The 144,179-nt window shown below is 39.3% G+C and overlaps 1 protein-coding gene across 1 annotated transcript; it reads left to right on the forward strand.

The window, feature by feature from the left end:
* The first annotated feature begins 26,348 nt into the window (after positions 1 to 26,348).
* On the forward strand, positions 26,349 to 118,915 carry LOC124275224 (QRFP-like peptide receptor). Its single transcript, XM_046710708.1, has 6 exons — positions 26,349 to 26,996; positions 86,706 to 86,829; positions 98,707 to 98,933; positions 104,974 to 105,127; positions 105,259 to 105,384; positions 117,710 to 118,915. The coding sequence occupies exons 1-6, from the start codon at positions 26,494 to 26,496 to the stop codon at positions 117,962 to 117,964; spliced, it is 1,389 nt and encodes a 462-aa protein (XP_046566664.1). The 5' UTR covers positions 26,349 to 26,493; the 3' UTR covers positions 117,965 to 118,915.
* Positions 118,916 to 144,179: the final 25,264 nt, after the last annotated feature.

Raw genomic sequence — 144,179 nt, forward strand, 5'->3', positions numbered from 1 at the left:
GTAGTTGCATAAGCACATTAGCATAAAATCGGCAATTCATGGTTTGACTTTTCGGGATGTAATCCGCGAGGAGGATGTCTTTGGAATATCAGACACCGAAGACATCACCTTCCCAGCTGATGGCCTAAACAGACTTAGATTTCTTAGCAGGAAGCAGTTTGAAGTTTTCTGCTGTTGTTTTGTCTCTGGCTGATAGTGGCAAACGCATGCCTCATCGACAGGTACAGATCACTAACAAAATATATGTCTCCATCAAAACTACTTTAAATCACATGGATGAACGAACGATTTCCCTTCAGGGTCTGAGAACCCTTCGTGCTGAAACCTTTCACATGCACAATTCATTCCTCAGCATGTTCCCAGCTCTTTTATGAAAGTGACATTAGATATTTTACATCATCATAATAACATCATGCAATCAGTCAATATTTGTCTCAGCGGAGGCAGTTGAAGATCCTCTTGATTCTGGAACATCTTCAAGTCCCTCTCTTCCTCTCTTGAACTGCGCTCCGCATGTCTGAACAGTGGCAACTGAAGGACACAATCTCCACATGGATGGTTGTTGAAGTTCAACACGGTCGTAGCTTATTGTGTCCACATTTATTAGCAGAACATTCCCAGTCACTTTAAATTGTGCAGGTATCCTGCTAATTTGCGTTCAAATGCAACATTGAGGCAGCATGCACTTTACTTATAAGTTAATGACCATATTCTTCAAAAAAACGAGATGGGTCTTTGTTCATAATACATGTGCGTGTCAACTGTAGCTTAAGATGCCAGGTTATTGACAGACATTCTAGAATACACTTATATTACTCACAATATGACTATGAATTAACATGCTTTAACCGAGAGCCGCACTTCGTTGGTTTTGTCGAATATCAGGCTGTCAATAGGCTGATGCTATGCATAAGATATGAGTACACAGACAGTTGGTATTTATCAGTGCCGGCTAAATACGATTCTGTGTGTCCTGACGTACACTTTGTATTCTTAATCTCTTGCATATGTAATTGTAATACTGTGACAGTCACATGACGCGGTTGAATGTTCATGTTTTTGCATCTCGAATGTCCAGATATCCAAAGGTTCAATACGGTCCTGATACGTTCGGGACAAAGGGGTTCGACTGTATATCTAAATGCTCTTTGGAGGCTGTGTAACGTACATCTTCCCATCCATTAAATGCCACTTGTTTGTTTGTGCCTTCTGTGTACTGTAAAATGTACCTTCACCAGCTTACGTTCCTTTGGAATAAATGTCTGTTAACAACCCCCAAAGGACACATACATCTTCAAACTTACCCTCATACCTTACCACATTTTCAACACGTCATCAGTATCACGTTCGCTTTACCGTGGTCCCGTGGGGACTTCCGTTGGAGATGTCCCAAGTACCTCATGCTTACTGAAAGGCCAAACACTGATTACCAATGAGATGTATCATCATTCAGAAAAAAGGAGTAGATCGTTGGTCATGCGGTTTTGAAACGCTGGATTCCACGCCGCCGTGATATATGTTGGATATGGCTAGTGTATCGTCAGGCAACATTCATCCAACCGCCAACTCACGGTCGGATTTTCGTAATCATTTTTTGATTAACATCGTAATGGTAATGGAATGAAGTTCTGTTTTGTTTTTCCCCGAGATCTGAATGCCCATGAGTGGTCCCATCACTCAGTTGCGTGTCGCAATTCTCAGTTGACTACAATTGGTGTGATTGAATAAGTGTATAGGTCTATGTTCGACACATGAAAATAATCACGTGTGCCATTGAAATCTTTTCTTTGCAAAGCTACATCGTTCGAAATTGCATGATGAACCTCCATATTTTATATGTCATATTAGCTTCCAGAACTTTTAAAGCAAATATCCATAACACGAGCGATTTGCGAGTGACCATTACGAGATACTGAAATGTGAAAGTGTTTAGGGAAATATAATATTTTTACCATTTGAATTGACAATCTAGAATCTTTAGATGATTTGTCACTGGAAATGATGGCATTCGGTGGTTTTGTGGACAACAACTCTGTCCTCAGAATAATGATGTTACATTAAATTCGAGAAAAAGGTGTATTATGACTGATATTGCATTTTTTCTCGGTATGGTTGCCCACCTTGTGAATCCGACAGGAATTGATTCGATTCTTTTGCAATGTATTCAGGTCAACCTTTTCATCCGATGCATGATATTTTATGCGGTTGCATTACGTTTTCCTTACATAGAGACAAAGTCAGATACTGGTATATATTTGGCGGCATTTAACTGGGTCAATTAACCACGTGATACATACACTGATGTGTCGCAGTAGAGTGAGTGAGTATGGTTTTACGCCGCTTTTAGCAATATTTCACGGCGGTGGACACAGAAATGGGCTTCACATATTGCACCCATGTGGGGAATCGAAGCCGGGTCTCGTGACGAGCCAACGCTTTGACCACTAGGCTACCCCACCGTACCGTGTCGCAGTAAAAAGGACCTACGTTCATACTTTGCGTAATCGGGGGTTCTGCACAGCCGTACAATAGTGACTAAATAAGGAAGCTTTTGCTTCGAGACAACGGTAAGGTCGACTTATCAAAGTTTGTGTGTTACACCGTCAGTGGCCGTTTTACAATGTTATGTTTTAATTACTTAAGAGGAAATCATTTCATTTTACATGAAATCTTACTTTCTATAGCTACGCTACTGGAGGCTCAACCTGGGAGTAAGAATAATTTGGTGAGATTGTTATCTCTGTGCAGCGTATGCAATGCAATGCATCATGTACTCTTATACACACGTGACAGCAGCCCAGAATAGTAGATACTTTGGGGACGTTCTTTATAATAATATGCATTACATTACTAACCTGTTATGGGTTGAGCAGGCAAGTTTGATCACTATACGAAGCAGTCCCACAGAACCTTTAAACAGTTTTGTTCTTTTCCTTTAAAAGTCCACTCATTCACATCTGAAGTCAAGACTCAAGAGATGATTTTCACCCTACCCAAGTCGCCAGACTGTAATTCTCGAAAGGGCCGCTACATATTGATTGGATATATTTAATTCATGAGAATGGAATATTAGTAAATGTCATGAGTATTAATACATTTGAGGAGACTCTAGTTTCATTTTCAAATGGTAAAAAACTTAACCGTTTGGTATTTCGAAAGCAGAGAAAATCCAGACGACACGGATTTGTAAGTATGTTGCTCTTACGTCGTCACTTAAACTGAACACGATCTAGGTGATCTATTAACTGTATCCACATATTAGGAGGACATTTGTGTCTGCTGTCCTCTTCTTAAGAATATATGTGTCGTAACAATGGTGTCAGATGGATTGTTATAGATACACTGTGTACCCGTGCGAGTAAATAGTATGCTAATTAATGCTCGATGTTCGGTGTTCGGTGACAGTTAGTGTTTTATCCACGAAACAGTAGCCATGAATCCTTTTGACAATGTGATGATGTGATCACAGGATTGTATACATCATTAGCTTCGATCTACGTAATGGATACAATGACATGTGTCAACCAAGTCAGCGAGCCTGACCACCCGATCCCCTTAGTCGCCTCTTACGACAAGCATGGGTTGCTGAAGACAAAGACGAGCACACGGTTTTCTTGACACTTGTTGAAAACTAATAAGATATCGTTTTTTGTGTAATGTGTTAGCTACAAACTTGTTTGGGTTTGCAACAACCTTTTTAATAGTCATTTGGTTTCAACTTCATGGTTTATATGATTATAAATATTTTCGACAAATTAATGTAAACTCTCAAGATGATAGGGTCCGGATATGTGGTCTTGTGCGTTCGTCAGTAACGCCGAATACCTGGCTTCGATTTCAACATGTTATAATGTGTGAAGCCCATTCTGGCGTCCCAATACTGGAATATCGCTATCAGCGGTGTAAAACCATACTCTATCACTCATTTTCCCAACATCATGAACAAACTGATCCAGAAGTAATCAACAAGGCTATGTTAAACTACTTTAACCAAATGATCAAAATCTGTATATTAATAATCACAAGAAAGAAGAAACTACAATGACAACCATCGGCAAGTTAGTTCATGACTACACTGTATACTGCAAGGGCAATGCCACAGCGAGGTTGACAAGATGATGTATGCTGGATCTGCTCTCGCTGGTAATCGATTTGTGGTCGCATTGTTTTTATGAAAGTAATTGTACAACAGGTAACAGGAAAGGAACCAGATATATATAGAAGGGATATAAAGGATCACCGAACTTCATGGTCCAGTACATGGGAAATGCATATCTTTATCTCAGGATGGTGCAATATGTAGTCATTAAATAACACTGATGTTTTACAGCCTTAAAGTCTTTATATATGATCTATTCTCCTCACCCATCCACCCATTCTTTATCTCTCTTCCTCTCTCGGTGACATTGTTAAGCTAAATGATTTGATGAAGTTCGTGGTCATTCGAACAAATTCACATATATTTATAACACATATGTGGAAAGAAATATCTACAAATATTAAATCACCTTCTAGATATCCACTCCGGAAATTACATAATAAGACGTGATTTCGAGGAAGAAACATCAATATCACTCCATGAGTACATTGATGTGCAATGACATGTTTAGCATGGTGCCATTATATGTCTACAAGATGCCTTCGGACATGATTTAACGTGATCTTAAGTTGATGCCTAGCAGAAGAATGCCTACTTAAAAACCTTTCTACTTTGATGTGATTTTAATTACACCAAAAAAATCCTGCTTTGGTCTGAAGGCATCTGGTAGTTTGGAAATTTAATATGATCTGATTTATCGATGTCTAAAAGTCCTGTTTGTGAAAGGACTAAGACCCAGCGGCATTAATACATCTTAACGAAGATTTAGTGAACAATACGTAACTTGTATTACCCTCGTGGTGAACGAGCAGATGTGGGATACAGAACTTGCTGGACGCATGTGTGGTGTACCACGCTGACCTGTGTCGTACAGGGTTGACCCCGGGCGGTTTGATTGGATAATCATTGTCACGCCACTAGGTCACGCTAACCCGAAGCTACTTATTTATTGATTCATAACAATCACGGGAGTTCATTCACTTTTCTCGAGAGAGGCGACTAACGGGGTCCGGAGGTCGGATCCACTGACTTGGCTGACACATGTCATCGTATCCTAGATCGATGCTCATGCTGTTGATCACTGGATTGTCTTGTCCAGACTCGATTTTTTTACAGACTGCCGCTATATAGCTGGAATATTGTTGAGAGCTAAGCTAAACTCACTCACTCACACGCGTTTTACAATCACAGCTTGACGTCATGCCTGACGTTGATGACATCAAAGCCACTGTAACTGAACTTAACCTCTGCTCCTGCACCCAGTTTGTGTCGTGGCCATACAGCGACATCCCGAGTCGACAGAACATCTGCTCAGGATGTTGTACTGAAAAGGACATTTCAGTCATATATGGCGGAACTATTGACATTAACTTCTACAACAATCACAGCATCTCTGTGGCCAAATATGAAGTGTCGGCAATAGCAGTTATCCACGCCGAATGACGGTTGCACACTATGTCGAGGTGGCATATTTGACAATCCGTGCAACGTGATAGCTAATATTTCATGCTATTTCTCATAGCTATATAACTTATTTATCCTCCAATATAATATATACAGTATATATGTTTTCTCGGCAAATTTAAGAATTTCATACTTGTGCGCATACATTTTAATGCGTAAAGTAGTTAACAGGTATTTTAAGTTGGTTACTCCGCAACCTTTTTCATAAACCGGTTTCGGCTTATGAATACAAAAGGTAAAACATTCCACAAAAGTCAGCTTTAATATATTTACATCACATTCGTTCTTGTTGGATACCTATTTTGCGAAACTCGCGTTTGATCGAAACTAGCAATCGGCATGGAGGTATTCGCTTTATATGAAGACGTCACTTCACTAACGCTGAAATATAAATGCCTGCACTGCGAAACAGACTGTTAAATGTTGCATTGAAAACATTTGTTAACATTGATACCAACTCTGCCTCTGCAGTGTTGTACATACTTTACTGCCTGTATCATGATTTGCTGTTTGGATCACTAATTACTACCTATTGCACCATATGTATAATGTATATGTATAACTCCAATGTATATGGGCCGGAGGCCTTTTTTTCAATAAACATCTTTGACTTTGACTCTGCAGTCAGTATCTGGAGCGTCCACCCATCTCGTGGATGACGTTCGCGGGACGTTTCCTGATGATGCTCCTGATGACATCTGATTTTCAGCACTGCGATTCTCTGTCATTCTTGGTACAGCGCCCGGGACTTTTCATTCCGGTTTCGAACTGGAGTGTCTCTTGCTCTCACTTGGGGCCAAGGTAATCCTAAAAGTGTTCTACTAGGTTCAGGTCGGGCTCTGTCAGTATGTTTTTGATGGGATTTTGAATCTGGTAGTTTCATTGTTAATGCTTATGTGTATGACAACAGTGGAAGGATATCTCACCTAGAAGTAAAAACACTTTACACTATGCATGTGTGTATAAAAATGTACTTCGTCACATTGCATGTATGCATAAACATTGGATGTTGGCTGTATGAAGGTGTAAAGGCATGGAGTTCTTTCATTTTTGAGAGAAAATGGGAAACTCTTCTCTTTGTAAGAAACAGCACTATTTGAAAAACTAAATTGTCACATGACCCTTTTTTCGTAATGCAGTATTGGCATTACATCGGTTCGACCATGGGATATACGTAAGGAAGGATAGAAAAAAGGATGTGCGGGTATTTATTATCAGTAGATGTGATTTAAAGGGGTGGTCGTAATGGAAAGAGAAGGGAAGAAAGTAGATGTGGGTGAGAGGGTGTGTTGGCGGTCACAGGAGGGGGTTAGGAGGGTGTGTGAAGAAGTGAGGGTTTGTATTAGTATGGAAGAGGAGGAAGGTTAAAGGAATTATTACATGTGTAGAAGGGACAGGAGAGAAAGAAAATGGGGGTCGAAAGTGGGGAAAGGTGTTGTGGGATTAAAGAGAAAATTGGACGAGACAAGAGACAAAGACACACTTATTTGTTCAACAATTTTGTAATAAGACCATGTACCAAATTTACATGCAAACGTAGTGTGAGACGTTTCCTGTGCACAATACAGACAGACAATGACATTGGGACTCAAACATGCATGCCATAGCAAACACGAGGGAATCTGGTTTGTGTTTTTGGGTCGTATATTTATTGTCCATCAACATAAAAAGATAGTTAGAAGTCATGTTGTTAAAGCAGAAAGTGAGAAGTAATACCATATATTCCCCACCGGAGACACGGCCAATGGAAGTCATGAGTGTTATCTTTATAACGATAGAATTGTACAACATACTGAAGGTCGATTCCACAATATGTTTCCGGTGAAGGGGCGGTTGGGTAGCCTAGTGGTTCAAGCCTTCGATTCCGGATCCCCACATGAGTACAACGTGTAAAGCCCATTTCTGATGTCATCCGTTGTGATATTGCTAAGAATATTGCTTAAAGCGGGGTATAACCTCACCCACCCAGCCATTCGTCAGGGTCAACGAATCAGTGTATTTTCATACAAATATGTTCATAAGCTAGACATTTAAACAGAATCGTCACTGATAGATGAATCGTTTCTTGCGATGTATACGTATTAACCTATTCGGGGACATCAACGTCATTATTATAACCTCAACACGTAATACATTCTAAATGGAGTATTTCTGGAGTTTTATATGTCATGAAGGACATGCAAGTCTACAAAAGAAGTTTTAAGCAACATAAATACCAGTCGTTACACAACAGACATGCTTATCAAATTACACATTTATAACTGGATATGTTACATGTCATCGCGATTGTCATTGCACTGTATGCTGTCACAGTTTTAAAGGAAGGTTGAAGATGTGTCGATTATCACAACACACTGCAAAATATAACATATGATATGAGGCAAAACGCCTATCTATTGCAATCTAATGTAAAGATGGTACATCGGATATTCACGAGAAATGGGGAATGGTAGAGGCAACAATGAAATCATGACTGCCGTGATAGGTGTGTTAAATTTCATTGGCTTCGGTGAGTGTGAGTGAGTTGGATTTTACGCTGCTTTTAGCAATATTCCAGCAAAATCACGTCTGGGGACACGAGCGAACGCTTTAACCACTATTCTACTCCATCGCCCCATTGGTTTAAGAGGAAATGCTAGACATGTTGAAAGGTTAACGATGGACGGAAGGGCAGACTTCGGACTAAACGCCATGACGTAAGGTCAGTTGACAGTTGAGCTACAGGCATGAAATATGCATATCAGATGTAGATATTTACAAAACACAAACCCCAAAAAGCATTACACGACTATTTTCCTAATATGTAAGTATGTCATCCCATTATTGCCAAAAAGAAGGCAAGTCAACAACGCATAATTTACATTTACATCTGAAATGATAAACCACATATATACGAGAAAACCTTTTTCCTAAACATAGGATCTATCCAACCTCAACTATCTCTTATAAACAGAATACTGACGCCAGTTTACGATTCCGACCATATCAAAAGCAGGTTTACACGAATTACTATGAAATGGTGACTGTAACTGATGTTTGTAAAAAGGTGGCATTGGTCATAAACACACTAAGGCAAGTCAATCAATCACACAGGTCGGCAATGATACTTTAGGAAAGTTCCACAGAGGCCTTGCAATTGAATGTTGTAATTGTATGTCATGTGACCATCATGGAAAGGGCATAGTAGGTTGTACCTCAAAAGCTGTGAAATTAATTCAAGACATATAATCAAATAAAATTAATTAATCATCATCATGTGTCCATAATCCGGTTGATAATTTTGTGGATGAGCTTTTGAAAAATACTGATTCTTATGTACCTCTCGTTGCCATTGTGCAACTGAATAACTGTCTCTCAGGGTTTCATATGAGACATTGCAACCAAACGGACGTGTGAACAACATGAAAAATAGATGTTATTTGTTTCCGAATGCGGATAATTACGTATTTTAATTGAAATCCACTGATAGTACTGGTCAGATCAAATTGCCATAAATATTTTCTTGTAAATGCTTTTTATTTCGAGAAATAGTAAAAGAAGAAGCTGAAAAAGTCTTTAAGATAATGAAACTCCACTGCATGTCTTTCAAGTGGCGTCGATGTAAAAGAATTGTCTTTATAAGATATGGAATTTATATCTGTTGGGTTGTATAGCATTACCTGTTTGTGCATGGGCGTCAGCGCCTATAAGTCGTAAGATTATATTGTTGCTTGAGGACAAGAGAAGCCGATATTATGTGAACAAATGATGCTTACAGTCAACGCAATTTTCGTTGGCCATATTATTTTATTCGCATCAAACATGTACAACTTGTAGTTACGCCTGTTGGACATAACTGTAGTGAAATGTTTGGATTGTATGTAGCCATCTTCATGTGTTAAGCTCATTGTCATTGAAGTATGCTTTACATACATATTGATCTTGGCTAATTCTTCTTAATTTGAAAATATACTCATGCCAATAATGGTTGTCACCCCCCTCCCAAAACCCCAACCCCACACCTACACCCCACAGCCCCTCTCCAATAAAAAAAATTGAAGGGGGTGACAACCATTATTGGCATGGGTATACATGTTCAAATAAGCATAATGTCTGCATAATTTCTGAATACACAATTGTGTTTTACAACAGACTAAGAGTTAATGGATGAACTATGCTTAAAGCCATATATAGACCAGTCTACAATCGAGCCTGGTTCAGGCAACCCAGTAATCCAGAAAAAAACCCCGACTAGCTCGCGACTAACATGAGGCTCAGAGACAAATGCGTTATTACATAACTAAATTGCTATGTGTTTTCCTGGGCATGGTTTAACACCCTTACTAATGAAATAACACTTTACAAAATGATATCTTGCAAGTTTAATCGGATATTATGGTTTTAAAGGTATTATGATAAAGATAATGTGTTAATTATCCCGTTCATCTATACTAGCTGGAGATAATAATGGCAAAGATAATCAAAATCAAAATCTCATGACTGAATATTTGCTTCCATAACTAATTCTTTTCATTACATGCTTTCTACCTATAATGTTTGTCTAGAACACTGCAAGGTTCGTCACATGAATGAAGTAACTCCCAATCAATGAGCTGTGTCCAAACCGAGGTTCCCTTTTCACTGCATGTGGTCCTACTTAGGCAAGGGCAAAGTGTTTGAATGGTCATCATGGGCCTCGATGAGTCACTTATAACCCATCCAAGAAGCATTGGTGGATCTGGCACTTCTTTGTTTCCACTTCTCTTATCTAGTGAAAGCGAGTGAAAAGGTCACGATATCACGTTTTCTTCCTGTGTTGAGGGTTGGTTACCACAAACACCGGTAGACAAGTTGGATAGGTGAAACACGTTTGGCTAAAGCATATCTGGCTAAAGCACGTGGTGAGGTAACGGCCGTCCTTGGCCAACTAATGATGCTTTTGGAATTGTTTATAGTTGTTTTTGTTTAGTTTGTTAGCTAGAAAAGCGAACCGCCCCACGTCGGGACATTAAGTACTGCCTCATGGCTTCAAGTTACTTTCATCGTACAATTTGAAATAGAGTGCTGGGGTATATTCTAACATGGATTGCAAAGGAACATTAGTTGTTCGCGTTGTAAAATGTATAAGTGACAATGTTTATATGACCGAGCACTACCATTTACCTTGCAACAGAAGTCAAAGTTTTGAAAATTGATTATGAAGACAAGCAGATGATGGAAACATGTTTTGTGAGGTGATGGTATCAGGTTATGTTGGCAAAAATGTTAACACATTTGTTAACACCATAGTCACACTGCAGAAATATACGAACATTTGTAGACCCGAGGCGTCGAACCAGGATCATCTCCATGGCATTTGGAGGGTTATGAGTAAACAGACAGAAACAAGAATAATCAGAAATATATCCAGCTTTATCAACCAACATTTACTCCATCCTTTTACATGAACATATTAAAGAGACAAATACCATCCATCTAATGATACCACTGATTTGGATGACTAGTGTGCCCTCCTGCAGAAACACCTGGAACTGCTTGGAGTGGGAACATGGTCCTGTTTTACAAAGCAATCGTAGTTCAGCTATGGTTGTAAGCCTATAATAATAGGAGTTACGATAATTATAACGCTACGATCGCTGTGTGGGACGATGCCATGGACTCTACGTTTGAAAAAGTCAGCTGAAGGTGACGGCAATATGTTTTATGGATGGCGACTTCATTACACGTTTCTTTATAGATCCGTACACTACTTTCAAGCAAGAGCCGAGGATGACAGCACAGAATTGTACAAATCTCAAAAGGATTAACATCAGCAACATAAGGGCAAGAACGACAGTGATTAACAAGACCAAAGGCTACCGGTTGATTGAATATAGTGACAAGACAAAGAACCAAAATGACAGGGTACAAATAAACAATGCCGACAGGATCAATTATGGATGATGTCCGGAGAGTTGCAATCTGGATGAGACATCCTTGATCCCTGTTGATCGATGTTGTTTGTCAGCGTAACTGAATTACCAGTCTGATTTAGTGATATATGTCTTATGTTTTTTTTACACTGCCGCTGTCGCAAGTTGTTTTGTAGACAACGTCTTTAGGCTATTGTTGTTATTAATTGTCATTGGGTTTAAGTAAGGTTTTAAGATGTCAAGAGCTGGTGAATGGTATCTCAATGCCGGCTTCCTGCTTCAGGAGGCGGTTTATGTGGCGGGAAGTCTTACCTGTGTACCGGTGGCAGATTCGGATTAGTGCTGGTTTAGATTGGTTGATCGCAGCTACAGATGTTGGATGGGGATGGTTGTGGGGATAGGGGAGGAGATGCTTTGTTGATGATTTTATTGACTGGATGTGGTGGATAACTGTGCAATGACATAACGGAGGTGGTGAATTGCTCCTACAGGGCTGGTGGAGGAGATGTTGATAACTGGTCTGGTAATAGTGTTTGTGGTTTTCATGTTTTTTTGTTGGTTAGAGTGTAATTGAATGTATTGGTCAGAGTAAGTTTGCTTTCTGTAGTCAGGAGTTTGGACGTCTAGGAAGGGATGATGACCATTTCCTGTAAGGTACAATGCTGGACACGAGGGTGCGGAAGGTTGAGGCTTTCCTGTACAAGCGGATGTGTGAGATAGGCGAGGTACTGTGGACTTGCTGTTCAAAGGATGTCATGTAGCCAGAGGACGTCGCTTGAGCAGGCAATTGATTTGCGCATAGTTGTCAGTTCGACCCTATAGATGGCAATAAGAGACAGACAGACAGACATACATACATCCTTTATTAGACAAAGCCATAATTGGCATCTGGTCATAGCACAGAGTCGTTGGTTATATTATTAGTGATTTGTGATGGACAGTCAAGATAAGCGTTAGAGACGACTACTTGCCGAGGATTTAAATTACCCATTATTATGACCGTTGTCCTTCCTTCCTCGGTTACTCTAATAATCAATTGGGATTGCAATGTTTAAAAATCAATATGGATGATGGCGAATCGTATACCATTAAAATATTCTATAGAGGACATAAACGTGTCGGATTTCTTTCAACTTTGCCTTTTTACGACCAGTGGAATCTGTTTGGGCATTTATCTATGGCTTAGGCCATCTACACTGAACCATAAAAGAAATGTCACACCGATAGCGGTTTCTTAAAGCACACACTTTAATTCACTCTAATTAACAATCAAAACGGAGGATTGAGTTCAAACTTGACAATTAGGGTTAACACAATTTTGGGAATCACATGTAGAGTTAACACAAACAAAATCACCAAAAATGATACCATTATGATACCCGAAAGTCAGTATCGCGTGTGGCCTCCATGGGCATCGATGAAAGCGTTGCATCGTCTGTACATGGAATGAATTAGCCGGTTGATGAAGGCCATAAGCACTTGGGTCCATACTCTGTGAAATGCCTGATCGAGTCCGGCCGCAGTTGTCGGCCTTGGTTTGAGGTCATTCAGTCATCTTTGAATCTCTCGTTCCAAAGGTGTTCTATTGGACTCAAATCCGGAGTGCAGGCTATGCTAGGGTTTGGATGCCGCATTGTCTTAGGAAGTCTAATGTTGCTCTGGCAGTGTGGGCACGAGCGTTGTCTTGCTGGAAGATGTGATTTCTGTAGCGTCCAAAATGTGGTACAACGTGGGGTCGTATGATTTGGTCAATATAGCGAGCATCTGTCACGTCATTTCCTCATCCTAGACCGAGATTCTGGAACACCACGGTGACAGCTATCTGGTTCAGATTGCACCCCACACCATGATGCTTGGACCACCCCAGCAGTCTCTTTCAACAATACACTCAATGGAAAACAGTTCCCCGCGCCTTCACCATACTCTCACTCTGCCATCGACTGTCGAAACACAATATCGGCTTTCATGAGAAAAAAGCACAGTTCTCAATTGTCGATAACGCCAATTTCGGTGCTGAGTTGCCCATTGCAGTCGGTTTTAGAGGTGATGAGCGGTGAGGACAGGACTACGATATGGTCTGTGACAGCAGAGGTTTCTTCCGCGCAAACGTCGACGCACTGTATCGGCACTGATGGGTCTGTTGTGAGTCCCAATGGTCTGGCGTGCTGTTTCCGTCGCTCTGGGGAAGCGAGCCTGCAGATGTTTGCGCACAATCTGTCGGTCTTGACGTTGTGATGTTACTGAAAGTCGCCCACTGCGGGGACGGTCTTGTCTGCTGTTAGTGACCTGATGCCACTCCTGCAGTCGGTAGATTTTCCTATCATAAACATTATAATGATTGGCTACCCTCCTTGCAGTCTGGCCAACTTGCAATCGTCCTCTGACTTGGTTCTTCTGATCTCTTGTAAGTCGTGCCATCGCGATTGTATCAAAACAAAAATGATTTCAGGCGAGTTTGGGACTCGCTTTCACTGGTACGGTTGTCACGGTATGCACGTGCATTTTCATTTTCACGAATGTCATACGGAACCTTTTACCACGTCTGCCTTTTTAGGTCCGTTTGGTCGATATGCTCTTTCATCAGAAAACACACTGATGTTAGTAATAACTGTCAATTTGGATTGAAAAACATGTTAACAAAAGGATATAATCATTATAAAAAACACCACTTTGTAAGAATAAAATGGTGTGTTGCATTGGTTTTGAAAGGCGACGTTTCTTTTGTTGTTCAGTATATATTTCAAAGTGGGTAAAGTCAGTACCCAATGTTAATCTTAAGAATTCACAAACTGAAAAAAGAGGCAGAATTGTATGGTGTACGGTGAATGTGGCAGTTATCCCCTGTATATAAATGCTCATATTCCATGTATAAAATTCTGGTTTAAGATATTGTGTATGCAAGAACATAGATTACCCAAACAGGCTTATAACGTGCTTGTTCATTTGGACAACATTGGTTAAGAGACGTGGGCATCTTATGTAAGAAATCTTCTGTTTGCACATGGTTAAGGTTTTGTATGGGTAAGTCAGTCAGTTGGTGATGCAAGTTTGTTATTAATTCAGTTTCGAGAAAGAAGTCTTAATATGTTTAATCGAGAATGGCATTCAGTAATAGATAATAGTTCACTGTATGACTGTTATAGAATATGCAAATCGCTACTCCAGCCGGAGAAATATCTGTCGTTTTTAACATCAAAGAAATTAAGATATCCATTTATACGTGTTAGGTTAGGTTTGATCAACACAATGGTAAACGAAGGAAGAATGATGCAAGAGTGCCCTCTGTGTAATATAGATGTGGAAAATGAAATCCATTGTTTACTTGTATGTCCTTTTCATAAAGATTTGCGTACGACATATATAGCTGAATATTATTATCGATGTAAGCCACCTACATTAGCTTTTAAAGTACTTCTGTCATCAACTGACAAGCATGTAATAATAAAGCTGTCGTACTATATCAATTATGCTCTTATTAAACGTAACAACCTGATAAACGGTTTTGTAGACCCATCGTATTTCACTACTTGTACATACTTTACTGCCTGTATCATGATTTGCTGTTTAGATCACTAATTACTACTTATTGCACCATATGTATAATATATATGTATAACTCCAGTGTATATGGGCCGGAGGCCTTTTGTACAATAAACACCTTTTGACTTTGATTTTGACAGAATTGGAATTCTGTCGTGTCCTCCATAGTTTGGCTGTACTGCATGATAATTTGGATGTCGTTTCCCCTGACAAGGTATCACGTAACATATCCGCTATATGTAAGCACTACTTCACTAACTATGTGTTCAAAGATCAGTTGGTTTGTTGTTTAACGCCGCACTCGGCAATAATCCAGCTGTATGGCTTCGGTCTGTAAATAATCGAGTCTAGACCAGACAATCCAGTAACCAACACCATGAGCATCGTTCTACTCAGTTGGTATACGATGACATGTGCCACCCTAGTCAGCGAGCCTGACCACCCAATACCGTTAGTCGCCTGTTACGACAAGCATTGGTTACTGAAGACCAATTCTCACCCGGATCTTCACGGGTCTGTGATTAAGGAACAAAGGTTACATCAATATAATGCTGCATTTAAGGCCAATATATTAACTGGGTAAAAACTCTCCCAAACCATTCATCATAGCAATCAACTTTTGGTTTGACTTTAGAACTGACGCAGTACTGGATTTCAGTGCTCCATACACATTTATAGAAAGAAAAACATAAATAGGACGGGATCCAGCAAATGTACCATCAAATCCAATGAAGACCTTTATATCGGTACAGAAAGTGGAATTAGTACAATGTGGAATCTCAAAATTTCAGACTCGAAATGTGTTCTGTTCCTAAAAGTTCAGTTCTGACAAACGATTTGATTTACATATTAAGTATTCCCAACTGAAACAAACTTCATCACATGAGGATTTGTCACTGGACATGGTAACCGCAGCTGCAGTTGGGGGCGACTAAAGGGATCCCGTGGTCAGTCTCGGTGATCTAGGTGATGCATATTATCGCATTTTACTTGAGTCTTATCGCACTTTAACTGACACGTTACAGGGGAAAACTACGTTCTAGTTGCTTGACGTTCAGAAACCGTTATAGACTCATGTTACTCGACGGAAAAGGTATTGGTGTTGAAATGGGAAAGAACGTGATCATGGCGTTCATCTGAGAATTTAACCAGATATTCCCCCTAGTCATTAATAGAGCGACTGCCATCGCCTATGAATTCAAATTGAAACGATCTTATAACACTGGAAGATCGATTACACTTACATTTGCACACTGGGACTGATCTGTTATTTACGGTTTTACTTTGGACTGAAGTTTGAAGTTTCAGGTCCACAAACCGTGGCACTCAGTACCGGGTAACTCAGGGGATCATAGGTGTGCACATCCCTGAGCTTACCAAAGCTTATAGAATATCAGTTTACTTTAAACATCAATGACGTGTGGTCCTACTGGATGTTTTTAGCGTCTACAACGTCCACACATACCTTAGAATCCCAGAGTTAGGTTTAAGCATGTTTATTTGAAGTTCTGTCTGTGCTGCAGGTGTCTCTGACTTCTTATATTTATAAATTAGATAATATTTCACGGCTATCTTTGAGCAATCAAATATCTTGACAAGCCGCTGTGATTAGGTTTCAATACTGCTGACTGTATCAAACAAAGAAACATTTAATCGAACATGTTCTCATTCTCTGTCACCATAACAGAGCTCAATGCACCAAGATACTGATGTTGCTAGATGTTTGCGATAGGGTTTTTATATATGCTACATTATCGGTGGCATGTGGTTGTCATGCTGGCAAAGATCACTTCATCTGAAACGAAAACACTAGCAGGCTACTCGTACTTTTAAACGTCAGTCCTGAAGTTCTTTACCATTTACACGAAGCACAGATTTGCCCGAGTTAACCAATCGTTGTCCACGATCGTTTCCTCAGGGTGGCTAGTGAAGCTTAACCTTTGGGCAATGGGTTTCACAGGGATATTAACATTACTTTAAACTAGTTTGATTACCATTACTTTGAGATCTAAATAGGCCCTACGCATGGTTTGCAAATGTTTTGGCCAAACTCATTTGCACACAATATTTCTTCAGACAGGTCAGGTAGTAAAAGATCTCCGTACAGAGACAGAACGTTTTGAAATATATCTAAAGGGGTGATTGTTGAACCCGTTGAACCAATCCCAGCGCCAGTTAATATTAGTTTATGTACAGCGACAAGAAATCCTGATGTGCGTTTTTCATATCAACGCTTTTATCGAAATTGCAATGGTGACTGTGTCAAAGGCTGAAGAACCATATTCCAAAAATGTCAACTTTTCATTACCAAGGAGACTTACGAAAAAAGTAATGATGGTTACATTGATTTTATACAATGATTTAGGTCAGAAACTTTTGTGAGAACTTCATTGACTAATAAAATCCATCCGTCTTTGAAGTGACGGGAAGCCGGGGTGTTCATGGTATGTAACTGTCCCTGAGCATGGAAAATTGAATCTGCAAATTTAACTTCTTTGAGAGGCATTTTAGAAGTTGTATAGATGAAGGAAAACCAAGTTCTATGGATAGTCAAATTTGTTTATTGCAATGAGTGCGACGTTCCGGTGTAGGTACTAACACCGTTATCAAGCAAGTGATACAAAGAGATGTAACATGGAGAATATATACATAGCTGCATAGTGTGTATATACAATTGACTATCCATAGAACTTGGTTTTCCTTCTGCAAATTTAAGTTCATAAAGAGAACAAAATGATTAAATTTAAAAGGCGACTTTTCTGATTTGGTGTAAAATGATGTTACATTTTACGTCGTGAAAAAACGACGGGCTTTGTCAGTATATGTTCATTGATTGAATTCGTTGGTAAAATAACAGAATACCATGGGCATAGAAACAACGATGCAAGAACTAACAATACACTTGCAAACAGGAAGCAAATCAATAATTGGGTGAACCACAAAATCCCTTCACTGAAACAGAAAAAGACAAATGCTTTATTTGTATGACGTTTGATTGATAATGTTATCACTATTTTTGTTCTGTAGCTTGTGAAACTCTCACGAATGCTTCTTATCTAATGCCAATCGTCCATGGTGATCCCCCAACCTTCACACGATTCACATATTGTTCTATTTAATGTTTAATGTCCGTGTATATCAAAATGAGTGAGTGAGTGAGTTAATATTTATCGTCACATCGGCAATATTTCAGCATATCGTGACGAGAATAATTAATAATTATATTATAGATCAATAAAATTAGAAAACAAAAGCCTGTTGACGAAAAACAGTAAAACTACTAGTGTATCACATGTATCAATTTAAAACTAGTAATTAAATCTAAAACATTTTAACTAGAAATGACAAGAAAATGTAAAAATCTAAAAACAGGCTATATAGATTGCCAACAACTGAAGGTAGATCACCATACTTGGGACCATGGGGACTTACAGTACATTTGCTTCACTGCATGGACCCTAGCTGGATTTGCCAGCCTTATGGTCCCAGCCGTTAGCAACTTAGACAAATCTAGCGATACATTTAAAAAGACTCATATTCTACGATTAAAAATAGTGGAGAGTTTTAATTTACTTTGAATGTTTGTGGATTTACGTACCCTCTCAGAAGGATCAAAATTTTACAGTACTTTAACCCCCCTTGAGGATTCAGCCACCAACAACCTGAGTTACTAATTTAAACTTACAATCATAAAATATTTATCTATTTACAAATATATAATTCTATTCTACTCGCTGTGTTTATATAACGGTTTTATTTAGTGATTGTATTGTTGTGAAGGAGACGATAATATTAATATATTGTCTCGAACACATGACATTAAACTATTCGCTGGAAATTGATAAACACGTCATTATGACAAAGTCAGAATCGCAGAGTAGGCTCTGCTTTTAGCATATATTTCTTATGTGGCAACATGTCGCTTCCATCTAAAATACATTTACCTTTTTCATTTATTCCTACTGAGAAAGGAACTGAATGACCAGACGGACGTACGTACAGACAAGCTATTCTTGTAGCGAATCGGTGTTACAGCATTTAATTCTGTTTTACGTCTGCGTAGAGCTTACCCTAGCTTACTGCGGCTTATCCAGACTTATCGTTGTCGTCTCTCGGTGGTTGGTGATTACTCATCTTCATTTTAAGTAACATGGTTTTGAAAGTGCATATAGCGTCTGTTCATTACGTAAGTTCAACGGATTGCTTCTGGGCTTTATTATGAAGCTTGTTCTCTCCGTGTCATCCGGTAATAACAGTCCTTGGTAACTGTTGAATATTCTTCTTTGAGTGGCATGTAGAAGCTGGTATGATGAACAGGAACGATTTTTTATGGATAGACAACTTCTTTACTTTACTTTCATTGAATAATCACAGTTTAAAACTGCATGATCAATTTCGGAAGTCATTTTTTCTTGTATTTGCCGCAAATCATGATTGTTGTATTGACCTTGAAGTATCATGTACGGGAATGTGGGGATTACCTCAAGAGTTCAGATGTGACCATGTCGTAACACGTTAAGTAGTGAGCATGTTGTTACACGTTCAGATGCGACAATATCGTCATATGTTAGGAAGCTGAAGTGAGGACGTAGTTACACGTTAAGTAGTGAGCATATAGTTACACATTTAGGAGTGAACATATCTTTACATATTAAGAAGATTACATGTCACAATCGAGACTGATTTTCTGAACACACAATGCTTTTAAGAAAGTGGTAAAATGTAACCAATCTATTTGAGATTAAACATTCTGGTACTTTTATGGTTGAGTCCCAACCGGATAGATCAAACCGCCAGGAATGGGGCACACAAAGTTATAAAATTTGTACTTTACAGAGAAAGTTGTTATTCTCTTGCTTTTGCGGTTTATATCTATGAGGGTGTCTGACGACGTGGATAGTGACAAGCAGTTAATCTCAGGATCGGCTGTACACAATGGATGATCGTACTCAGTAATATATATATACGACAGACTCCGTCTTATTAAGATCGCAACCCGGCGGCGGGCTGAAATCAGTAGCACATGTTTCATCTAACCTCGAAGCGACGATTGTTCTGCACACGTTAACCGGCTGATGCTCAGTGTTGTACTGACCCGATTTCACCAGTGCCTTCAGAACGACGTGAAGATTATTGACTGTGCCATTAAACCCCATTCGCTAGTCAAACAATTCTATTATTTTAAAGGTCGCATTGCTTCTTTGAATTTATGCCTGTTATTACCCCTTTAGTTATTAATTATTGATTTCTATTTTATTTTTATTTTTTTGCGATGGTCTTATCTGACAAATAAGAATCGCAATTTAAGTATTTCATACTTAATAAGAAGTGCGACAGATAATTTCTGAATTATAAATGAGTCAAAAATGCCCGTTTGTTCTGTCCCAGTTTGCAAAACGCTTCAAAATGTCATTGAAGAAGAATTACGAAAAGAGGTTTTGTTCTGTTTCCATTTATCAACATTCTATCAGAAATTTTAAACTATATTTTTATTTCAGGAACGTCTCGTCCATCTGCCCATTAAAGAACAACCTTGAACGAGTACCCTGTGTGGCATTGGGCAAATGTCAAATACGACACATCCTGACCTACCATGACACAGCGCGCCGAGAGCCTCCTTTGCTATTTGTACATTACTTAACGTGAATCCTTTGGTGACATTCACTCTCAATAGACAAGGGGAAAGCCAGTGTAAGTATTGTGATGTCCCGTGAACGAAATGACCAGTGCTATTTCAGCGTAAGTTTAACAAGTGCAGTGATGTTGGAGTGAGTGACATTTACACGTGAACGCTATTACGTTCAGTCCCACTGACACAGTTCAATTAAAGGAGAAGAAGGGTATATTATCAGCTGCCGACCTCTGCAGAATGTGTAACGTCAAATTGACAAATACCTAAATATTTGTATTAATCACATCATTTACATATGGATGCACAATCACATCAATGCTCTCCGAATAAAGGTGAATTTGTTATAACTCACAGATACTCTTGGCTGCCGTATGTATTAGCAAAATACGAATTCAATGACCACGAAATTCTGGAAAAGTATGCGGGTCTGAATTAATCTAGATGTAGCTATTGTGTTATTACTAGGGAGAGAGAGAGAGAGAGAGAGAGAGAGAGAGAGAGAGAGAGAGAGAGAGAGAGAGAGAGAGAGAGAGAGAGAGAGAGAGAGAGAGAGAGAGAGAGAGAGAGAGAGAGAGAGAGAGAGAGAGGGAGGACGGGAGTATGTGTCGGTATTCGTATTCGTCTCTATGTGTGTATCTGTGCGAGAGACAATAAGTGTTAAAGCGTGTGTGTGTGCACGTGTGTATGCGCGAATCATTATGTGTATGTATTCCTTCTTAGGAGATAAAGTTAGACAGAGAGAAAAACAAATTACAGCACAGCATTACTCTCTGAGAGAGAGAGTGAGTAGAGAGTGTAGAGAGAGAGAGAGAGAAGAGAGAGAGAGAGAGAGAGATGTGAGTGTATGAGAATAAAAGGGACGGAGGGATCATGTGTCTGTGTGCGTATTCCTCTCTATGTGTGTATGTGTTTGACAGAGAATACGTGTTAGTGTGTATCTATGTGCGCGTGTACGTGTACGAATTGGTATGTGCGTTCCTTATTTAGAAGACAGAGATGGAATGAGAGAAAAACAGTGCGTGAGAGAAAGATTAATAACAGTCAGTGTCGCTTTGCGTGAGAGAAAATAAGTGTCAATGCATGCGTGATTGCGCGTGTGTGTACACGTGTGTAAAAATTAATTTATGAGTTCCTTACTCAAGGTTTCAATTGTTGACCCCTCACATGTAACCATTATATGCTACAGCTGATGAGATCATGTATAACCTTTCCTCCATTGCCCAGCGTGATATAACTGATGAATATCTCCAGCGAAAATATGCCCCATGCCCCAATAAAGTCAACCCGAAACGTTTGTCATTTAAGGATTGAATTTCTATTTTTCTGAAAAGTGCAATTCGGCCAGTCGATTATCGTCTCTACACAATAATGATTGCCTCACTAAATAGAGTTGTCGTTGTATGGAGAAAAGAACACAAAGCATGCAACTTGTTATGAATTTTTGCATCCGTCATCCTTAACAGCATCAACAGCATGTCAACCTCTAGACTTTAATAACCAACATAATTGATATTAGGGACACGTCTAACGATGTTTAAATTGGTAATAGTCTCACTGCAGTGTCGTAATTGTCATGTGAAAACTGTGCCTCAGTTTCATTATTTTCTCATCCACATTGGTTTAGTACTTCGTACGTCAGGCTGGATTGCTTCTGTGTCTTACCTCAAAAAGCCTAAATTAGTGTCCGCCAGTCGTAATTATGTACACACCTGATTAATTACTCTACTTCAACTCACCACAGACACCTAAAGGGTCATGTAACGTTGCTACATTCAAAGTTTCTCTGATCAATATAAATGAGTTTGTTTTATATCGCGAACTTCACTGAATTTCTAAAACGCCAATTTCTCCCCAATTAGGCCCCAGGGAACGTCTTTAGAGACGTCCGTACGGCTTATTTGTTTTAGAAAGTCTTAGCTCTTTTGATCACCTTCAGTTGAGATATGTAAGCAACACTGAGATGTACGAAACGGTTAATGAGTACATTTTTCATGAAATTGAAACCTTTACGGTGATTGCAGCATGTATCGGGATATAGTTATCACAGATGTACGTATTTAATGTTTTTATGTTCACTGTTTTAGTAAAAGTCCTTGTGTTTGTTAAAATAGCAGTCCGATATATTTCTGTGGTAATATGTATTGAAGAAGATGTACTAAATACCAGCTCACCTACAGGTTCAGCCTCATATCATCTATATGTCCAACTCCCTAATTACCATAATTATCAATATTACGTTCAACGGCCTACAAACCAGTACACATGTATGCCCAACAACCCTATATGTCACCTCCACTACCTATATATAACCTCAATGATGTATGTACAAACCAATGTGTTCACCCCACAGATGCCTGCTCACCTATATGTCCAACTCCCTATATGCCACCTCATCTGTATATGCCACCTCACCTGTATTTTCAACTCCCTATATGCCACCTCACCTGTATTTTCAACGTCCTATATGCCACCTTACCTGTATTTTCAACTCCCTATATGCCACCTCCCCTGTATTTTCAACGTCCTATATGCCACCTCACCTGTATTTTCAACTCCCTATATGCCACCTCATCTGTATATGCCACCTCACCTGTATTTTCCACTCCCTGTATGCCACCTCACCTGTATTTTCAACTCCCTATATGCCACCTCACCTGTATTTCCACTCCCTATATGCCACCTCACCTGTATTTTCAACGTCCTATATGCCACCTCACCTGTATTTTCAACTTACTATATGCCACCTCACCTGTATTTTCAACTCCCTATATGCCACCTTACCTGTATTTTCAACTCCCTATATGCCACCTCACCTGTATTTTCAACGTCCTATATGCCACCTTACCAGTATTTTCAACTCCCTATATGCCACCTCACCTGTATTTTCAACTCCCTATATGCCACCTTACCTGTATTTTCAACTCCCTATATGCCACCTCACCTGTATTTTCAACGTCCTATATGCCACCTTACCAGTATTTTCAACTCCCTATATGCCACCTTGCCTGTATTTTCAACTTACTATATGCCACCTCAGCTATTTGATTTAAACATAAATGTTATTCAATTAATGAATAGGGATTGGTGAAAAATCTAATAGCATATATCAGCACCGCTCCCGTACAACATATGAAACACACTTCAAGTCAGTAGTGAAACATTCATAATGATATCAGATTACAGCCATGGGAATAGCAATACATCTTACTTCTTATCTGTGTACACGTTACACATGTGAAGAAATAGTGTAAAGCGTTTTCTGTGTGATATTCACAGGAACAGTCTGGCCGTTCCGATATATGTCTATTGTACATATCTATAATACATGTCAGCTATTTTTTAAACTCCCTACATACCCTTACCCTTAGCACAAGCCCACAAGACCTGCAAGTACTCCCTACATAGTTGCTGTATTGATTGAGCTATTTGACCAACTCAGTATATTCCATTTCACGTAAGTGTCCAAGATCCAGCACACGATCTTATCTATATATGTCTAACTTCATGTATACCAACTCAGTTATATAACTTAAGCGTACCATGCACCGACTCACCTCATTATCTACCTTCTGTAATATACTTCACTTGTCCATCTAAGTTCAAATATACCAGCTTACCTTTATGTCCAGCTTCCTACGTGACACCTTAAGTACATATACAACTATGTTTACAACATTTAAGCTCACCTGCACAAACTATATCATTTATAGGTCCTTTTTCTACGTATAAGATCTTAAAGTATTGTTTAACATTTTATATACAAGCTTCCTATTTACAAATTCAACTGTTTTTGCAACTAGCATGTGTTACATACCCGCCCAAATGTATACCCAACTTGCTACATGCAGACCCGTGAAGATCCGGGTTCGAATTGGTCTTCAGCAACCCATACTTGTCGTAAGATGCGAGTAACGGGATCGGGTGGTCACGCTTGGTTGGCACATGTCATCGTCTCCCTTTTGCGTAGATCGATGTACATGCTATTGATCACTGGATTGTCTGGTCCATACTCGAATATTTAAGGACCGACGCCATATGGCTGGAATATTGCTGAGTGCCGCGTTAAACAACAAACCAATCAACCAATGCGTATCTAAAAAACAATAACCAGGTTACATATACTGCCAAATAGCACAATTCTCGGTACAGGTACGAGAACACCACGAGCTTATAATCCAGACCCCAAAGAATAGATACTGACAGTTCCCAAACAAGTGGATGTGTCCATGCATTGGTACCTTATGTACCGAAGTTTTTGCAAAGAACCCGTTTGCACACACGGATCGTCATATGCCAGCATATGTCTTCAGCGATATATTTTTCTGGAACATTATTTCTATCCATGCATCGATCGTTCCATCAATCCATCAACTCGCCACTCTTCTACCAACTAGAGCACACGCATACACCTTTCACTATGGCCACACGCCTACACAGATACACTTACACATCTACTTGTTCAAACACGTTGATGGCATATATCAACACTAGAACAGTAACATATTCCCCGCACCGACGTGTGACGAAGTGTTGTACATGTTAAAGACTGAACAAGCCGTTTGGTACGATCTTAGCTTATGCTTGAAATTGTCTTAACACGTGTGGCCTCCCATTGTGCTTGTGCCGTTATTTGTGGGCACGGAAACACACAACATTGCCGCACATAAGTAGCCCATTTGACATAAAGCTTTACGGTAGAAGTCTTATCTTTGTTTAAGGATGGAGTCAAATAACATCTAGCGCGTGTCTCAGGGATAGGAAGCAAGCAGAAAATTCGTATTATTTCACCAGTGAGGGTTTACGACAAGACTGGTCTCACATATGTGCATTGTGCTGTTACATATTACTCGTGTTAAGGTTAACTAGTGTAAGTGGAAAGATGTCACCTTGTAAACTGTTTTACCCTGCTGTTACACGTCTATATTCATGTTAAGGATTATCTATGAATATATTATATATACAATGCTAAACATTATCAGTCAAGACCTCAGGCATGTTTCAGTATACAGCCAAACATCGTTGTGTCGAAGTTGGAGGGATCTAAATACTTCGAATTATCCAAGGCTCGTCATAATAGCAAAATGGTGACTTCAAAAAGAATATGCAGGGCACATCAAAGTTCGGCATTGTGGTGTTTGACTGTAATTGTTTAACTGTAATGACGGGCACTTGAATTATTCGAAGCTTAATTAACGAAACTATTCTTTATTGTTTATTAACAGAAACATATTTATGTCCAGTCATATACGCATAGGAGCAAATACAATTTCTAAACATGTCAGCGTTCCCTTCCACAATATAGACATGGCTTAAAATATTTATATATTTGTATGACACTATGTAAATACCCAACCATATTTCCACCCAGTTTGCCTGTGGGTGTATTCCGCATTTGAACCCAACCCTAACATAGGAAATGATTGTGAATCAGCCTCTGGCACTGCAATCTCTCGCAGCTATCAAAAACTCATATTATCTCTTACAGATTGTGACTGGTTCGCGCATCGGACATGGTATTTGCCCCTTTTCTACTGCGAGAGAACCTCAGCTCGAGCCACATGTGATTCCCGAATCCACGGGCTAATATTTAGCAGGTGTCGGCGAGAGGCAACCAACCACTCGATAAATAGTTCGCTCGAAACCAGCCATCTCCACCGCAGTGATTTTCGATCAGCTCTGTGGCACGTCCCATTCTTTGAAGGGATTCCTATTGTAAGGCGGAGTCTTTATCTCCACGGAAGCAGTACGGGAATATGCTCAGTACTCTGATATAAGGGCTTGCTTTCTCCAGCAATTGGAAACTTTTGTAATAGTGATCAACTTGTGAAATGTCACGTACTCCCTTGGTTATACGCAGTTAAAGAAAAATGTTTAATATGAGTGGGAATTCTTTTATTGACATAATGAACGGAACTGATTTGGACACTCCAGGAACTAATTCAACTTTAGCCAACTTGAGTTCTGTGTTTGTTGAGGATCCTGATATTCCCGAGTTCGACCCTGCAGGTGACTACTCTCTGTTCTATGAAGGGGATATAGAGAATTTGAAGAAGCCATGGCTGCAAGAACCTCACTTTATTCCAACGGTATCTGTCTATGGCGCAGCTTTTTTAATAGGATTAATTGGTAATTCGTTGGTCATTTTTGCCATGGTGGGTGACCGCAAATCTCGGAGTGTTACAGCATCTTTCATGGTGAGTTTGGCTGTGGCGGATCTTCTATTTCTCTTAGTCTGTGTTCCATTTGAAACATCCAGATACTTTATAGGACACTGGGAGATTGGACCAATATTGTGCAAACTTTCTGGTACAGTGGAGATGATATCAGCCCTAGCATCTATACTTAATCTGACAGCTGTCAGCATTGAAAGGTAAGCAAGTTTATTATTTATCAGTATGCATGTACATGAGTGTTTACTATTATGCATAAAAAAACTTCAATGTTTCAGAAAGGTCAATGCCAATAACTGTAATCAGTAATCATATGTTTATGACGATGACGATGACGACGATGACGATGATAACGTCGATGACGATGACAACGACGACGGCGATGACGTTGACGATGGTGATGATGGTGATGATGATGATGATGATGATATTACAAGTCTGTTTTTTTTTGGTCAAATGTTAATGTTTTCGAAAGGATTATGGGGGGGTGGAACATATCCCCAGCAAGATCTATGCATGTCTTACGAGGCGACTTAATTGGATGGAGGGATTTGCGACTTAACTGATTTCGAGTCATTATACTCCAACGACATAGGTTGGTGTCTCTAATATCAATCACTGGTTTCTCTGTTCCAGATTCAAATATATATATACAGGCAATATCATGGGTATTATTGATGAGTTGAATGACACCAAAGATAATACATTTTATAGGTTGTGTAGAATATATGTTAATAATACGTTATAATATATATCATATTATACGTTATTTCTGAATTTTTAGAAAACGTTTTAAATTAGTCCAGTAGTTAGCAATGCACTTGTGTTACCGGTTTATTCAACATAAGTGTCGTATCTAATGATCCTTATAACCTTTACGTAGCTATGTTTTTCATGTAGGAACATGTTTTATCTTGTCGTCAGCTGCTGTTTGTGTAACGCAAGAAGTAGTGTCTGCCTACTTCACTATACAACGTGAAAACATAACCTTTCTACCTGGCAGTGAGTGAGTCAACATGATTGTTCAAACACTGCACTGTTTCAGTTCCACAGTGAATGAACCACACTGTTCTGCCGCTTTATGTATTATTATCGTGACGTAAAACATCACAAACCAAGGATCATACTCGGAACGACACATGGATTCAACAGCAGGATTGATCATTCACTACCCGAGAACTGGATACATAGCTCAGTTGCGAATGCGTTAGAATGAGATTTTTTTTTTTATTGTTTAGACGCAGTTATTGACCGGAGAACGCTAACGCTTAGCCTGGTCAACAGATGTGGGTGGCGTGGGGGTTTCAGTGTGACGTGACGCCTCTATTTGCAGAAGAATGTCGATGAAAGATAAGATGTGAAAAAAAAGAGAATTTAATAAAGGAGATTGGGCTGAAAAAAATAATGGCATGGTTTGGAAAAAAGTAACCTTCCCCAACAACCGCCCTCCCCATAAAAAAACAACAACCCCCAAAAAACAAAACAAAAACCAACAACAAGAAACCAAACCAAACAAATCCCCGCCCCCAAAGTAAATAATATAAATAGATAAATAACTAAATTGATAAATAAAATAAAATATACACAACTAAACAAAATAGCAGCATCGATTGTAAGTCCTTCTAAATGTAGACTGAAGTCATTAGTTATGGTGTGACTGTCCCAACATGGTACAATGTGTGAAGCCCATTTCTAGTGTCCCCTGCCGTGATACTGCTCCCGCTATTGCTTAAACTGCAACGAAAAACTAAACTCACTCAGTCAAAGGCACTATGTCCCTTATAGCTCGGGTCGAATGTAGTAATATTTCAGAAGAGAAACAATGCCTACCCATAGTTTTATGTTTTGGTGTACGTCTGTTTATATGTCCAGATTGCAGCACAGATGTTTGGGGGCTTCAGCGCATTAGAAACATCATCGTAGGCCAAAAACAGACATAGATAGAATTGAGTTGATATATGTTGGCATTATTCTTGTACCTGTGCCGACCTGGCAACGTCTGGTAGAGTGTACATAGGCATCACGCCAGCCAGTGTCATTACGCGAAGGGATTCTTTCATTTCACTGTTGTAGATACTGTAATTGATTGCGATTGAAGCGTGTGATTGCCAATATTGCATATGCTGAATGGGAACTCCTGTACCTAAATGATAAGAAAGCATCATTCAACCCAAAAAAGCTTTCACCCGGGTTAGAATTGGTTTCCATTAATCCATGCTTGTGAAATGGGGGTGGGCGGTGGGGTAGCCTAGTGGTTAAGGCGTTCGCTCGTCACGCCGAAGACCCGGGTTCGATTCCTCTCCTGGCTACAATGTGTGAAACCCATTTCTGGTGTCCCGCGCCGTGATATTGCTGGAAAGTTGCTAAAACAAAACTCGATTGTCTGGTACGGAGCTGGGAGATTACTGCGTGTGGCGTTACACAACAAACAAACAAACAAACAAACAAACCGAAACCTGTGGAATAGCCATACAGATAAATAACGTTATATGTCTCTTTTTGTTTGTTGTTTATCGACGCAGTCACCAACATACCAGCTATATCACGACGGCCTGTAAATAATACCAGGCAATCCAGTGATTGATATCATGAGCATCGATCTACGCGGTGAATGATCATAGAAAGAATAGTAAGACCGTGAACTCACTGATAATTGTGAAAACAATATATATTAAGGGGGTGCATTGGCTTTGTAAACACCTTTTATTAGAGTTCGGTGTCCATATATATAATGTCATACCTGAGCGTATTTATGCAATATATACGAAGGCATAGGGTATATCAATAAACTGTAATCATCTAATAGCTTTAAGCTTTAAGCTGCAACATCAATATAACGTCGGCATAGACAAACCAAGGAACAAATCTAGGATTCAAACCTACGTATGCTTTAACATCCGTGCTAAAGGAACAAGATTCACACACCGAGTTGAGATGTCTCGTATCTGTGAAAGGTTTCAACCAACCAGTCAGAAAGTAATGACAGTAACTACCGGCGACTACTTTGTGTTCTTTTCACAACCTTCCATGAATACGTTCCGTTTTCCAGTTGATGGTATCCCACTTCGAGATAACCGGTGGTTAGAAATTTCTTTCAAATTTAAAAAGTTTCCGAAAAAGGAACGTTCAATGTTTTAATCTCACATTTGTCAGCTAAGTCACTGCTTCTGTTAGCAAATATGGAGCGTGAATGTAAAGAATACCCAACAATACGGACGGAGTCAGCTGTATTTAATGCATGTAATCAATGTAATCATTGGCCTTGCATTTTGTAATTAACAATTTGCATTAATATAAAACCATTATCTGTTGTATTGTGGTGGTTATATTCGTCGAAGCAGTGTTTATTTAAGGTTATTAATTGCAGAATCTTGTGGAAGATACCATAAAGCCTTACAATGACGAACAACTCCCACGTCGACTTTAAACTTATCAGTCAACATGACATTTCGACTTCAATGATCTTGATATTTGCTTTATTCAATTGTAACACATTTATGTGAAAAATGACTCATGGTTGTTACTGGATAGAAACCGTGTTCTTGTGTAATTACATTACTAGATAATGCAAGTAAAACAATGATGTCTCACGGGGTTTGTATCACGCTTTAATCATATAGATCTCGACATGTAGATTGACAATGATGTTAACTCACGCAGTTGGGAATCACGTGATTCTGTGAATTCTGCAACTTTTCCTGAAGTTATATAGCTGTAGCCGTATGGTGATTGGCCATGTACAAAATATGAAAAAGTGAGTGAGTATGGTTTTGACAGCTTTTAGCAATATTCCAGCAATATCACTGCAGGGGACATACATTAATTGACCTTTCACACATTGAACGCAGTAATGCACACATTATAGAGGAGTGAGTGAGTATGGTTTTATGCCGCTTTTAGCAATAATCCAACAATATCATGGCGGGGGACACCAGAAATGGGCTTTACTCATTTGGGGAATCGAACCCGGATCTTCGGCGCGACGAGCGATCGCTTTAACCACTAGATAGAACATATTTAGTGATAACTTATAGATATTAAACTTACTTTGAAAATATATAAATAACAGGGCATTGCCTAAGTTTGTCTTTTTATTGCACACTATTATTTTGTTTAATTAAACACTTAATAAAATTAGATTACATTTAATAAACATGAAGCGTTATTCTAAGGCAACAACTTATTTGACATTGCAACTTTACTCTTCTGTAATCTGAGCAGTTCTGTCAGTTCTGGTGCAGGGTGATCAAAGGATGCAGGTTAACAACGGGCAAACCTTGGCATCTTCAGCATGGACGCTGGGGGCACTGGTCATCAGTTCGTTGTGAGTTCTGTTTGGGATCGTGGGTTCAGGGACCAGATTTGTTTGCGTCTAAATCTGTCATCACGTCCGATAGCTGCATCACTTCGGAGCAAATCAAGCTGACACGCAGTAATATACGAGGGGCGATCAGAAAGTATGTAGAATCACCAAGAAAACGATACAAATGCAGTTATTTTTATGTTTTATTTTTCTACATATTATCTATCAAGCTCAAGCCATTTGGTTTTGCTATGTTCCCGTCTCACGATCCCCATTTTTTTTTTAACCTTTTATCTTGGTACCCTCAAAAAAAGCAAAATCTACAATAAATGCATAAACAGTTTTTATTTTATAAAGAAACATTATTGCAAGTAAAGTATAAATTACATCCGTGATGTGGTGTCACGTGAATGCCAAACTGAAACATAATTTGTTCAAAATTCATTTCTTTGTGTCTGTTACGAATAATGTGAAATTATTCTTGTCTCCATGTGTTCTTTTGTGGCCGACAGCTTTGAGCCAGCGTGAATCGATTTTATTAATGCTACACATCGCGATGTAAAATGAAGACTTCTTCGACCAGCGCAACGCAATTTGCCATCATCACGTGGTCCCATTCATTCATGAATCTTTAATTGTTATGAATACAAACACTAGTTTCTTCTTCTGATCTGTTTAGGTAATGGAGTCAGGGTCAACGGAAATGAATCTCACTATTTCCCTGGTCGCCTGTGATACGTTTAAGACAGAATGTAACAGACAGATATAGACCCAGCACCTTTGTCCGATCCCTACATCACGTGTTACCGATGCATCATTGATGAAAACCTATACCTTCATCACGTACAAATATAATTGTTACGGTCTGTTGATAACCTATGTATTTGAGGTACTATTTGAGTATGCGATAATGTTACAATATAACACCATGGCCGACTACGAACTGTTGAAATAACACATCACGGAAAAACTGGTTCGTGGGTACATGGACCCGGTATATGTTTTGTTTTGCTGTTTTCTTCCTAATTATATTTATTGGTGTTTTGGTGTTTTATGCATTTATATAAACGTGTCCGTGATGTAGTCGGGTGGATAGTGCTGCCGGGAGAACAGTAAGGTTCGAGCCCCTAGTGTTATTAGCCTGTCTGGCGTTCAAGTTTAGGGATAAACAAATGCTGAGATGTGGCACACACCCACTCTCCCTCGCACACATGCACTCGCACGCGCGCACACACACGAATCCACCAACATGTACGTCACTTTCTAACCGCAGTAACCTTGAATTCGGTACGCTGGTGTGTTATATATATAATGCTAACCCCATTTGTGGAAGTTTATGGTGACATTTGATCACACTTCGTTCGCCACATTTTTCAAGCATGGTAAGATTAATAGGTTAATTAATATTGTTAATAGGTACACTTATTTAAACAACATGAGCGACGGGCGTTGAATAGAGCATTCTACGGAGAACGGTGTGGTGGTGGTTCAATTCAGGTTCGCGTCATACCAATGTTAAAACATGGTAGTTATTGTTGCCATGCCTGGCGCTTGACATTACAGGAATAAAGTCAGGCGCCGAGTTATGTTACACCATGACATGTTATCTGAGTAGACTAGCACTATAAAACCAGTCATAGTCCGGACTTGTACTAGAGAATGAGTGAGTTTAGTTTTACGCCGCAATAAAAACTATAAAAACAATATTCCAACCATATGGCGGCGGTCTGTAAATATTCAAGTCTGGACCAGACAATCCAGTGATCAACAACATTGGTATCGATCTACTCAATCGGGATGCGATGACCTGTGTCAAACAAGTCAGCGAGCCTGACGACCCGATCCTGTTAGTCACCTCTTACGACAAGCATGGGTTACTGACCAATTCTAACCCAGATCTTCACTGGTCAGGACTTGTACAAACAGCCACACACGCACCTGCACACACGAAGCTTCATAGGAGCAATGATCTTGACCGTTAAACCCCATGTCTCCTCACGTAACGTAACCGAAGGCTTATCACTCTTGATTTCAGCTACGCCCTTTATACACTGATTGATAAAATCCTGGAAACTCCAACGCTGTCTTTACGAAATAATTGCTTTAGGAGTAAATATCTAAAACTGCAGATGTCATTTAAGCGAAAATGTTAACATAATATTATCCAACCAATTCTTTGATGATCAATTTGTATTATTTTCTAATTTCTCTATCTAGGCTGAATTCAGTTTCTCTCGGAAATTGCTTTCACATTACACAATGAATTCTGTTTAAAAAAATAACTGTTAATCACCCTTTGCAAGACTTCAGGCGTGTATATTGACGGAAAATGTGTTTCGGATACCCCCCAAAAAAAAAGAAAAAGAAAAAAAGACTGAGATTGAGGGACAATGTATGTTTGCTAAACAACCTTAGGGCTTCGACGGTCGTAAGTCAGTGTAAATGTATGACTGTGAATTACGATCGCCTGAGATTGCTTTGTACAACGTCACCCTAGACGTACGAAACGGGATCAAGATTTCATACAACGATAAACAATATGGGAGTGATGTGAGTAATGCATCTAAAATAGTGTTAAAATGACCCTTGAAAGACACTCATCCACCTGTGCAATGATGATAAATACTATTTGTAGTTCCTGTCCATTTCTTCTCCCACTTCAAAAATTTATTCTTTAAAATGTCATAACAGGATGTGTCATCGTCTCCCAACTGCTTACATCGATGCTCATGCTGTTGATCACTGGATTGTCTGGTCCAGACTCAATTATTTACAGACCGCCGCCATATAGCTGGAATATTGCTTGCGTGCGGCATAAAACTAAACTCACTCACTCATTCATTCAGTCATAACAGGATGAGAATGACATATTTTTTCTCGTGGTTAAATACCACTAGCATAGATTCTGTAGGCGTAATTTGGTAAAATAGGTTTCCGATTCCAGCTGAAAGTTTAGAAGATTGCAATGTGACATGTGAGGTGAGGTGAAATTGGGTTTAACGTCGTGCTTGAGAATATTTCACTCATATGACGACGTGCATGCGTGTGTATGTGTATGTGCGACTGCTTCTACTAGCCCAGACTGAAGCTTGTTTTATAGTGCTAGCCCACTGAGATACCATGCCGCAGTGAAGCATGAATACCCCACTCAGACACATTATACTGACTCCGAGCCGACCAGTCCTTGTTGTACCCTTTAATGCCGAGCGCCAGGCAGGGACCAACAAGTACCATCTTTTTAACGTCTTTTGGTATGACGCGGTCGGGGATCGAACCCGCGACCTTCCGCTCTCTGGGCGGACGCTCTAACCACTATACCACGGAGGCGGTCCGGTGTGACATGTTATATAACTGTGGTACCTGAATCATAAACCAGTCCTCCCCGCGGGGCTTCCGAGGCTAAATAGATCCCCAGCACCTTATGCTTGTCATTAGAATGGAATAAAATACCGACCACAAATGTCAAAATGTGAAACGTCACGAGTGAGTGAGTGAATGAGGTTTTACGCCACCTTTAGCAATATACCCACAATATCACTGCAGTGGACACCAGGAATGGACTTCACACAATGTCCCCGTGTGATGAATTGAACTCGGATCTTCGGAGTGACGGGCGACAAGGCTACCCCACCGCCCCGCACCATATCACCGAAACCTGGTGGAATAGATTGTTTCATTTGCTTCACTCATGCTCGTTTTCTAATCGATTATATTCGATCAGTCATGATTTTACGCCGCTTATGATATTAGTATATTATTCAACGTAGTTGCGTTACATAATGTACCAGTATATTCCAACTAAAATTCAGAATTTCATTTTTTACCTCACCGACGTCTTTACATACTTTGTTTAATTTGTCCATTTTATCGACAGAAGAATGTTTCAAAATATTTTAACTTACAAAGATGCATGTGCGCGTTTCCAAAGTGGGTGTAATATTTACAACGACACCGTGCACAGAGGGCACATGCTGATGGTGTGTATCTCCCACCTAATTGACCTTAAGCTTGTAATGATTGTCTGAGTGTTATAAATGTATCAAGATGCTTTCCGTAGTCAGCTGAAATAAACATCTGCAGAATTTAAGCCATTAACACCATTACCGAAAGTTTGGCTTGGCTATGGGGTCGCCGCGTACATGTTGCCAAGAAAATACATCTTGAACGTTCGTCTTGATTTCTTTTTTTTGGAACAACTGTTTGGAATTGAGATATTCTGTCGCTTATCTGTACACAATTCTGATAAATGTTCACAACGTAGTGAACATATGCATAGCGCGGATATATATGTGTACTCAAGGACGTAATTCATGTACTGTTGAAATCTAACAAGGTCATGGATGCAGATGTTCCTTGTATGCCAATCATGATCTACTGGATTCTAGTTTGCCTAAAGGAAGACACATTTACAATCCATAGGAATTCCAAACATCCAATTTTGATAAACTAAAGGTTAAAATATCATACGTACATACATACCGAATACATCTTACACGTACCTATATTATGTAAGTTAAACAATAACATAAAATACTTTTACTTGGACGTGCTCCCTATGTTTTGAAATCATGTTCATTTTCAAGTGCATCTCAAGTGCATCTCCTTGTTGATAGACTCAGGTCTTGTTTTAAGTTTGACAATGATTTGCTTGTACAATGCTGGACCCTGCAACAACGCTCTTTTTATGTTGACTACTACGACGATTAGGAAACCAGTTTTAAGCTGGAATGTATTCAGAACTTATAGAAATCCCACAAATAAAATACATTCATGATGGTCACATGTTCCAGAAAGGTCAATAGTATCCCACGGCGGGCATAAGTGTGATGTAAAAATGGAAATCCGTTTACAATTCTGTAAATTTGATCTGGAAGGAAAACCAGGTTCAGTGAATAGTCAACTTCTTTATTGCAATGCGACGTTTCGGTGTAGGTACTAACACCGTTATCAAACAAGTGATGTGTTCACGATGTTAGTACCTACACCGAAACGTCGCACTCATTGCAATAAAGAGGGTGACTATCCCCAGAACATGATTTTCTTTCAACTTTACAACTTCTAACATGCCTCTAAAAAAATGATCTTGTGCATAAGTTTGATATTTCTGAAATGACATCCTCAGAGTTGGTAGAACTCAAATCTCTGAAAGATTATGGGAAACTTCCAACGAAGTTCATGTGTAAATGTACATAGTTCTAATAACAGAATAGTACAATGCTAAATTGTTTGAGAATATGTAAATCGATGCTGAGTTGGTCAGATAAGTGTATATCCGGTGCGAACGGACGCTACGGATATTCCTGAGTGGCCATGGACGATGTATGACCACAGTTACTGTTCGACAGAACATGATGTATCAGGCAGTGTTGTCCCTCAGAGAATATGTCGTAAGGTATTAAAGACCATATGAGTAACAGCTGTGACAGGATGCGATATCCGCCGGCGACACCCATGTGGATTAGTACTGGAGTTTTGATAGGAAATGGAACACATGGCTCATGCAAGCATTATTCAACTCAATGCACCGACTGACGTTAGCTAGTTCGTCAAGAAGACACAAGTGATTACAATGAGAATATGTTTGGCGTTAACCAATTCCACAAGATGACACAAGGGATTACAATAAAAATATGCTTGGCGTTAACTAGTTCCACAAGATCACTCAAGTAATTATAATGAGAATATGTTTGGCGTTAACTATTTCTTCAAGAAGACAAAGCTGATTACAATGAGAATATGTTTGGCGTTAACCAATTCCACAAGATGACACAAGTGATTACAATGAGAATATGTTTGGCGTTAACTAGTTCCTAAGAGAATATGTTTGGCGTTAACTAGTTCCTAAAGATGTCACAAGTGCTTATAATGAGAATATGTCTGGCTTGAAATTAGTTTACCGACTTTTGATGTACATCCACAAACATTGTCCTTCTTGTCAATGACCTTAATTGGATGAACCGTCTGTGTTACAGCCTTATTTTACCAGTTTTGCAAATGTATGACAACATTTTGTCCAAACGTTTTAGTAAACGCTGGTCATGGCCGTTTACAACTGAGATGAAACACTCTTGGTGCTACAAGTGGAGTGAAACCCATGATCGGCAGATCATTACGCAGACAACTGCAACGGCTTTGTCAGCTTTAGAGTGCCCAAGTCAGAGAGGCCTTACATTAGAATCACATCCATACCTAATTTCATTTAGAAGACCCATAGACATTGTAGTTGTTGAGCGTGAATATGGTTATACACATCACCAATATCACTTACCAGTCAACTGGTACAGATTCATACAATAACCTACAAACAGTGAGGTCTCACGGGATCTTATCACCTCTGTGTAGAGTTATGTCAATTAGGCAGTATCCTTTGTTCGAATACTAGATTCTCCCTGATTAGGTTTCTAGTATTTTCCTTCCATACCAGTGCTCGTATTTTTCACCCAAGTTGTGAAAATGCCTCAGCTGCATCGCTTCGGGATGTCTTCCTCATCAAGCTGCCACGCCATGATATGCATGAAATAAGTGTAATACAGCTCAACTAACAGTACACGAAACTCTCACCCACGCACATGTTGTGCAAAGTTATCTTCACACTACTTTTGTATGATAAACACCTCAAAGACTATGGTTATCCCAGTTACATAGAAAACAAGATTCCAACAGAAATACTGGAAGCTACCTATTTATGAAAAACTTTGAAGAAGCCTCTTCAGATGAAAATCGAGATAAGTAATATGTACAGCTGCCCACAGAAAGTCCGTGAAATATATCCGTCTTGCATAATTAAAGAATAACTGATGAATATTTTTCACAATACATCGTTATTTTACATCATGTTTTTATACAACTGTTGAACTTTGACGAAGTGTATTTAAAAACTTCATTTCAAGATAGCATTTCAGACAAATTGAATACTGATATTGAACGAACTGGCAGTAAGATTTAGTATATACAGTAAACTATCTGTCTCTGCCTGTCACACATCTGGGGGACAGTGTCATTAAGACTTCAGCTGATACTGCCTTGTTTAAGATATCCCACACCCAACTCACTCACGCACTCACTCATCGTACTATATTGTGGTATCCAGTTTCATAAGGAATCCTTATATTGCAATAGATATAATTCCTTCCGATACAATAATATTCTCGTATATCACTATTCACGTTATATGTTATAAATGTAAAATTAATTATATTTTGATGGAAGGGCGACGGTCATGATTTTTCATCACTATTTTGTCCTCTACGCCCAATGGACCCACTTTCGACGGGTAATACACACTGGTTATACGCCAACGTTGACGTTTCATGTTATATGGAAAATGCATTTGTCTGGAACGCATCTAGCGCCCACTCAATCTGTCTACTGTTGGTGAGTTAGCTTGCGATGTGGCCTTTACTCCTGGCTTGAGGTGATGTAAGAGAGGACTTAAGAACAAAACAGCTTCACACAGAGAGTTCCATGCACAGAGGGATATTCGTGTGTCACATTCCAAATGCGTGGTAAACACAATTTGCACTGTCAATGGCAATTGAATTAAAGATGCACCCACCAATAAAATGAATGTTAGTATACGACAGTGGAAACTTATAACTCTGCTGATTCTTTAAAAACCTTGTTAAGGCATATAGCCTGTAAACAATACTTTTAAATATGAAAATCATTTTTGTTTAATTACATGTACATCAAGTATACACTGTTACTTGCAGTTACCGTCAGTTTACATGTACTAAACTAGAAGAATTTTGAAAAAGAATTCTGAAATACATATGTACAAAGGAACACCTTTGTCACACATTTGTTTTAAGATTGAAAAAGACATTGACTAACAATTCCTTAGGAAAATGCGTGTTATTTTATGTCGAAGCTCGTTAAGAGTACGCATTGAAGACACCAAACCTGAATCAAAACACAAAGGTCTCAGGTGAAATGCGACAGTGATATTAGATGTATCTAAAACGAAATGATAAAAGACGTTGCTGAGAAAACAGTAGCAATGAGACCAGTTATATGTTTCACAACGTTGAATTGCAGTTTGGAATCTCTCTATTTTATAAAGCCCTTCCAGCTGCCCCTCACATATAGTTTTACTGTTGGGTTCCCAGGCAGATCTTACAAGTTTCCTCTTTCGATCCCATTGTGTGGAAGCCAATTACTGTCAACGTGGCCCTCAAAGAGGATGCGTGATGACGATTAATGTCATATGATTGTTTTTGTTTGCTTCCGTGTTTCTTCAGGTTATCATGTACTCTCTTGGATGTGATAGAGATGCACTTGACATTTGAATTTGATCATTGATTATATCGTATATTTTTTAAACTGGCAAAAACTCAAGCACTCACTTCGAAACCGAGAATGTATGCAATGCTTTTCCCGAACGACAACCTAGAAGTGGAACTAAAGCAGGGATAAGCGTGCGTACATGCGTAATAAACGTAATAGGTGAGTCAGTGAGTGAGTATGGTTTTACGCCGCTTTTAGCAATATCAAGCAGTATCACCAGAAATGGGCTTCACACATTGTACCCATTAGAGGAATCGAACCCGGGTCTTCAGCGTGACGAGTGGACGATTTAACCATTAGGCTACCTCACAGTCCCAATAAACGTAATGAAAAAGGAACAAAGAAGCGTTGATTTGTAAAACCACGAAGCTATTTATTTCAGCACTCTTCAACAATTCTGTTTGCCAAATGTAAAATAAAAATCAGATCATACTTTTTATTTGATATCTAATAACACATTCGATTTGAAATCATAGATCACAGTTATTTCTCTCATCAGTGGTAATGACTTTGTTTCGTGAACTGTGCTGATAATGTGTGCTAAAAGCCCAATAAACTATATATCATTAGTATAGGAGATGGAGATGCGGTGCAAGACGTTTTTTTCCAGCTGGCATCACGTCAAGCTTAATATCAACTCTCTGTTGGTGATGACGGAATGGTTCAAATGCATAAAACAACACCTAATATACTCATGCCAATAATGGTTGTCACCTCCTTAAATTTTAAATATTTTTAATTGGAGAGGTGTGGGGGTAGGTGTGTGGGGGTTGGGGTGGGGAGGGGGTGACAACCATTATTGGCATGAATATATTTTCGAGAAATGCAGAAGTCATATCCTCACATTTTAAACTTCAACAATGTCAACTTATTATTACTTTCCTGAATTAAGGACAATTATGACTGGGACCACTTTATAGGAAATGTCCTTACGCAATAAGCATGGTTATATGTTTGACGTTGGCAGGTCACAGTATTAAACCTTTAACTCCTACATATGATAATTATGTCTCACACTGACTGGCCCATGTTTGACCTGGGAACTGGAATATGAAAACTGTATTGAGTCATACGGGAATTTAATCCTTCCCTCTTGTAGTATGAGTGATCGATTTCCTGCGTGTAAACGACAAGAGTTAGGTATCAGCCAACACTTCCTTCATTTTCAATGACATATGAACTGATCATTCATATTGTTGTGTGTTGATGTACAGCAGGTGCATCATGGACCCATACATCATCATTTCACACAGCATTTGATTTCTGAAAACAGAAGGAACTAAACGACCATAGGCATCAGTGCTGTTAATATAGTACCATTGTCATGAACGTTTGAACAAAGATATATTTTATCTTCAGGAGCACCAGGAAGTCGGTTTATTATTGTTTCATTACTTGTGATCATATATATTCAATAATTAACCATATACATGTACAAATATATGAGAAGATATGCTCTGATCTTCTCCTTGTATCCCTCTACAGGATTGTTCATTTTCTAGAGTATCTAACTTTAACTTTAAATAAAGTATCTTCTTCGTAAAGATGAAATAATTAAGATGAGTATATGTGTATTAAGTAAAAGAAATCATTCTAAAACAACAATTGAAACTTTTGATAAAAAACAATATAACCCTTCTGACATAAGAAATTGTGTTTATCTGCAGAACGATGGTTCCAAGGAAATATGCAAAGATAATTTAATTTACGAATACAGCGCCTTTGTTTAGCCCAGGGAAGCATCATTGTAACCGATCTGTATGTTTATGTTTACCTCTTCTAGCAGCAACGGAAATTCAGTAGTATACAATTCCAAGGATAACACCTATCAACTCGTGTACGCAGAATCACCTTCACAGTAGCTCTGATAATTCCCACTGACATAATAGGTATGTTTCCAGTGACGCCCGGTCCCAAAGTTGAACGTATCTACATAAAATCCAACACGTGTAACTAAACTATTTGGACAAGTGAATGATATGATATGTGGATGCCATATCACCACAGGAACATCCTTGTGAAACAAGAGCTGATAGCCGTTATCCTTTATAGTCTGAAACATAGATTACATCTTCACCGTAACATACCCATTCATCCCTATCCCCCTTCTGCTTAAGGGGCTTTCGCCAGGCGTGATCATCGGCACGTACAAGTATTTCATTTGATTCCAACAAGACGTGAACGGGAGTGGAGGGAACTATCAATATAACAACACAGTTTTAGAGCTAATTATCTACAAAACAAGTGAACGGTTTTACCACCTGTCCTGCATATGATCTCAGAATTAGTGAAATGCCAAAGTATACACACAATTCTATGTATACATATCTACAACAACAAACCAGTCACAGACACAGACAATTACCTTACTAATATTAGTCTCAGTGAGGATATTCTAAACAAGACATTTTACAGTACGGTTATACAGGTAGGTATCTAATCTGCTACCACACAGTGTGAAAGACAAGTTCGGATTTAGAGGAATACCAAATAATAGTCTCATGCAATTTAAAGCAGTTGGGAAATATATTGTTGAATGCACAGTTATCACACAAATCATTTTTAGGAGCACAAGGTTATTTTTTTATTGTCTTAGATGTAGCTTCATAATCAGTAGCAAAGTGATCTGCTTTGTCTGATAACAAAAGGTTGACAAACAAGTATGTTATGAACCATATGTGTTATGCATAGAATAACAGAATTAATTCGCTGTTGGCTAAACATGACAATATCTGACTAAATAAACGTTACAAGTTTGTAATACATGTTTCTGATCATGTCAACTAATTACTTCAATGGACAGATCACAAAGTCCTTCAGCGCCTATTGCCCGACATGTACTACAACCGTGGCATGACAGAAGAAGAAGTAGATGTAGCACCGCAACTCTCTAGATGTTGCAACATGACGTTTAATTCATGATTGGCTGCGAATCCTTGGTGTAGTAAACACTCGGTATCCTTGTGCAAATATTACTTGTGTCTTCATTCGTCTTCCGTTAATTGAGTCGTCTGTTTGCACGCAGGAGGAGCAGCTGAGATGCCCAATGTGTTTACCCGTTGGGTTTTGCTGCTTTACAAAGGGATTATCAAAGACTGCGACTGTAACAGATAATTAACCCATTAAACTAGCGTAAAGAACCATTGCTGGAAAACTGGGTAGGAAAATATTTCACTCTGCACAGCTTTACACTAGACATACAAAAAAGAGAAATTAAGTAATGGCAAATATATACACTCAGTTACTCATGTTTCATCCACCACGGTGAAAACGATATACTTCATCTGAGCCCCTACTTCTCATCCACATTACTGTATTTCAGCTCTACCAAGTTTTCATCACACTGCTGCTATCTCGTGAGTTTTATTATACACGACAACGCATTGGAGTACTTATGTTCCTGTCTGTATTACGAGAAGAGTATAAACATGCTGGGATTAGCAAATTTGATAACATAAACTTACGAATCGCTACAGTGATTACATCACATGTTCCCGATATCAGGGAACATGACCTACCGGTTGCACACATGGATAGTTAGGGTCGAGGCCATTGTACAGCGTTGAAGTGTTCGCCAAAATTATTCGTGCATTTTGTGGATTTATACTTAGTCTGCAGTACTGCATAAAATTTGCGACATCGATGTGACAGTAATCATATTCATATTCAACAATATTCAAGCTATATGGCGACAGTCTATAAATAATCGAGTCTAGACCAGACAATCCAGTGATCAAGATCCAGGTTAGAATTGATTGTAGTAGGAGACGACTAACGGGATCGTGGGATCAGACTCGCTGACTTCATTGACAAATGTATTCGTATCTGAATTCGGTAGTTTGATGCTCATGATGTTGATCACTGGATTGTCTAGTCCAGACTCGATTACTAACAGACCGCCGCCTGGAGTATTGCTGGAATATTGCATAACAAACAAACAAACAAACAAACAAACAAACATAGACATAGTAAGCGTTTCATTTTGACGTTGGAAATTGGACGTCTTACAATTCGTTCAACAGAGAATATAAACACCCGCAAACTTATGCGTAATGCTTTCTGTGATCAACACACGAGCATAACTATCGTTTAGGCTTTGGCGTATTAATACCGATCGAGAAAATCTGCGACTTTTTATTTCCCATTCCTCTTTGATATGACACGCTGTGTAAAATCACAGTGAAGCATGATACTTTGATTCCAACCTTGGTCATGTGCATGTTAGATGTAATGTGACCTGTCCTTAGACACAGAATGACGAAATCGACTTGCATCCAGTTTAGTAGAGAACAATCGCTGGGGTTTCTCTATACATAGCAGTACATCGGTCATGTCTGACACCTCAAATTTGCATTAATCCATGCCCACGAGCCAGCTCTAACACCCGCGTCAGTGGGACCTTTCCGAATCGATAGTTCCTCTATAACAGAATCTGAGCAAGCACTACCGACAATGTTAATTTCAGCCACATCAATACAAAAAAACAACACCATGTATCAAAACGTCAATTATAGGCAACCTGTGGGAATAACCTTACCCGGTATGGTTTTATGTGTCAGCTGTATTTAACTGTATATGTAAAAGAACAACTTCTGACAAAGGCAAGATCACGATTACCAGTTATTGTAGAGCGGGGCAAACATCATCTGGATTACTAAGCAAATCAGAAAAGGTTATTTCATATACTTTTCTCTCCCGGACAGATAATATTGTTTGGTTGGCTTACTGAACAATGCAAATTGATATTTTGCTGCAGTTCACAATCGATCTGACGCATAATGCGACGCAAATGTTTTAAACTAAATCGTATTTCCGTACTGGCATTTATGAATTGTCCTTCCGTAGGACGCTGTTAACTATCAATGTAGAACAATAACAGTAAAGGCTACCAACTGAGAAGATGAGTCCTTGTACGGATGTTGATAAGTACATTTAGTGGCCTACGTCATGAGGACACCAGTGACACAAAGACCCTTTTCGCGAACGCCTCGTGTCATCACCGATATGCAGTGATTCCTTTTTTATCACTAATGTGTCTTTTACGACCTGTGGGATATGTTTCGTCGGGTAATCGAAACTGAATACATTGTTTTGTGTAAAACTGTAATTTTGTCATCTGTCATCCTACGAATAAGAATATTCACAACCTCAGCCTTCTTCACCGTGGTCATTGTTGATTTATATGTGCATAATTTTGTTTATTTGTTGTTTCATGCCCCACTCAGAATTATTGCAGCTATATGACGTCGATCTGTAAATAATCAAGTCTGGCGTACACAGTCAAACGATTGACGTCATGAACACTGATCCACTCAGTTGGGATACGATGACATGAATGAAACTGATTCCGTTAGTCTCCTCTATAAGCATGGGTTGCAGAAGACCAACTCTTCCCTGAATCTGAATTCGATAGCATAAAATTACGAATCGCTGAATCGCAACCGTGATAACACAGGATGTTCAGAGAACATGGCCTACCTCATTGCACCAATCGAGAGTGAAGGTCGGGGCCCTTATACAGCATATTGATCATTAACGTTAACCATGTATGCGTGTATGAGTTGCCGTTTGCATTTTCGATTCTTTGTGTCCTTGTTTTGAGGTGACAGAAACATGACTATATACATGATTCAGTTTGAGGTAAGACGAAGTTCTTGAAAGGCATTTACATGTTGGACGAACATAAATACATGACACGTTTTAATTGATAACAACTTCTTTCTGTTTTCTTTATTCGACGTTTCAGAACTAATTCTTGCTCCCTTATCAGTCGAATGAAGAATTAGCTCTGAAACGTCGTATAAAGAATAAATAGAAGTTGTTATGCATAAAAACGTGTCATGTATTGAGGTAAGACGTTTTGATGAAGATGCATTGCGGTAGCAGGCAAACGTCGAACCTAATGCGCAATTTTTATTTTGTAATGTCTATAATTTTGTTTTCAAAACTTAACTGTGACGCTACTACATCTGCACTGAGACTATCTGACTGTTAACATATCAGTTTGTGGCTTCCTTAGTTTTGACTATACCAATCATATCAGTAGTGAAGTTCTTCTCATATTAAGAAAAGAACCGAACTACAGTTAAAAGCCCGTTTATCAGGACAGAACTTTTTCCAATATTTTATATACCAATCATTGTATTTGGTAATGACCCGTAATGTTGCCTCCCCCAGTTGATCGTCCAGAAGTTGTGGTTAGAAGTGGTCCAGTGATCATCAAACGATCATTTGGCAACATTTATCATGTACTATGTTTTGATAGTCAAACGGCATAACCATCAATTAAGCCAAATATTATTTGGGTATCAAATTTCAAAATGATAAGACTGAATGAATAATGTTCGAATAATGCAATCTTGCAATAATATCTATGGGATATGATTCAGCAATGATTAAATTTACAGCAATCTTCATGGGTAATCAAATGAAATTGATTACCCAGAGAATGGTAATACATATACGTTTCCTGACGTACCTCAAACTGGGTCAGGTCACTTTACACGCTGAGAGCTACACGTCTAGTATTTATATAACCTTTTATAACTTGGATCGTCTTGAAGTATCTGCTGGCGAGTTGTAGGTGATATACGTGTCTACCAGGCAAATGTCTCCCATGTTGCCGTGATGTACGATTATTGTACACACGCTCCTCGTTTGTTCTTTCGATACATTCACTCAATAATGAAACCACCACTTGATGTTATTGCTCCACGCCATGACACCAGATCACGTAGTAACCAGCATTTCCTCCCTCTATGTGTTACCTTTAAACTTTGTATGACATTTTGCTTATTCGTACGCTTAATTGGAAAATGTACGAGATCCTTGGCAAAGAAAGGGTTTACCTCTAGAATTTGTGCTATCTGCACTTTCACAACACCTCCAATATGTTCAGGTATTTGGGATGACTAAGCATTTTCTAGTTTGAATAATTTGTACTGACTGACTGACTGACTGAGTTTGGTTTTACGCCGCTTTTAGCAATATTCCAGCAACATCACGGCGGGGGACACCAGAAATGGGCTTCACACATTGTACTCATGTGGGGATTCGAACCTAGGTCTTCGGCGTGACGAGCCAACGCTTTAACCACTAGGCTACCCCACCGCCCCAAATAATTTGTAATGAACACATATTCAGATTAGATGTCAGACATGTGGGGAAAACAGTACTAGCATACGCATATGTCTGTTTACATCAGGGAGTTCAGGGGTTGCTCAGTTCTTTGAGGAGTGGCAATCTGCTGAACAGAGCTGCATCCAACGGACGCGCCAGATCCCTGTGATCGTGGGTCCGAATATCTGTTCGGTCTTTATCTTTCTATGTTTGTCAGAACCATACCTGTGTTCGTGTGTTTCACAAAAGTAGTGTACAGCTAAGGCTTGCATCTCTTCAATCCATGCAGGTAGCAAAGATACTGTAAGTCCCCATGGTCCCTAGTATGGTGATCTACCTTCTGTTGTTGGCGATCTATAGCCTGTTTGTATATTGTATTCTCCAAATAGTGCTATTAGTTTTAACTTTCCACGCTAGTTTTAATTCTAATTGTGATATTCTAGTTGTTTACTCTCCTTCGTCTACAGGTTTTTAGAATGTACATATACATGTATTCCATTTCAATGTCAAATATGTTCTCGTCACGATATGGCTGCAATATTGCCGATGTGACGTTAACTAATAACTCACTCACTCACTCATCGGGATTTTCCCCCAACATTAAGTTGACATGCTGTGATATCATCGGAGTACTGTAGCAAAATCCTCACTTAAATCCAAATCAATGTTGCAATCACTTTGAATTCATACATGACACTGCACACATCATTGTTGTGTTGCATACAAGAACCTCTTAACACTGTTGCGTGACTAGATTTGTAAATGAATGGTTCCACCAACAGCCGATGGGGATTCAGGTTGGGAAACCATCCTCAGCACCCATTACAATCTAAAATCAGGGCCAGGTTCAGATGTGTCACCTGGCTGGTCGTGTTTTATTGTACTGCTACGATGCGAATGATTAGTTTCATGCTTCTGTGATACAGCAGGGATACTTCTGTCGGCTACGTAACCACGCTTACGGCTATCTTTCAGTATATTTTTATATACCGGAACCTTAGACTTGTACAAGTTTCTAAGGTAAAAACGAATAGTTTAAATGATAATTTCTAAAAAATAATAAATAACAGACTGGGGTCCTGTTCTGTCCGATTATCAAGACTTCCTTCTTCAAAGGATAAAATTACTATACATATATGGGCTCAGCATTCAGTACAGCCTTGGAGCAGGGCTACCGGAACCTCTGCACGAGTATTTTGTGTCATGGCTTACATGTAGCCGATAGTTGTGTGCATGCACTTGCTGAAACTTCGTATTCCTTCAGTGGAGTCGACATTGACGGCGATCTGTAAATAATTGGGTCTGGAGTACTCTAACGATTGACACCGTGAGCACGTATACGCTCATTTAAATACGATGACATTCATGAAACCGATTCCATTAGTCTCCCCTATAAGCATTGGTTGCAGAAGACCAATTTTTGGGATCTGAATTTGATAGCCTAAAGTTACGAATCGTTGAATCGCTACAGTGATAACACCAGACGTTGCCGCCAACGGGGAACATGACCGACCTCGTTACACCCAACGAGAATGAGGTAAGGTGAGGTGAAATTGGGTTTAACGTCGTGCTTGAGAATATTTCGCTCATATGACGACGTGCATGCGTGTGTATGTGTATGTGCGGCTGATTGTACTAGCCCAGACTTAAGCTGGTTTTATAGTGCTAGCCCACTGAGATACCATGCCGCAGTGAAGCATGAATACCCCACTCAGACACATTATACTTACTCCAAGCCGACCAGTCTTTGTTGTACCCATTAATGCCGAGCGCCAGGCAGGGACCAACAAGTACCATATTTTAACGTCTTTTGGTATGACGCGGTCGGGGATCGAACCCGCGACCTTCCGCTCTCCGGGCGGACGCTCTAACCACTACACCACGGAGGCGGTCCCAACGAGAATGAAGGTCGGGGCCCTTATACATTTGGTGATGAAGACCAACTCTAAATCTGATCTGAATTCAATATCATAAACGTACAAATCGCTCAAAACGTTTTGTTCCACCACGAAGCCTGAAACAGATAGATAATCCAGCCTTACGCCACAAGTCAAAATGGGCACCATTTGCAGATGGTGCTTATCGACCTACCTGAAGCACATTACTATATTTGTTCATCTGTGTCAGCAGTTGTATCCGCATTGCAATGTGCTGGAGTCCGTACTGTACCAGATGTACCTGAACCCATACTTTATACCGTCAATGTCCCAGGTACGTGGTCATCGCTTCTGTTGACGTATTGCGAAATTAGGAGGATCTTCTACCAGTTTGATCTTCCTGTTTCCGATGCACCATGCTGTTTGGTTCAGGAAGCAATCTTAACAGACTTACTGACTGATTCAGAATCTTCTGAAAATAAAACCGTAGGAACCCTGGCAATCATTAAAGCGTTAACGCCTTGTTGCAATTTGCTCAGCCATACTGTTATTGTTTTCAGGAGTCGGATTCATCAGTGCAGTTGTAACTAACGGAATAAAGGAATTCTGTGAAAACACAATGCCAATTAGAAAGTGGTAAGATGTAACATATGTTAATATTTGGGATTGCACTTCACTGAATGGGCTAGATCGCTGACTTGCGTGCTGGCAATAAGGTGCCTGACTCTGAGGGTGTGGGTTCGAATCCCAAATGGGACTCAACTTAACAAAAGTATTAGAATCTGCACTTTACTGAGGAAGTACAATCCCAAATATAACATACGTTAAGGGCATTCTGAATTTGAAAAAAATACTGACATTTATCATGTTAGCGTGTCATCAAAGCTGGCGACACTGTCCCACTGTGTGGAATCCTGAACGTTCAATGTATCTGATCGTACATCAAAATGCACCTTGCTAAACAGACAGTTGTTCGTTGAGAAATAACTACGCATTCTTTACGAGTAATGTGGGCTACATTGAAAATCATAAGTCGGCTGAATAATTTACTGTTTTATGGAGCCGTAAGCCCCAAACAGACAGATTCTCTGGCAAGAAATGTCAAGAGACGGCTAACGGTATCGGGTGATCAGGGTCTGAGATTTGGTTGATGTCACATGTGAAGTTCGATGATGCCGTTTGATAAGCTTATTGTTTTAATAGTGAGGTTGTCTTTCTTCTGACCTTGAGAGTAACTATGTGTTTGAACTCCTCGAAACACACGCATATTTACCTGGTTGTATTCCGGCTAGACTTTCCCATGTAAGGTGGCCGAGTGGGGACACTGCTTCATCGACTTCTTCTCTGGCCTTGAGCAATCTAGGCGACTAACGGGATCGGGTGGTCAAACTCGGTATGAGGCTGATGGATTGTCATCATGTCCCAGTCACGTGGATCGATGATTACGGTGTCAATTACTGGCCTGTCTGCTCCAGATTCGATTAATTACACACCGCCGTCATATAGCTAGAATAACTGGGCCGCGTTAATCACCAACATAAAAGGCTATACATCCAGTACGTATGGTTATAGTAAAGTTTTTTACTTTCAATTATTGATATACTTATCTTCATAGAAACAAGCAACTCATGTTTCACGCTCACTAGTCAACTCTCCACACAACAAATTGTAAACTCGTGTATTTTTATAGCAATCAGTGTAATTTTACTTAGAATCGGTGAAGATCCGGTTACAACTGGTCTTCAGCAACCCTTGCTTGTAACTAACGGGATAGGGTGGTCAGACTCGTTGACTTGGTTGACACATGTCATCCTATCTCAATTGCGTAAATTGATGCTCATCATGTTGATCACTGGATTGTCTGGTCCAGACTCGATTATTTAAAGACCGCCGCCATAAAGCAGGAATATTGCTTAGTGCGGCGTAAAACAACAAACAAACAGTAATACATCGGGTCTAGTTTACGAGAAAAAAGGAGACTCGTTCAAATTATATTGCATGCTGGAAACTATAGTAAATTTGAAAACTTGAGAGCATATTGACTCATTCCTGTGATTAGCATCCTATCTATCAATTCGTGTTATTCTCATAACATAAACCTTGGGGGAGGTACACTATACAGTGGAAACACTTCAATATATCACTTCTTATTGACGCCATTTGTGCTCTGATGATTTTATTACCTGCAACACATCATTCACAGCTCAAGTGAAAGAAACGTTATTTACAAAAGTGTGAACTGATCGATCGGGAGCACCCATAAGGATATCCAATTTGATAACGATCCAATCAGTCGAGCGGTAACACAACTGTGATAATCTCGCGAATGGAAGGAGTGTTCCCTTGTGTGGGTGTCGCAAGATTGCGTAAATATCGGACCATCAACGGGGCGGTGGGGTAACCTAATGGTTAAAGCGTTGGCTCGTCACGCCGAAGACCAGGGTTCGAATCCCCACATGGGTACAATGTGTGAAGCCCATTTCTGGTGTCCCCCGCCGTGATGTTGCTGGAATATTGCTAAAATCGGCGTAAAACCAAACTCAGTCAGTCAGTCAGTCGGACCATCAACATACGAAAAGTGTCTTATTTAGATACATATTTCCCCCAACATGTTCTAGATGTCATTCGTAGCAGCAGGGGGTTTCATTCGATCTGAGGCCTAGAAGTAACAACCTTAAGGGGTAAATACAATAAGTTTCTGAAGTGATGTTTACCATCTTGATTGCGATAAAATGTTTCCGTTCAGCGACTAATGGATAGGAAAGTAGCCCTTTTATATGTCAGCGAAACTTGAAATGTTCCTCTCCGGGAAGGAGAGACAGACGGTGATCAGGCCCCGATTTCTCGAAACAAACTTAAGTTTTTACTCACATTTCAAACTGAGTTTGACAAGTTGAAACTGCTGAATTTGTGACTCAACTGCATTTTTAAAATTAAAAAAGGGAAAAAAACTTAAGTAATCTATCCACCAAACTCAAATTGTCTACTATGTTTGAGTTTAATATCGATTTCAGGAAATGCATTTTCCTGTGTTTTCTCAAATTTAAGTAAAAAGTCTAACTTAAGTCAAAACTCAATCTTAAGTTTGTTTCGAGAAGTCGGGGCCAGTTCTTATCCCGCAACTGAGGATTGAAGTCTGAATAGTGAATATCTGATTAGTGAATTTTGTACCTGATACTACCATATGTTGATGAGCTGATGGCAAGAAGGAAACACCAACTAGCTCTGATGTAGCGTTCATTATTACTGAAATAGTTGCAGTTTACGTAGATTTTCACATGATGCAGGGAGTGGATATCTGTGTGCTGAATGTGGTTAAATCACCGCCACAACAGAATATCGGTGTGATCGAGAGTAACGCCATTTTCTGTAAAATGGTCCAAAAATTAAAGTACTTGGCCATTTGTATTAAAAGTACAAGGTGGTAATCATCTGCATTTTTTCTTCTTTGAGTGGCATTTTAGAAGTTGGAAGTCAGATAAAACAAGTATATATGGATGACAACTTCTTTCATTCTAAAGCACCACGTTTCGATACAGGTTCTTGTATCGTTTGCAAGTATGAATGGTACAGGGAGAGAAAATGGGAAACGTCGGTTAAAGAGACAGTATATTAGTGAGTTGGGTTAAAATATAATGCCGTTTTTGACAGTATTCCAGTTCCATCACAGCGTGTCATATACATACTGGAAGAAAACCCGAAGTGATGAACGTCTGTGACCGTTACCACTTCGATGACAATTACGTGTACGGTGCTGTCAAACCTGCAACGTAGACACCGGGAACCAGGACTGGGCCAAATATCGTAGGTTTCTGGTATTCAGAAAAGACCAATACCCCGCAAAAATAATTGAGACATTGGCACTAATGCTTTTTCTTTTATTAACATGCCATGCGTGTTTTGAAATGAAAGATTACAAAATGTACACTAAAACCACAATATACACATGTACAAGACCTTTGTCACAACTGTATGGAATTCAAATTTAAAGGGTTGGAATTAGAGTGAGTGAGTGAGTTTAGTTTTACGCCGCATTCAGCAATATTCCAGCTATAAGGCGGCGGTCTGGAACTAATCGAGTCTTGATCAGACCATCCAGTGATCAACAGCATGAGCATCGATCTGCGCAATTGTGAACCGATTACATGTGTCAACCAAGCCAGCGAGCCTGACCACCCGATCCCGTTAGTCGCCTCTTACGACAAGCATGCGTTACTGAAGATTCATTCTAACCCGGACCTTCACGGGTCGGTTAGAATTAGACCTTACGAAGGACGTAACATTGCCGTGGTGACGATTCTGACAAATACAATGACAATGCGACCATAGAGAGGAAAACCTGTTTGTTACAAGAATACTTAAGGTGGACTAAATATGAAGAAACTAGATAAAGGCTTGGTAATGGTGAGTTGTCCTTCATTAATAGTTTTTTGTTTGATTTTTGTAGTGTTTGTTTTTGTTTACGCCGCAATAATCCAGTTATATGACAGCAAGCAGTACATAACCGAGCCTAGATCAGACAATCCGGTGACTGATATAATGGGCCTTGATATAAATCGACCAAGCCTGACCACACGCATGGGTCGCTGAAGATCAACCTTCACAATTCTTCACTGAGAAAAAACAATCAGGAATGATATTCCCACAGTGTGCACCTTGGGCTACAGCAGATGTGGCCGTCTCAGGACAACTTACTAATGACTCACTTATACGGTTACACAAGTTCAACTGTAATTTGTCTAATTGATGAAGTGTCTATTTCTGCAACCACTCAGTTTAGCTGGCACTAGGCGTAGCTGAAAATAACAAACATCCCTCTTTGCCCGTGTTCGCTGGGCAGAGCGTCTCGGGAGCATATTGCAGCTAGAATTAATTGGTAATAGCTGGAAGGGCGACATATTGCATCATTGTTTTTTCCGATTCAGGAAAACAGCAGGGATCCATGACTCCGGGTGAGCCAGTCCCTCTAGAGCCCTGGTCACAATCTGTGTCCTGATCATTAGAAGGATCTTATTAATTTCTATAATCAATCTCTTTCACAGTCAGCAATATGGCACTATAGAATTACTTAAAGGAGAATACGAACGAAAACAAAACTTTTGATATATTGTTAAGGATCATATCACATTCCGTGATTAAAATTGAACAAAAAGTTTGTAAAAAGCAATAAAAACACAAAAACGTACTCGAATTTCCGCCTATTACGGAAACACCCGACAGTTAATGAGCAGAGGGGGTATCACGTGACATGACGTCATAAATGCCTGTTGTTGATGGCTTTCTCTTTGATTTTACCTCACAACTTAAAAGTGTCCGTGGATTCTGAAGCAGTAAAAGATGTTCCTGATGTCATTTCTGAATGGATGTTAGACCGTATCAATACGATCCGATTTTACATCTTGCAAAACAATCTTCCACTGAAGATGAAGAAGAAGAATCAAGTTCATTAGGAAAGCTGCAATACTAAGATGTCACAAATGTGTGTGTAACGCTCTGTTTAACTCATACCGATAATTATCATGCGTAGAACAATGTGTTTTTAATTGCTTTTTTCCTAAATTGCTATTCCTAAAATAGCTGTAAATGAGTTCGTGAGGACTGCTTTTGTATAATAACACCACGACTTGTAAATGCTCTACTGACACTATATAATGAATGTTATTATTATGTATCCGTCACTTCTATGTTCTGTCTGCACTGTGTTGCCTGCTTATTTTCCCGTCGTTAGATGAAATGTATGACAGCTATTCAAAGTCATACAAATGTGCACTCGTTTCAGTGAAATTATTATCTCCTCGGTGTGACCTTCACGTGGCATCCAAGGGAATAAGTCCCATGGTCATTAATAAGTTTGCTCATAAAGATCTCAAGTTTCGATCCCAATTTCATGCAACGTTATTTTAATGCTAATGTGTTGGATTATGGATCTAAATCCACGACTAGTTACAGGTTCTATTTGTTGACCACTGGTAAACATCTGTACAGGGATACATGAAACATGATTTAAGGTGGAATGAAGGCGACAAGACCCTTTCCACATCCACAGAAGATCTCTGCCAAAAGCAGAGCCCATTGTACCATTTTGACAATAATTATCATAAGCATGTGTTTATACTTACCCGGCACTATCTTATAATGATGACAGCAGGGTTTTTTGCGAAACAAGGGGACGTACTGCACAAGTCGCGGGTATTGCAAAAAAGCAAACATATCTTCATTGTTACCATAACATTCCAGAGACCTTTACACGATGACATCACCGACGTTGCAAAACCTTGTTTGGGATTTCCTCCTAAAAACATGCAATACAATCTGAAAAACTGTTCTTCTCAAAATATAATATTGTGACATGAGTCGAATTGAAATCGAGAGAGAAAAGCAATATCCAAAACAAAAACACACTTTTTACACGTTCATGGGTTAAATTCGTTGTGAAATTAGACGCCCATATCACATACAAATACTGAAGTGACAAGTGTCTTCTTCTTCAGCTTGAAACAGCAAATCACTATGTTGCATGACGCAGTCACTCGAATAACCCCTATCAAATGTCTGAAACGTTTTGCAAAACGATGCACACGTAACGTGACAAGAGCGGATGGTACTTATATGTGATTAGAACCAGACTCTGGCAAATTGCGGCCTTGCGAGTTCAACTCATTAGTTTACGTGCCTGATGTGTCAACATATATGATCTTCCTCAATCCTACAATAAGTGGTTACTGTATTTACCCACATTATACCCCGTGTTTATATCTATGTCTAGACCTCGACCAATATGACCATGCAGATCATGTAGTTGAATACCCCCTTTTGCAAATAGGTACCTTATATAATGCTATAACGTTACCTATCGATTCATGCAAAGACATTACCCAGTTTTCAATGACAGTGAATGGGTATAATAGAAGAAGAAGAAGGAGAAGAAGAAGAAGGAGAAGAAGAAGAAGTTTATTCAGTATTTGAATATGGCCAAAAGTACAAACATATAAGAACAATATTGTGCGGATGGACAGAAAAAAAACAATGTAATTAGTTCATTTTCATACAGGCAAGTTACGCTTTAGAAATAATGCTATTGACTTCAATAGATGTGCATTATTATATTATTATTATAACGTTGTTGTTGAACATTTCACTTATGGCTTCAACAGCGGAATTTGCATAAAATGCGTATAAGGTCCTTGTTATGACAAAGTTCCATTATGTATTTTTCATGTTCGAGGGCAGACTTGATTGCTCCATAGTCTTTTAGAAAAGATGATGTTATCCTAGAGTGCCAATTACTTACGATTATGGTTCGGGTTGATCACCTTTATTTACATATCAACACTGAACACAAACGAGTTAATGGATTATCATGATCAGATTTTCACAATAGTAATTTGGAAGACCAATGAAGACGTATTACCTGACACAACAAGTAGCTGTATTATTTAAGGATCATTCGCAGCACATCAGAAACATGTTGTAGCGCAATTACAACCATTAACCAGCTTTTGTGTTAAAATTTTGTTTATTTGTTGTTTAACGCCACGCTGAGCAATAATTCAGCTCTATATTGCGGCAGTCTGTAAATAATCGAGTCTGGACCAGACGATCCAGTGGTCGATAGCGTGAGCATTAATCTACGCAGTTAAAATGACATACATCAACCAAACCAGCGAGTCTGACCACCCGATCCCTTATGACATGCAAAGGTTGTGGAGACCAATTCTAACTCGGATCTTCGCGGGTAGTACGAATCGTTAAGTTGACTTTGTAATAAACATGATATTGCACGTGTTCTGGGGAAATCCGTGGCGTCATACAAGTGTGAACTCACGCTGATGACGTATGCCAATGAATGTGAGAAGCAGTGTATGTAATTAGCACTTTACTAAATATTTGAATGTACTTACATCATCATACTAAAAGAAATAACTGTAAGTGAGACAAAGGAAGATGTGACCTCCACGAAGAGAGGCATAACAAAAGTGAATCATCTTTGTGATCTATGTTTCATCAAGACGATTTACTTGTTTGATTACATCACAATGATAAAACCATTCGTATTTGGAAGATGGAAGGAACAACATACATAGATGAAATATTTGGACCGCAATTTCTGAATTCGTTCACAGCAAAAATAACAGTTTCCGTTCTTGCGGAAACCTAAAAGATACTGGGTAATGTAGGTTTCCGCTAAGTTTCAGTATCCTGAAACAGACAAAACCATCGTTTCAGCGTATATGAAATGACAAGCTTAACTTGGTGCTGTTCCATTGGGGGACTATATTTACTTACTGTTACAATTGCAATTGTGAATGTTTGTTACCATTTATTACATTTTAAATGAAAAAACAACAACAAAAACTCAATAACCACCTCTAATATCTTTTTCTTTATCAGGTACATTCGAAATAAATGTGAGAAGACATAACGCTGATGTGTTTACACAAGTTAACTTAATAGTAATTACCAACTAACATTTGAACAGAACGTTTTAGAATATTGAAAAAACCCTGTGTTTTTCATACTGCATGACACTGAAACATGTATTTTACCCCATCACGATTTGTGATCGTTTCGAAATAAACCAATTAGATCTCCCAACAGCCATTTCAAACCCATGCGATGACATTTCTGAACATGGATGATTGACAGATATTCTCGTGGCTATTGCTATACGTCACGTCGGTCAATTGTAATTCCATTAGTTTTGTCAATAAAGACATTCTGCCTTAAGGAATAACTGCCAATTACGAGTAATTGGACTTGGTATGAATGCCCGTGGTTTCCCCGTATTTCAAGCATGTCAAACAAGCCCCAGTGGTACGTTTTCAACAGCGACAACGATTCTGGTGTAGCAGCTTTTATTCTTTCTTCAGAAAAAATTAAATTCATTTTTGAAAACGTCATCCTTTGGGACAATTAAATTAAACACCCACGTTCAGATATATTGAGTGTTTTACAAAGCAGTTGACTATCATTGCGTATTTTATACGTGGAACTATGGTCAGCTCCTTGTTTACCACTATAGGATGTTTGGAACATAGAAACACAAATAACTACTGAACAAATATTAGGATCAATGCTTTACTCACGGCCAGTGTTATTAAACCTCGGGATATAATAATCATAGTTGTTTCCCATTACTTTAAATAGACACATTACAAAGACACAAAAAATTAATCTGACTGAATAATTCATAATTTACGATTTGGATTTTCTTTTATGTGCATTGTTTGTAGTCGAAACAACCTAGTCCAATCGCTGAAGTCACATGTGTTATGTCCCTGTGTTAGACAACCATAAATTTCGTCAGTTAGCAAACGGACATTTTCCTGTGATGTGTTCTTATAATATGTATCATAGCTGCTTACCATTAGTTTTCAAAATTGGTACCTTGAACCCGTCTTCATGTGGGATGTGTCGAATTACAATTTGTGTCGAAATCGAATTCCTGTCCCGGGGTACTCTTACAATATTTATCACCATTTTACCCAGCTGTGTGTCGAATTGCCGGATGCGTCGAATTCAATTTATTGTTAAGAGAGTTAATATAACAATAATATACTAATAATATATTAATAATAATAATATGAAAATTACCCCTATTAGGCGAACTCAAATTTGTTCAGTCAATATGGAGGCTGAATCAAGGATACAGAACTTAGCTAGACTCACATCCGGAAAAGTAATAATTGTAATATGGTCAAAACGTTGACAGATAATGAAATGGAACTGAACTTTCTGGTATTTACACAACCCTTGGGCTTTCACTGTAATAGAGTCAATGTGAAAAGAATATATTCTAAAGCATTTTTTTCACTTCTCTTAACCTTTCCTTCTGTGCCAGAAAAAGTGTTATTCCGCCAAAAAGACAAAAAGGGTAATGCGGTCTATTTGTCGATTCGATCGATGCTTTTTTATCTTCGACTTATAGCCCCAGCAGTCATTATTTGTGAGTGTGTTTTTGTTAAGTTTTTTGAAAGCACTTTAACTGCTTCTGATCTCAGTTTTTTATATGCCGTAAGGAAACAAACAAACCCCTTTTTTGTGCAGATTGTTTTGGTGTCGACATCTTCTTGATGGACTTAGTAACCTTTTCGAGAAGCACCATTCACCACTTGTTTGCCTTCTACGCCCAATGGAAGTGTATCTGCAGGTATTTCGTATTTACCTAACAAATCATTGGACAAGTTGTACGAAACCGACATTTACTGACCTAGGCACATTGGAATGGCGCCGAATCCGCTACCCTGTTCATAAACACATCTCACTGTACTCTAAAACACCAAAGCCATTAAAATTAGTCTCTATTATCTCCCGAAACAGATTGAAAGCGTCGTGAAAGGATTGATTGTTTGTTGTTTAATGCCGCTTCCAATGTATAAAAACGTGTCGTGACCAGACAAGCCAGTGGTTCATACCACTGGTATGTGAGCAATTTGGATTGGATGACACGCAAAAATCGCTTCTTATGCGACGTCAAAATGTGGCCATTTCTTATCGGTATCTTCAGAATTAGGAAAGAAAAGGCAAAAATATCAGCGAAGAAAGCCATTATAGCGATGAAAATAGACACAGTACGATTATCATTTTTGATGACTTTAAGGAGATCCACTGGCAATAAAGACAATACATCCACATTAACAAGTTCGGATTCCGTGTAGGCTTTGTTTATATTGTAAACATTACCTGTCAATAAAAAATTAAACAATGTTTTCTCTTGCATTATCATTCAAGTACATATAAAGTTAGATTTTGGAAAAAAGACGCATTTTAACTGATTACGTTTAACACATTTTTCACGTTTTTCTTGTCTACAATGTGAAATTGGGACAGCGCGACAATGTCTTCTCTTGGCTACACACAAACCCTTTGTTGAGGTCACGTTTCTCTTGGAGACCTGATAGTCGTTGCTATGCAATATTCACTGTTTATCCCAACACGTTGTTTATCTAAACGTTGGCCTGTCCCTTTGTCTTAGTCATCATAATTGACTGAAATATTTCTTTATTACAGTCAATATGTATTTAGTGGATCATTTTGTTATCTTTCAGCAGAAACATTTTAGTTTTCGTTGCATTTCCACAGTGCTCTGGCGATTGTTGAAACCGTAAACCTGCTTGTTATGTTTATACTTGTGAATATTTTACTGTCAGAGCTTTAAGATTGTCATTCTCCTCCGAAGTATTATGAGTACACTTTATTGTTTCTCTTGCCATTGTTTACTTAAAACATAAAACACGTTAAAAAAGAACACGCTTATGGCGAACTGGGTAACCTTAGCCGCGGCTACTCGCTTACTGTATGTCTCAGTTAAAATGTTGACAACGAACTGCCGGAATAAGGTACTACATTAGTGGGCACTACGAGTTCGTTATAAACATAATGTACTGTACCTGTGTCTCTGGCACATGAATTCCGATTGTAAAATGAATCAGCATGAGTGTCATTACACTAGACGATGGTATAAAACGTGAAACTAAAATTCTGGTGCGGTTTCATCAGTTTAATTGTCCGGTATATGTACGAGTATGCAACTGTTATAGTATTATACATTTTCATTCATCAAGATCAAATCTGTATTATGTCATGATTAACAGTTGGAACATTTTCCCGAAGTAGGCGAATGAAAATTTATCATTATTATTATACCAACAATGAGCCACACATATAGTATGACCAGAAATTATTGAGAATTTCAAGTGCTATCAAGTGCTCGGTTTCATTCAAGAGAGACAACTCCCTTAATCCTTTTCCATTAGTTTGTGAAGAGTTATCCCCCTTTGTTTACTTGCTAACAGACGGCATTTTCAGTGATCCTCAATATGGATGATTTAGAGAAGAGGAAGTTGATTTTAGAGTATTATAACAAGGACATCAGATCAGCTAAAGTGCTTTCAAGTAGAACAGGCATCCCTTTGTCCACTGTTTATCGTGTTTTGAAAAATATTGCAAATGGATATGGCATTGTGCACCAGGGAGGCGCAGGTAGGCCCAGAAAATTGACTGTCGGTGACAGGAGGCGGCTTGGTATTCTTGTTTCTAAAAAACAAACGAAAGAGTTATGAAACATTAAGGCTGGATATGGTTGATAGAGGAACTGTGGCTGTCTGTAAGTAGACAATTAGAACTGAGCTGCATGCAATGGGTTGGCAGAAAAGTCGAGGAATTCCATCACCGATCATGAAACCTGAACAAAAGGAGCGAAGTTTGAACTGATACTTACAGCATAGAAATTTTAACTGGGACAATGTGATTTTCTCAGATGAAACTTCTGTGTGGCTGTTTCCTAATACACTGAAATTCTGGACCAAACAAACTGGAAAACCTTTATATCAGCGCCCAAAGTACAGTCCGAAATTTAACGCGTTGGGTGGCATATCTGTAATAGGGGCAACGCCCCTCTGTGTATTTGAAGGGGATATGAACAGTGAGCGGTACACAGATATTCTCGAGGGACATTTACTTCCATCTGCTCACGTGTTCTATTGAAAGTTTTGGATTTTCCACCAGGACAACGACACAACACATCGTTCAAAGCATTCACAGGCCTGGTTTCGGACCCAAAATATGACATTATTAGATAGGCCAAGCTGTAGCCCTGAGCTAAATCCAATAGAAAATATTTGGGGACTTATGAAGGAAAGTGTCAATAAGAAAAATCTGACAAAATATTGCTGAAATGAAAGAAGAGGTGGTCCGATATTGGGATAGCATGGACCACGACTTTCTAACTTCTTTGATCAGTAGTATGCCACGCCGCATTGAAGCCTGCATTGCTGCCCATGGTGACTTGACAAAATACTAACTGTTCACCTGTCTTTGAATCTGGAGTTATGTTATGCTAATATTCACATTTAATACGTGAGTAATGAGTAAATTTTTTTAAAAAAAATACAATATTTAAAATCTCAATAATTTCTGATTGTACTGTATATTATTACTATGTGAATACAGTAAAACAGACATCATCCCTTCAATCAATCTCTGCTCAAAGCAGAATCCACTGTACAATTCCTTGGCTGTTTTTTTATGAATCACTGTCACATAATCATGATAACACGTGTTCGCGATCCCTTTCCATCGGGTTAAAAGGAACATCAAGCTTTATCCTATCGACTGCCTAATCGTTGCCGAGTGTCATATCTGTTGTGAACCAGAATATGAATGTCACGACAGAACAGATCCCCGGTTAGAACGGGCGAGAATAGCGTGACCTTGATGGTCATGTGTGCCCAGACAGATTTGCTCATGTCCACTATTTGTTTGTCTGGTCCGGGCTAGATTACGTACATACCAGGGAAATGTAAACAGCGTCATTCACTCCAAAAGCAAGTGCAGGTTATTTTGAAAGTAAAATGTCTTCAGTTGCCAGATTGTGGTATTAATGTACTAATGCGTTATCAATATCCACACCAGTCCCATGTCTTTGTCTAAATCAATCCGTCCCAGCAGTGACCAGATGGCGTCTGATTTGAATATGGGCGTACTTGGGAAATTGCATAGGTTGTAGACGGTTACCAGTACGATGAAACCCTCAAAGTTTCCCCTTAAATAACCCAGGTCCGTACATCGCTACAATAATTGTTTAACAGAGAACTTGGTATAAGTGACATATATGATATATGGCCTCATGTTAACTGAGGAAAAAATCTGCATATATCATGCAAAAGAACTATCACCTTATAGCTTGAATCTATAACATGAAGAGATTGCTCATAACGTCGTCATCACATACGTTCAGTGATGTCCACAAAATTCACCATACACCTTAACACCATCAAGGAAGGACTTTACTCATAAATGCATAACGTATTTGACACAAGTTTAATTAACACCAAGTGGATTCCCAAATCTCAAACGATTTGCTTCATTTAGTCTTCTTATGGATGTGGAAAGGGTTTTGTAGCTTCTAATTATTTCTCCGTCTTCGACGTTCAGGACAATCACGTTCTTCATATAATGAGGAACCAATTTGGCGAGTATTAAAGCAAATGTCATCTGATGTCCAGCTAGACGTAAATTTGATTTCTTTGTTTGTTTAACGCCTCACTCAGCAACATTCAAGCTATATGACAGGCAAAATATGAAAAGATGAACTTCCTAACTGGTTAAATTTACACGACATTTTAAGGAGGATTAGGGAAGAAGTAAACATGCTCGTGTGTTTATTTGTACATATTAAGACCTTCTTGGATTGTCAAAACCAAAACAAAGAAACACGGCAGAGAAGTTTAACTCAAACTTCAGATATATCGATAGCCTGACATCGTCTATAAATGATCTATAGACATCGAGCATGCGTCCTCTACGACGTTCGCAAAGAGTGTCATGCAGCTCCTGTTTGAATGGTCTGTGATCAAGGATACAACATTCAAGACATGATGACGGCGCAAGACTGAAGCTTGTGAAACGTTACATGGAAGACATATTGAAGACGTGTTTTGTTCTCGTACCAGCTGACTTACCTTTGTACGTCGAGCAACATTCCAGCAGCTACAGCATTTGGTGTCCACATATCTCAACGTTTGCGGTTCAGGCATTGTGTTCTACGATTATTTTAAAGAGCGTCATACGAGTTGGTTTGATCAAGGCCCCAGTAGAACTGTCTAATGTTTTAAGCTAGAAATTGGGAGAACATTTCCAAATCTTAAGCCCCAATTACACAATTTAGGTCCAATGCAGTTTCCTAATTGACCAACACTGACTTGATTTGTGCATGTGTTCGTGCTGTGTGACTCCTCTTTTCACGAAAACCTGGTGATATTCCTATGAGATTGTGATTAATAAACACATACTTATGATAAAATAAGATTACAAAGAACACTTGTTATGAAAGTGGGGATATTTTTTGAATATCATGAAAAGGTCTTTTGAGTACTGTATTTGCCTACAGGTTATTTGGTGTGCTACTGCGTCAGTAACAGTTTTAAATAATCTAGAAAATAGACTGGACCTATATACCACAAATATCATTATCCAAAGGACAGGCGTATGTTTAACATTTCCACAACCCCTCCCTCCTGTACACCTATGGGCATGGGCATATGTCTGCGGGAACTAATCAGCATAGAGTGAGATTCTATATTAAGTTTTCAAAATAAACCACAATGGGGTACTCGGTACAAGAAGGATATAGGACATAGCTGTCCTGTTAAGTTGTGGAAGGTAAAAGTCGTTAGGCGTCTTATTTCACACATACATGTACATGCCACTTGCAACCATACAAAAGTTCATTTTGATATAAGATCGGTGGGGTAGCCTAGTGGTCAAAGCGTTCGCGCGTCACGCCGAAGACCCGGGTTCGATTCCCCATATGGGTACAATGTGTGAAGCCCATTTCTGGTGTCCCCCGCCGTGATATTGCTGGAATATTGCTAGAAGCGGCGTAAAACCACTCACTCACTCAAAATGGAATAGAACCAGTTCTCATTGATACCGTTGATAGTATGTTAATATGTTTTGAAAATCACCTCAATTGAAAATTGTGAATTTCTGTATGATGACTCCATGCAGCCTTGGATACAAGGGCCGGGTATACCCAGTTCATTCTTCAGAGATTTTTTCGTGTGAGGTAATAAAAAATATTTTCAATTGAAAACGCAAAGGTTGACTTGGAGATCTGCACATACTGAATTAAGTAAATTAGGAAAGGGAATGCCTGCACCCATTAGACTAATATGGGAGCACTTTTTCGGTTTTCAACCGACAAAGGAATACTGTGGTTCAAATAAGTATTTCCCCCTGGAGTTTCTGAAAAAACTACAGGTCACCATCGCGCTTCTGGCTCGAGCCAGCCACATGAATGGGCTGATGAGGCTTGGAAACTCGGTTGATTTCATCACTCCTTTGCAGTCAGTAGAAACAGCAATACATGACAGGCCCCATAATTACCGTAATCGCACTTACGACGTCCTGCCAGTGCCATAGGCAAATGCTGCCACTGTCAATTACTACAAATACATTAACAGCACATAACCACATAACAAACATGAGAGAAACCTAATGTATCGTCTACGTGACGTGTGGTAAGTCGTCAAGTAAAGGTACACAGTACAACCAGAAATTATTGCGAATTTAAGGATTGTAATTTTTTATATTTTTTTTCACTCATTACTCACGTATTAAATGTGAATATTAGCAGAACATAACTGAAAGACAGGTGAACAGTTAGTATTTTGTCAAATCACCATGGGCAGCAATGCAGGCTTCAATGCGGCGTGGCATACTACTGATCAAAGAAGTTAGAAAGTCGTGGTCCATGCTGTCCCAATATCGGACCACCTCTTCTTTCATTTCAGCAATATTTATCAGATTTTTCTTATTGACACTTTTCTTCATAAGTCCCCAAATATTTTCTATTGGATTTAGGTCAGGGCTACAGCTTGGCCAATCTAATAATGTCATATTTTGGGACCGAAACCAGGCCTGTGAATGCTTTGAACGATGTTTCGTGTCGTTGTCCTGCTGGAAAATCCAAACTTTCAATAGAACACGTGAGCAGATGGAAGTAAATGTCCCTCGAGAATATCTGTGTACCACTCACTGTTCATATTCCCTTCAAATACACAGAGGGGCGTTGCCCCTAACACAGATATGCCACCCCACACGTTAAATTTCAGACTGTACTTTGGGCGCTGATATAAAGGTTTTCCAGTTTGTTTGGTCCAGAATTTCAGTGTATTAAGAAACAGCTACACAGAACTTTCATCTGAGAAAATCACATTGTCCCAGTTAAAATGTCTATGCTGTAAGCACCAGTTCAACCTTCGCTCCTTTTGTTCAGGTTTCATGATCGGTGATGGAATTCCTCGACTTTTCTGCCAACCCATTGCATGCAGCTCAGTTCTAATTGTCTCCTTACAGACAGCCACAGTTCCTCTATCAATCATATCCAGCCTTAAGTTTTCTAAACTCCTTCGTTTGTTTTTAGAAACAAGAATACCAAGCCGCCTCCTGTCACCGACATTCAATTTTCTGGGCCTACCTGCGCCTCCCTGGTGCTCAATGCCATATCCATTTGCAATATTTTTCAAAACACGATAAACAGTGGACAAAGGGATGCCTGTTCCACTTGAAATCGCTTTAGCTGATCTGATGTCCTTGTTATAATACTCTAAAATCAACTTCCTCTGCTCTAAATCATCCATACTGAGGATCACTGAAAATGTCGTCTGCTAGCAAGTAAACAAAGGGGGATAACTCTTCACAAACTAATGAAAAAGGATTAACGGAGTTGTCTCTCTTGAATGAACCCAAGCACTTGATAGCTGGTCAAGGTTGTTTATACTAGAAATCCAATTAAATATATTCCTAAAATTCTCAATCATTTCTGGTAATACTATACCATCATCTGTAGTAAATTAACAGTTCCCTTACTGCTGGTAGTTAAAGGTCTTCCTGATCAGGATCTTTGATCATATTCGAGATTCTTCACATCTTCCCCACTTGAACTCCGCTGCCCGTCTCTTAACACTGGCAAAGGAGACACCCTAAAGCTGACACGATGTTAGCATGGATGGCTGTTGGTGTAGTATGCGTAATGTAAATATACGAGTAGGTAGCATGAGCTTGTAAACGTGCATCTTACTTTTTGATCAAGCAAGACAAATACATAGTTAAGGAGGTGGAGCTGAAAGGTCTATTAGCTGTGATACTGGTCAAACCTGACTCAAGGCTTGCTGATGTACATGTACGTAAACTAACCATCATACATTGTCGTTTACAAATATTCCTGCAACGGAAGAATCTGTGGCGATCCTCTTGTGGCAACACTAGTGTAATACCTCTGCCCCTTGGTTGATGAAGCTCGGTTAAATAGATGAATCCGTGCATAAAAAGATTAACTGAACCGAAGTGTGACCTTAAACGACGTAAAATCAATGTCTGATTTTGAATACACTACCCAAATGTGACGTCCAGATAATGTAGTTTTTGTCAGAAACGACCGAAGCGATCACTATCGGCGTTACTCCGACTTTTTTGCACGCTTTACAGCCTCTAACACCTTCCACGCTTTGAAGTTGGAAAGGCTATTTCCCCAGCTCGTGAAAATAAATCACTAATGTCGATATTGTGTTTTTTCTCTTGGATGTCCCTAACTGACATAACTGACATAATTCTCCCTATGTTTCCCCCAAGGAGCGGTGTATACACATGTACACATGTATTTCAGAGGTTTACCAGCCCTGGGAACAATTAATGAAGTTAAGCAGGAACAGGTTTTGTAAGCACTATAAGAGTTGTTTTCTGCGAGGTCTTTGCTATGTAAATAATAGCGAAATCATATCATATCACATCATTCTGTGAGAACAACATAGTTTTTGAGATGCGAATACTACATTCTACACGTTGAAAAGATCATACTAGATATACTCTCCCAAAAATGAAACGCATCATGAAAATAGCAATTTCATGTAGCAATGAATTAAAACGTGATTCATTTTACAAAAGGTTTTGCTCTGTTTATGAGTCCTTTGGTGTTTATGTTTTGAAACATCACAACAAAACGCACCATCCACAAAATACCCGTATTTAACAGCATGATTTTCAATTTCGGCGTGTAGTGTCACAGAATACACAATTCACATGCAATGCACGTGAAAGTTGGGGATCAGATAGTCTTAATGATGGGTATAAAAGGTTGAACGCTGTCTGTCGATTATTCACTGTATTTAGAATATTGTTGACGAAAGCAAAATGCCCCGTCTAAGCCAACCGTCATATCGCCATTGGTTGGCTTGAAGCTAGCTGGCCAGTCTCAACGTGCAGTTGCCCGACGCATGAATGTTCACCAAAGCACCATTTCACGGCTCTGGGAGAGATATCGCCGGCAGAATGCGGTAGCAGATGCCCCTCGTAGTGGGCGACGTCGAGCGACCACTGCGGCGTAGGATCGCTACATCCGGGTACATCACCTGCGTCATCGAACAGCTAAGGCGACCAGTACCGCTCGACAAATACCCGGATTGAGGAGGCTTTCTGCACAGACCGTCAGGAACAGGTTGAGAGAGGCTGGTTTACGTGCCAGAAGACCCTATTTTGGCCCTGTGCTTCGACAACAACATCGTCGACATCGAGTTCAATGGTGCACCAACGTTCAGGCCTGGAACCTACCAAATTGGCGTAGAATCTGGTTCAATGATGAATCACAATTTCTATTGGAACGACGAGGTGGAAGAATGCGGGTGTACAGACGTCGACGTGAACGTTTCGCCGACGCTTGCGTTCCCCAGGTGGACAGATTCGGCCGGGACAGTGTTATGATGTGGGAAGAGATCACCTGCCGTAGGAGAAGTGATTTGGTGATGATCCAATGCAACCTGACAGCTCAACGGTACTGTGACGAAATCCTACGCCCACACCTCTTTCCAATCATTGATCGCCAGAGGGAGTTGTTTCAACAGGACAATGCCAGGCCCCACACAGCACGTCACACTAGAGACTTCCTCCAGAACAACAACATCAATGTGCTCCCCTGGCCCTCAAGATCACCGGACTTAAACCCGATCGAACATCTGTTGAATGCCCTGGATAGACGGGTGCGACGCCGTAACCCTCAGCCCCAGACACTTCAACAACTCGCACAGGCACTACAGGCAGAGAGTGGGCTGCGATTGGGCAACACGAGATTCTGAGACTTATTCGTTCGATGCCGAGGCGATGCCGTGCAGTTCTGGATGCCCACGGTGGTCACACGGACTCATAAAGCCTACAAGATGTTTCAAAATAAACATATAAATACAGCTGAAATGCCTATATAAGTAAGTGCGTAATTGCATATTAATGTACTGTAACATTATTTCGTGACAATTGGAATATATCACGCTTTATGTGATCAATATTTGTAGGATTGTTCAAAGTCGTGGCTGCCAATGCCAGTAGTGAGGAAACACATGCGATGGGCCAGTATGACAGTGGAGTGAGTGAGTGTTGAACAGTCATTTGTATCAAAGCAGGCCAGGTTTGCTTTAAAAGTAAGTCTGAAATATTGAAGGTCTGGCACGTTTTCAAATTGGGGAGCGAGATGTTGACAAACCAAGGATCATGATCAGAGAGAATTGGGTTTCGAACCAAGATCAGTGGATGACAGCAACATTGAGGGATCTTTACAACACGTATTCGACCTCTGTATCGCCTCTTGAACTCCAGGTTTGTGCAGATAGCTATAGAATGGAACATGCAGACACTTTACAACTTCTACACTGGAGACCTCTTCGTTTGATTACTCACTCGCTGATATCGCTCAAGCTTGTTTAATCGATGGACGTGTAGAATGTATTTTAAAATGCACTAAAATGGTATAAATGACCTCGATAATGAAGACAACGAAGCATTTGATTCTAAACAAGAATACGCCATTGATCAATTTAGCTTGCATTGCGTTTTACAAACTGGGTAGAGTCCTGCATCTTGATGCTACTATTTGCTGATGACGTCATTATCGTGAAAGAAAATATCATTTTACTTAAAGCACCATCTGTTTAATGACATTCACAGTGTCTCAAGTATTTATTTCACCATATGTACTTTGCTAGATAAGGCATTGTGCTAAACACTGTGAGATTCCAACAGTAGGCCTTTAGATTAAGGACAGGTTCTTAAAACAATAAAGGCATTACACTTCAGCTAACATGGGTAATGTAAGACGTTACCGTCAACAACATTTAATATACGTTGCTGTCAGGTTCCATATTCAAATATTTTCTGTAAAGATAGTAGGGCCTAGTGTGTAGCGACCGTATGGAAAATCGGATTAAAATCCTTTTTCACAAACTGGTATCATCATTGGTCGAAACAAACCTATGATACTTCAGTTTCAATGAGTCAGTGTTTTCTGAGAAGCTTGTTCTGTCTGTGCGCCAGACAAACCCCAGTCAAACGGCTGCGACAGAAACTCATTTGTCTGTTAGTTGGGCGTGCTGAAAAGGAGCGAAAACTAGATTCATATCATAAGGTCATGTAAATGTGAAAATGTGATATGACATTGGCAAGAACGATGATGAAGACATACATCCTAAAAATTAAAAGAAAAACCTGCGGAAAAACGTTACAACAATAGATTACGTATAATCTTTGGTGACATCGTGTTTTTATTTAGTCGACACTTGTTTTTATCCGTGAAGATCAGGGTTAAAATATTGATCTTCAGTAACCTATACATGTCGTAAAAGGCGACTAACCGGATCGGGTGGTCATGCTCGCTGACTTGGTTGACACGTCATGGGTTCCCAATTGCGCAGATCGATGCTCATCCTGTTGATCACTGGATTGTCTCGTCCAGACTCGATTATTTACAGACCGACGCCATATAGCTGGAATATTGCTGAGTGCGGCGTAAAACAAAACTCACTCATGACATTTGCTTTACGGTGTCACCTTCAACGCATATTAGAAAGTAACATCATTTTGCTGTCAAAATGAGATGCGATTAAAATTCATATATCACATTAATGATAACATAAAGTCACTTTGATAATATCCGTCACCAAACTTCAGTGTTTTAATTGAGTTGTATTTACTCGATGATCTGCGTTTCGCATTTCAACTTTCTTTGAATAATGTAATGAGTTTTCATGACAAACGACTGTCATTCGTCGCCGACAAGGAACAAATGTCTTCATTAAAATGATTATGTGAATAAAAGTCGGTATCATGGGATTACAATAAACTATCAACCGGAGTTGAGAGGCACCAATTGTAATTGAGAAAATGTGTGATGAACAAATCAATGTATTTATCTTTTGAGAACACGAATATGACCTTGAATATTAACGTGAAAGACACTGATATCAACTAAAAGTCTTGAATGACCCTTAAGTAGTAGTTTCAGATTACAGATCTGTAAAATTCACATCTCTTCAAAGTTTATGAATTGCATGGATTGAAAAGGCGTTTGTAGAATTGAATTCACCAATTCAAGTCACAGTGGATTGGGAACTATGCGATAACATGACTGACGTATTGGCAATATAACCGCTTGACGATGAACTGTTTGGCGTATCAGAAAGGTCCCTTTGATAAAATATGTTATTTTGTGGCCTTAGAATGCTGGTCTTAGCGTTGCACAAATTGAAAATAATAAAACCAATTAATGTATGTTTGTATCAACATCTGACTGCAAACGGTTTTTTTGGGTCTCGGAAACCGATCGGCGATATTATCGCAGAAGGTAGAAATCACTTTGGGACTGCTACCGGAAGTCAAAGCACTGATCTCAGGTTGCAAGTGGTCGAGTAATCTACGCACTTGACAGTCTCCAGGATATTGGACAATTCCTCTGCCAAGAACACCGTCGTCACAAACAAGGCAACGTAGCTTTCGAGCCTACATGTTTGTAAGCCTGCGAGTTTTTACTGTTCGCTACTCTCTGCTGTGGGTTTTTAATGTTGTCGGGCAAAGATAAAAGCTATAGTTTCTTCAGGGGCATTCTGAATCTCCGGAAAGCTTAGGAGATTTCTCTAGGCGATAATCCTTGGGAAATGGAATTTTATCTGGCTCGTCTAACCTTTATCAACAAATGTCTAAATTTGTATCAGGTGAATTGTACCATTTAATCATATGAAAAAGGTTTTAACAATTTGATTGCAAAACAAGATATTGTTGTATACTTATAAACGAAATATATCCTTTTCGGCCAGCAATTACAGAAAGCATAAGTTTTTTTCATATCAGTTACATTCAACACACACATTCAATACTGTACATTTGTATAGCACAAGGTTTCTGTTTATAAATTCATTGTATTGTAAATGGTTATGGCCAGATGGTTATTTGCTAATACATTTTTTGTGTTTTTTACCCATTTACAATATTACATGAAAATCATAAATGAAGAGGAACTTCTATTCATAATATTTTTCTAATTTCAATTTGTCTTTTTGGATCTGACGTTGTTCACGTCGTCAACGTGTCAACTGCAGTTACGGTGAAACACCAACCGTCTGGTAGAAGTCTCGGACAACTGTGGTGTGGAAGTCTACAAATATGCTAGAAAAATACCCCTTGTCAATAAGAGCTTTACGAGCATCTAAGGCTCCACGATTCGCTATGCTGAAAATGCGACGCTTGAGTATGCCAGTAAATTGCGATCATGGGTTCAAATACCGATTTGTTCTGATGATATTTGAAGGTTTGTCAGCACCCTTCACGAAAGGCATAACTGTGGCAAGCGTATAAGCCCTGCATCACTTCAGACTTTCCAACCACCTCAAGCTGGCAGTCCGTGATATATTAGATGTCCTATTCAAAGCAGAGTTTAACCAAATTCACCCACTGAATCGGTAATTAGTTAACCCGTGAGGTATCGTTTACTATTTAAGTTCCTTCCTTGTCATCAGCATTTAAAAACATCCACCTTAATCAAATCGGAGATGATAAACGATATAAGTTATCACATTGAAAAATCAGACTGAAATATTAATCACTGAATTCATCAATGAGTGAGCCTGATATGTTTTTCATTATCGTTGCTGCGTCCAGTATTTGACAAGCCTTATAAATAAATGGATTTAATCTCAGATTCTTCTGAGAAACAGACGCTACAGGAGCACCAATATTAAATCGTTGTAGCAGTGATTGCCATATCTTCGAGAGCCTGAACTGTCGTTGTTATTGTGTGTCTTGGTTCAATCAGTGGTCACTCTCTGTGACACCTGTCAATGAAAATATCGGGGTCAGATTAAGTATGATGCTGACGAGCGTCCTTCTCGGTCATCGCCAAGGTCACTGGTTTCATTCACAGTCCTGAGGATCTTGGTTGGACATACTGACAGACGGACAAAATAGTTTATTTTTGTGTCACGTGAATGTACATGTCAAAAAATGGCAACGGTAAAAAGACATAGAAAAATACAGACACCAGGCCAGATGGCCAATGAGACACACTAGACAATATGTGCATAAAATGTATAAAATATAAGATTAAAACATTAAGGAGTATCACACATATGAAAGACCTAAGGAAAAAGAAAGAAACTCATCATTTGTTGGCCAATATACAGCTGCGAGATACAGTTGCATCGTGGCGGTAAACTTATATCGTAATCAGCAGGTTACTCAATAGAATTTACCGTTACGTGATTGACGTCAGTAACAGTATCTTTGTCTTTCATTGACAGTGCTCAGCAAATGTTGTGACGCATAGCAAAAGTTGAGAGTATGTGTGTTCGCAAATCGCAAAAGATCTTGTATATGTAAAATGGGTATGCTTGATTACTTAAAAATATCCGACGCAATCCCCGACTGTTTCCCTGAATCATGCTGGTTATATATAATTGACAAGAGCAAAACCTTCACGTCCACGTGTTCATTCGTTCGATTATTTAGTCAGTAGAATCGGATGTCAAAGAAAAAGTTTGTCAGATAAGTGCAAAACATGGAGTTTCAATCAAGACACATAGCTATTCCAAAAAGGGAATCTTTTCAGTAATCAGTCGCCAAACATTTGATTTTTACAGATCATAATTATTTAAGTTCAATGGAGTAGTTTATGTTGAAAGCTTCTAACGATACTTTTCTTTGAAAGGTATAACTACATACACGTTTAATGGCAAAACACCACGTATACATCTGTACATATTAACTTTCCGTTCAATAGTAAAACATATGATTCTATGATGTTTGCAATTCACAACTTCTTCGGTACGACCAAGCTTTTTCTTGTCATCGTGATTTCAATGAGCTCCATAAGACTCTTAATGATATAAAAAAGTTGACATTTCCTAATTTGACTCAGCAGTAAAAAAATTATATCCGATGCACTTCCCAGTTTTGAAGTGTACTACAGGCTCTTTGTTTTTTTCAGATGAACAAGTCTTTGACTTTGACTTTTACTAGCCTTGCATGTGTTTATCACGGGTACCACTGGTGTAAATTACGCGCACCTTTTTGCGAACACCTGGCATCAACACTAGTTGAAAGTGATTCATAAACATACATGTGCGTACATGATGTTTTAACAGATAAATCTTTGGTTCGTGGAAAGGGCTGTATCATATAAAACTCCTATCTCAGGAACAAATGGTCTATAAGTGTCGGTAAAATCTTTGTTTTATGCAAGAGTTTTACGGGGCAAGACTATCACGCTGAAAACCATTGGCTACTTGGAGTACCCAAAGCGGGGACCTTCACAGCAAAACCTGCTTTTAACATTACGTCTTTCAAAAAACACTTCAGGTCTTACTCTGTGTCATACAAAAAGGTTTTACTTTTGTACAAATTAAAGTTAATGTTTTTTTTTGATTTGTTGAGAGTCAACATTTTATTCATTAGAATTGTATAAGCATCTACCTATATCTAATTAGTGTTTAGTTGCGTAACCCATTGTCCCACTACGTCAACGGGGCTAGTCTGGATCACTGAGCGCACATTTTGCAACAGTGTGCGTGGCCCATTAATCTTCCTGCCTTGCCAGCACACTAATGAACGCTAAACTGAATGAATGGATTTTGCTTTACGCCGCACTGTAAAAACAAATTCCAGCAACGGCACATAAGGTAAATGAATGTTTTTAAACATCTCATTTTAAACAGTGGTATATATTAAATAAATGCTACATGTTTCATTAAGGTGGGTAACAATCTATATAGATGTCGGTTTAAAAGTCGGTCTCGGTACGAGGAGTAAGAGTTGGGGAGAGGGCAGTATTTCAGTTATATCACATATCAGCATGGTATGTGAGCCGTAAAGGGCTTCAACGGCCTGTAATTGTTGCGTCTCACTGCGACAAGACGGGACATACCCGCCGCCGTGTTTATTTTGAAATAAGGTTAATAGCTGCCAGACCAATGGGAAGTACGACATCCCGCAGTGATCATGTCTCTGCCTCGGGCACGTCTCCTTCAACACGAGGCACTGAAGCTCACGTTATGTAAATCCGGTATTCACTCAGGAGAAAGGAGAAACCTTTTATATGGCAAGACACTTTGTTTACAGTGTATATAGGCACTTGTCTGATAATAGTTACAATACGACAGACGTTTCTTTGTCTAGAATGAGTGTAATATGCTTAAGATGCCGGATACTCGGTGCGCGTCCTCGGTTCTTTGAAAGATATATTCTTCAATTTTACTGGAAACCTCCCATAATATGTAACTCTTGACACGAAAAAAATTCAAATCAAACGTTTTCGTGTAAACTGCCTGTGAAAACGCTAACACATTTCTAGGCAACTACTTTGGGAAGAATGTAACAATTTTAAGCGTTAGACTTGCAGTGTATGTATCTCCTTTAAAAATGATGAGAGGATATTTATTGATTAGAACTGTGTTTAGTGTTGTCCAGTTGCCAGGTTGAGCCTAGATTATGTTCATTTTATATTACCAGAGACAGAGGCAGTCCATGAAGCCATTTAAAAAAATGATGCCTGTTTTATAAATGATGAAATCAAACGCATCGTATCAACTAGTTTTAAAAAAGTTAACTTGTTAATTACACTGTAGATAAGAACTGTTAGATAAAACTGTGCACCTATCTTTCTTTTACTACTACAGTGTGACGGCAGGGTGAAATTCCTTTATTTCGGTTAGCCAGTGTCAGAAAAGCTTCATAATATTCTCGGGCTGCGTATGTTTGTCTGATATTCACAGCGCCCAGTACACCCTTGTGATATGATGTCAGGAGCCAGACTGTGCCAGGTTATCAGAGCAGTTATCTGAAATGTCGTCATTCATTTTTCTTAACATATTCAGTTGAACCTCTTGCAGTATGTGTCGATATATAAAATGTAATGTTTTGGGTTTTTAGTTTTCATGTTATTTGCTTTTAGAATTTGTCTACAAGCGAACGTAGTGTGCACACGCTACAAATTTGTATGTGATAATTCAATATCAGCAGCGTCAGCGGAATAGTCGTGCACATGTGGATATTTAGCCCTAACGATCGCGGAATAGTCGTGCACATGAGTCTATTTAGCCCTAAAAACAGCGGAATAGTCGTGCACATGTGGATATTTAGCACTAACTACCGCGGAATAGTCGTGCACATATGGATATTTAGCCCTAACAACAGCGGAATAATCGTGCACATGTGTATATTTAGCTCTAACGATCGCGGAATAGTCGTGCACATGTGTATATTTAGCCCTAACAACAGCGGAATAATCGTGCACATGTGGATATTTAGCCCTAACGATCGCGGAATAGTCGTGCACATGTGGATATTTAGCCCTAACAACAACGGAATAGTCGTGCACATGTGGATATTTAGCCCAAACGACCGCGGAATAGTCGTGCACATGTGGATATTTAGCCCTACCAACAGCGGAATAGTCGTGCACATGTGGATATTTAGCACTAACCATCGCGGAATAGTCGTGCACATGTGGATATTTAGCCCCTAACGACCGCGGAATAATAGTCGTGCACATGTGTATATTTAGCCCTAGCAACAGCGGAATAATCGTGCACATGAGTCTATTTAGCCCTAACTACCGAGGAATCGTCGTGCACATGTGGCTATTTAGCCCTTACTACCGCGGAATAGTCGTGCATCATGTGGATATTTAGCCCTAACGATCGCGGAATAGTTGTGCACATGTGTATATTTAGCCCCTAACAACAGCGGAATAGTCGTGCACATGTGGATATTTAACCCTAACAACAGAGGAATAGTCGTGCACATGTGGATATTTAGCCGTAACGACCGCGGAATAGTCGTGCACATGTGGATATTTAGCCCTTACGACCACGGAATAGTCGTACACATGTGGATATTTAGCCTTAACGATCGCAGAATAGTCGTGCACATGTGGATATTTAGCCCTACCTACCGCGGTATAGTCGTGCACATGTGGATATTTAGCCCTAACAACAGCGGAATAATCGTGCACATGAGTCTATTTAGCCCTAACGACCGCGGAATAGTCGTGCACATGTGTATGTTAACCCTAACTACCGCAGAATAGTCATGCACATGTGTATATTTAGCCCTACTACAGCTGTATAGTCGTGCACATGTGTATATTTAGCTCTAAGAACAACGGAATAGTCGTGCACATGTGTATATTTAGCCTTAACGATCGCGGAATAGTCGTGCACATGTGTATATTTAACCCTAACGACCGCAGAATAGTCATGCACATGTGTATATTTAGCCCTAACTACCGCGGAATAGTCATGCACATGTGTATATTTAGCCCTAAGAACAGCGGAATAGTCGTGCACATGTGTATATTTAGCCTTAACGATCGCGGAATAGTCGTGCACATGTGTATATTTAGCCCTAACAACAGCGGAATAATCGTGCACATGCGATATTAAACCGTAACAGCAGCGGAATAATCGTGCACATGTATATATTTAGCCCTAACAAGAGCGGAATAATCGTGCACATGTGGATATTTAGTCCTAACAAGAGCGGAATAGTCGTGCACATTTGATATTTTGCTCTAGCAACAGCGGAATAATCGTGCACATGAGTCTATTTAGTCCTAACAAGTGTGGACTTCAGATGCTACATGTGTATATTTATTACTAACGACTGTGGGGTACTCATGCTACAGGTTTATATTTAGCACCAATGAATGTCATTCTACATATACCTGTGAATCAGACACCATGTGTGTATTTAGCAAAACGGAATGTCGGCCACTCATTGTCAATGTATGTATCTAAAACATACGACTCCACTCAATGTTACCAAATATATTTTGGCATATCGACACTTGGTCATGCACCCATATATATGTATGCATTTATCATAACTAACCACTCCATGTAACATGTAAACATGTATTTAGCTTATTTGCTCTTGAAAGTTTCTAGGAGTTGTGATTCATATGGTGTCTCCTTTGGTAAGTAGCGTTGTTTGAAATAAGCCTCCTGTGGGTACCTGATAGGATCAAGTCACACAGTGACCTTCCAGCACCTCACAAGCAGCTTAGTTTGTATTCTCCCTGGGAGCGGAACATGAATAAGTGCGAAAACACAGTGATCCAGTGAAAGTGATGTTAGTTAGTCATAGCTAAGAACCACATTGAGTATGGAGTTATGTCCTTTACAGCCTGGTCATTATGATTTCATATTACTTGCGGTTGACTCTTTTCTGACATTAATTTGGTACCTAGGATCAATGGACACAGTTTGTGTAAAACCTGCGTAGGCAATACATTTTGTTTTAAGGAATTACATATCTGAAAATTACATCTTGTGATCCTTGTTGCCACCATCCAGCAGGTGGCAAGTATTAAGTGTTTAATTTAGTAATAAATGGGAGAATCTTTGATTTAGTAATATACAGGTGAATCTTTCTTTTATGTTTCTCACGTCTCGTTGAGAATATTCCCTGAAATAATGCATTCCCTCAAGCTCCCATTTATTGGCTCCATAGGGAACGCTTCTGGTTTACATTTGAATTATGGCTGTTATTGTCCCACTGATAAATACTACCCGGAATCAATCTGCGGTTTATGACTGAAATGTAATTGTGTATATATATATGTAAATATGCGCAGCTAACTGAACTATAAAATTACGAGATGCATTTGTGATCTTCCATCCCCTAAAGAATCTATAAGGTTACTATTTTTCACATATGAATAGAGAAAAGCTTTGAAGCTGCATAAGTGAGCAACTCTGGCTCCATGCTGGCACCATGCTTTTATTCAAAACCCTCACTTGTCAACAACTTTTCAAATAATAGGAACCCTAAAATCACCTGTAACAACCAGTCAGTTCTTAAAAATCACATTCTGTCCAACGCCTATCTCTAGAGAGCTCTCAGAATTGATCTGATTTATTGCACAGGGACATACGTCCTTACATTCTCCATTTCTTTGTGTTATTTCTTTAGCCTTGGGACTTCAGATATACGTCATGGTATGGGCTCTGGTGTGGAGGGTGGGTATAGCATAATATAGGGTTACAGTCTCTATTTTGTCATACAAACGTCTCATGGAAACATTTTAAAATGAAAACCAAGTTTGAAAAGAAATATATCCATAAAACATATTTCCCAAGAGGGTTTTAATAACTTCTAACGGTGTTTCAAAATCTGCAATTGAATTCAGTGTGATTTTTACATTTTATGATTATTCTTTGGACTGCATACATAACGTCAGTGCAAAAGAGTATCCAGTCTTCACTATTCTAAATAAAAAAGCAAAATAGAAACACATAATGATTGATAAATACATCGAAATATGAAATATCTTGGAAATATCTACATTAACATGCTTAAAATGTGCTGAAAACACATACGAGGCTTCTTCAGATTTAAACATGTTTAAATATGTAATGTTTAAAACCGAACACACATTTGATATGTTTTATCTAACACTGATTGGCTCTAAAGACATTAAATGAACTATACACCTAGAATCAAAATACGGATAAAATGATTGTGTAATATATATTGAAATTTGGTGTGCAAAATCAGATCCATGCACTACAAGACATATATCACAATAGCTTGGAACAGACTTGGTACAATATACATCTGACAATATGACAAATAGAACAGGCTAGGATAATGGTACCCAAAGCGGGACCTTCACAGCAAAACCTGCTTTTAACATTACGTCTTTCAAAAACACTTCAGGTCTTACTCTGTGTCATACAAAAAGGTTTTACTTTTGTACAAATTAAAGTTAATGTTTTTTTGATTTGTTGAGAGTCAACATTTTATTCATTAGAATTGTATAAGCATCTACCTATATCTAATTAGTGTTTAGTTGCGTAACCCATTGTCCCACTACGTCAACGGGGCTAGTCTGGATCACTGAGCGCACATTTTGCAACAGTGTGCGTGGCCCATTAATCTTCCTGCCTTGCCAGCACACTAATGAACGCTAAACTGAATGAATGGATTTTGCTTTACGCCGCACTGTAAAAACAAATTCCAGCAACGGCACATAAGGTAAATGAATGTTTTTAAACATCTCATTTTAAACAGTGGTATATATTAAATAAATGCTACATGTTTCATTAAGGTGGGTAACAATCTATATAGATGTCGGTTTAAAAGTCGGTCTCGGTACGAGGAGTAAGAGTTGGGGAGAGGGCAGTATTTCAGTTATATCACATATCAGCATGGTATGTGAGCCGTAAAGGGCTTCAACGGCCTGTAATTGTTGCGTCTCACTGCGACAAGACGGGACATACCCGCCGCCGTGTTTATTTTGAAATAAGGTTAATAGCTGCCAGACCAATGGGAAGTACGACATCCCGCAGTGATCATGTCTCTGCCTCGGGCACGTCTCCTTCAACACGAGGCACTGAAGCTCACGTTATGTAAATCCGGTATTCACTCAGGAGAAAGGAGAAACCTTTTATATGGCAAGACACTTTGTTTACAGTGTATATAGGCACTTGTCTGATAATAGTTACAATACGACAGACGTTTCTTTGTCTAGAATGAGTGTAATATGCTTAAGATGCCGGATACTCGGTGCGCGTCCTCGGTTCTTTGAAAGATATATTCTTCAATTTTACTGAAACCCTCCCATAATATGTAACTCTTGACACGAAAAAATTCAAATCAAACGTTTTCGTGTAAACTGCCTGTGAAAACGCTAACACATTTCTAGGCAACTACTTTGGGAAGAATGTAACAATTTTAAGCGTTAGACTTGCAGTGTATGTATCTCCTTTAAAAATGATGAGAGGATATTTATTGATTAGAACTGTGTTTAGTGTTGTCCAGTTGCCAGGTTGAGCCTAGATTATGTTCATTTTATATTACCAGAGACAGAGGCAGTCCATGAAGCCATTTAAAAAAATGATGCCTGTTTTATAAATGATGAAATCAAACGCATCGTATCAACTAGTTTTAAAAAAGTTAACTTGTTAATTACACTGTAGATAAGAACTGTTAGATAAAACTGTGCACCTATCTTTCTTTTACTACTACAGTGTGACGGCAGGGTGAAATTCCTTTATTTCGGTTAGCCAGTGTCAGAAAAGCTTCATAATATTCTCGGGCTGCGTATGTTTGTCTGATATTCACAGCGCCCAGTACACCCTTGTGATATGATGTCAGGAGCCAGACTGTGCCAGGTTATCAGAGCAGTTATCTGAAATGTCGTCATTCATTTTTCTTAACATATTCAGTTGAACCTCTTGCAGTATGTGTCGATATATAAAATGTAATGTTTTGGGTTTTTAGTTTTCATGTTATTTGCTTTTAGAATTTGTCTACAAGCGAACGTAGTGTGCACACGCTACAAATTTGTATGTGATAATTCAATATCAGCAGCGTCAGCGGAATAGTCGTGCACATGTGGATATTTAGCCCTAACGATCGCGGAATAGTCGTGCACATGAGTCTATTTAGCCCTAAAAACAGCGGAATAGTCGTGCACATGTGGATATTTAGCACTAACTACCGCGGAATAGTCGTGCACATATGGATATTTAGCCCTAACAACAGCGGAATAATCGTGCACATGTGTATATTTAGCTCTAACGATCGCGGAATAGTCGTGCACATGTGTATATTTAGCCCTAACAACAGCGGAATAATCGTGCACATGTGGATATTTAGCCCTAACGATCGCGGAATAGTCGTGCACATGTGTATATTTAGCCCTAACAACAGCGGAATAAACGTGCACATGAGTCTATTTAGCCCTAACAAGTGTGGACTTCTGATGCTACATGTGTATATTTATTACTAACGACTGTGGGGTACTAATGCTACAGGTTTATGTTTAGCACCAGTGAATGTCATTCTACATATACCTGTGAATCAGACACCATGTGTGTATTTAGCAAAACGGAATGTCGGCCACTCATTGTCAATGTATGTATCTAAAACATACGACTGTTGTCCACTCAATGTTACCAAATATATTTTGGCATATCGACACTTGGTCATGCACCCATATATATGTATGCATTTATCATAACCAACCACTCCATGTAACATGTAAACATGTATTTAGCTTTGCTCTTGAAAGGTTCTAGGGAGTTGTGGCTCATATGGTGTCTCCTTTGGTAAGTAGCGTTGTTTGAAATAAGCCTCCTGTGGGTACCTGATAGGATCAAGTCACACAGTGACCTTCCAGCACCTCACAAGCAGCTTAGTTTGTATTCTCCCCTGGGAGCGGAACATGAATAAGTGCGAAAACACAGTGATGCAGTGAAAGGGATGTTAGTTAGTCATAGCTAAGAACCACATTGGGTATGGAGTTATGTCCTTTACAGCCTGGTCATTATGATTTCATATTACTTGCGGTTGACTCTTTCGACATTAATTTGGTACCTAGGATCAATGGACACAGTTTGTGTAAAACCTGCGTAGGCAATACATTTTGTTTTAAGGAATTACATATCTGAAAATTACATCTTGTGATCCTTGTTGCCACCATCCAGCAGGTGGCAAGTATTAAGTGTTTAATTTAGTAATAAATGGGAGAATCTTTGATTTAGTAATATACAGGTGAATCTTTCTTTTATGTTTCTCACGTCTCGTTGAGAATATTCCCTGAAATAATGCATTCCCTCAAGCTCCCATTTATTGGCTCCATAGGGAACGCTTCTGGTTTACATTTGAATTATGGCTGTTATTGTCCCACTGATAAATACTACCCGGAATCAATCTGCGGTTTATGACTGAAATGTAATTGTGTATATATATTGTAGATATGCGCAGCTAACTGAACTATAAAATTACGAGTTGGATTTGTGATCTTCCATCCCCTAAAGAATCTATAAGGTTACTATTTTTCACATATGAATAGAGAAAAAGCTTTGAAGCTGCATAAGTGACCATCTCTGGCTCCATGCTGGCACCATGCTTTTTATTCAAAACCCTCACTTGTCAACAACTTTTCAAATAATAGGAACCCTAAAATCACCTGTAACAACCAGTCAGTTCTTAAAAATCACATTCTGTCCAACGCCTATCTCTAGAGAGCTCTCAGAATTGATCTGATTTATTGCACAGGACATACGTCCTTACATTCTCCATTTCTTTGTGTTATTTCTTTAGCCTTGGGACTTCAGATATACGTCATGGTATGGGCTCTGGTGTGGAGGGTGGGTATAGCATAATATAGGGTTACAGTCTCTATTTTGTCATACAAACGTCTCATGGAAACATTTTAAAATGAAAACCAAGTTTGAAAAGAAATATATCCATAAAACATATTTCCCAAGAGGGTTTTAATAACTTCTAACGGTGTTTCAAAATCTGCAATTGAATTCAGTGTGATTTTTACATTTTATGATTATTCTTTGGACTGCATACATAACGTCAGTGCAAAAGAGTATCCAGTCTTCACTATTCTAAATAAAAAAGCAAAATAGAAACACATAATGATTGATAAATACATCGAAATATGAAATATCTTGGAAATATCTACATTAACATGCTTAAAATGTGCTGAAAACACATACGAGGCTTCTTCAGATTTAAACATGTTTAAATATGTAATGTTTTACATCCAAACCGAACACACATTTGATATGTTTTATCTAACACTGATTGGCTCTAAAGACATTAAATGAACTATACACCTAGAATCAAAATACGGATAAAATGATTGTGTAATATATATTGAAATTTGGTGTGCAAATCAGATCCATGCGCTACAAGACATATATCACAATAGCTTGGAACAGACTTGGTACAATATACATCTGACAATATGACAAATAGAACAGGCTAGGATAATGATGGCTAGGACTAACTCCACATGTAGTAGGTTAAGTTGCCTGTTGTTTTCAATATGTGAAGTTCATGACTAGAATTGGTCTTCAGTAATCCATACTTGTCGTAAGTCGACTAACGGGATCGGTTGGTCAGTTGGTATGTTGACACATGTCATCGGATCCCAGCTGCGTACATTGAAGCTCATACTGTTGATCATATTAGGATTATCTGGTCCAGACTCGATTATCTACAGACCGGTGTCATACAGCTGAAATATTATATATATATATATATAGCTGAGTGCGGCGTTAAACAACAAATCCAAAACCTGTAACAGTTGTTTTCTGTAGTGTATCGTATGACGAATAGTGTGATATGGGAAACGGAAGGTGACGTTGAAAGTACATATGATTATTACGACTGATTCCTGATTATTACGACCGGTTCCTGATATTTAAAGACCGCTTCCGTGGTGTAGTGGTTAGAGCATCCGCCTGCAGAGCGGAAGGTCGCGGGTTCGATACCCGACCGCGTCATACCAAAAGACGTTAAAATATGGTCCTTGTTGGTCCCTGCCTGGCGCTCGGCATTAGTGGGTACAACAAGGACTGGTCGGCTCGGAGTCAGTATAATGTGTCTGAGTGGGGTATCCATGCTTCACTGCGGCATGGTATCTCAGTGGGCTAGCACTATAAAACCAGCTTCAGTCTGGGCTAGAACAAGCAGCCGCACATACACACACACGCATGCACGTCGTCATATGAGCGAAATATTCTCAAGTACGACGTTAAATCCAATTTCACCTCACCTCACCTGATATTTCAAAGCTACATGTACTCCAATCCTTCCATGTCCTCATTTACCGAAAAAAAAACCCAAACAAATGTATACAAAAGACAACTTTTTGAAGGTATCTGTACAGTGACTTTCAAGTTGAGTTATTGTTCTCTCGACTTATCATTCGATTACTGTAGTTTACGCTTACAAGTGCTGGGCATCATGCAAGTGTTCTTAATACTTTTCACTCGCTTGATTGGATGTTACAACATATATGACCTCTAGATGGTAAATATGTCTTGCTGGAACCTTTGACCGTTCCAGATCAAATGCCGAAGACGATGAAGGAAACAATGCAAACTTATGACAGAGAAATTCCAAACTTTGCCCAACATTGGCTAATCTTCGTGTATTGTTAAAGCACTGTATAGTCACAATACAAGCGTTATTTACAATAAATAATGGTAAAAATAGTAATGTCGTATCTTCAATCGCAGAGCATTTCTGATTCAAGAATTGACACACGCCCCGGCTAATGATGCAACCTCAACAAACAATGGTCTCAACACCATGATGTGATACTTGTTGCATTCAGTTTAAGATAAGTATTAAGTACATCGATGACTGTGAGACGTGGACCTAAATGCTCCGACATAGGATACGTGAAGGGGCAAATGGCCACAGAAATATGAAGCTATTCCTCTTATCATAAATCTGTGTGCAATAGATTAATAATATTCATTGCTGTGGTTCATGTCTTTGGAGTAAAGAAAGACAGGTTGTTGTTCAGTAATTACGTTTCCTCGTATCGCAGAGTATCTTTATACAGGAATCCAGGAGCGTCTATCACTCTATCAATCGATATGTATTCGTCCAAAGTTATTGAATGAAACTAGCCCTGTGCTCAAACGTGTAACATAACGTACTCTGTTCCCCAAACAAAACAGTTTGGGAACTCGAATCAATGAAGGTAACATCTCGGCTGGGAATCGTGGCCAAGTGTGTCTGGAAAATGTCAGTATTGGCCACTTGAACAAAATCCAGTCCTCTTTTGAATCCCCAAAATGACATTGGCCATCACCTCTGTTACATAAATATCAGTACTAAGTCGCAGCCTGGATGATGTAATCAATGAAAATGCCGTTGGTTGATGGGAAAGGATAATATTTGATCACAGATAACACTAAGGTGGATCAACATATTGTGGGCCCAGGGTGTAGCTGGATCATTTATCAAAATATTCCAATTGATTCTGGCAACATGGAGATTTTAACACGACATATTCCATATCGGGGATCGCTTTGTCAGGCTAAATTACACAAGAACGTCAACAATTATTAATGGCTAGGACAGGCAAAAAATACGGAAATGAAGAATTTTTATAGATCACAACGCTGTGAAGGAACATAAGTTGTAAACATATGCATATTGTGACATTGATGAAGGGAAAGCCGGGCCGTTACTTTAACCATTGTTATCGTCGGTGTGCATGATATATAACCCTATGCGTTTATCCGTTATCTGCCGAAATTCTGTCCCCACCCCCACCCACCCACACAGCCAAACACGTACTCCCTCACTCACCCACTCAACAACAAACACAACCTCTTCACTCACTCATAATGACAAAGGCACAACCTGATGCTTACTCCTGGGTTTTGTCAACTTTACCAAAATATATATCTGCGGCAAGCATCCCAGTGGTTTCTATTAATGCTGATTGCCATTCTTCAAATCAGGCATGTTGAAACCTGCATGGAACTATCACAGATTTTGTCATATCAGTTAATAGATAGATATATTTCACTTCAATTCATTTGGTCCCAAATGTGTACCATACGGATGTCTGATTGCCTGACTCATGAGCGTTATATATTTTTCATACAAAAAAGCAGAACGTTTTTCTTCATACATGCCTGCTTTAACAAAAAGTGTACCTATATCAATTATTCTCTCATTCATATGAAACGTGGATGAAGTTTTACTTTAATATTTTACCTGATTTAAAAAACGTCTCACGATTTATTGATGTCTCTGAGCTGCAAGAAGGTTAACATTGCCTCATCTGGTTTCCTGGTGTGTGTTCATTCATAATGCAATGCCAAGGTGTAATGGCACAGGAACCTCATTAGGATAGTGTGTTTTTTCGCATGTTCGTAATGGGCCAGCTGTTTCACCACTTTCATTCACAGACAAATACAATTATCCGTATTTCCATAGTGGGTTATATTCCAAGACATATTTTGTTAGCCTGCCACCGATGACGCTATCATTTATAAAATCGTTACTTGCATATGTGTCGTTGTATTGTGTATGTGATTATTCCAAAACAACGTGAGACACGCGTTTGGGACAGTTCCCTTGAAAATTGTAATGAGGTGAAATAACAACTGGATATACGGCTCACCAAACAATCAAAATCAGCAATTCATAACTCTAAAAAAAGTTACTCTGCTTCATATAAAGGTCAATAAACAATATTTTGTTCTGAAAGTAAATAATGCACTTTAAAGCCGGGATTCACAAATGGCACGTGTATATTTTTGTTGAGGGCACAATACATACTCGAGTGTTTTTGTTAATGTGAACAGCACACAAGGTGCTCATAAAAACAACTTGTGTATAGCAAGCAACAATTACGCAACGCCACTACTTTTCGTTGGTATTCTGCTGAAGGAATGGCGCAAAACAAAGTTGTTTATCGAAATATGGTATCAACCAATAAGCGATGTTATCTACAGCGGGGCAACACCTTTGCCACAGGCCGGTTGTCCACTTTGACAACCACAAAACAACCATATTCGGTTGGTGCATCACGGATAGAAGTATTCCTGTATATCAAATCAAATTCTTTCACACATATTTCATCGGAAGGCTGATGATATTTCCCTTCATTATCTTGTACACATGGCAATTCAAAAGCTAATTATTAAGTTGCTTTCTTAAATTATATGTTTTAGGTACATTGTCATCGTCCACCCAATGAAGGCTCGAACTCTGTGCACCTTGGGAAATACCAAAAAGATACTACCCTGTGTGTGGATAGTTGCAGTTGGATTATCCGCCCCTACATTCCATGTAATGGTAAGTCCCATTTGGTGAAAACTTGGAGATCACCCCTTGTCAGCTGAGACGAAAGCCCGGAGTGATGCAAATCGTGAAACCCAAGTGCACTGGTATCGTTCTGAAAAACGTAGAAACATAATCATGGCGAAACCGGATTCGAACCCAAGACAACAGGTTTTGGTCTGCCCAAGGAAATGCGCCGTACGTATTTAACTCAGAACGGTTGAGTTGAACTCAAAATCTCTGGAGATGAAAGATGCTTCAGCTGCTTGAACGCTAGCCAAGTAAGCACTAACAGATAAAAAAGTGTTTCAAGCCATCTCTCCTTTGTCTTTGTCCGCCTTTTTAGTTACCCCATTGCTGGTTAAAGATAATTTGACTCAGACGTAGCTTTTTTCTTTGCTCTCATTTAATTAATGATGGATTATATTGATTTAAAGCCTCCGTCGGGATTAGAACCCGCGAAATCTGTACCTCAGGCTAAGGTTTGTATCTTTCGTCCATAACGACAAAACAATTTAGATTTAAAGATTAAGTTTTAAAATTCCACTTGTTGGTTAATCGGGACATGATCATGAAAGGTAAAACTTGTGTTCGTGAGTGAAGTAGTCCGTTTAAAGAATATCACACACACACACACACACACACACACACACACACACACACACACACACACACACACACACACACACACACACACACACACACAGACAGACAGACACACACACACACACTTCTTCAGAGCTATTATAGCGACATAGAGAAGTAGATACAAGAAGTATTTAGGCGCTATAGGTACAGGTGATTGAGTTCGTACAAGAAGATTCTTATACTTGGTCTTGGACATGGATTCCATTGCCAAAATCCCCAGAGAGGTGCACCTGCGAAAGGCTAAAGGAACACATTACATTAGATAACGTGGAAGCGCCCCTGCATACCTCTCATATTCAAGCGCACAGTTCTCGACATTCTTTTCAATACAGTTATCAAAACAGTTCTTGTTAACATTTTAGGTGATGGTCTATTGATATACACCGCGGTTTCAATGTGTTAAAGAACGAAGAGCAGTCACGTTTAATCGATGACGTGTAGTTGTGTTCGTGTATTTGACGCTGGTAGATACATACGGGATGCAGATGCGCAGAGGCGCATCTGTGCGCAGCGGGCGCCCTATATCCTTAGGACGTTCCACATACATTTGAGAGGCTGTTTTTGCCTCAGCATACAATGCACGTGCGCAATACACACAGTTGTCAGCCACGTGCACAATACTGTTACAGGTGACAGTTCCACTCCCACCCACAGACACTTGAACCTTGCCATTTATTCGTATTTACTGCAGATACAAATTGTTGTCTCTTTCATGTGAATAATTGACTATACGTAATATGTTATATATTAACATTACGTTAGGCCGTACATTTTGTTCGATTGTTTCAGGCTTTCTTGCCAGCTAAAAGACAATATCAGCATTTGGTGTTTGAGATGTTTACAACCTGGTGACATTGTCAGACTGAATAAAATTTGAACATCTTTCAAAACTATTTTACTTCTGTAGAACTCTTAAAACGACATAAAGCCTTGCAATTATTACAATACAAGCATACATTCATTTGGAGGTACATTTTCATACCTCTGTTTGGTATGCTAGACCCCATTTTAATTTGGCCTTGTAAGTTTAAGCATGAAAGAAAACTCCAACATTGTCGTCTTCATACACGTTTATCGACGTTATATACTCCAGCAGGCTATAAATGCACTGAAACGCCTGAGAAAATCTAGAAAAGCCTTCCCTGGCCAGTCATATTTTTAACGAATGATCTATGGAATGGGTGGAAGTTGTGTCACGTATATAGTCTATTGCTAACATCGCCGATCAATTTCCTTGCATTCCTAAAATTCCGGAGCTAGGTTATCTCAGCACATTCGATTTAAGATTTTTGAACCCATATCAAGGGTGACAGATAATATAATAAACAGAGTACATTGCTGGGTTTTACACATCTCCACCGACAGGTCTTGCGGAGATCTGAAGGAGAACTGGTCTTCAGTAAAGTTAACCAAGCTTGTCGTAAGAGTCGGCTAATGAGAAATGTTGGTCAGGCTGCTGACTTATTTGATGCTCGTCACTGAATCCCACTTGCAAAGATCAAAACACATGATATCAGATAGGGTTGGTTGTCTTATCAAGGATCGATTATGTACTGGGCATTCTTGAGTGCGGCGTTAAACATGAAAAAATACATACATGATGTAAAGGATTACCCACTCAGTAAAGGGTAAAAAGCTGGCAAAATTACATAAATGATATACTAACTGTACTTATTGTCCAATGCATTGCATATGAAAGGAGTTCGTCTCATACTTATCAATAGTACAATCCGTTGTACATTTGTTTGTTACTTCTGAAACGTTTCCAGAATAGAAACGTTAGTGTCTGATCGCCAAAACGCACTGTACTTCGCGGATGAATCGTAAGATAAACACAATCGAATGTGTTTGTGTGCTGTTCCCATACACTGTATGGGTTGAGTGTTGCATGTCCAAGACTCGATTTGTTTACAAAACAATACAGCTGTAATACCACTGAAACAAATATTACTCATAACATAGTCACAATTGTACAATCGACTCTGCTTTTAGCGGGCGGTGGGGTGACCTTGTGGTTAAATCGTTCACTCGTCACGCTGAAGACCCGGATTCGACTCGTCACGCTGAAGACCCGGATTCGACTCGTCACGCTGAAGACCCGGATTCGACACGTCACGCTGAAGACCCGGGTTCAGTGGGTACAATGTGTGAAGCCCATTTCTGGTGTCCCCCGCCGTGATATTGCTGGAATATTGCTAAAAGCGGCGTAAAACCAAACTCACTCATTCACGACGGGGACACAAGAAATAGGCTTCCCAAATTGTATCCATTTGAAGAATCGAAACCATGACAATGTTGCTACCATATCGACTCCTGTGCCAGTTGAACCTGCAAAATGTAGTAATTGACAGCGACTGCTTTTAGCAAAACGTTCTTCTAGATGTGGAAAGGGTTTTGTCGCTTCTATTTAGAAGATAAAGCTACTCTGTTTTCAATTTTGCGGTCCTTTATCGTTGATTTAAGACCGCTTAATTAAACATTTAGCAGTCTTAAATCAACGATAAAGGACCGCAAAATTAAAAAACAGAGTAGCTTTATCTTCATTCTAGCACGACTGATAAGCGTTTTAAAACCGAACTGTTTATGCGCGCAAATCGCTTAGAATCGTCCCGTTGAGGGACAGGTTGTGTAATGAACAAAATAAGACATTTTCAAAAACATAAATGCTATATTTCAGGAACCAGTACGCTTGTATTTGTAACAAGTAGCATACATAAATATAAAAAAATACAGTTTATACTGTGAGCAAGTACAATTATTTGATTTTTCTCAAGCGAATTGTTGATCTCCCCTACTGTATGACAATCGACTCGCCCAAATGCAAGCCGTGAACTCGCTAAGTTTAGTCGCCGCTAACTTTATTCACGGAAATAATTGTTGATAACCACCCTACTATTCCCAATTTGGAAAAGACCTGACATGCCACGTTTTATGTGGGATACATTGACAGTGGAAGGACTGGGCATTACGGCCGGGACGGAAGCGGTCAGGTTAGGACGTGTGGGCCGACGTGTGTTGTCGACGTCAACACACGTAGATCTGGACCCGCTTTGAATATACTGTCGCTTTTCCGCTGCTGACGGATTTTCCAGCTTCGTAGTTTCTTCACTGGGATTAGGGTAAAAAAAGTCTTCTTCACACCGTTCGCTTTTTACTTCAAAAACACCAAAGATGCTGCCGAGATAGAAATTGCCGATGTCCGCCATGTTTGTTTACAAACAATAGGGTCAACGAGTTCGTTGTATTCATACGCGGTGAATCGGTCACTTTAATTAGCGGTCGTTAAACTGACATTTAAGTACGGTTTTGATGAGCTCTTAGCCAATCAGAATCGAGTATCACACATTGTCGTGCTAGAATGAAGCATTAGAGGAGATGAACTGTTTACCATACACCTAAATGCTATAGCTTCCTACATGTTTTGCCTAACAAATCTTTAGAATGTGTATCAAATGTTTCAAGGATGATTGTACTCAATTTTCAACAATATTTAACCTCGTAAACATGGTTGACACATGCTCCGATATTATTTCGAAAGAAAGTAAATAAAAATAATCAGAAGAAAAGGTCCATGCTATTGACATTTTGTCGTTTGAATACCTCAAGCACTGACTTTGATTGGATATTTTCCACGGAGATTATGGCATGTCGATGGAATATTTTCTTATTTGTGAATTAATTCTTTCGGGCGCAATCTTCCGGTGAATGTGAATGATATTTTAATCCGATAACGTTTTCAACAACTGTCGTGATTTCTCGATTCTCGTATTAATCCGTCAACTGGGTAAGATTTGTTCTTATTGAATATGTCACGGGCGCTTGTCAAGCCACAACTTCTAAGCCAATAACTCACGCCTTAGAGGCTGTTGTGAACAAAACCAGTGGTGTGCCTCTCCGTACTAATTATAAATGTACACAGTGGGCGATTTTTAACAGGAAAAGAAACCTATGCAAAACTGAAATGATTTCGTGTTTATTAGCCACTTCTGTTTAAGAACTAAAAATACGGAACATAACTTGAAACCAACATCGAACTATAATGTCAGAAGAGTCATGTTGGCATGGGCGAACTTGAACGGCTGATAGAAGGTTTTGCTGAAACGATAAGCTTCGTTTACAACTAACCATTGCCTGTCGCTATCAAATGCTCACAATACACGTGCAAACGCGCAATTCAAAACGGTTAAATCAATAGCTCATGCTGTTGTATTGAAGTCCATGACAAGTCATACTTTGAAGATATACTCATGGATGCGAATAAGGGAACACATGAAAGTACAAGACTAGTGTTCCTTTATTTATTTTCAGAGATTCACCCACAGTGCAATACATACATTGTGACGAAACCTTGAAAAGAATAAAGAAACACGTGTATGTTCATGTGTTCCCTTATTCGTTTCAATGAGTATATATACAGATGGCACTCAAAAACAACCGATAGCGATCATGGGGGATAAGTAACTACTAGGGAACACTGAATCAATAGCATTTGGCGCTAGAGCACATGTATGATTGGGTCGCGATATCCTATTCCAGAGCGAGCGCCACCTGAAATTCAGCTTGAATGGGCTCAGTGGGTGACAAATGCTAGTCATCTTACAGTTCCCAGATTATGCATAATATTACTTTTTCAGTTTGGCGGTGTAAGCCAAAAGAGCAACAGCTACACTCATGCTGATGTGTGCCCTTTATGGTTGCAATCGATAGTGTACGGAAATATGTGAAATAATCCGTTATTCTAAAGTTTGGAAGGTAAAACCAGAAAGGTTAATCCCAATGAGCATCCAACGATTTACAAGATGCGTGCAGCTGCTGGGATCAAAATAACAGTACGTCAATCACGGTGTTCGCAATCTCTTCATTTGATTAATCGTAGCATCGGCTAATGTTATGACTGCTTGACTTATACTGCCCTGCGACGGAAGAGGGTTTCAAGGGAATTTTGACAAGTAACTTCCTTCTGACATTTAAATCATTTGGCTCACCGTGCTGTGTTTGATACTTTCACTTTTTGGTATAATCCACAAGAGTATCAAGGATCACTTGCTATGACATGTTTCAACGGGTCTGACACACACCGATGGGGCCTTTAATATCCTTAGAGTTAGTCTATTAAATGATAGAGGAATATGATGCTAGGGAAAACAATTTTTATCATTCATTTGGGATCAGTTTGGTTTAACGCCGCTCTGTGTATGTTAGTATTATCAGATTAATGTGTAATGGAGTCATGTGGACTATGCAACTTTACTGAAATGCTGTCACATCGGCTTTTAATTCTTACTATTATGTGTAGTATTTACTAATGCACGTTAAACGTCAACTTCAAACTCCACTGACAATATCTGTTCATTGGTTTACTGGGGTAGCCTAATGGTAGAAGAGTCTTCTCTCCATGCTGAAGAGCCTGGTTGGATTGCCAACATGGGTACAATGTGTGAACAATGGGTAATGCTCTGTATTTGAAGCCGATTTGGGGTGCACCTGTCCATCCCGCAGTGAAATGTTTGAATATCATTCACAGCTCCACTTAATAAATCACTGTATTTGGCAAATTCATCGACATTGTCAGTTACTACATTTTGCAGGTTCAACTGGCACAGGAGGTGATATGGTAGCAAAATTGTCATGGGTTCGATTCTTCAAATGGGTACAATTTGGGAAGCCTATTTCTTGTGTCCCCGACGTGAGTGAGTGATTTTAGTTTTACGCCGCTTGTAGCAATATTCCAGCAAAATCACGGCGGGGGACACCAGGAATGGGCTTCACACATTGTACCCATGTGGGGAATCGAACCGGGTCTTCGACGTGACGAGCGAACGCTTTTACCACTAGGCTACCCCACCGCCCCGTCCCCCGTCGTGAAAGTGCGGAGTAAAATAATAAGACGGTGTCAGTATACTGACAGTAAACATTTCCGGCATTAAGTACACTATATTCTGATTATGTTAAATTGCTCTTGGATGCAACCACTCACCTTGAAATGGGTCTGTGTGTACTTTTGACAGCAGCGGCAATCATACTTTTCCTTTGACGTTGTTCGTGACAATTATGAGCAATTCTGGCTAATGCATGTTTTAAGGCCTGTGTACAAAACCTGATGAGTCGGTGCTTCCGAATGAGGAGCCTAATGAAACGAAGACACCAGGAATCATCTCTCTGTCTTTACGCTGGCGGAAGATAGGTTTTACGTGAACGTTGCGAAATGTGAAATCATGAAACATGCCGTGACGGTTATAAAAAACCAAAGAGATAAAAATAATTGATATTATTAAACCATTGGCAAAAAGTTTGTTACACGATTTTGCAAATATTTAGTATAGTTGAAACAGGAAAATTCAAAACGAGAGGTGAGCGTCTTGTTAATGAAAGTCCGATATCATTACACAGATTAATAGGCTGAACACGGAAGTTCATATCTTATCAAGAATCTTAACGTTTACCAAAATATCTTGCACCTACATGTTTCTGTTCTCTGTATGCTCAAAACATTATTTTGGTCGACTGCTTGTATTTTACAAGCATAATGTTTGTACATCTCCTTGATGTTACAGTGTTTAAAGGGCGAATGTCAACATTACTAAAGTAAGTTATATCAAGAATGACCACAGATGTAGCAAAAACTGCAGATATGGTTTATGTTGATTATAGCCAAGGAGGTTTTGTCAAATGATTATTTCCACGAAGTCAAGTCCTTGAGGGGAAATGATGCCTTATGAAAAATGAACTGAACTTGTGTGTCCACGAGGAATGATTAAGTCCTTCGTGATTCAACAATCATTCCATGAATCAACGTGACATTCTCTTGATGAAAACGTCATTCTTGGGTATTCTGTTCAACTCTTTTTAGAGCGCAAGGCCAGTTCATGAAGAGTGTCAGCTTGTGGTATTAGGTGGTGTACACATCTTACGAGCACTTCTCACTGTGTTCAATGTGGGGAAGATGGGCGTTAAGAGCTGTACTTGTTTATGAGGCTATATTCGTGGGCACGTGTATTATCGTCTTGGAAGAAATACCCTCGATCAGTATAGGATGGAAAGAGCAGAGCGCGTTTGGCAGCAGAATATTAACACAACGCGTACGGTGGCATCCCGTGCAATTCCAAGTGATATTGTCTTTTCTCTGCCGTGGCGATCCCAACCCATACATTTACTGACACTCAACCCCATTGTCTGTCATGCAGGCGACATTGACATCGGCGTTACCTTCATCAACACGTATCCAAACATGACTATGGCTACTACGGCAGTCGGTGAACCTGGATTGTTCAGAGAACAAAACACTGAACATCGTCTTCACTCAACGTGTCCACTTTGGCTGCACCACTTGCGTGGGGTTTGATGTAGTGAGCAGTGAAACCTGGGATTATTCGTCGCCATGGAGGACACATGATGTTAATTTCGAAAGGCCTCCCCTGAAACTCTAAATCCAGTAGTACCGTGAAGGTTGTGGGCAATTTCGTTCTCTTTTATCGTCGATTCCGTGAAACCTCCACTCTGATAGGACGCGTGTCGTTGATCTAGAAGCGGACTCGATAGCCCAGGTGCATCATTTGTCGCACGTTGTTGTTAAGTTTGCTAATTACAGACTGTATTAAGTGCATTGATTGCGATACGCTGACTTGTGTCGATTATGAAGCACGTCATTAAAACCCATGTTACAGACATCGCATTGTTAATTAGTACAAAACGATGATTGGTGTATGGTTGATCGCGCAAAGGTCGGCGGTATTCCTTGCGTGTCAATTCAGGGGTATAGTTTATGGATACCAGGGGGCAACGGAGGTCCTGTTGCCTAAAATGACACTATTCACCGGGCAGAAAGTTACATCTGAATTAATCATACAATTTTGTTATCTGCCTTGCTGAAAGACAACGATGCGAGTGTGTCTAATTCAGTATAGTGAACACACACCGCATGTATTTTGTTTTGTAAAGAGCTTTATCGATTTAATTTGGAATATTTGTTTCTGTTTCTGAGATAGTTTAAATCATTCATATTTGTTTTTCATTCTCCCCCTGTCCCATCTAGTTTACTACTATCTGGGTTAGAATTGATCTTCAGCAACCCATGCTTGTCGAAGGAGGCGACTAACGGGATCAGGTGGTCAGGCTTGCTGAATTGGTTGAGACATGTCATCGGTTCCCAACTGTGTAGATCAATGCTCGTGCTGTTGATCACTAGATTGTCTGGTCCAGCCTCGATTATTTACAGACCGCCGCCATGTAGCTGGAATATTGCTGAGTGCGGCGTTAAAACAACAAACGAACAACAACAGCAACCTATCTGTTTTACAAACGAAGCATTGGAATCATGCTACTAAACATAATACATTGCAGAGCGTATGTAGGACGAGGAGATCCAACCCTTTTGTAAGCAACAAATTCGAAGAACGTATTATGAACCTTGGTTAGACAGCACAGTACCCGTGCTTGCAGGTTTCGCGTAAAGGTTGTCTTCAAAATGTCCAACTCTGGATCTCCTCCAACATCAACCTAATCGTCGTGGTATACTCAAATATATGTACGTAAAATACGTCGAAAATCGTACCTCACACATTCGATAGTGCCAACAGCGAGGTACTTGTATTTAAAACATATGAGGATAAGCCTTAATTCATTTCGACCAGCTTTCAGACAAAACCATCTTTATTTCTATTGGCCATCATTCCAATTACTTACGCAATGGGGCAAACTGGCACTCGATTCAACTTTGCCCAAAGCGATTCGAGCAACGCCAACCAGCTGTCAAATGCACTGCTTTATTGTCACTTGTTTGGCCTTCAGTTCCCACTTTCGCCAAGTACCAGTATTAGATACCTGTCATTTAAATTGTTTTGATTTAAATTGCCCGGCTAAGAAAAGCGATGTCTGCCAAAATGTCACCCTGAGCTTTATTCGGTAGGCTTTTGGTCTCCTCCACATCGTCTGGAATTGTCAAGATGCAATTGTGCTAAGTTTTTAAGTGTCAAAGCCTTCTTTCAATATAGCTTCATAAAAGATTGCACTGAGAAATTGAAGTTAGAAATAAGAGTAAAAAGCTTTAGTTAGATGAGCGATATGCTGTTACGAAACAGTATAATTATCTTTAGTAGAATATTTTGAGGTCATTGCTTTTTAAGGAACGGCTTACCAAAGCATTAATACAAAAACGGTTCACAAAATATATACAGTATAGGCCATTCTACTTTCAATAAAAACAAACTGAAAACGCTAACAACATGGTAGGGGAGTAACTACATGATACGCTGTCTGTTAATTTTCGATTTTCCTCATTGTCGTTTTAATGCTAACCGAACCTATTAAATCTTTCCGTGATCCCCCCTGCATGCCATTTCATCAAAGGATTCAAACGACAAGTGGTATTTTTTTCTAGCTGCACATGCTGAGGCTTGCTACCAAGCTCAACTGGATTCTACAGATATATTCGATGGTTGAATTGCCATAATGTTGAGATACCTGAAATGCAGCCACTGGGGATTTGTGGGGAAGTATTTCAAAAGTGGCCAAAAATATTTATCATGACACCTTTTTCAGAGAACGGAAGCAAACTTTATCTACTGCAGCAATTCTTCTGATTTAATTAGAAGCAGGACATGAGCGTCATTATCTGTCTGAAACCAATGAACCTAACATTGCACTCTAACTGTTTGAGTTCCTGTAAGTTAGATCGTGACTAGAATGTTTACGCTCTATCATCCGAGCTATGTAAGGACCATCTGCTCTTGGAGTTGAGATGATATTTATCTCAATAACAAGAACTGTTTATGAAAGTTCCCAAGTTGTCCAGAGAACCGACTGATTCGCGTGTCTAACTTTGAGCAGTCCCAAAAGCTACCACTATTGCAAATTCAGACAAGCAGCCTCAAAGTTTGAAAGTTAAACAACTCGAAACGGAATCTCTCTATTTTCCTACAATCTGAAAATCAGCAGACCTAGAGGCTTTAAGTAAATTTGAAGAGTAGATCCCCCCTTATGTAATTACCACACATATCTTCGTCTTCCCAACCATCGACAGGTTGTCAGACATTTCATTGCACACTACATTTAATGAATAGAGACATTATATACTCCACGTAAAATATGCCCGAAGGCTCGCATGTCTGCCATGACGCACCAGAGAAACCTAATTTTGCGTAAGGGAATCGTGAAAATACTACGTCCACGTTCGAGCATAACTAGTACCGATGACCTCCGAAACAGATTCCACTGGGCGCAAAGGGCAAAACAGAGGTGAACATCGTACTAAGTTATCGCTGAATGAATCTCAGTGACGTCCCCAGGTTTTAACGGAAATAGTACACCAAACTAGAACTAGCATTATAGTACCAACTGCGTTCTGCTCATATCTTCACATAGGATGGTAGGGCTTGCTGTATAGTTTCTTTAAAGGAACAAATTGTCTGAAGGATTTTCTTAACGCCCACCACGACGACCTTTCTGAAATATTTTGCCAAAAAAGAGTACAACTCGCTCATTTCTGAACCTTTCTAATTTCTTTTTTTTTACACATTGTGTTATAATGACGCATACAACCTTTTACACATTAGTGTTATAATGACGCATACAACCTTTTACACATTAGTGTTATAATGAAGTATATAACCTGGATCACACGGTGGGAGGAATCGATTATATCATCAACCACATGAACGAACATTGAAAAAGCTTTTATACCGTTAGTAGGTTATAACATGCATCATGCTCGAGGATACCATCAAAGATGACACATGCATCTTAGCGACTACTGTTGTTTCATTTGTATTAAATACGTTCCTAGTCTTGTAGAGATTATTGACTTGTTACCCCGCACAGCTCCCAAGAACATGATTTGGACCCTGAACAGTAAATGATATCTATGTTATTTTTATGTAACTCAAATACAACCCATAACGGCGTTAACAAAGCTAATATAAAGTTACTTAATCATTAATCCTCCTGACATAAAACTCGACTTTACATAAGGCAAAGATATACAATGTGTGTAGTTCTTCTGTGCAAGTCAGTGAAAATTGCACACTAATATTTTGCAATTATACTGTTTAAGTCTTTGTAGTAATGTGAAATATATTGCACTCAGTGAGGCCACTAATTTTAAATATATTTTGGCTTTCAACTAATAATCGCCTGAGCAGCTCAAACTTAATTTGAGAGAATCTCATTTGTGTGTCTTTATAAAAAACATAAATCATTTATTGATATATTATATATATGTTATTAATTTTGTGATTTTCCATTTTTCAGAATACGGTGCGAATGACCTATTACGACAACGACACTACTGTGATGGTAATAGTGTGTGGCGACACCGGCGTACAGACTGAAGACAGACTTATATTTAGTGTATACCAGTTCATCGCCATGTTCGCCGCACCCACACTTATAATGCTGTTCTGCTATTTGTTCGTCATCCATGTGCTATGGATTAGTTCACGGCAGCTGCTCAACTTGACTACACCTATGTCAGAAAGGTATTTAAGTGCTAAAGGTTAAGGTAGACAAAATATTTATTTGGTCGTTTGTGAGTTTATATTTGAAGATAATTGTGCAAGCATGAATTAAGACGCGGGAGTATACCTCTACCGTCTCGATGCTGATCTCGTAAATGACGTGGTTGAAATTGTCTTCATGTTGAAATTTTAACGGAGGATAATTGGCAAAGTGCTGTGTAGGAGGAATACACTCAGTCTGTTAATAGTGATGTCGGCAGTCATCTGTTGTGTAGACGTTAATCTATGCCCACGAGGGCACACCGACCTTCAAGAGGCCTTCAAAACTATTGATCATATTCGTTATACAAATGTACCGTATATCCTCACCAACAATGTACATTAACAAATAATGTAATGAAACGATTTAATAATTGTAAATAATGAAGATAATGTTTGAAAAATTATTCGACACTTTATTCAAACTATCTGTTTACTTGGGCTTATCGATTTTTTTTCAACACTAAAAGCAGTCTTCTTCATTTACTTTAAAAGGATTGTTGTTTATGGGTAAAGTTTGCTATCTAGTTACATGTTGATGATCAGTGTAAGGATGTTCCCCAAATTCATGTCTCATCTGTTTGTATAAGAAACCTGTTTTAGTTGAAACTAAGCAGGGACGCTTATTATAAATTGTAGAATTGTTTTATAATGAATTTTGCCATGAAACTTAAATTGTAATTCAGACAAATGAGATCTTGCAGATGGAAAAGAAGTTTGGTTTAGAGACGTGAAGCAGATAACTCAAGATAACTAAGTTGCTTAGTTAGCAAATCACTGGATAGATCTCCTTGATGAGCAGGACAACTGAAAACAGTTACGTCATCGTCTATATTTACTGAGATAGAGATCAATGGCTTATTCTCGGGGGCTCTCTAAGTCATACGTCCTCCAGTTGGATATTTTACCACCAAATACTAATGCGGCAAAGGTACCTCTGAGGCATATCTGTCGGTCCAGCATCAGTTTTATAAGGAAGACTCTCTGAATGACCACTGCATCGAGTTCATGTCTCATGAAGAAAAGCAACCGTTCATCTGGTCCTTCACTTGGACAAAGCTGGCTCCCCTGAAGAAGTCTTCCTCTTGGCTTCTCAGGACCAGTCACTTTCTACTTGAAGCCGTCAATGGGTGATTTGCATCAAAACCTGGATGCGAAACATATCAATAAACAGGTTTGTCACTGGATGCCCAGCTTTGTTACAAACACAGAATCTGAATCATTTTGATATTCTTTCGAATATGCAAGTATACAGCCGACAAACCTGTCCTTTTCGATGAACTTAACTAACTCATTTTTTGTAATAACTGCATTCCAATGTGAGCATTCTTATCGTTAAGCTCTCTGTCCTATGTGACACTAATGTGGTTCACAAGATTCAAGAAAATGTTGGCTGGTGACCTTGCTTATGAAATCGTTTGTATCCCAAGTTCCCAGTTGTCCGACTCCACATTCGTCTTGGTGCCCAAGGCGAGGTAACTCCCAATCCCTTGACTGACACTGGAGTGTGTATTGCTGCCAGGAATAAAGCTTTCCTGACACTCTGGGTAATGCAGATGCCTCCATGGCCAGCTTTGGGGAGTCTTCACATTCTCCGGAAATGTCTTGGTTGAGAGGAGGCAAGGACCTTGAGCTGATGATAACAGTACCAGCCTGACTGTACCAGGATCATCCGAACTCTCTTTGCTGCATTTGTATATTTTAATCTGTAAACAATAATAATAACGCCTTTACGAAAAAAATCATTTTCCAACTACCACCACACAACAAAGTGGAGATGGGACCGGCACAGAGCACAAGAATATTTTGGACACATCAGAACAGAACAGAACAGAACAGAACAGATTACTTTCAGGCCACAATCCGTGCCATATGAAGTTCAGTGTACAATATTATTTAACATACATGCATGATGAATACCACTGTCTTTTGGGAAACTCACAAACTACGGTTCTAACGAGAGGTAGACTTAAAAACTCTAGGTAAAAAGAAACTGATCCTTAAGTCTTCTATGACCATTTTCTTCAAAATATGAACTGAGTTAAATTTTGAGATTGGCAAATGTACACAAGACGGGTTTTTCTGAAGATAGATTCTAATGTGGAAATGTATTTATTCAAGTTTTGTGACAGGTAGTGATCTTCAAAAAGCAATTTATACAGCAAGTATGAGAGTATAGATGTCTTTCCTGACACCTTTCCATCCCAATATGTTAAAATATACACTTGATATACAGAGGTGTTATTCCACGCTCCCCATCTATATGGCGAGAGGTAGGTGGACTCTTTCTTAATGGAATGAGGTTACGCCAAAAGTGTAAATGTACCTTCTGATTACATCTTAAGTCCTCAAAACCCAATTCAGGTCTACACTTCGTGAGTGTGCGAAAGCAACAGGATGGACAGAAAGGCCATGATTAAATGGCACATTAATGACGCAGCATCGTGACAAGCCATGCCAATGTATGCACATCTGACAGAACAGCATATTCGCGATCAGCTCCGGCCACTAAAGTTTTAATATGTGCCATGAACTGCAATTGGTGATCTTGTCTGTCAACACTCACATCCTTTATTCGCCAATTGTGAAGGTTGAAGGTGGGCGGCGGAGGCCAACTAAACAATAAAAGTGTGTCTTACAGATTGTGTGCCATCATGTTACATTTCCAGTGGTTCCTATGGAGCAAAGAGGAAGCAGAAATGGATTTTGGCGTTGCATGAATCAGTTGTTGGTTAGCACGAAATCTTAAGACATCCCACTGTAGTCTGTCGATGTGTCGGATAGATTACAGAAAAGATGCCTGTGATTCTGTACCACACGAGTGGATTTTGAGGTCAGAGGAATATATTGTATTGAACACCATGTAGAGTCCTTTGTTTGGGAGAAGTCGGCTGACCTGAAAAGTACAACAGAAGGCTTCTTCACTTTCCATTCAAACCGTCAATGTGTGTTTCCACATTAATGTGTAATTTAAAATGTATGCATTAAAAACTATGCATTTATGTAATGAACCAGAATAGTTATGGAGAATGGTAATTCTTTCCTCGGCATATCCAGGCCAACAAACTTGACCTTGTCGTATTTGATAAATCAAGTGAAATCACACATCTCTGTCCTTCTGACACTTATGTGAATGATAAGATGCAGCTAATATGCGACCTCGCGTACGAAATGCCACGCTTGCATCCCAAGTACCAAGGTGTCCCGACTCCCCATTGTTCTTGGTAACCCCTGGTCTGACAATGGGAGAGTAGCTGCCAGGAACTCAACCCTTCTGACTCCCTGGGTAATGCACAAGGCTGCAGTGATTGTGATTGTCTTCATATCCACCGACAGTACTTCGTGGGTGAAGTCGTTTTCTTTGTCTGGGCAACGTGTAGTGTCAAGGGTCTCGATTTGAATATGAACCTAAGCAGCCTGACTGTACTAGGATCAACTAAACCCCATTTGCTGCTTCTATATATTATTCTAATTTGTAAATACTAATAAAAAGTGACTTCACAATCCGTAGCCAAATAGACATATAACGTCAACGCCAGAAAATATAAACTCATGATCATATGATGATCCCAACAAAACAGAATCCACTGGACGTGAAAGGCAAAACAGCAGTTAAGATTGCATGATGGGGTAAATGAAGACCAGTGAGAGATCGCCACCAAAAGTTCATTGTACATCTCTATATCACTATATATACTGAGGGAAACAAATAAAGAACACCACTCCATGGCAGTGTTCCTATATCTATTCTCAGATTTCCTCCCACAGTGCTATTCAAAGATTGTGATGAAAACTGGAAAATATTAAAATAATGACCGTTTGAATTTTCATGCGTTCCCTTATTTGTTTCTCTCAGTATACCTCCATGAGCCACTACCGGACTGTAATGAAACGGACTGTTAACGGAGAGGTTATTAGCGTTTCCTGCGTATTAGCATATGCCAACTCTTCATCTTGAAAAACATATGTTACAAGTCAAAATACTGATATCATTTCTGTCAAATCTGGAATTGTTCACCAAATGTTTACCACAAAACATTTTGAGAGCTTTGTGTGGTTTTGGAAGACAAGGCTCGGTTCTATCTCGACAGTTACGGACTGGAACTGCTGGACTATTTCTCGACGTAAATGTGATTGTTGGAATCCTAATCTTTACGCAAACATCTAAATTTGAAACAAAATTAAAATGAACTCTGAAACAGGTACAATTAATCACTGACTATATGTACAAAGATTATATCTCATCGTCGGTATTCCTGACGCTTATCAATATTTGGATATCCACGAAATTGGACGCAGATTTCAATACTGGTCTCGCGCATAATATCGTAGATGCCGCCATTCGTTTCAAGTATACCTTGTCAAGATAAAGTTCATTTATTTATTCAGTGTTCAGAATGTGTGACCTATGGGAAAACGCACTATCTCTAATATTAATGTATTTTGGCATAGTTGAAATGCGAACACGGAGGATTGACACATAACACATATCAATCCCGACATTCATAAGAAGTTACAATATCTCACTATTCCTTTGGGATCTCATATTCCTATGTTAGTCACGTAGTCATATTGAAGCACAGAAATATATAGGTGAAGGTTTGGGAAAAGGGGATTAATAGGTTTACTGAGAGGACATTGAGGAGGAGGTTTTCAAAGGACCGCAAGTCGTTGGGTTTAAGTAGGCAGGGGCATAATCGTGCCTACAATTCAATTACTTAATACCTTCAACAAGTCGGAATAGGCATTGGTGCAGAGATATACAAATGGAGTACCCGTGATTGCAACAGTCTATAGGGCGGTGGGGTAGCCTAGTGGTTAAAGCGTTCGCTCGTCACGCCGAAGGCCCGGGTTCAATTCCCCACATGGGTACAACTTGTGAAGCCCATTTCTGGTGTCCCCCGCCGTGATATTGCTGGAATATTGCTAAAAACGGCGTAAAACCATACTCAGCCGGTCAGCAACAGTCTATACCCCCGGAGTGAGAGAGTATTGTTTAACGCCGCTTTTAGCAATATCACGGCGGGGGACACCGGAAATGGGCTTCACACATTGTACCCATGTGGGAATCGAACCCGGGTCTTCGGCGTGACGAGCCAACGGTTTAACCACTAGGCTACCCCACCGCCCCCTATACCCCCGGAAACAAGATGGATGATATGCAATGATTAAATAGCAACATATGATTTAACTGGGAAAGGAACGTTTAACATATATGCTCTGCTAATCATAGAAATACGGACTCTTTTCCATTCCAACTCATAGTGCAGCAGAACGGACATACAGGATGAGTTGTATCCCCACTCCCGATGTGCTTACAGTCATAAAATATCAATGTTGATGGGCGTGTATAGATTTTGTGCGTGGTGTTGTCAATTTTCATTTCTACAGTGGGTGAGTTTTCCACAAATCTTGATATCACGATTCCATAAGTAAATACAAGGCTTCAAAGCAAATGCATGTGTTACAGACCAATGGTTTTAGTTGATAGACCACAATCGTTTTCTTAAACAAATAGAACCCTGATGAGTATATTTCAATTCCTCTGGGTTTAAAAAAACACATTACAGAACACCATGAAGGTTAGATTTGTTCTCGTTGACAATAATGTTCAGTGATATTTCGAGCGTTATTGCCATAGATAACACCTGAAGGTGTTTTTCCCGAAAAGCTTTTTTTAGAGAATATGTTATAATGCGTTAAGATCCGGGTTAGAATTGGTCTTCAGCAACCCATACTTATGAAAGTGACGACTGATGAGATCGGGTGGTCAGGCTCACTACTTGCTTTGATGTCATTGTTTCCCAGTTTCGTAGATCCATGCTCATGCTGTAGATCACTGGATTGACTGACTCGAATATTTACAGACCGCCACCACACAGCTGGAATATTGCTAAGTGCGGCTTCAATCAATCAATCAATCAATCAATCAATCAGTTAATCAATAGATTAATCAATCAATCGATAAAATGCGTTGACATACATTTTCGTTTTTGTATTAACTGTTTTTGTTGCTTTACAGTAAAAGCGACAGCTACACGTCAGATGAAACTCTTAAAAGATTGACAGTGTTAGACACGCCAACTCAGACGAGACAGTGGCACCGATGTCGACGGAATCTTGTCCACAGAGCTACACGAGAACATAGTGTAGAAGTGCTGCGAGCTAGACGACAGGTGAGGAAAAACGGAATTTTGTGTGTGGTGTTTAGACAATACCAGTTGTACGATTACCTGACAATATGTCGGTGTAAAGCCTGACCCCACAATTTCGTTGTTATGACTAATATATATGTTTTCTTTTTCAGGTTATCAAAATGCTAATAACAATTATTATAGTATTTCTCCTGTGTTGGGGGCCCAAGCTTATTATACGGATATTGCAAAGAATGAATTCAGAAGCCTTGTGGTATCCGTCTGTCCTTATAACAAAGGTGAGTATGAGTAAGTTTTTATTTAAGTATGTGCTTTCTTATGATTATGCAACTGGCGATGCTTGTGTGGATTGGTCATCAAATATGTTAACATGAATGATATTTACTTTTGCATCTAGCAAAGTGTGATATCTGCCAACAAACTTCGGTATACATGCACAGATTTTACTGCTAGACTGTGAATCGCTTTGGACATTTTGTCTGTCGTTATATAACAATTTGAAACAATATATGTCATAAGAGTCATAAGCGTAAATAGACTAGAACTAGAACGTACATTATCCCCATGTTTTACGAAATTGACATTTGTTTATCATCAATATGTCCAAAATAGATATGAAATATAAAATTCACGTATAGCCATTTTGCAAAATAGGTTTGTTGTGCACAGTTGATGCACACAAAATTGTTAATAGCTTCATAAAAACACCAGCTTCACTTTAGTTATTAACTATCGGTCCCGTATACATATTAACCTTTAGTGCTGTGCCCTATGTACATGATTTCATAAGATACCTAAATATACCCCTTGGGAAAAGAAACGAATAGATGGAATTAATAACCTTTTCACATGAAAGCCATAAAGGTAAAAACGATATATGAAGAATGAATATGATAATGATTTAAGACCAGAAAACTACAATACAGAAAGTAATACCACGTGGAAACAGAGGATCGAGTCACGTGCATATTCTGCACGTGAAACATCTGAAACATCATGAACGGGTACATGTTATTGGAGACCGTTCTCAAATTCCAAACCGTTGTCTGCTAGTAACTACGAGGTCACATCATGCAATTGAAGCTTTACAGAACTATGTGGACTGGATAAACCGTGATCACGTGTCATCAGAGTATTCGATGGCTCTCACCATATTAAGACTTTGATACTGGCATCAACACTATGGAGCAGCAGCCTCTACATCAGCAACAATTCCATGATACCGTTAGGCCTGACACTGCAGAACTGACTTCGTCGGGCAGATCTCAAAGTCTGTCAGGGTGTCACAGTGATGCATATGACGTATACTATCTTCTGGGCTGATGGAGCCATTTATGCCAATCCTTATCTATGCTCTTTTCAAGGATAAGTAGGTTCATTACATCTAGACCACTAGTCATGAACTGTATAATATAAATAGTCACGTTTTTCAAGGGAAGATATCACGCCCATAATAGCTTTCCTCTATTAAAGCTAACGGCTCCATTCGGAAGGATGGTGGTCTTGGAAGATAAAAAGCACACATGCAGGGCACGATACATATCGCTGTCACTGATATTGTCGATATGCCCTTTTACATTCATCAATCCCTGCTTCAACAAGCAACTAACGCTACCGGCAACGTATTCTAATATCAAGCCTGTCATTTCTAAATGCCGAGATAGTAATTCCCTCAAATATTGCATCAATGAGACAGGCGGAAAAATGTCTGAACAACAGAACAATGACCTGACGAATGTCAAGATGTAAACCAGCGGATATGGGGTAACATGTATAACTCAATATCAGCATGGTAATCTTGTTCATACGTGAACGGATTGGACAGTTGTTTATACTGCAGTCGTCAGTGTTGCGTGTACGTACGAGATGCACTTCGACAGTGTATAATGATACTGATCTACTTTTTAAAATGCATCGTTTATCTCGCTGGAATAAGTGAAGCTTTTTAGGATCGGCAAACTCTCTCCGTTGATGAGTATTTGGTCTGATTTCCGGCTTATTATTTCTCTTTGTTGTTGCAATAGGGATATTGAGGTTTAACCCACAGCCTTTGATGGAAGAAAATTTAACGGCGTAATATATCCGCATCAGCAAATATAAAAGGCAGCTCTTACAGTCACAAATATCGCTCCTTTGAACTTTCCTATCACTATCCTTACAGGCTACTCGTTGATGCATGTTGATGCATCTTGATGCCAAGATGGCATTTTTCATACGTTTTGCTGTAAAATATTTAAGACACAGTGAGGTCATACGCGAACATTTGTATTGACGTAACACTGGACATGGTTATCTGGGTGTGGTCCCGATGGTTCAAGAGTGGAACACCGAGATGTCAGGATAGATATAGATAACTGCCACGATTTTGGTTTCAGTGATACGTATTCCGTGACATGACTGTTTGTGTGTCATCACTGATTTTCACTGAACCATTCATATAATTTTCCTCAATAATTTGCCCAATTTTGCGCCCATGGATTGCGTTTCGCCAGATGGTTCAGATATCATCATGCGACTCTTGATCAGAAGTTGGTGATGAGGCTTTCAACATGCAATGCCTCAAGAAAGCCTTAAAAGTATTTATTGCAGACATGTGGAAGAAATCAGTAGTGCAGCCTTGACACAAGTGTTGTCCCGATTTGTGAAATATGTTCCCGAGTTTGTTCAGGTCATAGACCTACCTTGGCCAACGGTGGGTCAGGATACTTTTTGCGAACACCTGGTGTATTTGGTACCTACGTGCTTCCTACACACATACGTATAATCTTGGGACGGTGGGGTAGGCTAGTGATTAAAGCGTTCGCTCCTCACGCCGAAGACTCGGGATCGATTCCCCACTTGGGTACTATGTGTTGTCCCCCCGCTGTAATATTGCTGTAATAAAGCGGTGTTAAACCACACTCACTCACTCACTGAAATGCCGAGACTATCGGTTATCTCAGCCCAACTTTAGGCCAACTTTATCGACTATCTCAGCCCAACTGTAGCCCAACTTTATCCCACCCGTCAGTACCTACAGGGGCAACCTAAACCTAATGACTAACTAATTATCCGTGACAATACCCATTGTGTGTCATCGTAACGCCCGCCCATTGCGGGACGTTGATCTTACTATTCTTCACTGACTTGCCAAATTCAGTAGTTACAAGTTACAAGATTATTTTTTTCGCAGGCCCCACAATAGCATATTGTTCACTGTGGTGTAAAACAAGATTCTCTGCCTCAGTTACTTACGGGGCGGTGTGAGGAATTGTCTGACACTACGTTTGCTACCTTTAATATTTATGTGTGCGAATACCACTATCATTATCCACTGATGAAACCTTACTCACCAACTCAGTAACATTGATGAGCTCTGGTCTCGGAATGGTACACGGAACATGTCTAGGCACAGCCACGCGTCGGTAACATACAGTGATGGCCATGGCCTGTCTCGAATGCTTGGTCAAATGTCAATATTGAGGACTATTGATCGGGGAAAAGCTTGCTATTGGCTTCAAGATGTAATTAAATTTCCTGCTCACTTGTTGATTTACTGCGCCTGAGATGAAAATTTAATTTTATGATCTGAAGTTATCCTGCGGGTGTTGGCGTGACAGTGCTATCGGTCATTGCGGTAATGACCATGCCAGTGGGTGGACAGAGGCAGGTACCCTTGCCATGACCCCTGGTTTCACGAACTTGGCCGGGAGGTTTGTTTACGATCACCCATGTCTCTATATTTGCATTGTCACGGTGATTGAAGTATCTGTTGTTGTGAGCACACCGCGCAGTGATGAATGTCATGGTGATGAAGTGGTATTGCCAAGAGGGAAATGCAATGGAATTATATGAAAAACAATATTCAGTTGAAACATCGTCAACATAATCATACAGGGTCCCGTTTCACAAAGCTATCGTAGCGCTACGACTGCCGTACCTCCTGTGTTGTAACAGACTTATAGCAATCGTAGCGCTGCGATAGCATTGTGAAACGGGGCCCTGATAACACCAAGTACCAGAATGTTTACTGTAGGAGAGAGCGGTTGAAATATGTCCCTGACAGTATCAAACTAGCACCAAGGCGACGTTGAAACCACGTCACTCCCACTCACTTCCATTCAAATCCATCTGAGGAGCACTCCGACCTTTACTATAACAGCCTAACGTGTTGGTAGTTTCTGAAATAAAACGTATTGAATCGTGGCTGTGGTTTGGCAGCAAGGAGAAAACGATGAGACTGATGTTATAAAGTAGTCAAGATCATACATATTCGATCGACTCCGAATGTGAAACCTGACAGTTTTCTGCACTACCCGTTACAGATGGAACTCTATATAAACGATGCGAAAAGTAACTGCTGACAAATCAATCAGGTTGTTAACGAACTCTTGCTCAAATATTGAATATTTGCAATTCTGGCTCTTTCGTGGGAACTTGGATAAGATACTGGTGTGAAGGTAAGGTCTGTTGGGTATGAATGACCCAGTGATATAAAACAGCATTTCCAAGCTGCATCTCTCAGTCGTCATGGTCCGCTAGTTCCCAGAAACACCAAGTGAGCCCTTTGCACCCAAATCCTCCCATATTGACACGGCGGTTTAAAGTGGCATAAAGCCTGACTTGAATCATCAAAGGTGAAACTTAATATGACAGTTTCACAACATTGTCAACACCAGTAGGTTTAATGTTTTACAAGTATTTTGGACATGAGTGAGCGAGTGAGTTTAGTTTTACGCCGCACTTAGCAATATTCCAGCTATATGGCGGCGGTCTGTGAATACTCGAGTCTGGACCAGACAATCCAGTGATCAACAGCATGAGCATCGATATGCGCAATTGGGAACCGATGACATGTGACAACCAAGTCAGCGAGCTTGACACCCGATCCCGTTAGTCGCCTCTTACGACAATCATGGGTTACTGAAGATCAAGATCTAACCCGGACCTTCACGGGTCTATTTTGGACATGATGATTGACATGTATATCGATATGACTATATATTCTTCGTTATGCTACAAATGGAGAATAGACAACGTATCAATTCCTACATGAAATGTCAAAGTTGTTTAAAGTTATATAATAGTCAGCGTTATATTTATTGCTAGAAATAGAAAGGTATCCAAAAAACCGCACTAAAACATATTTTTGTCGAACACAGTATTTTTTAATTCATTATTACATATAACACTGCTGGCGTGTTACTTCCTCTTAACGCTTGAAAAAATACACAGAAGCAATATTCGAATTCTGACAGTTTTACAGGCAATAAAAATGTTATTTGTACAACATTGAATAGTTCTTGGTGTCATTTTTGTGGCCGTACTTGAGATATAATGAGCTTTAATAAAGTAGTTATCATTTCTTAGAGATACTCATTTTGGAGCCACTGACATTCTGGAAGGCGCTTAAATTGCCTCTGAATAACGATAAAACAAAATATTCTTGGAACGTAACGAAAAGTCGCGCCATAGTTCTCTATTCCTCTATCTCGCCGATCATGCACACTTGTTAACTGAATCAATTTTTTTTTAATTTGTTGCTCCCGGTTAACTTTCAATGTGATAGAGATCTTGGTTTACATTTATTCAAGACATTTCTATTAGCCGTTACTGACAAATAATATATAAATGGTACACGCATATCCATTTATACATAGTAAAAACACCTCATGTTGACTGATGCTTTATCAGCTTTCATGTTTTTAAGGACCCAGGTTTTCGAAGCTCTCCTAGTGTTAAGATGGTCGTAACATATACAATTATCTTAGCTTTAAGAGAGCTTCGAAAATCTAGGCCCAAGTTTGTTCTCCCTGTTTATTCACCTGCATGTCTTGAAGAGACACGATGACGTGTTTTTCACTTTTCAATTAATCAAGTCGTCTTAAGCTGATAACATAGAGATATTTTGAGCCACGCAGAATTTGGTAGGGGAGACGACTCTGATCAGTTGACAACGGTTTCAGATATCCGGACACCCGTATATTCGGATAGTTTGTGTTTAAAGAGGCATTTTGTGATGTGGGGCCCGTATATAAGCTCATCACATCAACCTCTGGTTTGTCTTGTCAAATCTCCATTATTTGCAGGCTGCTGGCATGTTATTGAAATATTGATGAAAGTATAAAACCAATGTAGTAGCATGGAATTAGGGGTTCTCCTGGAATGAAAACCACAAGGCTACGGGGTGTGAGTTGACGGCATCTTTATTACGCTGGGATGAATCCCCCAATATCCTCCTTATACATATACTGAAACAATTGGTGAACAATGTAAATCTGCTAAGGTATCGTGTCATACACTATATACATCAAGACTTAGACACGTGGTACATCACAGGTATTGTATCAAGTGCATGCTGCAATGTTTACAACATACAATACAGGTCAACTCTAGTCAATACAAATCACAGCATATAAATAATGCCGTGTGTGTATATAATACATCTGTAATGAATTGTAGGGATAGTTATCCGGATGGGATGACTGCTCATTATAGATACACTAATATGGGAGATAAAATAACATAGCTATATAACACCTACCAGGTGTGTGGACCTAGGTTTGCAAGATCCAGCAGTCCCTCAACAGTCCTGTAAGGATCTGTAGTAAATAAACATACATAGTACCACAATATTATCTATATACAAGTCAATACACACCACACATAGCTAATGCATGTCATTACATCCTAACTACAATAGTACCTAGTACATTGTATTATACCTACATCATATCATGCATACTTATGCACATGCATATGCATATGCACCTACCTATATATATCCAGATATACGTACATACCAACATGACGTGATTACATTGTTTCACAGTACAAAACATGCAGGGGTTTACGTTAATACAATAGTTACATTAAATGTGCTAGGATGATTATTGAACCCGTCATGATATAGATTCCCTACATTAGTTATGTTTACATAATTATATATATGTTAAGTAGACTATATCATTTCCACTTTACCAGAAAATGGTAGCCTAAGGGATAGAACACCTATATACTTCTATGTATATCAAACAGATATACTCACATTAAAACACAATATACAACAGTACAGATGAAGTACTAACCGTGGACGTATACAGAGGTGAGCTGGTATCCAGATACCTTTAGAAACCTTTACACTGTAGTGCGGGGCTGCTTACTGCTCGAATGCTTGAGAGTGACTAAATTAGCAGGTCAACCACTGAGTTTAAACTGTGATGATTACATAAGCAAGACAAAAGACTGAGGCAGGTCAGGGCTTTGGCTATTGTAAGGTTGGTGTTCATGCATTGTTTGATATGCTTTGCTGGCGTATGCTTCAGTTGTATTGTAAGTATTCTAAGTATGCTAAAATAACCAATATTTACAGGTGTGTACTGTGTACATAAAAACAGGTACATCTTCAACTAGCAGTACCAACTGAGAAAAAATACTACACTGCCACACAAAAACCGCAACACTTATTAATCCCATCTTTAGCCTAATAGTTAAAGCTTCCGCTCGTCACGCCGAAGGCCCGGGTTCGATTCCTCACATGGGTACAATGTGAGAAGCCCATTTCTGGTGTCCCCAGCCATCATGTTGCTGGAATATTGCTAAAAGCGGCGTAAAACCATACTCACTCACTCACAAGTAATACCATCGTAGTGACGCTTCCATCAACCGGTGAATGACGACGTGACCTTAAAGCAGCGTTAAACACTACTGCCCCCGCGCCTTGTTAGGACATGGACTGACTGGCAGTCAAAGACACCCCAATTCGCTGAGCATAATTATGTTACTTTGAAGTTGCCTCAAGTGGCTGAGAATGAAAATTACACACACTGATTACAGGGCCGGGGGAACAATGTAGGGCTTTGAGCCAGCTTCAGGATTGGAACCGGTACAGTATAAATATGCAGGTTGTTAATGTTTACTTTATACCATGGCAGCAGCATAATGACCTGGAGGGTTTAACTAAACTAGTTAACATTTACGATCAGGTCACTTTGTGTTTTCATGTTACATTCGTAAGACTTGGGCTAATTACTTTCTTCGCGTTATGTTCCAACGGAAACCTCACACCTTTTCGATGAAAGCGTGCAACAGATATAATCTTGGAACGTTGCAAGAGTAAATACAGTGCCGATAATGATAACTCGACAGATCTAAGTCTTCTGTAACGGCTTTTACAAATACTTTTTAAAACTTTTTAAGACTTGTCAGTGTATTACATATGGAGACAGCCGCAATGTTTACAGATAATATTTGGTATTTCTCGCCAGACAGCAAGTCTGACACCTAATAGCTTGCGTTTATTCGATACAGGAATGATAGGTATTGTTTGTGTAAACACACTGTCCCCATATATGAAACATGTATCTATCTTTAACCCTCATCATTTCAGACCTATTATTTATTTACAATTTGTGAAGATGCTCTTCTGCAAAAAGATTCGTTTTTGATAAACAGAATCCTATTCCTGGATCTAAACCGAGCATGTAGGCTTACTGGCTGAAATTGCAAAGAATTCTTAGTTCGTTTCCCAATGTCACTGCATGAAAACACACATTTCCTTCAATGTACTATACGTTTATCAGAGAATAATACTGTTAGACACCCCAGTGGCAGTGTTATCATTCCATTATTGTACATCAGCGTTCACAGGGTGTAACACGATTTGGTTCTTGTCTTAAAGCTGTTTGATATGGTACAAGTAATACCACCTTTATAACCTGTATGGTTCATGTGTGTGTACTGTCATAAAACAGATGCCAGCATCAATGTGCAATATCTGGAGGAGACGGGCTGCAGTTACAAAACTGAAAATCTAAGTAAGTTTTGCCACGGACTTTCCTTTTTGGTTTGCTGTTCAAATAATTACTTCAATGTCTTTCGAAACAGTACTGAAAAGCATATGTTCAATCTCTTTCGTGCTACCACGATCAACATATATTTAGTAACTTTAACTTAAACATTAAAGCACAACTGTGGGTATTATTCCGATTATACAACGTCAGGTGGGTAACTCGCTGAAAACTCGGGCTCGATTTGCCACATGTTTGACATGTGTGAAGCAATTTCTGGTGTCACCATCCGTAATAATATTGGACATTGTTGAAGGCAGAATAAGACACCGCTCCTTCCCTCGTTCACTTAAACGACCGCCAACCTAGCACACAATCAGCTCACTCGCAAAGACGTCGTTACGTCCTTGAATCAAAAACAGTTCTTCTACATAAGGATAGCCCGAATGTCTCCGGCTAGTTGAATGTCAGTGCTCTTTGCACGCAGCAGTCATTGTGGACATCTGATCCACTTTTCAATAGGCATCAAGTACTGAGTCATCCCGCAATATACTTATCACCGCTATTTTGACGCCCAGCGAAATCCGTTTCAGATCGAGACGGGATAATTCGGTGTTATTGACATTTTATATAAATATCCGTATATCTGAAGCACAATATCATGCAGATGCTTGAATTGTTGAGTTACAGGTTTATGCTTGCAAAGACTGAGATAATTATTAAGCAAATTGTTTCAAACTCATAGAACCTCTCCTAGTATGAGTCAGCACTTGGGTCCCTAGTAACTCACTGGGTATAGGCCACTATACTGCGGAATTAGGTGGGAAGGCTGAACTGTTATTGTTCCACAGATCAATCGGTAACAGCTTCAACGCACAGGTGAAGATTGCTTGGGATGATTTGAATGTAATTCATGTCTTCAGTCAACACCGTTATACACCCTGTTCATACAAGAATCGATCACACCTGATGCCAAGAGCAGTCGAGTCAAGACCCACATGGAATACTGCTAATATGCGCAAAATAAGGCTACCCACTTTGATCCTAACTAGAGTAATGAACTCCAGGTGGCGCTGTTTGTTATCTCAGTCATGACGCCATTCAGACATGCGCAGCAGCTGAGAATGAGGAGCATCTATACCCACGTGAACTGCACGAATGTCCATATTAACCCAAATTGGTTGTTTGCCAGAGACACTAAAGGTCTAAACGCTGACCTTTCCTTGCTTTGGAAAACGTGGACGTGTGTTCAGAGGACTGTCTGGACAACCTTGAACCCTAGTCGGTTAAGCGTATACTCTTGTAACAACATTCCAAAGTTTATATCTTAATGATTCATATCATCATATTCATATTTATTTTTAAAACAAAATGAAATATGTAACAATACCTGATGCACAATTACACCAATACGCTTACATTGTAAAACATCACTACATTTATGTGATACCTGTAGAGACCATTTTAGCAATTAAGGTTTTTAAGCAACGAAATGTTACCAAATCGAAAGAAACTGTTTGTTTTATTTCCGTTGGCGTTGTCGTAAGGAGGTAATGTAAATAGCACAATGTTTTTCTGGGAACCTTCTTTCATACGCATGTCCTGAGAAAATACTGATTGTAGAACATTAATGCCAGTTTAACTGCCGACACAGCATCTGCTGCTAATTTGGATGCAGCCAAAGTCGTATTAAACATCTATAAATACGAATATCATAAGTCTATATTTTCATAATGATCAGCCTAAAAGCCATTGTTTAACTAATGTGCTCTTCGTGCAGTTATGTTGTGGGTGTCTCTGTTACTTACCATCCGTTATGTCCAATTCATATCCAAAATTATGGTTCAATTTAGTTCTAATCTACGATGTGCTTTAAGGGGTACGTTGGATAGCCACGTGGTGACAGCAACGTTTTTTTTAGGTGTCCCTCTCATGTGATCAATATTACTTACAACGGCGTAAAATCTTCCTCCGTCACTGGCTCTTGAACCTGATATGCTGTAGAAGTTACAAATGCATGCGTTGGAAAGCCAAACATATGTTTATCCCCCAGGACACTGTGGCATTCACATAAGATCAAGAATGTAATTCCACCCTCGCCGTTTGTCTACAGTAGCCTGTTGTGTAACACGTGTGTGCTGCACACGATGAACAGATACACAGATACACGATCACTCTAAACAAAGGTGTTACTGACGGCAAATAAGATGAAATATTTCTATTTGCTGTACCTGAGCTGTGATATGGCGTGCTAAATTGCACCACTTAAATAGATAGGTGTGCATTGCTATTTCTTGCACTAGTTATTTATGAGAGAGGGAGAGAGAGAGAAACAGACAGAGAAAGAGAGAGACAGAGAGAAAAGAAAGAGAGAGAGAAAGGGAGAGAGAAAGGATACAGAAACCGAGATAGAGAAACCGAGAGAGAAAGGGAGAGAGAGAAACCGAGAAAGAGAGACAGGGAGAGAGAAAAAAAACAGGCAGAGAAAGAAAGAGAAACAGCGAGAGACAGAAAAGAGAGGGAGAGAGAAAGCAACAGAAAGAGAGAGGGAGGAGAGAGAGAAAGGGAGAGAGAAACATATAGAGAAACCGAGAGAGAGAGTGGGAGAGAAAGAGAGAGAGAGAGAAACATAGAGAGAGAGTGGGTGGGGTGGGGGAGGAGGACACATGCCGTTGTAATAATCAAGTCGACCCACTTCCACTCCGTCCGCTGACATACAATCACTAAAGTCATCGCTCCAAAGCTGACAGTGACACTCTTCAGATAATGAGGCCTATGTCAATCAAGTTTGAACCGTTTCTATTCTCAAAGGATGCAGAGATGGTGCGTTAGTCTAGATTGTACCGCTTCATCTCTAATGACATTTATGTAATGACCCCTATGGTATTGACGTGGACTTCCCGACTGTCTGTCTTTTGTATAATATATGCTCGTTATGAATATCCATATTTGTATATTGACAGTGATTAGTGAGTGAGTGAGATAATATTTAATTGACATCGGCAATATTTCAGCCATATCGTGACGAGACAATGATTTAACTAGTCTAGGCATTACATATTATTACTTAAAAGTCAGATATAAAATAGCCTCTGCTGTGATTGATATCGTTATGCCTTTCTGGTGATTGACGTCCTCGCATGCACTGAACAATAACTGGAAACGGGTGACCCTGCCGTCTTAAGCGGCACAGTTTATTTGCTGACCGAGATTACGCACTTTGGGCACGCCCAAAACCTACAACTGATCGTTTGAATCACCTTTCAACCTGATTATGTTTCACCCTGATTATAATCTTGGGTTTCAACAAAATTGCCTTCATCTCTTCGGGCCTTCCTCCCTTCGGTGGGATAGCCTAATGGTTAAAGCGTTCGCTCGTCACGCTGAGGATGATCCGGGTTCCATTCCCCTATTGGGTACAATGTGTGAAGCCCATTTGCGGTATCCGCCGCCGTGGTATTGCTGGAATATTGCCAAAAGCGGCGGAAAACTAAACTCACTCACTCAATTATGATGGAATAATGGATGTATGTATGAATATATATGTATCATCATTATGTGCATCAAAGTTGATATGCAGGATACAAAACGACGGTCTTTCCACGCAATTGGAATGCAACAATCGCCCGTCCTGATATTGCTGTAAAATTGCTAAAAGCGGCGTAAAGCCATACTCACTCACTCACTCACACACCAAGCTGACGTTCAACCAAACTCGCTTTCTCCTTACCACTTACCGTCACTGGGTCAACGTTTAATAATTTTGAACATACCAATACCAAAATATGCTGTTGTAAATGTCTGACTTTAATGATGATATATTTGTCTTTTTCAGATTGTGTTTGATTGCCTTCCGTACATACAGTCGTGTTTGAATCCCATTATATATGGCTTCATGTCCAGGAACTTTAGGAAGAGCATGCAGACAGCATGTCGGACATACGTTTGTAAGGAGTCCTATTCACAGTCATGTCTTGGCAGGAGACTGTTTGGGTCGGACTATGAGTTGGAATCAAGAGCAACATGCTCGAACGGTACAATTCACACTAAAATTTCCCTGAGGACAAGGAGCAGCTCCTCTGATGATTGACAACTCGCCGGCTGTTCCAGGGCGATCTACCGTAAATGCTGTCTAAGTGATGACGACTACGCTGAGCGTGTTGATACATTTGCTTGAAGAACATTTTTAGGTGAGGATACGGTTGAACCCTGGGATAAGCGAAAAATAAGTTATGTTGTGAATGATTTTATCAATGATACTATACAAAACGTGTTACTGAATTCAGAGATCAGGATGATGTTTCGGATACAAGCTTAAGGATGATCTGTGGTCTGTCGCGGAGTCATCGAGGTGTCCAATCCGTGACAATTGTCCTTGAAGAGAATTATAATTGGGCGCGGTGTAGCGCTATGTCCATTTCAGAATGGTTCGTGACGGATATGTTGTTCACGGTGTGCTTTGTCTGATCATACACAAGAATGGATTTTTATCAGACCGTGGATGTGTGTTTGCTGATATAGATATCTTGAAACTATTTCTAAGCAGAGAACCACAATCGTTATGAAGACATGACGATGCATCTTGATGGTTCAGACAGTGAAATGCACTATTGATTGAAGTCGAGATTTATTCATTAAGAGACGTATAAGGTGTGGGCATCATTACACAAGAAACATGTGTTCATTTTCATTCTTTGGAGACATAGCACATGTGCAAACCGTTTGTTTTAATGACACAGTTTCATTAGTGCAGAATAGTTACAGACTGAGATATGTTGGGAGGAAACGCAGCTGGATTTGCTATTGTGCGGTTCTACCTCTCAGTCATAGCAGCCTGTCAAAAAATACATTTGTATATTATGTGTGTTACTGGGCGGTAGTCATCAAGTCTAAAATCAGAAGATGTTGACTTTGACAGCACAGTGTTCTCTCTGGAAAGAATGTCATGAACATGTATAAGAGAATACTTTGAAAATGTTCATTAAATGTACTCAATACTATCAATTTAGTGTGTGATTATTTAGAAAAAACTCAATTCAAATGAAAACATGTAGAGAGTATTCTTCACAGCAACAATCTATTCACCGTTTAATTGTATTATTTCCATTGAGTCGGAGAGAAGAATTCCAAGGTTTTCCTGTACATGTGCTTAAATTAGTTTCATAATGTTGTGTCTTCGTGGGAATACAATGTGTTATAAGCAGTTTGTCTTTAGAGAAAATGTCCGCTATATAAATTTCCACATTATCATTAAATGTATGTTTTCAGTAAAAATAGGATCCTCGGGTAGTAAACGGTAAATTAATGTTTGTTGGACGATGATAACTATCACTGGGTCCCTATCACAATAGTCAGTTTGAATGTATATAACACGCTGGCCTTGAAGAATTATAAATATGCATACGCTCAACACTTATCAGAATTTAATCTTATTTTAGTTTTCCATGAGTATTTTCTATGACTATTTTACGAAAGGAATGTATACATTTGTAATTGACCAAGTGATGTAGTATAATCGCTGACGTGTTGCTAAGTATATATTTGTAATGTTACCATAGCTTTCCTTCTGTGCATTTAGTTGCAGTGTGTCCTATGTTATTCTGCTGATAGCTGAAATAAATATATTCCGGTGTTTATGTACATATGTTACACAGATATATCACCTCGATATACGGGTTCTGTATTATTCTAAATCAATATAACGAGGAATCTCCTGAAGAATGGTGCTTAATCAGTACACTCATTCAATAATGACAAACCAATAATATACACTATGTATAAATTTCATATTTCATGTGTGTTAAGATGTTGTATTGAAAGTACATGCACATTATGCAGGTGCTGTACACGCACAAATCAATATATACTCCACATCAAAGGTTTAGACTCACTTGTGTAAATGTAGCCATTTACTTAAGTCAACTGTTCTAAAATAAATTTTGCAAAACATTCCATACTGTTTTAAGGTAATGTTTACACATGAACTAATGTATTGTAAAACACATTTGTAACGTTGAAAATATTATTGTCATGAGTTCAATAAATGATGAAACTCAGTGAAAATTGACGAATTCGTAACAAAACTTTTCACCAAAACGCAGCCGTTCACATGTATGATATTTGCACATGCTTTACAACAATTTGATGCATGATCCTCGTGCAATTCATCTGCATAAGGTTTTCAGTTGGTTCCCCCAAGTTAGTGGACAAATTCATCTTCGATGTAACCATACATATATACATAGCATATAGTGATAAGGGAGTCTAAACTTTTGATGGGTAGTATAGTTTTAAATGTTGGTTGATGCCAAAGAGGGCACTGGTGTTTACCCCAAAATGTCAAATATACACTACGTTTGCTAATGGTTCAACAAGATGTTAGATATTTAAGAGCAACCTTATCTACAGGCATTTTACAGTTCTAACCTAATCTTTTCTCGTGTTCTCGTTTTCACTCTGCATGGTATCGATCAGATATGCAGAAGGTGTTAAATAACTTCCTGGGTCAAATTGGAATTTCGGTGGGTAACTATTAATGCTGAAACAATTTTTGTGTATCAGGTCGAATGTGCTTAGAGAAACTGTATATAAGATTCATATATCATCATATTATGTTTATCAGATTATCTGAATATGTAATGTTGTAATCATAGAACACTTACATTCTATGCGGTGAAACACTGCGACCATACCAGTGAATGTAGAGAATATTTATTGCCATTCGTTTACTGATGTTAGTATAAGGTTTATAACACATTGTTATAGTGTATGTGTTATCAAGAAAACACTTCCAACTTGTCTCAATATATAGAGATGAGTTCAGATCAACACTTCGATCAAAATATTTGAAAATCGGTGACTTTAAGATTATAATTAAGCTTTGTCAATATATGTGTGTATGTGCGAGAGTTGTGTGTTCGCGTGCGTGCATGTGCGTGTGAGTGTATCAATAGAAATCAGTCCAAAACAAAGTTAGATACACAAGCCTGATAACACAGACGATTTGCTATTCAATGTGGAACTGCTGAAACGATGACAAGACAAGATACGTACGGCCAGACCTTTGAATGCCCACAATTCAAAGATCCAAATTACCAATATGCACATGACATACAAAACAAAGTAGCCATATCTGTAAGATAATGTACATCTAATACTTACTTAATAGTTCTGTCCATAAAAAGAAGTTCAAAAATTAGGATCTCAAAACAATCATCATACATTCTGTTAATGTATTGTATTTAAAATCTGTTAGGATTTGTCCTGTTTCTGCAGAACAAAATGAACAATGTCATGCGAAGATTAAAGAAGAAATATTGTACAGATGAACTAACGTCGCAAACAAATAAGATCTCTGATATATATCCCATTACTGAAATTGCAAGCTGACATGTAAAATATTTCCATAAATGGAGTCCGCCTGGAATGGATCTGGTAACAAAGATCTCATGCAAAGAAGCAACAAGAGTTTTTTTATTATGCTCTGAAGGTCTTTTATTCTCCAGATTCGCTTTAAGGCGCCATAAGAATGGTTCTAGACATTTGAGTGAAATCAATTATTTTTTCCCGTTGGTTATATTGATCTGTTCATCAAAATTTCAAAAAGAGTATTGTTGTTACGTTTTCAAATGTGTCCATGTAGTCACTACAGTCTGTGATACATCTATTTTGTTCGTTTTATTTGAAAATAAAATGTTGTGTGTTTCACAGAGTTTGTTGTTCCTTGTGAGTGATTTGGTAGCTTGGTAGTAGGTGAAAATCACAAGAAGCGTATGCGTGTTGCCACTATCATCTATGGACCAGGTCATGATTGATGAAACCCTGTCATACATGATACAGTGCTGATAGGACGTCATACATGATAGAGTGCTGACGGAACGTCATACATGATAGAGTGTTGACAGAACGTCATACATGAGTCATCGCTGAAAGAACGTCATACATGATACAGTGCTGGCGGAACGTCATACATGATACAGTGTTGACAGAACGTCATACATGATACAGTGCTGACAGAACGTCATACATGTGTCAGTGCTGACAGAATGTCATACATGGGTCATCGCTGAAAGAACGTCATACACGATACAGTGCTGACAGAACGTCATACATGATACCGCGTTGACAGAACGTCATACATGAGTCATCGCTGACAGAACGTCATACATGATACAGTGTTGACGGAACGTCATACATGATACAGCGTTGACAGAACGTCATGCATGATACAGCGCTTACAGAACGTCATACATGAGTCATCGCTGACAGAACGTCATACATGATACAGCGCTGACAGAACATCATACATGAGTCATCGCTGACAGAACGTCATACATGATACAGCGCTGACAGAACGTCATGCATGATACAGCGCTGACGGAACGTCATACACGATGCAGTGCTAAGAAAACGTTATTAATTGTGCATAGCGCTTTCACGGGTCAGAAAATATAATTTACATCGATGTAACGGGCCTTCGGTCACTTGGTCGCCAGTCCCCAAATTCGTAGGACTTAATCATGCATATAGCACACGAGCTTTGTAGATATTAAGATAATATTATTATTGTCAGATTTACATAATTAAGGATATTTCTAGATATTCAATCAATGCCAGGTTTCTTGTATGAACAATTCGTATAATTAAGATTGTTCGTTTGTAAAAGTAACGTCAGTTGGAATAAAGACAAAGTTTCATAAAAATCAGTGATAAGTTTTAAGAACTCAACGATGCTTGTGAATCAAAGCTACCCATTGAATAATGAATTTGATCCACTCGGAATGCCATTAAACTGAATCAATCCCTCGTTTTGCCCAGGCATACACTCCAATCATTAAACTATTTCTTTTTGCAAATCGTTCTTTCATGTTAATCATCACACTATTTACGCCAACACGCGTCAACATCAAGTCTCGACGTTGAAAGACAGATCGTATATTTACAGATAACTTTGTTATTGACCTAAATATTGTAATAAGCCTAAAGCACAAAAACACACTCTTAATAAGTCATACGCGCAAATATGGCATCACCTCAATATACCCTTAGTACCCCTTTGTAAATAATGAAACTGTCTGAATCCTTTGTGTCACTGTTTTGACACGGACAACATTATAGAAAGCATCTGGAGATACCACGGGAACTGAGACTTTGTAATGAAAAATATCTTACTGATTATCACGGAGCCACAGAATGAGCATTATGTTCAGAAAGGCTTAGTTGAAATTGTCAAGGAATCTCAAGAAACAATAATCGCTGTTATTAACACCCTTTCTGGCTATAAGTCATTTTCTCAGTTAACATTTGCGTTTCATCTCCACATCCTGCATTGTATTGCCATCCATCAGCAGGAGTTTATTACTCCTTCACGGTGTCCTGATTAATTTGTTCCCGGATCAGCTATTCGGATCATGTACTGCAATGAATCCCTGGCCTTCGGAAGGGTTTGAGGATAATGTTATCTGTTCCTTAAGAGAAAATATAGCCGTATTACTTTCCCTTCCTTGGTCAGTTCTGGATCTAGAGGGTATTATTGATAAGAAGAACATATTAATATGAATTCAGGACTCAGATATAAGCTGAAAAACAGTGGGTTTGTGTTATTGTTACATCTGTGTTTTCCTTTTTATTGATGATTATTAATACGTGTTTAATATTTCTTAATCTCCGCTGAAGCATAGCATGTTGTGTGGTGTATAGTACATGTAGTTGTTGTCACAGCATAAAAGGCAGCGTATGCGTCAGGTATAGTTGCATATTCAGCCGGGTATTTTAGGGGGATCGGACATGTTTTGGAAAGAATTCGTGGAAATACTGTTTTGCTTCTCATTAGCCTTTTCAGTCAGATTTTCACTACTATGAGTATTCGTGGTAGACATTCAGAATATTTTGTTGAAGTTAATAGACGCCGGTGGTCAACATGATGCGCTATGGTATGTATCCAATAGTTTGACTTTATACGACTTTCCACACCACTGTCATTGGCACTTACATTTTAAATGAAACTAAGTGAGCATATATGAGCATGTGGGTTTTCGGACACGTAAGAACATCCGTTTTAGTCTCGATTATACTATGAACAATTGCAAAACATGTCACTAACTTAGAAAATATGTTTATCCTAAACACAAGCCACCATTCAAGAATTTACAATGTCTGTGTGACGTATGACGTCCGAACCCACAGCACAATGTTTGAGTAAAGATACCATGAACACTGCATTACTATTCTAGATAGTGAGAACTCGAATTTTATAAGGTCATGAGCATGGCACATTTTGCATTATGTGACCTTACACATGTATTCAGAAATCAGAACCATTATTGACGTGCATCATATAACCCAAACATAAACTTGACAGATACTTCAGGATGATTTAACAAAGCAACAACAGGAACTACCTGCTTGTGGAGGGACCACTACCTTAGAGACAGCATGTCATCAAATCTTCCAGTGCCCAAACACACAAAATGTATGCATTTTGAGAAAAGTTTCGAAAAATGCCGACGATCGCAATGATTAGTTTGAAACTCGAATGTAGATTGATGTAATAGTCTTAACACAACATAGGCTGAAAATTCAAAACAACGTCGGGCATGGGAAAGAAGTATCTATATGGTGAAGAAGAAGTTAACTGATCATAGAGATTCAGTATCAGGCAGCTGTCATGATATCGATTTTGTACATGCTTCTCGACTACTGGACGTGCATCAGATTCGAAACACTGATATAATAATTTGCACTGGCATTTTACACAGCGATGATTACAGCGTATAAACAGCAGGGGGTGACGTCATTGGTCCAAGTAGCTCCTTATGGATGTCGTTGCGATTCATGAGTAGAATGTGTTAATGTGCAAATATTCTGAACGGTATTAGCGTGAGTATGCATTAGTGTCCTGAAGCTACTTAAGATTGTTACACAGAGCCGGAGGTGGTAACACGGTGACACTGAAACCAGATAACGATATCATTCAACTTGCTAAAGGGTACGTTAACACACGCGACGATGTTACGCAGTATAGCATCCCCCCACGGGAACGCTTGTTTCAGTTGTAAGCCAGATTCGCTTGAACCGCAAGCTTTATATCATTATTTCGTGATGGAAGAAGACGTACATGTGATGAATGGCTTGGAGGTTGCAACTACAATGTATTCGTCTTTAAGCAAAATGCGCATGAACCGTGAACATTATTTGATTATTTGTGATGGAGAAAGATGTAAATGTGACTGTGGAATGGCTTGTAGGTTTGATGTACATTGTATGCGTCTGCTATCGTCAAGTTTCTAAACTGAATATTTTGTGGCAGAGACTACCGATCCAAGAACAACACAAGCGTGAACTGCACAGAAGTCCGATCCAAGACCAACGCAAGCGTGAACTACACGAACACAAACAATATTTTGTCTGGTCATTAAACGTAGTTCATGTCATTTCGTATTCTGAAGCTCTACGTTCGTTTATGGTTTGTTTCAGCATAGGGGGAAATCGATGACATGACTCTAAGTCTAATAAATTTACGTGAGTGGAAGCATGGGTATGACATTGAATGACACCCACTGGAAGACACATTATGAGTCAAACATCAAACCAAACCAAAAATAAAACATCACAGAGTTTTTTTATACACAGCACCCATTAAGTTTGATTGCATCTCCTGAAGGTCGTGCAAGTCACGATATACATCAAACAGAAATCCCTGTAATTCTGCAAACGCAAACTGCAATATTCCTTCGGTATGTTTAATATTAATATATGTCAGGAAAATGTATTTCGAATTCCTTAACGTTATATCATCTATACGTCAAACAGGCCGCTTTGTCGGGAATTGTTACTAAATCAGGAACTAGGCCCAGACCGTAAATGATCGGGAGTATTGGGAGATTACACAGACATATCCGAGATGTCATGCAATGACTGGGAAGGAAAAGCGTGAGCCATTATTCAACGAATGCCACCAGCCAAGAGGGCATTGAGTCCAGAAACGGCAAAGCCTCTTTTAACTATCTGAGGTATTAAATATATGTATTTCTGACAAGTAGGTTATTCATTGGTGAGAAACATAATTTCTTAAAATGCTCGCATCGAAAAAAACCTTATTTGATTGTTAGACAGAGTCGGGTTATTGAACTATATGTCTATTCTTTTACGTTAAGTATATTTATTGTAACTATAGTGATATGGGATACATGTGCTTAAGTGCGCTATGCCCGTTTGCACACAATAACAATAGTGTCAAATAATAAGTTTAACATCTTAGGAATTCAAAGACCAGAAAACCATTATGGAAATCGATGAGACAAAAGGCTCTCTTTTACATTGGCCAGAAAACACTTAAGTTTTGACGTCTTTACCAGACACGCAATATTTAAACCTTTTAGTGCTTTGGATCACAACCAGAGATAACAATGGTTATGTTAATCTTCTGTAGAACTTAAAAGGGATGAAGTATATTAAAAACATAATGCTATTGAATCGTTAACAAAAAGCAGATGTGTTGCCTGTAGATACCAAACACAAATTATAGTTTGTACCAGAAATTAATCATATGTGAAGACATAGCTCAAAGACCCGTGAAGATCCGGGTTAGAATTGGCCTTCAGCAACCCATGCTTGTCGTTAGAGGCGACGAACGGGATCGTGTGGTCAGACTCGCTGAATTGCTTGACACATGTCATCGTATCCCAATTGCGTAGACCGATGCTCATGATGTTGATCACTGGATTTTCTGGTCCAGACTCGATTATTTACAGACCGCCGCCATAGAGCTGGAATACTGCTGAGTAATTCGTAAAACAATAAACCTACCTACGTACATAGCTCCAAGAGGCACTGTTGCTCACTGTTGAAAATCGTATGATCTGAATAGTTTATATACATGCTTCATACATGACTCAAATCTAAACATCGATTGCCAAGTTGCCATGTTTTAGAGTGTAAATACGATGACTAAGCCACTGAATGCAACAAAATGCGTTGTATAAAATTGCTTCGTGATGTGTACAAGTAATCATGTATTCAGAGCTAAGATTTTCTTTATTTAAGTGTCTTGGTTTGTCATTGCCATATCCGTGCTCGTTGGCTGTGCCAAAGCAATAAACGTCTACGACCTGCTTCACTTACTGGCTTCCTGCCACATCAACATGACACGCTGTGATATCATTTCACTACTGTCCAAAGAAGCGTTAGACTCAAGTCATTCAGTCACCTACGCCAAGTAATCAAAGATTTGATTGATTTTTAAATCCAAACTTCAACACACGGAAACTACTTTCAAGTTTAAATCAACGTGCTTATTGAAATACGTGTACGGAATATGAATGTTATCATGTCCTCGAATCTCGAAAAGGATTGTTAAGTTCATATAAATCGTTTTTAAACAACCCACAATCGGACTCCGAATAGAACGTATCGATATTCCAGGAGCCAAAATGACAATGATGATCAAATTGTATGTGGAAGCTATAGTTTTTGCGAATTAAATATCTGGTAGTGTATTATGGTCTGTTCAATATGGCAGGATATCAATGCATGGCGAACAAAAACGTGATGTTGCAAACATGTACCTCATATGTAGAGGATATATCCGCATTACTCGTCCAAGGAAATTGGGAGGCTCTATTGAAATCAGACATTCAAGACTGATGGTTCTCTTGGGGTGACATTTTATATTACACTTAGAAGTCAAAAAATGATTTATGTTACTGAAGATCGGTAGAAATCATTAATTTTTTTCATCTCTTGCAAGCAAAAGAGAATGCAATTTCTAGAGTATGTCACTTTTGTAACACTCTTAGTTTACAATGTGGAATATTTTCTCGGGGTTCAAAGTGAACGAGTGAGTGAGAGTGGGTGCGTTGGTGAGTGAGTTATTGAGCGAGTGAAAATATTACTATTCTTGAGAATGAAGTACTTAAGAAATGCGCAAATAGGAAACACATAGAAATACGTACATTTCTACGTTAAATTTAGGCTGCACCCAGGAATGCTGTGACGTAATGGTACAATGCATGACCCGATTGCCTTGTGTGGTAACGGAACGGAGTGTGGAAAAATCTTCAAAGTTACTCTTCTGAATATTTATTTATACCAAATATTTTAGTTAATCCATGTTTAAAACGAGGATTGGCAGGTGGTTTGAAAATTGAGGACTCATTGCAAATTCCAAGAGTTCCGAGACCCATAACCATTCCAAAACATGGTTTCAAATGAGCAAATTCTTGCAGAAACTCCACTTCATTTCACAAACCAGCTTGAGAGTGCCTCACCTATACATAACGGGCTTGACATTCATGGCTCCAGGGCAACAACTCAATACATACTTGAACGTTTCCCCAATATCCCGAGGGTCAGTCAGTCTCATAATCAACATGATTTCACCCTTATAGGGATTCTTTAAAGACAGGAAAAGTTCTACGGAGAAAATGGGGATGTCTTTGACAGTGATTTTGTTTGTTTACAGATACACACACATCGAGCATCAGTTCCAGCGAAGGAAATATACACATGAGTATTAATTGAGCACCACCTCAATCCATGGGCAGGTTTCATAATTTGGTCAAAACAGACGGTCTTACCCTAGCACGTGGTATGTTTCATACATTTACGTGCTGCGAAGATGCCAACATTTGAGAGGGTGAGTGATATTCCAGCAATATCACGGCGGGGGACACCAGAAATGGGCTTCACACATTGTACCCATGTGGGGAATCAAACACGGGTCTTTGGCCTGACGAGCGAACGCTTTAACCACTAGGCCACCCCACCGTCCCCAACAATAGAGAGAGGAAGTCCGACTCACCACTAGTGCCATCAGAAGGAGGCTTAGGGCTTCTGGTATGAGGGAACGTCATCCGATCAGACGTGCCTTACCCACAGACAGACACAGGCAGGGAGCGTGATCTAGGCTCTGCAACTTGTGGGTTCATTGGTCTGATGAAAGGTGTGATCTCCTACAGCGTATGGAACATCGTAACGACATCGTAATGCCTATGATGGTGTGAATTTGCGTTTCGTATGACTGCAGTCATATATTTCATTGCAGTACCTACGACGGATAGTCAACAGAAAGTACTTGATTCCGCCGTCGTGCCACAATTAGTAAACCATCCCCTAACCTGTCACTCACATTAGTAGAACAACGCCATCGAAACTTAACGTTACCATGGCCCGCAAAGATCCCAGATATGAACGCCATCGAGCATCATTGGGACCACTTTGGAACATCTTGTACACCACGTTCGAGCGAAAGATCCTCCTGTTCAAACTCTGCAGGAAGCACGGCATGAGGAATGACAGAGGAGTCCGATGCTGAGTAGTCGACACTTGACAGAAGAAGAAGAAGCAGTTTATTGTATGTTAGGCCTCCGGCCCACATACAGAGTAAACAAAATAGATACAATAACTCAGTCAGATGCAGTATGACATAAATTTGGATATACACTATTTTTAAATTCGTTATTTCTTAAGCTTGTTGCATGTTTTAAATATATTGACAGGTGTAAAATATCGGCATCATTTCTAGAGGTCATAAAATAAGAGAATGCAATTTCTGGTGGTTAATTAAGTACTTTTTTTGGTATATACAGAATTCTCAGATTATTAAGAGCAGGACATGCAGGATAAAGTGGATTTCATTCTCTATACCTCTTTTACATAATATACAAATGCTTTCATTTTTATCCATCCCTATTTTTCTACCTTCATTGATCATTAATCCTGTCAAACCCAATCTGAATCTAACAACTAAGTCACGTAACTTTCCAGTTGTTAGTATGAAAAGGTATTTTGGGGGTTCAAGAAGACCTTTAAACGATCCGTAAGTTTCATATTGCGTTTCATTTAAATTCGAATGCCAATTTTTAAAAAAAAATATTCAGCGATCCCTGAATTCATTAAAATTATACGAACGTTACCAGCTGTCTGGGACAACCAGAGAATGCCATAACTGTGTGAGAATAATTAGTGGAACTATATGTAGTGGATATCTACCACATTCACCTTACACCATGTCCAGACAGTATGATTAAGAGACTGGCAGATGTTTTTATCTCACCATATCAGCGGGATGACCTCAATGCTGCCATAAGAGTGGTTAACATGCCCAGAGATGGGCCTCGGCGTCGGTCGCCGAAGGCAAATAAATAAGCCATATTACACATTTTACCACTTACAACTACCAATTATATTTAACCCCACGACACATTTAGAATGAATTTGATGACGTTAAGCGACTCACCTGAACCTGATAAAGAGTGATGTCCCTTGGGTAGGCCAGCATGTTATGATTTGTACCGGTTATGATTTTGGGTTGTCAGCACCAAACACCTGCTCGACACCTGCATCACTTCGGGGTTGCTTCGCACAGTATGCTGACACGCTGTGGGTATTGTTAAAAGCGGTGCTAATTAGATCTAGCTCACTCATCATGTCTAGTCGGTTCTGCGAATGAAGCCCACATCTCTGGCTCACATCAAACATGATCATGTCCTACAGAAAAATATTATTTGAGAAATGATAATGAAAATTTGAAAATCGATTTTAATGAAACCCACTTCCTTTTACAGCATACACCAGTTTTCAGTTGACATACTGTAAAACCCCACTGAGACAATAAAAAACAAGATGAAAAATGTGTTAATGGTATTATCTCGGAGTTGTCATAGGATTATGATCAATCCTTTGAAGGAGTCGTTATCTTTGTCAGTTGTTTTAGGCAATAAATATTGGTTCGTACAGGCGGCTCAGATACTCATTATTTCTACGTGTTCCTTTAAGCAATTTAAGACATATACATGTACCTTGACTCTTCCCTTCCAGTACACACCAAACAGCACACCTTGTGTATTGGATCGTAATCGTCTTTTTCATTTTTGTTCATAGATTGGCAAAAATGAAACAGTAAAAAAGGAAACGAAACCAACAACTCATCAAAAATTATCATTCTATAATTATCCAGGATATGATTCCGACCACATCAAAGTCATACACTTTATATGAATCCGCATCAAACAGTAATTATACCAGTTTTCTCTATAAGTGTCCTGTCTTACCAGTGACACCGTCACAAACACAAGGAAAGGCAAGGCAAGCGCTCACACGGGAGCAATAAAGTACAAGTCAAAATAGGATATTGCAGCGAATATCCTATTTGCCACTGATACAGAAACTATTATGATGGTCGACACTATTACTCACCTCTGATTGAAGTCCACTAAATCCTGTTATTGAATAAATGTACATATACTTTGAATTAATGAAATCAACATGCATAAATGAATTATGAATAATGAATAAATTATGAATACTATGAATTAATGGCGCGGGTCAGTAAATGAAGTTAATAGTTCGGAAGGAATTCAGTTAAACATCCTTTGTGGTTCTAAGAAGTCAACCAAACTACTAAATGAATAAACAGTACTTTTATTGGTAGGGAGCGTAAAGAGAGTATAATTTCGAAATTAACTGATCTCTCACCGAAGATACATCACCACGGCTCATCCTCTTTTATCAAGTGTCGCCATTTTTTGTTCTTTTTTACATCTGATAAATGGATTTACCCTGTGTAATATTCTCGGGTGGGTAACGGACAGGTTATCTGTGAAAGGATGCATTTTTCACAACACATTTTCTTAAGACGTCCAAAATTCTCAGCAAGCAAACTAATATTCGCGTAAACCTGAGTAGCGACAATACTTTCCCTTTCATTCTTGAACAAATCATGGATGAATACATAACGCAAGGGGCAGACAATAACCAGTTTCACTAATCCACAAAAATATATTCCGTTGGAGGTAAAAAGCAGGATATAAACTCACACGCTAAAGAAACGCAAGTCTAGTAGAAAGTATATATGTACTTATTTTTTAACAGTATAGAATACAAATACCAACAGCGTCAGATATACAGAAATTTGAGCAAGAACAGTTCATTGGCAACAAAAACAGATGACGTCATTACATTTTGTGACAGCAGAAGAGTTGCGCAGATTCTAGTCAATTGCCATGACGTCATTCAATACCTGATGTGGCCACCATTAGCATTGATCATTGCAACACATCTCCTGTACATGGAGTGGATCAGACGATTCGTAAAGGCCCTGGAAGTACGAAGTTCATCAGCAGTTGTAGGTACTGGTCGCACTTCATTCAGGCGCCTTTGAACCTCATCCCACAAGTGCTCGATGGGGTTCAGGTCAGGGCTGGACACGGTAGGACACGGATGTTGTGTTGTTGAAGAAAGTCCATGGTCACTCTTGCAACATGTGGACGAGCGTTATCCTGCTGGAAAAGGTGGTTACGATGCTGGGCGACAAATGGAACAACATGGGGTCTGATGACTTGGTCAATGTAACGCTGAGCTGTGACCCCATGTCCTCGACCTTGACCCACATTCTGGAAGCATATTGGTCCAAGTCTCGCATTAAGTCCAATTCCGGCCCAAATCATGACACTAGGTCCACCCCATGCATCCCTTTCCAAAACATTTCTGTCAGCAAAACGATCTCCTTGACGTCGCTAAATTCTGACCCTTCCATCTGCATGTGACACACAAAACCGACTCTCATCAGAGAATATGACACGTCTCCATTCGCGTTGACGCCAGTTTTGATGACCCTGTGTCCACTGAAGTAGTGCTTGTCGATGCCGTGGTTGAAGGACAGGACGACGTGCTGGTCGGCGACATCGTAGGTTGTTGGAACGCAGACGTCGGATGACAGTGTCACGGCTGATGCGTCGATTATGCGTTCCTATGGTGTCTCGAGCAGTCGGGCTTGCTGTCAAGAAAGGTTCTCGCTGGTGTTGACGTGTAATGTGTCGATCTTGTCGAGGGGTGGTGACTCTAGGTCGGCCCCTTCGGGAAAGGTCATCTGTAGTCTGCGTTGTGTTGTATCGATGCTGGAGACGGTAGATCGTGGTTATGTTGACATTAAAGTGACGGGCAACATCTTGGACAGACTCTCCAGCTTCCAACCGTCCGATAGTCTGGTTCCTCTCAAGTTGATTTAAACGTGGCATTGTTGAACAAAGAGTGACTGGCCAAAGATTTTGGCTCAGTTTTATACCCACTGAAAATGGTGACAACTCGTGCATGTTTGATTGCATGAGGAAAGTGTGCATGGTGCCCACATCGTCATTGAAGCGGTGCGTTCTGGCGATTCGTTTTTTTTCTTCTGTTCCCACACTGGCTTTGCAAAACGCAACAGAAAATGTTAGCAACTCCATCAACCATCATTATTTACCAACGTTGTTATAATTATAGGGGTCTGAGTTTAATTCCTCCTTTGAGTAAGAAACTTGCGTTTCTTTTGCGTGTGAGTATATATAGTGAAAAGGTTTGATGGATACAAGCGACACGTTTGTTGAAATTCGTTATATTCAAGCCTCTCTTTAGAAAGGATATTATGGTATTCAGCTAGCAGGATGGTTTGCAGATTAAAGTGTGAAGGTTAACGTGTCCGAAAATATGACGGAATGATCCATTTACGTACTTACCTTTATAACTTAAGGAATGTTGTGTGTGCCCAGCGAAGCTCGAAGAGTTGTCTCCCCTTAATACTGGTCGCCTATCACAGGACTCTTTTCCAGACCATGGCATTAAATGGTCAGTTGACATTTATTCTTAAAATCTCGCCACGGAAAGTATTAGAAGAAAGATTCTAATTAATGAAGTGATTACTGACAACGAACACTACTGCACTTAAGACCAAATCTTCACCTTCACTCTCTCGTAGGATTTCTATCTCTCTATGTCTGTGTGTGTAAATTTGTGTCTGCTAACGTGCGTGTGGGTTAGCGTGTGCGTGCACGAGGGTGACTGTATTTTTGTTTAACATCAAGGCAACATGGTTATTATTGTAATGTACAGGATAATTCCTTAAAATAATTTTTCAAATCGATTTATATGAAATATATGTAATCAGAAAGCGTGAGTGCACTCGAAGGCAGGCCATGTGCGGTAGTTATCTGTAAACATGTAGCATAAAAAGTACTGCTTCTTACAGTAAAGATGGATAGGTGCATCGTGTCAACAATTATTCTGAGGTTTTTCGATGAAATATCAGATATCTTTCCTTCTGAGGTTTTGGAGAAATGTGTCTGGGAATTTGAAGCAACGCATTAAATATCAATGACGTGAATCGTATTTCTATCCATTTCCCCGATTGATTACTGCAATCTGGTACTCCCAGAGCGACAATTGTGTCATGGCTTGGAAGCTACGAACGCGGAAACGTGAAACAGATAAGAGGGGCATTGTTTTGTTTGTCATCATATCTCCATAGGGATGATGCACACAAGTTAATGATGATCGATAAAGCCCTATGTGGTTAGAAACGAGCGATTAATAAATATATGCACTGCACGTGGATCGTTAAAGGGGCGCGATGTTACTTACACAGGTCCCAGCAGCATTTGTGTCATAAGTTGACTTTAGAAATACGTGTAGATATTCACCAAACAAGCTGGTCTTCGAGCAGTGTGCTTGTGCACTTTGGAACTGAAGTTCGAATGCATGACAGGTGGACCGTGGTAAGGGTTCAGGGTATCCCTGCACTTGGAGTGAGTGAGTGAGCTTAGTTTTACGCCGCACTAATCGAGTCTGGTCCAGACAATCCAGAAATCAACAGCTTGAGCATCCATCTATTCAAAGCATGTATTCATTCAATTGGGTTACGATGACATGTGTCTACCAATCCCGCTAGCCTGACCACCCGATCCCGTGAGTCGCCTCTTTCGACAAGCATGGGTTACTGAAGATCAATTCTAACCCGTATCTTCACGGGTTCCCAGCACTGAAAACTCTTATGTGTCTAATAGACCTCGCTTGTCGAGGTAATTATAGAACGATACAGGTGCTGAAACTGTCTGTAGTATTTACGTGTCATCGTGTCTTGGGAACTACCAAGTTCTAGATTAATGCCCATATGAGAATACCGAATGAAACACATCCTAACACATCATCAGGTTTTGATCTAATGGGATACCATTCTGAAGAGTAATGTTAGACAAGGGACATCACTCTGAACGACGATGGTAGATAAGGGACACAATTCGCGCAGCTCGTTGATTTAAAGGGAGAGCAACTAATCAAGTTGAAATCTTAAAAGTCCTCATAACAAGTAGATAGGACCCATGTGTACTATGCCTGTCGTAAGAGCTCACTACAAATGAGGGCGTTTTGTTACAGTGTTACGCTTTATGTGCCATCCCTTATCTTCGGCATGGACTTGATGCTGGTGGTAACACGACCATAGACATAGCACACAACACTACAGACTTCCTTATTGTTATTTGAACGAAATTATAACATTTAATGATGTAATATTTATCCATTGACATACAGTAACAATAAGAATGGCTGAAACTATTGGTAATAATTTAAACACGCTTATCAATTGTTTCTTTACAGCATGTGAGTATGTTTTACTTTACCTTTATCAATATTCCAGGAATGAGACGGCGGGAAATTCTAGGGATTGGTCTGTGTGTGTAATATTTTACGGTCGCATTTTGTTCTTTGCATGAGAAAGACACTGATGACTACATGAAGCGGTGTAAAATCTGTCTGATGCAGTTCCTTATGTGTGACTTAAGTCAGATGTTCATTTCCGTGGGTATTGTTTTCAGTTGATACTTCTCTCTGCACGTGTTTGTGATGGGGTGCCACCAGTGGTGCAGGATCTCGCGAACACCTGGTGTCCACTTTTCGATAGTGATTCATTAATACTTACTCAAATGTGTGTGGTTTGTTCCGATCGTGCAATGGACTCTGCTTCTACTGGAGGTGTCTAAGCCCACTGAAGTCCAAATCGCAGCTATATATGTTCTTTAAGTCATGATTATGGCCATATTAATTTTTCTAATAAAAACAAATATAATGAAACTCGCCACTCTTTATTCTCGTAATTACAAATGCCAAAATCTTTGTTACTTCCGGTTTGTGGCCAGTAGGCTCTCGTGCTTATGTTTATTGTAAAGGGTTTTGCTTTTGTAATTCATGTCTAACAATTATCGGTGGGAAATGACGTTCCTCCGCAGGCACCTTTATGTCATTTCACGTTATATGGAGCCTTCTTGCCAAACTTTCAATGACATGTTCTAAAATTCAAAATTCCATCATGCAATCGTGTACCAGTGCCATAGGTGTGTGCTGAATTATATAGGCGATCGTGAACGCATTTCTTTCGAAAAAGATACGTCAACATGTGTTCTGATGAAGCAAGGAAATATAGACCATCCATCTTAGCTGCTGGGAATTTACTCTGCTATAGATCTAACGAGCAAAGGGTCATTGCTGAGACATCAAAGGCTACCCAATCACTGTTCTTTGGTGCCAATTTGTAAAATGAAAGCGCACACCAGCATGGATACCCGTGTGATCCCAACTCTGTGATTTGGGTAGCAAAGGGCGTGACTGACCTTGCTCAAAACGACCAGACTCATATTTTAAAGGAATGTTGGAAATTAGACTTCACTCTCGTTCAGAGAGTCAGAATCCCTCTCTCCGTTGCTCGCGCATGGGCCATGGGATTGCATCATGTCATACAAATTAGGACTCGGTCATCACGGTCATTGATCTTGTCGGTCTTCCAGTCCATGGACGATCTTTACTTCACACGGGTCACGTGCTTCCTCACAAGCCGACTGATAACCACGTGGTTAATGTTCCTGTTAGCAGAACATTCCTGGGTCATGCATGTTAATAACTTGCCATCGTGCTTTCTTTTAATCTTCGTCGTGAAATGTAAAAAATGTTCATTTTAGTCGTCAAAAATCAGTTCATAAAGTTGTAGTTAGTGCAGATACTGCACATATGGAATTAATAACCCAATGTGCCTGGCGCCTTCTCAAGATCATGTTATTCATAGTTTTTAGGTATCATTTGAAGGACGCGCTTTACTAAGTGGATTCTAGTTTACGAGGATATGATCACCTGTTTGGAAAAAATTCATGTGCTGCTTAATGAATGCCCATGTGGAAATATCAGAGCTTACCCAAGAGGTACTATACGTACGACAATACAATGCTTGTATATGACTTCAGCATGAATTCTGTCTCTGTCTCGTGTTTGTACTAGTGTTGTTCCGATTAATTGAAATAATCGAAGATTGGTCACAAACGACGCAATTCACATTTTCTCATAATCGAACACAAACGATTTTGGAACCGCTGTAATAGAGTTTGAAATACTTGATGATGGAACATATCTAGGACGTTGTCAGGGCCGGAAAACGTGTTTAATTCTTAGAAAACTCACTTCACTTTCTGAAAAGTCATGACTGAATATTTCTTGAAGAATCTGGGAAGTTTATGTTACACTGGAACTGAATCATTTTCCACTGGATGTGAAATTTGCAAATGTAATTTGTGCAATTTCTAAATAAAACAAAAAACAACAACAGAGAACCAAATGTTATTTCTTTATACTTATCTGCAACTACAACCTGAATAGGAAAATCTAAAAAATGACGCTAACCAATTTTTTTCGATGATTGGTCGTTGGTATCGAACCAATCATCAATTGTGAGATTTCAACCAATTCCCAACACTAGTTTGTACCAGCGTTCTGTTAAGAGGACATGTGAGGCCCTAATCTTCTAAGTCGTCGGAAAACCCAATGAAGCGTGAAGAGTTGCGTTTCTAACTCGTAACAGTATCCACTGATCTCTGACACACCTTGATCATGATCCTTGTTTAATGAGGGCATTTCCAGTGTTCGGAGTGTAAAGTCAAGGTTACGAGGACAAGGATTAGTTTAACGGAGCTTCACGTGAAACCGATGGTCTGATATTGTTCAAAAACCCAATTCACTTTGATGATTTACCCACCTGTACTAGAAATTAAAACATGCAGTGAGACCATCTCGTCTGTTTCATACTATTCATTAACATTCAGAGTAAAAGTACTCACTCCATAGAACTGTATCTCAAGAGCAATGACTTTAAGTTTCCGATGGTGAGCCTTCCATGTATGTCCATCAAGTTTCCATCTGCCCGAAAATCACAGCACAACTGAGGATTCCTTTTTAGCAAATATTTTAAAAGGCTTCTCGTGACTCTTGCTTAAAAGTTGTTTGATCCAAATTCAGATATAATAAAACTGTCAAAAAGTTGTTTGTACTTTCCTCTCTCCTTTGGGCAGTGACGTCTTGTTGAGATGGAAGGGATTTCGGTTGTTTTTTATTCACTAAAGTGGTACAACAGCTAGTGTGCTTTTTACGACATTACGGAGGAACGTTGTCATAAAATTCAAATACTGTTCACAGTTGCGTGGAAATAAACAGCCGTCTTGACTCAATATTAACACACACCATTATGGCTTCAGTCAAGGGACATTGCGTAATGATAACTTAAATAACTGCATGTCTCAGGAGTCAAATGCGATTCAACAGTTCATAAAATCCTTGGTGTACAACATAATGTGAATACCCCAGTTAAATACCCGTCAGGTTTCATGAACCAGTTCTCCAGATTCACAAGATGTCTTGTGTTTGTGTAAGATCTCAGGACACTAGAGGCGGTCGCGTTAGGTGAATTCTCGATACGTGTATTGGAAGCACTCAGACCGGCATATCCGATTTCTGTATCTCGAAAATGAATTTAAAGCGACCGGTTACGAATTAAAATAATTACTTAGCGTGGTCGATATTGACCCTCACGGCATCTACACCCAAATGAGTTCCATTGCAAGATTATTTGTATTTTGTGGGAGTTTTGTTTTGTGGAAATCGAAAATTTCGAAACGAGCGTGTCATGAAATGAAGCAGAATAGTTTTAGAGAGCTGAGATCTGATTATTTCATCCTTTTTCACTTAGATAGGGCGGTTAAATTCGATCAATACACTTGGCACGACTTCGAATGGGGTTTTGTCGGGGCTTCACGAAGAGATCGGTTTTTATGATATTACAGATGTTTTTATTTCATTTCCTGATTACATGTTTATGAAATTATTTCAACATGTAAAGCAGGGACCCTATCCACAAAGCGTAACGTTACGAACGCTTCGTGGATCGGGATCCAGATTTCATAATAATATTGCGTAAACAATAGACATACCGCTTTAACCAGTTCGGAGTTATGCTGGTTAACGAGCTAACATGGTAAAGTAACGTTCGGCAATTTAACATGGATGCTCCACTCAAACACAGGATACTGATTCTGTGGCAGCCACGTTACGTGATGGCAAGCGTTTGACGAGGAAACAACACAAAGCGTGTTTTAACGTATTTTGGCATGACGAGTCTAGGGGTCGAACCAGGAATCACCACTCTGGCCGGACACTCGATCCACCCGACCATGGATGGTCATACTCATCACAAAGTCGTCCCTGCGCTAATGCGTGAAAGAAGGATTTCTTCAGATGCTATATCTGACACACCCGTAACGTTGATGTAGGAAACTCGAGATCTGTGTACAATAAGACTCTGCTTTGGGATGGAGCTGATGATTTTCGTATTTTTCAATGTTTGCTGAAGAATATGTCTTGCATACTCAACAGTTTAAAGTATTTTTCAAGCGTTTTCGCCAATCCCCGAATATCAATAATCGGTACCTGAATCCTCTTAGATGTTCTTAAAAGTGAACAATGATTTTACTTCGTTAGAACATGCAAAATATTGCTATGAGCCATATGACTCTCTAGCACATTGATACTCTTAACTGCACATCGTCGGAGCAGGTCACAGAGAGTCCTTAACAATACTTATCCTTATCCTTAAAAACAAACTATAATTGAGCAGTTAATCAATTCCTGTTGACTATACCGTTGGTGATGACTGTTGTGATGGTATTTCAAAATATAGTTTATCTTTAACAATGACATCGGGAAGCCTATGGTTAAGATTGTTGTCAACAAGTGTTGATAGGTTAGATATCGAAATACACGTCGTGATATTCTATTCCTATCATTTGATGATTTTTTTGACCTGGCAGAACCATTATCGACACTTATACTTTCGGCCTTCAGATGTGTCAAACTACGCATAAGTCAGGTAGATCTGGTCAATTTAACAAACTCAAAAACAGTTACGATAGAAAAGTAGGTGTCTGGTTACTTGCATGGTGATGGGAAAATGCACAAGACAATATTAAATGGCAGTCATAGATGACTCATGACGGATGGAATTAGGTCTGGGGTCCCTCACTGGAGTAAAACATGCCAAAAAAGCATTGCTCTACTTAACTAAAACACAATGCCATTCATATTAATAAAACAAGAATGAATACACAACGGCTCTCCACCACAAGTTAAGTGAGTGAGTAAGTGAGTTAATATTTAACGTCACATCGGCAATATCTCAACCATATCGTACACAAGTTAAGTAGTCACAGATAAATCACTAAAGACCATGGTACATAGCAGCAGAACCAATTCAGCTTGTCTGCATGTCTTCGTGACTGTATACTTTTCCAATACCCAAAGTTAATTGCGGTGCCTTAACCAACGGGGACACAAGTGTTCCCTGATATTGAAGAATTCCGAGCATGATTAATTTTGCCGATCTAGGAAAACGTAAACCCGACTGACAACAAAGGTGATCATAGATATCAGTCATGTCTAAATGACTGACCTGGAATATTCCTGACACATACAGTGTACACATGCCATTTCTCTGGTAACTGTTCCAGGATTAAGCCTTGTAGGTATGATGCAATGACTATGAAATCCCCCCGAAAAGGACGTCGCTTTGTCGACTAGGTGTCGCGCTTGGGGAATATTGAGACGTTTTGCTTGTTTCTTTTTACGATAATGGGACAACACGATGTTCCTTCGGGGATTCCGTACATCTTAGTGCGTATTTCACGTGATATCTGTGTCAACCCACGCAGTCCCTGAACAATGGGATAAATAATTACCCTGCCATGTTCCAGACATTTGGAACCATGTACACCCTGAGGCAACCTCATATAATCATATACTTACATATCCACTATACTTGGAAACTCACTTGATCAGCTAAGTGATATTCCGAAAAGTTCAGGACACACATTAACGTGTGTAAACCGTTCTAAAGAGCCATTTTAATCTTCTTAGGTAAATATATACGTCAACACCAGAGAAAAAACACAATCTCTATTGCCCGGCGAAACACTAAATATACCTCTAACACACATAGACAACTTGTTGGCCTCTCACATGATCTGATTGCTCCCTTAGGCATCAAACCCACTCGTAAAAGAGGTGTCATTATCTCAGAAAAATGCCACTTAGATGCTGAGGTGCTTTCATACTGTAAATAGTCTGCAACAAGACTAGACCAGGTGATGTGGCCCACTGTCCAGTAATTACTGTGTTTCGACAGGAGATGGTGCCATTAGCTCGTCTGTGTATGATAATCTGGCTGAGAAATAATTGAACGGTGTCAGATGCTGAACCAGCATTAGGATGTGTATTTTAGGATACTGTTTTAACTTACATTTACATTTTTCCTGAATAAGAAAATACCAAAGAAGGGTAACCGTTTTTGGAAGCTCACCAGATCTGTTTAGGCAACATAGCAATTTTATTTGTATCATCAAATTGGATTCTTCAACGAATTCGAAGTCATGAACCACTTGGCATTAAATGTTGTCCCACCAAAGGCAACAGTCATCGCACGTGGGCACCGAAACTTTGGGTGACATTTTCATGCCATCGCTTTTGTATTGCAGAAACAATCTACACTTTTGTTAGTATGGTTGTCGTGTGTTTATACTCATCGAATCTTTTTCACTAAAATCACTTCTAACAGCTTCGAAGAATAGTCATTTTACGCTTTCGTGAGTGAAACTAATTTTACCTCAGAAAATGAACTGATATACTAACGAAATATAACTGTTCTTCGTACAAAGTCCAATAAACTATTATTTTAAAGTTAAATCATGCATCTTTAAATAAACATTCGTGAAAATAAATACTCGTTTTATGGTCGTAATTAAAAGTTTCTACGTGCATATTAATACACGCCGAACAATTTGTGATGTGAACATCATATTCAATCGAGCCCTATGAACGTGAACAGCAAACACAGGTTGTTTAGCTGGCAGACGCTGTCAGGCATCCAGTGATTCGCTTTAGTCTTGCTTCCACGTCAACCTGGTGGCGAAAGATTCTGAGACTGAGAAGAGAAGACTGGGACAGCGTTCACAGAAGAGTCTTGGCTTCATCTGACCCGCGCTGATAGTCTTGAAAGACGCCCAGGAGACGGTTTACTCAACATCGGTAGTTTAGGGGTGAAAGTGTAATAGTATTGGGTGGCATTACAACAAAACTCATCACCGTTAATGGCATCTTGAAAGGCGTACAGTGTTCAATAGTATCAATAGTAATACACATTACTTCACATTGAATAAATTCTTGTTATCCACCCGCAAACTACTGCATGTAAAGTTGAAATTCAAATGTCCCCACTCTGTAAGAAACATATATGTATGCGACTTTAACAGTGAACTGGCTAGCAATGTTTATTTCCACAGCAAACTGGGGTCAAACCGCTGCTGGCAACATTGTCTTATTAACGTTGCTTAAAGGGATTCAGTGAGAAATTTGTTCGTCGATAAATCTAATTTAAGCATTACACTGACTGTGATGCATGTATTGATATTAGTGTAAGGCATCCCTGTTATTGTCCAAAAATAGACAGAAGAAGACGTAGAGGTGCTTGTTATCGTTACCTAATCTCTGACATTTGGCTGCTGAAATATTGCAAGTAGACGTTGTTATAACACTTATAAACATTCATCATTGCACTTTCCCATGTGTTCCTTATCTATTGAAAACGTGGTAACGTAGGCAAGAGAATCTGTATCCCTGAAGCTAAGGTATCATTTGTCTCAGTCGTTAGGATTCAATTGGTAGTGTAGATTGCTTTTGTGACGTGAATATAGATGGACGTCATTACAGCAAATACGAACATGTGTTTGCATTCTAAAATGTCATCTGATACTGTGAAATTGAATTCATTTGTTTCAGAATGTGCAAAAATGACGTAACACTTTCTGAAAGTGTAGCAGGACTTTCAATACGAAATTCAGACATAGTTAAGCAATGTTTCGTAGTAGCCGATGCTTTTCCTTGTTTTATTATTAATAATGTATTCAGCTATATCGATGATCTGATACCGTTGAAAATTCTCATGAGGTGATCTACATCAGCTGGAAATATACGACACTGAAACCTGCACATTTGTTTCATAATTATCGTATAAAGATTCAGAGTGAGACAAATATGAGCAAAGCTGTGTGTCACTGTGTTGACTTCAATTTTCCAACAGCATATGTACCCGTGAAGGTCCGGGTTAGAATGAACCTTCAGTAACCCTTGCTTGTCGTAAGAGGCGACTAACGGGATCGGGTGGTCAGGCTCGCTGACTTTTGGTTGACATATGTCATCGGTTCCCAATTGTGCTGATCGATGCTCATGCTGTTGATCACTGGATTGTCTGGTCCAGACTCGATTATGTACAGACCGCCGCCATATAGCTGGAATATTGCTGAGTGCGGCGTAAAACTAAACTCACTCACTCACTCCAACAGCATATTCCAGTAGCTGAAGCCTTTGGTGTCTACATTTCACAACATGTGAAGAGCAATCGAGCATCCTGTCTGAGACTTTCCAAACTGCGTCATATTACTGTTGCTCAAAAGTTGTTTGGTTCAAAGCCGGAGAAATAACGTTTTATCGTAGACTAGTGAAAGTTATTTTCAGATTTGACGCACCCACTGTGTGTACATTGGCAATGTTTTATGTCACATGTTATTTGCTCAGATTAACTTTCCTCATTAACATGTTGGTAATGCCTATGTGACAGTTATTGAATGGAACGAGTAACGCCCCCATAAATATCCAGTGTCCGCAAGTAATCCGTTCAATAACGAACCATTAGCATGACCTGTCAATCAAATGTCAGGTCCATGTGTTCAGGGGGAAGGGAGTTGGCTGTCAACGATTTGTAAGGCAACAAATGTATTGAAAATATCCCCCACCCCCAATCTTATAGTCATATTTAAGAAGAACCTCCCTGAAAACACAAATTTTAATGCATATGTGCTTCATGCTGGACACATTCATTTTTCAGGACACTCCTTAAATGCGTGTATCAATTTCTTTATTCTCTCTCTTAGAAAATGTCGTATCACTGACCCTCCGACACACCATAATACAAGTGGAATGACATTAATTGTTTTTCTTTTTATAAACGTCTGTGATGACAATGGCGTTTATGGCTGATAGAATGGGAAATTCAAGAATGTCCATTGCTGATCAAATTCAGTAAGGGAGGTAATGGCACAGTAGCCAAATCCATTCATTTTATTTAAAATGTAACA

This window comes from Haliotis rubra, unplaced genomic scaffold (genome assembly GCF_003918875.1).
Source record: "Haliotis rubra isolate DU_JTF1 unplaced genomic scaffold, ASM391887v1 Scf2, whole genome shotgun sequence".
Lineage (NCBI taxonomy): Eukaryota > Metazoa > Mollusca > Gastropoda > Lepetellida > Haliotidae > Haliotis > Haliotis rubra.

Bases quoted from the DNA above. Each gene is read 5' to 3' on its own strand.
- LOC124275224 (XM_046710708.1), top strand. From the start codon at position 26,494: ATGTTTAATATGAGTGGGAATTCTTTTATTGACATAATGAACGGAACT. The intron at 86,830-98,706 runs GTAAGTCCCATT...TCCATTTTTCAG, and splicing joins CCCCTACATTCCATGTAATG to AATACGGTGCGAATGACCTA. The intron at 105,385-117,709 runs GTGAGTATGAGT...TGTCTTTTTCAG, and splicing joins CGTCTGTCCTTATAACAAAG to ATTGTGTTTGATTGCCTTCC.